We start from the raw sequence: 144,179 nt of genomic DNA, 5'->3' as shown, positions 1-144,179 counted from the left end.
GGCCCAGGATGCAGCTTTCTGTGGTCCTCCTCGCTTCATCTGAGGGGGAGGCCCGGGGGCTCTGTATGTCACTGATTCAGGGGCATTTCATCCTGATCCCTGCAGCACCGGATTTGTCTCAGCTCCTAGTTAAAGATCTGTAGAGCCCCCAGGGATGTTAAGATGGTCTGGAAGTAATTTGCTGGGGGTTCGCAGTCGCCAGACGGAGGCTTGGATTCCTTTCTGGAACAACTAAGAGCAGAGATGCCTCTTACCACGTTTAGGGAGCGTGGAAGGGCTCTGCCGTTTAGACAGGCCTTTGGGTCCGATTGACGATTTAAACCAGGGGGGTCCCCAAACTTTGTAAACAAAGGGCTGCACGCAAGATTTCAAGTCACCGAGAGGACCAGAGGGAAGGGGGGGGGGGAATTGAGTGGCTCTCTCTCTCTCTCTCTCACACATACACACAAAACCTGGCGCTCTCTCTCACACACACACACATACACACACAACCTGGCTCTCTCTCACACACACACACACACACACACACACATACACACACAACCTGGCTCTCTCTCTCTCACACACACACACACACACACACACACACACACACACATACACACACAACCTGGCTCTCTCTCTCTCATACACACACACACACACACACACACATACACACACAACCTGGCGCTCTCTCTCACACACACACATACACACACAACCTGGCTCTCTCTCTCTCACCACACACACAATATTTATTTATTTATTTAACAGTTTTTTATACCGACCTTCATAGTAATAACCATATCGGATCGGTTTACATTTAACAGGGAATAACTGGAGTAACAATTCAAGTAAACGAGAGCTAAACAATAGGAGGGAATAAGTCAAAGTTACAATCAACAGGGAAAGAGAACTTGGAAGCTTGCGACAAGCTGGAAGGAAGATAAGGCAGGAGAAATATAAAGTGTTACCGTAGGGTGTACGGTTAAATGCTTAATAGGTGCTTTAACCTGGAAGAGTCAGATACACACACAAGAGTCAGATACACACACAACCTGGCTCTCTCACACACACGCACACACACATACACACACAACCTGGCTCTCTCTCTCTCTCTCATACACACACACACATACACACAAAACCTGGCTCTCTCTCTCTCTCACACACACACACATGCACATATACACAAAACCTGGCTCTCTCTCTCTCACACACACACACACACACACACAACCTGGCTCTCTCTCTCTCTCATACACACACGCACACACACATACACACACAACCTGGCTCTCTCTTTCTCTCTCTCATACACACACACACATGCACATATACACAAAACCTGGCTCTCTCTCTCTCACACACACACACACACACACACACATACACACACAACCTGGCTCTCTCTCTCTCACACACACACACACATACACACAAAACCTGGCTCGCTCTCTCTCACACACACACACACACACATACACACAAAACCTGGCTCTCTCTCTCTCACACACACACATACACACACAACCTGGCTCTCTCTCTCTCACACACACACACAATACACACACAACCTGGCTCTCTCTCTCACACACACGCACACACACATACACACACAACCTGTCTCTCTCTCTCTCTCTCTCACACACAGCCCCTCACCTACACAGGTTCTCAGAGCTGGGTCTCTTCTTCAGTCACCAGCAGGTTGGGGTCTGTTGGCAGCCAGCATGTCTTCCCTCTCTTTTCATGGTAGTCTTCCTGGCCTATCTGGCTCTTCAGCCACCAGTGGTGCTATCCCACAGCAGAAGGTCACTTCAATAGGCCTCCTGCAGCCTGCTGGTGGGAATTGGGGACCTGCCTGCACGTCCTTCTTCCATAGCACTCCCAGCTTCCATTGCTGTGCGAGGTTAAAAAATAACAACAAAATGTAAACCTTGTTCTGCAGGCTGATTCGGCCACAGGCAGGAAACGTCTGTGGTCATTGCCCTTCGGGTCAGATGCAGCCCACGGGCCATAATTTGGGAACCCCTGATTTAAGCCATGGCTACGAGTTGCTCATTTGACTATGTCAGTTAGGCTTTAGTATGTAGGGAAGGTTAAAGGGAAAACCTTGGCATGTGGGAGCCAGCACCGGGACTGTATTCTCTTTTGTTGAGTTTGAATGTGTTATATGCGGCCCTTTTCGGGAAATTTTTTTTTTTTTTAATTATGGCCATGCTTTTGCAGCCCACCTAGAGCTGCGGATAGTACAGGTAACCAATGTTTTAAATAGATAAATTCTCTAGGGCTGTACATCTCGGATCGAGCACGGTTAGAGAAGGGGGATCCGGTGATGCAGGGTGACAGAACGGGTGGGGGGAGAGAGCTGTCGGCCTTCACTGAAGGGGATTTGCTGGCGGGTTCACTGTCCGTCTGTCCCGAACACTGCGTCCGTTTCTGGGGTTTATGTTTAGAATTCCCTTCCATTAACATGAAATTCATTTTGCTTTACTATTGATCTACATTTCTTGCTGTTCCAGGCGTGGCACTGTCACATGCACAATCGCCAGCACCCCAGCAAAAGAATGAGAAATAATTAACCCAGGGCTTATCCATTCAGGTACAAGCCAAGCCTAAGAAATACCTTGTGTTGTGCCATTGCTGGATTAAACAAGGAAGTACCAAGCCTGCAAAATTGCTTGCTTTATCCATATTTTGTACCCTATTTTACTAACTTTTATGTTGCTTCGTGCACCTTCTCGTCGGTATCCGCTTAGTGTCGTGGAGCCTCCTGCAGTGCAGGGTCCTCACAGCTACAATAGGGCCCTACTATAACGGGGTCCATCTCAAAAGAGGCCACTTTGCTACCATCACATACGACCAAGGGGAGGAAAAATACATTAGCCTTGACCTTCCCCAAACCTCTCACACTAGAGCTCCTTATGTCCCTTCAGGCCCCATCCAGCGCTGCTATATTTGGGTGAAGCGTCATTTGCCCAGGAGCTGCGAGTAAGAGCCCTCCCAGCTCGTTGGCCCTCATCCCAGCAGAGACGGCATCACTCCCCAGGGCCTGTGGAGCACGGCTTCCATAATGTCACCTCTTCCAGGAGCACATCCTCCAAGCACTGCCGTCGGTGACAACCTCCTTAGTGGCAAACTGTTAACCGGAAGCAGACAGCAATGATCGAGTCAGAGGCGACGGCTTGCGCTCACGATCTCTCCAGGACTCAGACTGGTGCAGGGTATCTGTCCAGAGTCTGAGTGAGGATGCAAGATGTGCTGCCCAGCAATGGAAAGGATGACTGGGAGAAGTTCACAGGCTAAGCAAACAAATCTGTTATTTATAGTCCTCAGGCTCGGAGCATGATGCCAGGTGCAGGGATTGGAAGCTGGGCCTTAATGAATTGTCTACCGTGGTTTCCAAAGATAAACCCTCAGAAGTCAATCGTTCAAATGCCACGGGAACCTTTTTCCCCCCTCCCTCTGCAGTTCTTGGCTTATCGCCCCCTTGACACATTAAATCCACTTTTGAGCAATGTATTTTAGAGCCCTCCCCCAGCCCCCAGCCATAAATCAAATGGGCCTCAGGCTAGTGAGAACATAGCGCTCATGATCTGAAAAGCTCCGGTGCAAAACCTTTATTTTTGGTGGATTGTTCTTGGGTTGCTCTAGTAAACGGTGTCCAGGATCACAGTGTCCAACACCCAACCTGGGTCCTGGCTAGGGGAGAGTCTCCCGCAACCTCAGATTACTGCTTGCATGTCAGGGTCACTCTCTGTACTGCAGGGTAAAAAAAAAAAAAAAGGTCTGCTTCCTTCAGAAAACGCCATGCCGGTGTCCGCTCCTGAGACTCCTCGTTTCCGGCTTGAGAAATGCACCCAGTTCCAGCAGCAGTCAGAAAGCAGCGGCGCGGATATTTACGCATGACTTACTATAGCCGACCTGGATGAACTACAGGGCAGGGGTGAATTCATTTGGCCTGCGGCGCAGCATCCTCCGATGACAGCCGATGGCAGCGGTTATTAATATAAATGAGGTTGGAAATAAACAGCTGTCTGCCAATAAATTAACATGATACAGTGTCTTCGTGTTGTGTCTTTTAAAATTCATAGCTAGACAAGAATTCCTTTGCTGTTCGTTTGCGTTCAGAGCACAGGTTTTTGCTGCTGTAAGTTTGTGGATCTGAAGGGTGAATTGGAAAGCCGCTTGCTTTGGGACGTCTTTTGTATCACCCCCTACAACTACGCATAGGTTTGGAAGCCAGGAGAGTCTTTTCTCTGCGATTGTGTGATAATGGGAAAGTGTAACACATGCAAAGGATGGAATTTCATTAAATAACGTAAACTGAGCATACTCAGCTTCTTTTCTCTCTCAGCTGGGACTGCTCATTGACTAGATTTAGGAAAAGGTCTCGGAGGATGACCCTACACTTCCATGTCAAGAGGGGCAGTCTGAGCCCATGTTGGGTTCTACCCCATTGCATGCAGGGAATCGTAGTCCTTGACAAAACCAGAACTACAAGTCCCATGTATCCCATGGGGTGAAACCAGGCTGAGGCCTGTTCTTGACAGTCACCCTAATCTCATCAGGTGCGTATTAAGAAGAAGAGAACTGAGTCAAAAGAGGAGAGAAATACACTGGAGAAATAAACGAGGAGAATAAGATAAGGCAGAGCTGTGCTTCCCAAACCTGTCCTGTTGGGTTTACAGGATACCCAATAGAAATATGCATGAGATCACTCTGAATACAATGGAGACATATTTATTTAAAATGAATTATATCCCCTACTTTCTCCAAATCCAGGTGGGTAACAAGATCCATTCATAAAATGACATAAAAAACGGCACTTAACACAAAGACAGATATCAGATATCAAGGATCCTAACCAAGACCAACAAAAGAGACCACATCTCACCCATTTTAAAAAGCCTACACTGGCTACCCGTCAATTTCAGAATTCTCTTCAAAGTGCTCTCATCAGTACACAAAGCATTACATAACCTGGCCCCACTCAACCTCAAAATCCCTCTACAACTGCACACCTCTACCAGACCAGTGAGACAAGCCTACAGAAACAATCTCCAGATACCACCAATAAAATCAGCGTTAAACAAAAGAGCATTCTCCACAGCTGGTCCCAAACTCTGGAATACGCTCCCGCCGGAACTCAAATCAGTGCAATGCCCCATTATTTTCAAAAAAAGACTTAAGACTTGGCTCTTCCACCAAGCTTTTCCATAACATCAACCTGCTGAATTATCTCTGCCAAGGTCCCCTTTAGGTCATTTTCAATCAAACTATAAGAGAACTATATAAGAACTTCAGTTATTTTCAACAACCTACAAGAGAACTATACAAGAACTAGACAAGTTCAACTCAAAAAACTCTTTGAACCCCCAATGAATACCCCATAGAATAACACAAAGAATTCCCCAATTCAACTTCAACTCCTTGGCAGTCCAAAACGCAATACCTAACCTCCTGACAGTCCTAAATTATATACACAACCCCACACCGATGTATTTTGCCTCTGCCTACATTAGGCTATGTATATTGTATTTCTTTGTTATTAACCCCATATATTCATTTCCAAGTTATTTCTACCTGTTCTTTGTAAGGCATTTACTTGTCACTGTTATGGTTAAAATGTAAACCGAATTGATCAGTAATTCTGTTATTGGAAAGTCGGTATAGAAAAGTTCTAAATAAATAAATAAAATATCTGGCTGTAGATAAGTCCAATGTATGCCTCAGCCAGTAAATTGTCCTTGTGCAGCCGCTGATCAGAAGACAGGAGCTTCAAACGTCACGTCACGTCATGTTATGGTATATTTATCTGGTGCACACCGAGAATGCAGAGTAAATAGCATACACAAATATGAATCCCAAACTAAAGTGTGGCACTAGGATATAAACTGTTCAATTCATATATCTATTGCTTTATTTGTTTAACGGCCAACAGGAAAAGACACTTGTTTGAACAGTATACTCGTATTCTGAAAAAATACAAACAAAATTAACAGTTTATATCCTAATGCCACACATTGTTTTGGGATTCATGGTATATTTATCTAAAACCTTCTCTGAATGAAGTTCATCCCAAAGCAGTTCACAGCAAAGTATAAAAACAATCAGAATAAAATGGAAAATCAATAAAAGACCATATAACAATAAAACCATAAACTGCTTTGGGATGAACTTCATTCAGAGAAGGTTTTAGATAAAACCTAGCTCAAACCCATCCCACTCTCACTAGGGAAGGCAGAACTACTAATCCTACTGCTCAAATAATTAATAATAAGCAACCCAACTCAATAATGTTCTCTCTTTTTTTTTTTTTTTTAATGAGGCAGGTTTATTTACCTTGGTTTTATTTACCTTGGTCATTCTTTTGTTATCTCAGTGTTAATCTCTCTTTTGCCTTCTCTTCATTCCAAGTTGCATTTTATCCCTGTTTTATTGTAACTGCTACCTTATTCTTCTATCACATGTTAATGTTTTTAAGTTATTAAGTATTTATTCTGTTGTCACACCTTGTTATTTGTAAACCGGCATGATGCGACTCCCATCGCGAATGCCGGTATATAAGAAATTTAAATAAATAAATAAATAAACCCGCCTACAACTACAAGCCCAATCACCACCTCTAAAAGCTATCAAGTCCCACTGACTGATCCTCCCAAAGGAGCAATCCCCTAAGGTTCACCCTCTCGGCAGCAATCTTAAGTGGCTTCTGCATATTCATTGTGGCTAACCTGAAAAATCGGTGAGGTAGTCAGGATGGCTTTGGGAAGGTCTGAATACAGAGCCCGAGAGGGTGAGAAATTGATTCGGTCAGATGAGGGAAGTGGGGAAAAACAAGCAACATGGGGAGGAGTGAAAAAGAACAAAGATATAAAAAATAAAAGCAAAAGCGGAAGGAAGATGAGAAATTGTCAAGCTGCAACTTTCATGTATAATATTTCCAAGACACAAACGGATCAGGAATTAACTGGTAGCCATGCCTTGAAGTGGAGGTTGGCAAGTCTGGTTCGATGCAGGGCCTGTGGTTTTTACTGTGTCACAATCTTCAAGAACGTATGCCAAGACAAACAACCATTCCCTTGTTAATGTCAAGGCATGCCGGCCTCCACCAACCATCCGGATCCCGTCACCCACCACGTGAGGCTTGTTTATCCTTCCTCCACCCTCTGGCTTATCATTCCCACAACAATGCATGCATCATCTCATCCTTCATCATGACGTCAAGCTCTTCTTGTTTCAGAAATTTATCAGCAAGATCATTCATACTTCTCTCCAACGACAGATTTGTTCTTTGGCGATGGATTAAAGTTCAGGGAACTTTTACCAGCATGAGGATTTGTACTCGTCTTTCCAAAGAAATTCACAGAGGGCCTGATTTTTCCAAGGCTTTTCTAAGGGAAACGTGTTGCGTAAATCGGGCTTGGAGTGATTGAAAAGAAATACCAATCTAGGCATGTATGTTTTATATTTCTGTAACGGACCCTATGGTCATGTTACCAGTAGGCCCTGGGCGATTCCCAGTATAGGCTGCTGAGTGGCTCCTCTCCCTTTCAGGCTGCTGAGTGGCCCCTCTCCCTTTCAGGCTGCTGAGTGGCTCCTCCTCCTTTCAGGCTGCTGAGTGGCTCCTCTCCCTTTCAGGCTGCTGAGTGGCCCCTCTCCCTTTCAGGCTGCTGAGTGGCTCCTCTCCCTTTCAGGCTGCTGAGTGGCCCCTCTCCCTTTCAGGCTGCTGGAATGGCCCCTCTCCTTTTCAGGCTGCTGAGTGGCCCCTCTCCCTTTCAGGCTGCTGAGTGGCTCCTCTCCCTTTCAGGCTGCTGGAATGGCCCCTCTCCTTTTCAGGCTGCTGAGTGGCCCCTCTCCTTTTCAGGCTGCTGAGTGGCTCCTCTCCCTTTCAGGCTGCTGGAATGGCCCCTCTCCTTTTCAGGCTGCTGAGTGGCTCCTCTCCCTTTCAGGCTGCTGGAATGGCCCCTCTCCTTTTCAGGCTGCTGAGTGGCCCCTCTCCTTTTCAGGCTGCTGAGTGGCTCCTCTCCCTTTCAGGCTGCTGGAATGGCCCCTCTCCTTTTCAGGCTGCTGAGTGGCCCCTCTCCCTTTCAGGCTGCTGAGTGGCTCCTCTCCCTTTCAGGCTGCTGGAATGGCCCCTCTCCTTTTCAGGCTGCTGAGTGGCCCCTCTCCCTTTCAGGCTGCTGAGTGGCTCCTCTCCCTTTCAGGCTGCTGGAATGGCCCCTCTCCTTTTCAGGCTGCTGAGTGGCCCCTCTCCCTTTCAGGCTGCTGGAATGGCCCCTCTCCTTTTCAGGCTGCTGAGTGGCCCCTCTCCCTTTCAGGCTGCCGAGTGGCTCCTCTCCCTTTCAGGCTGCTGGAATGGCCCCTCTCCTTTTCAGGCTGCTGAGTGGCCCCTCTCCCTTTCAGGCTGCTGAGTGGCTCCTCTCCCTTTCAGGCTGCTGGAATGGCCCCTCTCCCTTTCAGGCTGCTGAGTGGCCCCTCTCCCTTTCAGGCTGCTGAGTGGCTCCTCTCCCTTTCAGGCTGCTGGAATGGCCCCTCTCCCTTTCAGGCTGCTGAGTGGCTCCTCCTCCTTTCAGGCTGCTGAGTGGCTCCTCTCCCTTTCAGGCTGCTGGAATGGCTCCTCCTCCTTTCAGGCTGCTGAGTGGCCCCTCTCCCTTTCAGGCTGCTGAGTGGCTCCTCTCCCTTTCAGGCTGCTGGAATGGCCCCTCTCCTTTTCAGGCTGCTGAGTGGCCCCTCTCCCTTTCAGGCTGCTGAGTGGCTCCTCCTCCTTTCAGGCTGCTGAGTGGCCCCTCTCCCTTTCAGGCTGCTGGAATGGCCCCTCTCCTTTTCAGGCTGCTGAGTGGCCCCTCTCTGCTGAGTGGCCTCTCTCCCTTTCAGGCTGCTGGAATGGCCGTCCCCTTGGAGAGCGTTTTTTTAAGCAGCTCTCTCCTGAGACGTCTGGGGGCAGGGCGAGCTGTTTTGGAAGAGGTGTGGAGGGATTTTCCTGACCTGGATCGATCGAGTAAGGCCTGCTGGGAGCCTGTGAGGCAGCTCGGGAATCTGTCCTGCTCTTCCACTCCCTGGTGGGCAGGATCAGTGTCCTGGGAATTATTTGTGCTTTCTGCAGATTTTAAGTGCTAGGAAGCCTGGTGAGACCCTGCCCACCAGCCGGACTTGGGGCACGGGGGAACCCTGTTTGTTTGAGGCTGCATCGGTCAGCATCATTTAGGGAAGAACGATTTTGTTAAAAGATCTGGTCGAAGTCCCTCTTCCTGCCCATCAGCTGGATCCTTGGAGCTGCTTGCTTCCAGCTTGGATCCCTACCAACAGGGATCCCTAGAGAAGAACCAGCTAACGGTCAGTAACGGTTGTCTGCCAGCTATCGGCGTGGGCCTGGCCAGCTCGCTCTCCAGGGCTGCATCAACCACGCCGCAGCCCAAGGACTCAGCGACCGTGACAGAAAGAGATAAAAGAAAAGGCACTCTGGGCCCTGAAAATGAATCCTGATCCCGGGGGAAAGAGAGACTGCGTGACAGCTGAGCCTGGCAAGGATCCGGCCCCAGTGGGTTGCAGTCCTCAGCTGGGGATGGGGTTACATTTAAATACTAATAGTAAAATAGAATTACAAAGCACGGAGAGGGCAGTAACTGGGACTATTTGCGGGCTCTGGAGCGGGACTACACTGTCTTTGATGCAGCCTGGTGACTGTCTGCCAGGTCATGACAGGTCACTGACCGGGAACCGGTTTCTTAACTTCCTTCCTTTTCCCATTGCATCTGTAGTGCAACCTCCTACCTTTTATTTATTTATTTATTTTTTAATTACCGCTGCTGGCGAGACTACACTTCTGGCCTGGTGACAAGATACAGCAGATTTTGCTGCTGTCGCTGCTGTTTTCTCCAGGATTATAAGATGTTTTTTTTTCCTGCTCATTCTTTTCTGGAAAGCTCCTGATTTTCTCTCTCAGCTTTGGGAAATGTGCAGCATCTCTGACATGGTCACATTTTGCACAGCACAGGAGGAAATGTGTTTCTGCTTCTCCAGTTTTTATACTGTCCTTCTGGTTTCCGGTTCTGCTTTGGTCTTCACATCGCTGTTTATAATTTGTGGTCTCTTATTCTTGTATTTGGTGAGGGTCCATCCATGTTTTGTCTGCTTGCTCACGATGAGGTATTCTGCTAGTGTGTGGTTTCTTCGAAAGGATCTGTAGCAGTCAGGCTTGCTTCTCTTTTTCCAGTAGGAGGTGAACTGGTGTTCTAGAGCACATTGCAGTGCTTGCAGTGCTGCCTTTTCATTGATGGGATTTTCAGTATTTGGGCCCTGACTGTAAGGCCTTCATTTTAAATTGAAAAGAAAAAAAATGAAACAATACCACTGAATTTCATTTTAAATGAAACAAAAAAAAAAACCCAAAACACTTTTGAAATTGTTTTGTTCCCTTTCATTTTGGAAAGTCAACAACAACTAAAGAGATTGACCTAAACAGGTAAATTAATCACCCAAGCCCCTGCCCCAGGCCTTCCCCATAAGCCCCCTCACCCTCCTCCCAGAGGTCTCTTACCACCTTCCTGGACTCTGCAAAGCAGAACGGAGCAGAAGTGATCCCTCATCGCGTCTGCCCTGCCGGATCCTGAGACAGCACGGTTTTCTTGTACAATGGTCCACCATACTGCCACAGAACAAACCTGCACCGGCCTCAGGAAAAGTCAAGGCCACTTTCAAACCAGGATCACTCCTGCTCCTTTCCACGATGCAGACCCCAGCAAGGAGGTAAGAAACCTCTAGGGGAGCTGGGGGCTAATGGGGAAGGCCTGGGGCAGGGGTTTGGGTGATTAATTTACCTGTTTAGGTCAATCTCTTTTGTTGTTGTTGACTTTCCAAAATGAAAGGGAACAGCGAGGGCATCCAGCGAGGAGATGGGCCAGTTTCCTGGTTTGCTCTTCTGGAATTTTTTTTAAAGTTAGTTTATTTGGATCAGGAAACAAAACAAACTTTAAACAAAAAATGAATTGTGAAAAAAATGAAAAGAAATCCATTCCCGGCCCGCCCCTGGAGTCCTGGGATTCCGTGCTGTTACGGTGTGCTAGGTTTCTTACACGGACGCTGAGTGGAGTCCTGGGGTTCCGTGCTGTTACGGTGCGCTAGGTTTCTTACACGGACGCTGAGTGGAGTCCTGGGGTTCCGTGCTGTTACGGTGCGCTAGGTTTCTTACACGGACGCTGAGTGGAGTCCTGGGGTTCCGTGCTGTTACGGTGCGCTAGGTTTCTTACACGGACGCTGAGAGTAGTCCTGGGGTTCCGTGCTGTTACGGTGTGCTAGGTTTCTTACACGGACGCTGAGTGGAGTCCTGGGATTCCGTGCTGTTATGGTGCACTAGGTTTCTTACACGGACGCTGAGTGGAGTCCTGGGTGCTAGGTTTCTTACACAGACGCTGAGTGGAGTCCTGGGTGCTAGGTTTCTTACACGGACGCTGAGTGGAGTCCTGGGTGCTAGGTTTCTTACACGGACGCTGAGTGGAGTCCTGGGTGCTAGGTTTCTTACACAGACGCTGAGTGGAGTCCTGGGTGCTAGGTTTCTTACACAGACGCTGAGTGGAGTCCTGGGGTTCCGTGCTGTTACGGTGTGCTAGGTTTCTTACACGGACGCTGTGTGGAGTCCTGGGATTCCGTGCTGTTACGGTGTGCTAGGTTTCTTACACGGACGCTGAGTGGAGTCCTGGGATTCCGTGCTGTTACAGTGTGCTAGGTTTCTTACACGGACGCTGAGTGGAGTCCTGGGATTCCGTGCTGTTACGGTGCACTAGGTTTCTTACACGGACGCTGAGTGGAGTCCTGGGTGCTAGGTTTCTTACACAGACGCTGAGTGGAGTCCTGGGTGCTAGGTTTCTTACACGGACGCTGAGTGGAGTCCTGGGTGCTAGGTTTCTTACACGGACGCTGAGTGGAGTCTTGGGTGCTAGGTTTCTTACACAGACGCTGAGTGGAGTCCTGGGTGCTAGGTTTCTTACACAGACGCTGAGTGGAGTCCTGGGTGCTAGGTTTCTTACACAGACGCTGAGTGGAGTCCTGGGATTCCGTGCTGTTACGGTGTGCTAGGTTTCTTACACGGACGCTGAGTGGAGTCCTGGGTGCTAGGTTTCTTACACGGACGCTGAGTGGAGTCCTGGGTGCTAGGTTTCTTACACCAACGCTGAGTGGAGTCCTGGGTGCTAGGTTTCTTACACAGACGCTGAGTGGAGTCCTGGGCGCTAGGTTTCTTACACGGACGCTGAGTGGAGTCCTGGGATTCCGTGCTGTTACGGTGTGCTAGGTTTCTTACACGGACGCTGAGTGGAGTCCTGGGTGCTAGGTTTCTTACACAGACGCTGAGTGGAGTCCTGGGTGCTAGGTTTCTTACACAGACGCTGAGTGGAGTCCTGGGATTCCGTGCTGTTACGGTGTCCTAGGTTTCTTACACGGACGCTGAGTGGAGTCCTGGGTGCTAGGTTTCTTACACGGACGCTGATTGGAGTCCTGGGATTCCGTGCTGTTACGGTGCGCTAGGTTTCTTACACGGACGCTGAGTGGAGTCCTGGGATTCCGTGCTGTTACGGTGTGCTAGGTTTCTTACACGGACGCTGAGTGGAGTCCTGGGTGCTAGGTTTCTTACACAGACGCTGAGTGGAGTCCTGGGTGCTAGGTTTCTTACACAGACGCTGAGTGGAGTCCTGGGATTCCGTGCTGTTACGGTGTGCTAGGTTTCTTACACGGACGCTGAGTGGAGTCCTGGGTGCTAGGTTTCTTACACAGACGCTGAGTGGAGTCCTGGGTGCTAGGTTTCTTACACGGACGCTGAGTGGAGTCCTGGGATTCCGTGCTGTTACGGTGTGCTAGGTTTCTTACACGGACGCTGAGTGGAGTCCTGGGTGCTAGGTTTCTTACACAGACGCTGAGTGGAGTCCTGGGTGCTAGGTTTCTTACACAGACGCTGAGTGGAGTCCTGGGATTCCGTGCTGTTACGGTGTGCTAGGTTTCTTACACGGACGCTGATTGGAGTCCTGGGATTCCGTGCTGTTACGGTGTGCTAGGTTTCTTACACGGACGCTGAGTGGAGTCCTGGGTGCTAGGTTTCTTACACAGACGCTGAGTGGAGTCCTGGGATTCCGTGCTGTTACGGTGTGCTAGGTTTCTTACACGGACGCTGATTGGAGTCCTGGGATTCCGTGCTGTTACGGTGTGCTAGGTTTCTTACACGGACGCTGAGTGGAGTCCTGGGTGCTAGGTTTCTTACACAGACGCTGAGTGGAGTCCTGGGATTCCGTGCTGTTACGGTGTGCTAGGTTTCTTACACGGACGCTGAGTGGAGTCCTGGGTGCTAGGTTTCTTACACAGACGCTGAGTGGAGTCCTGGGATTCCGTGCTGTTACGGTGTGCTAGGTTTCTTACACGGACGCTGAGTGGAGTCCTGGGTGCTAGGTTTCTTACACAGACGCTGAGTGGAGTCCTGGGTGCTAGGTTTCTTACACGGACGCTGAGTGGAGTCCTGGGATTCTGTGCTGTTACGGTGTGCTAGGTTTCTTACACGGACGCTGAGTGGAGTCCTGGGTGCTAGGTTTCTTACACAGACGCTGAGTGGAGTCCTGGGTGCTAGGTTTCTTACACAGACGCTGAGTGGAGTCCTGGGATTCCGTGCTGTTACGGTGTGCTAGGTTTCTTACACGGACGCTGATTGGAGTCCTGGGATTCCGTGCTGTTACGGTGTGCTAGGTTTCTTACACGGACGCTGAGTGGAGTCCTGGGTGCTAGGTTTCTTACACAGACGCTGAGTGGAGTCCTGGGATTCCGTGCTGTTACGGTGCGCTAGGTTTCTTACACAGACGCTGAGTGGAGTCCTGGGTGCTAGGTTTCTTACACGGACGCTGATTGGAGTCCTGGGATTCCGTGCTGTTACGGTGCGCTAGGTTTCTTACACGGACGCTGAGTGGAGTCCTGGGTGCTAGGTTTCTTACACGGACGCTGATTGGAGTCCTGGGATTCCGTGCTGTTACGGTGCGCTAGGTTTCTTACACGGACGCTGAGTGGAGTCCTGGGTGCTAGGTTTCTTACACGGACGCTGATTGGAGTCCTGGGATTCCGTGCTGTTACGGTGTGCTAGGTTTCTTACACGGACGCTGAGTGGAGTCCTGGGTGCTAGGTTTCTTACACAGACGCTGAGTGGAGTCCTGGGATTCCGTGCTGTTACGGTGTGCTAGGTTTCTTACACGGACGCTGATTGGAGTCCTGGGATTCCGTGCTGTTACGGTGTGCTAGGTTTCTTACACGGTCGCTGAGTGGAGTCCTGGGTGCTAGGTTTCTTACACAGACGCTGAGTGGAGTCCTGGGATTCCGTGCTGTTACGGTGTGCTAGGTTTCTTACACGGACGCTGAGTGGAGTCCTGGGTGCTAGGTTTCTTACACAGACGCTGAGTGGAGTCCTGGGATTCCGTGCTGTTACGGTGTGCTAGGTTTCTTACACAGACGCTGAGTGGGTTTCTTCACAAAGTCCATGGTCGTGGAGGGAGTTTGTGTTTCTCTTCCTGAAGTAGTACCAGAATTTGAATTGTCTTTTTATATATGGTGAGTAGTAAGAGGAAGTATCCTAGTTCTGCTCTGCGCACCTTGGCAGTGTTTCTATCTGCAGCATTAGAGATGTAGGATTCTGTTCTAGAGAGATTTGAGTGAAACCAGACTTCACTCTCGTATAGGAGGATTGGCAGAAGGGTGCAATCAAATAATTTTAATAATAGTTTTACTAGAACAGGGGTTCTCAGCCTGAGACACACCTGGCCATACAGGTTTTCAGGATCTCCACAATGAACATCCATGGGAGAGATTTGCGTATAATGGAGGCAGTGCATGCAAATCCATCTCATGCATATTCATTGTGGAGATCCTGAAAACCTGACAGGTCAAGGGGGTGCCGAGGATTGGGTTGAGAACTATCGTACTAGAGGATTTAAACTGGCCCAAGGGTTTCTTTACTGCATCAGAGCCGTTACAGATTTTTCAAATAGTATCTTTCTAACCAATTTAAAACTCCCGAAAGCACTTACGTGTCAGGTACAGAGAGTCTGCAGGAACACAGTGCAAACATTTCAGCTGGCGTGTATAACGTTTGTAATTTAAACGTCCTGAAGAGGTAGCTGAAAAATCAGACACATCTGGCTATGCTGCAGGACGGGAGTGCTCAGTACTGATGGCTCTTCCCAATTAGTTTATGGGTCTTTCACTGTGCGTTTTGCAAATTAGTTAACCGCATCTTTTCATCACACACAGCCTCAGAGGACACAGTGGAAGGCTGCCAGTAAGTCGCGTGGTTCCGACCCAATAAAGGTCAAAACCCTGGGATTTCTTGCTTGTTACCTGACACCAGGAAGTTTTTCTCTTCCCCTGTGCTTGCAATGCCCTAGCTAGCTGCCTGTACTTCATGAGTAGGCTCGAATCCCTTCTTTTTAGGAAAAAAAAGAGTCCCCCGTCCCTGTTTCTTTTTTAAAAAAACCCAATACCGTTCTGCTATCTCTTGGCTGTAGCTGGTTTATGCTGCTGAATGTTGGCAGTGAAGGCCGGAGATGAGCACAGGAACAGCAGGGGCATGGCTTGCTTCTGGGGGGCAGGTTCCTCCTCCGGGGGGGATATAGGCCACTGTCGGCTGGCTATGCTGGAGTTCTGCAGTGAGAGCCGGAGCAGCTGGCCATGCACCGTCCTGCTGGGGACCACGTGAGCAGCCCTGCTTTCTGAATGAGCCTGGACCATGAGGTCATCCATGATCTCATCCCATCTCCTCAGTGCCTCTGGGAGAAGGGACCATTCTGACTCACTTCACAGCAAACAGGGGAAGGGAGAAAGGACCTTCCCACCCCCCATAGAGATAAAAAAACAAACCAACAAGTGGCCAGCTTGCAAGAGTTCACGTTCACTTGTATGTGCTGGAATGCAGCTTTTCCACATTTTTTTCTGGTTTGCTTGGGGCCAGCGCTCCCTGTGAGCACACAGCTCTCTGCTCTTTATATGTGCATGCACCAGAGACGCACAGCCCTCCCAGGCATGATACGGACAACAATACATCTTTGTTTTCACATACAGCCTTGTATGATGATTCTTACGTCCACAGCCCTCTATACTCGTCTTCTGAGTTAGCATTTACTACTGTGCTCTGGGCCAAAACTAGCAGGAGCCCAAGCCATTATAACCGGATCACATGCCCGGTTAAACACCTTTCTCGTCATAGTTCAGGGACTGGGCAGTGTGTGTGGCCACCGAGCTCTCCTCCTTGCCTAGGACTCCAGTCCCTTGCTGGCTCTGAAGCAGATTGGACGGGCCATTCTCTCACCATCCTCAGAAGTACCTAAGACTATAAGAAGTGCCATGCTGGGTCAGACCAAAGGGTCCATCCAGCCCAGCCCCCTTTCTCCCACAGTGGACAGTCCGGATGACTTGGAACAACGCAGCAGATCCTAACGGACATCCGTGCCCTATTGCTCACTCCCAGAAGTACTGTATGATTATGGCAGTCCTCATATCTGCCTGGCTAATTATTAATGGACCTGTCCTCCAGTAACTCCTTCAAATCTTTCAGAAACCCAGCTATACTATTAACCTTGACCACATCCTCCGGCACCAAATTCCACAGCTTGATTGGCAATGACTGATTTTTAGAAAATGCTTACATTTATTTTAAATCTGCTACTAGTTAAGTTTCTTGAAACGTCTCCTGTTTCTAGTGCAGTTTGAAAGGGTAAATACAAGCTCTTTCCTGAGGAAGCAATTCAGCACAGCTGGAATCTATACAGCGCTTTAACCCCTTACGCGCCTGATTCACCAAATTCTTTTCCTATAGACAAAGGAGGGAAAACGCCTTTGTGAACTGGCATCTAAGCGTTCTTTTCCATTCGGTCTATTTTATATTTTACAAATCAGCCGATCATTAGTGTAACAACTGTAGTTAAACCAATAAGTGCCAATGCCTGTAGTTGTAACAAAAAATATCATGAGCCACAGTACAAGACATTTTAATGATAAGACTCCTGGACATACTGCTCACATCTTTAAATCATTACAAATAAATCTGCGGGGAGAGCAAGGCATGACTCTCACCCAGCTGGAAGAGTATCAATATTGAAATACAGTTCCTTAAAACGGTTGTCTTTATTCCCCTGGATATACTGGCAGGATGTCAAAAAATTATTTAAACCTGCAAATGTAATAGGTTGACATATTCAGGATGTGCACAATAGGAAAATGCCCTTTTTTTCAAAGAAAAAAAAAATCCCAGTTCTTAAAACCTACATTCCTATAGTGAAACAAGCTGTGAAATGCTAATAGGGATTAGCCAGGCTACTAAACGCAATAATAATGGGAGATTTCAGTCACCCCAATATGGATTGCCTCAATGTCTAGGGAAGTTAAGTTTCTAGAAGCCATAAATGACTGCTTCATGGAGCAGCTGGTCCTGGAACCGATGCGAGGAGGAAATCCTTTAGATTCGGTTTGGAGTGAATGCATGACCTGGTTCAAGGGGTAACATAGCAATAGTGGTCATGATACATTCAAATTGGACATTAGCACTGGAGGGAGAATACTATTCAACCAGCATTTAAAAGGGAAACTGGAAAGAGAAATTCCGAGGGTCAATGTCTGCATGAGACTCGGAGATTGCTTAAAAATGCCGTCCACAAAAAACGTTTGCCCCAAGTTATAAAAAGCTAAAAGAAGAAGGGCTGCCAGCATAGCTTAAGTGGTGCTGGGAAAAAGGTTATCAAAGCCAGAAAGGCATGCACGAAAGAAGAGAAGGCAGGACCAATAGCACGGCAAATTAAATTAATCTGAGGAAAGATTTGCCCAAGAGGCAAACGCTAATAAAATCTATTTCAAGTATTAGAAACAAGAAATCTGGAAAGAGTCAGTTGTGCCATTGGATGACTTAGGGCTTAAAAGGGGTACTCAGGGAGGGCAAGGCCGTAGTGTAAGCACTAAATTATTTCCTTCTTTTTCTTTAGTTATATTTTTATTTCCTGCCTTACCCTTCCAACCCAGATACATGTTTCTTGCCTTTGGGCAGATCTATCAATCAACCTTTCTAATATAACAGATTATAAACACACCACTGCATTTCATGGCAGAGATAACCCATGCCAGCACCATTCTTTGTAGGCCATGATTCAGAGAAATTGAATCAAAATCACTGTGAAACTGGAAGAGGCAGTAGAGCAAACTGACAAATTTAATAGTAACAAATCACCAGGAACTGATGGTATTCAAACCAGAGCTCTTAAGGAATTCAAATTCAAAACTACTTACCTATCATTCATATCTGCCACTGTACCTAAGGATTACAGGATAGTCAATGCAATGTCCACTTTTTAAAAAGGGCTCCAGGGGTGATCTAGGAAACTATAGACAGTGTGATATAAGTGCCAAATAAAATGATGGAAGCCATTATATTTATTTATTTCAACAAATGAATTGTTTTATGATAAAAAAAATATATACTCAAAACAGTTTATTCAATCACAATATACAAAAATTATACATATAACATACCATTCCACAATACCAACACTGAGACAAGCCTACAACCTCCCTTCAATTATATTAAACAGACTGGCCAACATTAAGCTAAGTTTAATTTTATTTATGTTTGTTTTTATTTTGTTATGTAAACCGTTTTGATTAAACACTGTTTGTAAAGACGGTATACAAACACTTTTAAATAAAATAAATAAATAAATAAGCACAACTGAACTTTATCAATAGCTTCTACTAAAACTCCATAAACATAATTCTCTGTCTAGTCTAAGGAGCATCCTCCTACAGTAGTGAAAAATATACACCAGTATGTCCAGTCACTGGTGAATAGTACATTAAGAAGAAGCATACATAGAGAAGCTGGAAACTGGATGAAGGTTGAGCCAAGGCCAATAAAACCAGGTCTAATTTGGGAGGCATCTTGACATGAAGCTATAACACTGGTGTTGTGGGCATGGATCCTTGGATAGAGGTGGAGATAGTGTAACTTGCAGGGAGGAGCCCTGCAGGACCCCACCGTTGGCTGGTGGAGCTGGCTATGGCAGAGGCCCAACTGGAGTTTCACTTATACCAGCCGTCATTCCCCTTAGGTTGAGCCCCAGGGTGGCGGGGCTGGCAGGTCTTAGGTGTGGGCCTCTGTTGATGAGCTGGAAGTCATTAGAGATAGCTGGGTCACAGCCCAGGGTCCGGGCTGGCTGGAAACAGGTGTAGTCAGGGACAAGCAATGGTCGAGGCAGATGGCGTTCAGACGTGGTTAGGAGACAGTCAGTGGTCAGTGGCAGGCAGAGTTAAGGCAACGTCAAGCATCAGGCAGTGGTCAGTGGCAGGTGGAGTTCAAGCATCGAGCGTGAAACAGGACGAAGTCAAAACCAGAGATCCATCCGAGGGAAGGTAGGATGGCTAAGCAAGCAGGGAAGCAAGTAACAACACAGGTAGGAGAAGACACAGAAGACACTTAAAAAAACAAAGACTGACCACAAGACGAAAACAAAGAACTGAAGACTGACCACAGGGCAAAGATAAAGAACACAAGGAAGAAGACCAGGACTGCTGATACGATGACCAGAACACAAGAACAAAGACCAGGTACATGCTGAGGCAACTTGCTCTACACAAGGCAGTCGGCCTATTGCCAAGATAAGGGAGGAGCTACTGAAGTGGCCTTTTATAGGCACATGCTAGTGATGTCATCATCGGTCACCGCCAGCCTTTTCCTGCCATGGGTCCTTTAAGAAAAGCAAGGTCAAGTGTGTGTGTGCCTTAGGGGGGCCCCAGGAGGGCAAAGAACTTGTAGCGCTACAGACATGGGAACTGTAGGAAAATTCTGCCCATGGCAGAAGGGATGCTCACTTCTCCTGGGGTTCATTGGTGTAGGCCCTGAGGAAGGGTTGAGTGTCCGGTTGGTATGTTCAGACTGTCCATTTCCTTGCAGGTGGTATGCCGTTGTGAAATCCAGGGCGATATTGCAATTTTTACACAGTGAACATCAGTATTTCCCCATGAACTGTACTCCCCAGTCTGAAAGGTTGTGTTTGGGTAGTCCGTGTATATGGAAGACATGAACAGTAAAAAGCTGTGCTAGCTCTGCAGAGAAAAGGAAGACTCGGAAGTGAGCCATCTTTGAGAAGCAGTCAATAGCTACCCAGATTTCAGTGGCGCCATCTGAGAGGGGAAGGTCCACTATAAAATGAGTGGACAAGTGGGTCTAGGGTTCCTTGCAGGCTGGCAACATCTGTAACACCCTCCAGGGTTGGCCCAACAAAGCTTTCTGCTGCACGCAGCTGGGGCAAGAATCCAGGTAGGCCTTAACATGTTGCTTCATCTGAGGCCACCAATAGTATTGTTGAAGCAATGCAAGGGTTTGGGCCCATCCTGGGTGACCTGCGACACAGGACTCATAGGACCATTTCAATATCTTTTTGCAGTGTCAGATAGGGACAACCATCTTCCCTGGAGTCAATATTGTGGCTGGAAGGTTCTGGGATGTCCTCTGCCCGGAAGGAGCATGAAAGGGTGTCTGTCTGGACATTTCTGAGGGCCTAACGATACCTTAGTTCAAAATCAAAACCTGCAAAGAACAAAGATCATCGAGGCTGTCGTGCATTTAGTCACTGGGCATGGTGAAGGTGTTACAGATTTTTGTGATCCGTATATTTATTTATCAAGTTTTATATACCATCATTCGGTAATGCCATCACAACGGTTTTCATAGTTAAACAAGGGATAAGAAAGTTTACAAATAACAAAAAGGGAGAAATAAATAAGTAGAACAGAGAGTATCACTAGGGTACATATAAGTCAATGTACAGTCGGATGAAGGTACAGCAAGTAAGGTAAAGAGGAGTGAAGAAATAAAAAGTATGGGAAAGGTTATGTTCTTAGCTTGAAATGGTTCAGAGTTAAGTTGAACTTGGTAACTGAGAAAGTCTTCATATCATTTGAGAGTTCAGTTGATGAGATGATGTTGTGAGAGTTAGGGTTTCATTATAAGCTTTGAAAAACAGCCAAGTTTTCAGATCTCTTTTGAATGTTTTCAAATTGGATTGCGTTCTAAGGTCCATGGGGAGTGAGTTCCATAATTTTGGGCAAGCAATGGAGAAGGCTCTTTGACACGATGCCGGGCACCTTCTAGCCAAGGGTACCACTCTTCTAGCGTTAGCTTGATTGCCAGTTGTTCTCTGTCACCGATGCTGTAGTTGTGCTCTCCCCGCGAAAAATGTTTTGAGAAGAACGGACAGGGTTGGAGGACCTCCCTTAGTTGAATACTAGCTTAGCATGGCTCCTTCTCCCACAATGAAGGCGTCCACTTCCAGGATGAATAACAGTGCAGGATCCAGGTGGTAACGGCAGGATTTCCATAAGAAGGCATCCTTAAGTTCTTGAAAGGCCGCTACAGCTTCAGGGGACCAATCCTTTATGTTAGCTCCCTTGCAAGTGAGGGCAGTGAGAGGTGCTGCCATAGTGGGGTAATTTGCAATGAAGTGGAAGTAATAGTTGGTGAAACCCAAAAACCTTTGTAAAGCATGCAATCCTACTGGATGGGGTCAATCCCCGATGCTCTTAATCTTCTCGGGGTCCATATAGAATCCCTCCCTGGATACGATATACCCCAGTAAGGGTAGACCTTCCCTTTCAAACAGGCATTTATAAAGTTTAGCGTATAGGTTGTTTTCCCTGTGAGCGCTGACTCCACCCACAGGGACTCACCACGACAGGCATGGCCTTAGACTGACACAACAGCAGGAGACTTTATTATATTGGAATGTAGAGAAACCCACCTAGTGGGAAGAGAGAGAGACAGTCCAGAGGAAAGGGTAGCTCAATGATGATATCCCCGGTAGTGGTCCACGGAGTGGGGTACGCCGGGGAATCCCTCCTTTGATGGAACTTCCTGTCTCGATCTCGGCATACCCTGCAGTGTGGGGTATGCCGAGAATCACAGGAGGATGTTGAGAGTAGAGCAGAAGGACAGTAGAGCTTGAATAACAGATGGTACTCACTCTGAAGTGTGCAAGGAAGATTGCTGAGGTGATCATGGTAATGACCTGAGGCACGGGGTACACCGGAGGTTCCATCAGCTGAAGGTAGCGAAGTCACAAGGCTGAATCAGACTAAGCCCAGAGTAGGTGTAGCGAGACTCCAGGCAGGAAGGCCCTCCGAGGAGTGGATAGCCAGGAAGAGACAAGGCCCCCAAGGAGCAGGTACCTAAAGCGTTCAAATCTCTGGGTCAGGAACAAGTTCAGTGTAGCAAAGCAAAGCGTCTCCAAAGGAGTGGAATTCAGCAGGAAGGAAGTCCTTGTTAACACCTTAGGTAGCTCAGACCAGGTGGCTCAAATACACGCAGGCAGATGATGTCATGCGGAGGGGATGCCCCTGAAGTTCCCGCCATGACGTGTATAAGATGGGGCCTGGTGCGCATGCACGTGCCTTAGGTAATCCCCGATTCAAGATGGCGGTCGGGATTGCCCACACCATCCCAGGAACGCTGAGAAGAGCGGCATGTAGAGGCAGAGGTCGCCAATTGTCGGAGAATCACTGAAGCAGGAAAAAAGGAGATGAGCAACAGAGGTCGCAGCCATCTGCGACCGACGGGCGCAACAGTACCCCCCTTCTTATGGCCTCTTCCAAGGGTTTTTGGCTTCCTTGAATGAGTTAGATGAAATTGGTGAATCAAATCTTTATTGAGGATATTCTTTGCAGGCTCCCAGGTATTTTCTTCTGGCCCATATCCTTCCCAGGATATGAGGTACTCCCAGTGCTTCCCACATTTGCAAATATCGAGAATGTCCTTCACTTGGTATGTGATGTCCTCTTCGGCATCAAGAGGTTGAGGATCCGGAGTTTTGGTAGAAAACTCAAAGAGGATGAGCGGCTTCAAGAGGGATACCTGGAAAGCATTGTGTATTTTCATTTTTGAGAAGCGATCAACTGTGACCCATATGTTGTTTCCGCTTGAGATGGGCAGATCTACGACAAAATCTGTCACGATGTGCAGCCAAGGTTCCTCTGGAGCTGGTAAAGGCTGGAGGAGGCCCCAGGGGCAACTGGCCGGAGGCTTCTGTCTTGTGCAAGTGGCGCAAGATTCCACGTTCGTGTGTACGTCCTCCTTCATAGAAGGCCACCAGTAATACCACTGTAATGTGGATAGCGTTCGGAATTGCCCAGGGTGACCGGCCAAGCAGGAATCATGTGCCTATTTCAGAAGTTTCTTTCTCAGGCTCTGGTGCACCACCATCTTCCCGGCTGGAACGGAATGAGTAGCAGCCAGCATCACCTTTTCAGGGCTGATGATATGACGAGGTTCGTCAGGAACATCCTCTGGAGTGAAAGAGCGTGAGAGGGCATCTGTGCGAACATTCTTGTCAGCAGGACGGTACTTAAGCAGGATGTCAAACCGGTTAAAAAACAACGACCATCTGGCTTGTCGATGATTCAGTCACTGCGCATGACGCAGATATTCCAAATTTTTGTGGTCCATGTATACAGTTATCTGATGTTGTGCCCCCTCAAGCCACGGGCGCCACTCTTCAAATGCTAGCTTAATAGCCAACAGCTCTTTATCTCCTATACCATAATTCCTCTCGGCTGGAGTAAAACGCCGGGAAAAAAAAGAGCAAGGGTGCAGTGTTTGAGTATCGCTGTTCTGGCTGAGCATGGCTCCTACTCCGATATGGGAGGCATCAACCTCGACAATAAACGGCCGTTGAGGGTCCGGGTGGCGAAGGCAAGGTTTTTTGAGGAAGGCTTCTTTGAGGGTCTGAAAGGCAGCAACTGCTTCAGGTGACCACTGTGAAGGGTTGGCTCTTTTCTTAGTCATGGCAGTGAGTGGTGCCGTCAAGGTGGAGTAGTGCAGGATGAATGTGCGATAATAATTGGTGAAGCCGAGGAAGCGGTGGAGTGCTTTTAGGCCAGTAGGTTGAGGCCAGTTCTGTATGCTTTTGGTTTTTTGTGGGTCTATCTGGAATCCTCTACTGGACATCACGTAACCCAAAAAGGGAACAGACTCTTGATGGAAGGCACATTTTTCAAGTTTAGCATAGAGACGGTTATCCCGTAGTCTCTGCAGAACTCTGGCGACATCCACTTGATGGATTTGCTGATCTTGGGAAAAAATTAGTATGTTGTCTAAATACACGACCACGCATTGGTACAGCATATCTCGCAGAATCTCATTAATCATATTTTGGAATATGGCCGTAGCATTACACAGGCCAAAAGGCATGACCATATACTCGAAATGGCCATCTCAGGTATTAAAGGCCGTTTTCCACTCATCCCCTTGACAAATGTGAACCAGATTATATGCCCCTATAGATCCAGTTTTGTAAAAATCTTGGCTCCCTGGAGTCTGTCGAATAACTCTGAGATCAGAGGTAGGGGATGGTGGTCCTTGATGATGATTTTGTTTAGACCTCTGTAGTCTATACATGGGTGCAAGGATCCATCTTTTTTGCCAACATAAAAGAATCCTGCGCCAGCAGGTGACTTGGAAGGTCGGATGGATCCTTTTTACAAGTTTTCTTGGATATAGGCTGACATGGCCTCAGACTCTGATAGAGAAAGTGGGTATACCATTCGTCTAGGGGGCTCCGAGCCCAGTTTTAGATTAATAGCACAGTTGAAAGACCGATGTGCTGGTAGTACATCAGCTGCTTTCTTTGAGAATATGTCATGAAAGGACGCGTTCTGTGGGTTGTTTGACCCAAGGCAGCATGGATTCACCAGGGGAAGGTTCTGTCAAACAAATCTGATTGAATTTTTTGATTGTGTGACTAGAAAATTGAATCAGAAAAGAGCACTCAATGTGATTTACTTGGATTTCAGCAAAGCTTTTGATACGGTCCCACATAGGAGGCTCGTGAACAAAACGGGAAACTTGGGAGTGAGTGCCAAGGTAATAACGGCATGGATTGCAAACTGGCTGACTGATAGAAGACAGCAGGTGATGGTAAATGGAACCTGCTCTGAAGAGAGAATGGTGTTAAGTGGAGCGCCACAAGGATCGGTATTGGGACCGGCTCTGTTCAATATCTTGGTGAGCGACATTGCGGAAGGGATAGAAGGTAAAGTTTGTCTATTTGAGGATGATACTAATATCTGCAATAGAATGGGCACGCCTGAAGGAGTAAGGAAAATGAAAAGGAAAGTTTGAAGACTGGTTGAGGATTTTGCAGCTGGGATTCAATGCCAAGAGGTGCAGAGACATTCATCTGGGGAATGGTATAATCCAAAAGAGCTGTATGTGATGGGAGGTGAAAGATTAATGTGCACAGACTGGGAGAGGGACCTTGGGGTGATAGTGTCTAGTGATCTGAAGGTGGTGAAGCAATGTGACAAGGCGATGGCTAAAGCCAGAAGAATGCAGGGCTGCATAGAGAGAGGAATATCGAGTAAGGAAAAGGAGGTGATGATGCCCTTGTACAGGTCCTTGGTGAGGCCTCACCTGAAGTACTATGTTCAGTTCTGGAGCCCGTATCTCAAAAAGGATAGAGACATGGAAGAGGCGGTCCAGAGAAGCGCAATCAAACTAGTATGGGGTCTCTATCGGAAGACATGAGGAGAGGCTGAAGGATATGAATATGTACATCCTGGACAGGGGCAGATTGGTCTATCAGGGGATCGGGCATCCCCCGGTGGGCCAGTCGCTCCAGTCACGTGGTCTGCCGTGCGCGGCCGTGACAGAGCCGCGCTCGGCAGACCACGTGATGCGTCCTGGGCCGGCCCGGGCGGCGAATCCCCGGGCCGCTCTTCCTGGAATCCGCCGCTGATCCTGGAAGAGAGGAGGTACAGGGAAGATATGATTCAGACCTCCAGATACCTGAAAGATTTTAATGATGAACGTACTTCAAACCTTTTGTTTCACAAAATGAAACTCTAGAGGGGAAGACTCAGAACCAATGTAAGGAAATATTTCTTCACAGAAAGGGAGGTGGATGCCTGGAACGCCCTTCCGGAGGAGTTGTTGAACAGGGCATGGGATAAACACTGTGGATCCCTAAAGTTGGTGAACAGGGCATGGGATAAACACTGTGGATCCCTAAAGTTGGTGAACAGGGCATGGGATAAACACTGTGGATCCCTAAAGTTGGTGAACAGGGCATGGGATAAACACTGTGGATCCCTAAAGTTGGTGAACAGGGCATGGGATAAACACTGTGGATCCCTAAAGTTGGTGAACAGGGCATGGGATAAACACTGTGGATCCCTAAAGGCTGAAGGCCAGAAATAAAGATAAAGGTGCTCGGTGGCAGTTACTAACCTTAACAATATGTTTGGCGATTACCACCATTAACCAATAAGCTTTGATGCTTTTAATGCAACTGCTCTTCACTTTGACGGCATGGGGGGGGGGGGGTGTTAAAGGGAATTGGATTTAGAGGCCCCGACTTTTACAGTCTGGGGTACCGATACACAGCCATTAGGGAAAAGCACAGGACTGCTTATACGGCCAAGTTCAAAAGCAAAGCACGTCAAGCAGCATTGTCTGAATTTTCAAGAAGGCTCCTAACGAGCAAAAATGTTGCTTTGTTAATATCTAAGGCTTGGGGGCGACCTGCACAGGGTGTCAGAGTTGCTACCACAGGAATCTTGCTGAGCAGATCAGATGGATCATTTGGTCTTTTTCTGCTGTCATTACTATGTTACTAGGTTACCTGGCTAATAATGTGCTTCAGACTTTTCCTCCAGGAACCTGTCCAAACCTCTTTTAAACTCCACTGTGCTAGCTGCCTTGAGCGCAGTTTGACTGTGCATTGAGTGAAAGAGCACTTTATAACAATTTCAAACAAATCTGCTGGCGGTTAATCTCTCAGACTGCCCCCTTGTTTCAGAATTGTTTGAATGTGTAAATAACGTTCCTTTTATGCACCCATTCCACCGCATTCGTGATTTTATGAACTTCTAATCTTAACTATAGGTAACACAATTTAAGGTTCCACATTAGGCATCACCACTCAGGAAAATGATCTTGGGGTCACTGTGGTCAGTGTTGCAATCCTCAGCTCAGTAAGCAGCGGCTATCAGAAAAGCAAACAGAATGTTAGATTCAGAAAGGAATAAAGAAGAATAAATCTGGGAATATCCTAATAGCATTGACTAGATCTATGGTATAGCCATGCCTTGAGTACTGGGTGCAGCGTTTCCTCATCTGAAAAAAAAAAAAAAAAAATAGAACTAGACAAGATACAGAAAAGGGGACAAAAATGATAAAGGGGATGGAAGAGTTCCCTTAGGAAGAAAGGCTCAGAGGTTACGGTTCTTCAGCTTTGCCAGGAAGCGACTGAGCGGGGATGTGATGGAAGTCGTGTGGAGCAAGTTAATATTACTAGGACCAGGGCCACTCCATAAAACTAACTGGTGGCAGATTACAAGTCACAAAAGTATTTTTTTCAGTCAGTGCAGAAAGAAGCTGTGGAATTTGTTGCCAGAGGACGTGATCAAAGTTAATAGCATAGCTAGGTTTAAAAAAAGGTTCGGACAAGTTTCTGGAAAACAGGTCCATTAGCAATTTAGCCAAGCAGATGTGAATAAAGCCATTGCTGCTTATGCCTGGAATGGATCTTCCCAGTAAGATGGGCCAGGTCCTTCCAAGCCACCTGGACTGGCCATTGGCTTGATCCGGCATGGCACTTCCAAGGAAAGAAGATTTATCAGATCACCAAGTCTGCATGGGTGTTTGGTGTCCTACTCACAGCAAATTTTCCTGACATCTCAGATGCACGCACGTTCCGGAAAGTAAGATCCATGAGTTCTGCATGGAACCTCTTGCAGTTTACAGTAAATTGCTTCCTTCTTGTCTTTCTGGAGATTTTTCTTGGTGTCTTAAACTCCAGCCTGTGTGTATAGCACAGTGCCCCCTGGTGGTCATTCAAACTCCTTCAATAAGGTATTGCAGAGGCAGAGGGCTGAGTTTAAAAAAATATTTTTACCCAAATGGTAAGAATGCTTGAATTAAACCCTTAATTACACTTTGTTCTTCAGCATAAGCAGCAGCATTGGCTTTTCCCTCCATCCTGCGTTCAAAGCTGCATAGCAGGATATTATCAACTGCAGTGCAAGAACTGGAAAAATGTTTATATCATTATTTTGCAGATCTTAAGCAAGTTTTATTGCATACATCGGTGAATCGTGTATGTGTTAGGAACAAGTTAGCCAAGTTTACTTATTTCCTGAGCAAAAGTGAATAATTTTGTATGCTAATAAGTTGCGCAGTTTCATTATTGGTGCTGGGTTAGTGATTGAACTAAAACCTGAGCCCTGCAATGCCAAAGAGAAAATTTTATATACGAAATACATAAATATATCTATTAGCCCTGGAGGAATTCTGCGCGAGTGCAGAATTTGCGCAGAATTTCCCCTCCTGCACAGTTGTGCAGATCCTGGCAGGCCCTGGCGAGCCATGAACGGAGGCCATCCTACTCACAGCCAAAATGCAACAGGCCAAGGCATGCCACGAGCACATGCCGTCCCACGCATGGCGGAGATGCAACAGGCCTTGGTGTGCTGCAAGCAGAGGCCGGCCTACTCAAGGGAAAGATGCAATAGGCCCTGGTGTGCCGCGAGCGGAGACTGTCCCACTAGTGGTGAAGATGGAGCAGGCCCCAGTGAGAGTGAGTCTGTGTGTGTGTAAGACTATGAACCTAGGAGGTGAGAGAGAGGATGTGGGTGCCAGAGAGAGAGAGCCTATGTGAGGAGATTGTGAAGGAGTGTATATATGTGTGAGAGATTGGACTCTTGTGTGTGTGTGTGTGAAAAAGGGATTGTGTTTATGTGAGGGTACTTGTTTGTTTGTGAGAGAGGAGCCTGTGTGAGGGTGTCTGTATCTGTGAGAAAGAGAGCCTGTGTGGAGGGATGTGTGTGTGTGTGAGAGAGAGAGAGAGAGGGAGTCTATGTGTAGGGGATGTGAGAGAAAGAGTGAGCCATTGTGCAGGGGTGTGTGTGAGAGAGAGAGACATAGGTAGTCTGTGTGAGGATGTATGTGTGAAAGAGATAGGGATCCTGTGTTGACTGTGTGTGCAAGAGAGAGAGAGGGAGCCTATATGAGGGGGTGTGTATGTGCACTACAGAGAGAGGGAACTTGTGTATGTGAGAGTGAGAGAAAAGGAGAGAGGGAGCCTGTGTGAGGGGCAGTACTAAGAGGGGGTCAAAGTCTGGGAGTGGAGATAGAGTGGAGGGGTTGAGGCTAGATGGGGAGGGGAGATATAGTGGCAGGTGGAGGAGTTGGGGCCTGAGAGGGCAAAGTGAAAGGAGACTGGCCAGGAGAGTAGGAAGAGAGGAAAATTCTGCTCAAAATATTTAAAACTGCATTTTCAAGTAATAACTTTTTTCTGTATTACATTTTGAATTAATTACTTAAAGGCTGTCATGTATATTGTGTTATTTTGACCAATATAAAGTCTGCAGAATTTTGCTGAATTTTAAGCTTTTGTGTGCAGAATTTTATATTTTTTTGCACAAATTCCCCCAGGATTAATCTATATAGACAGCAAGGCACTCAAGCTCTAACTTTAGGTGTCAGTGGGCTCTTACCAAGCTCTGTGTTTCCTGGCTCAGCCACTAGAGGGAGCCCATTACAAACAGATGATTGTCGGGTTTGTTTTTTTGGGGTTCACTCATCCTGTCCCTGAAATAAAAAAAAAGACAGCGATAAGACTTCATAACAATCTGACTGCTGCCAGGATGTAAATGTTTCTGCCTTGGCCCCTGGAAGGCTTAGAGATGGGAACAAGGGTTGACATTAAATTATTTTCTCCTAAGATCTCTTTATAGGATCCAATACTTATCTGACAAGAGAGATGCTGGCTTTCATTTATTTTACTGCAGAGCTGGGCTTCGTTTTTCAATGATTTTTTCCCAGTAATTCTTTTAGTCCAGCTACAATCCCAGCCCTTGCTCTCTTAGGGGCCAATGCAATATGATGCATGAAAAAAACCTGCATCCAAACTGGGCGCCCGCTTTTTCAACGCGCGTGCATCCACCTCTCCTGGGCGCCCAATGCAATAATGAAGTGAGCTGCCACGCTAAAAAGGACGCGCTGGGGATAAATTGTGCATCCCTAGCGCGTCCTTGGCGTCAGGCGCCCAAGTTACGCGCGCTGTGTGCGGGTTCTGAAAACGGACGTTCAGCACGAGCGTCCGTTTTATCCCAGGGCAGCTAATTTACTGACGCAACACACACGCACTATATAGACGGCCTTTTTATTTTTTCATTATGCTGCTTTGATGCTAAGTAGGAGGAATCTCTGAAAAGCAGTGTTTTTGTTTTAGTTGAGCCCTTGACGCGTGGCAGGACTTAACGCCAGCTCCGGGGCTGGCGTTAAATTTTCTGTGTTAAAATGTGCGCGATGGTGCACTGTGATTTTTTTGCATCGGGGTAATAGCTAATAGCCTCATCCGCATGGCATTTATATGGGATGAGCGCTATTAGCTTCGCTTTTTGTGTGGATGCACATTTTGGATGTGCCAATCCCATTACTTCATCGGGAGTTATTCTAGCACATCCAAAACGCGCATCCAACCGCACGTCACGCTGTGCGCTAGGCTGAGCGCACCATATTGCATAGACCCCTTATTTATCAAAGTGATGAACAACTGAAGAAAAACATATATGCGGCTTACTTGATATTTGTTATTCTTCTGCAAGCAGCTACAAATAGGGTTATTTTCACAAGTGTTTTGTTTGTATTTATCTCTGGGAAGGAAAATGGATGTTCTTTTTTATTTTTAAATTTAATTTTGGCTTGTTAACTATAAGGTGGGTAGATATTTGCTCTGTCATTTAATAGTTAAAATAAGCATGCAATACATATTTTTTTAATAAACTCAATACATTTAAAGATACCTCTTGGTGATCCCCCTGCATGTAATACACACGGGGAGAACTCGGGTCCCTTCCTGGGTCTCACACCCTGATCTGGCTGCAGTGGTGGTGGTGGTGGGGGTTGCTGTCAGAGCTTAACAGCTGAGAGATTCAGAGTTAAGTGCGGCTCGTTGGGAAGCCAAGGCTTGAGCCCCAGAGGACCTTCCAGGCACCTCTTAGTCCCATTCCCAAGCATGTTACTGCAACAGCTCCTCTTGTACTGCCAACTGCCTTATATGGGGGCTTTAGTAGCTGTCAGAGTGAAATTTCAAAGTTCCAATGGATGGATGTGGATATTCTTCATGAAGTCAATAACATTCACCTAGAATCACTCGGATCACACACCTAACGCAAATAAGAGACCGAATGCTTTCCATAGCTGGCCCCATGTTATGGAACTCCCTTCCAGAGTCAATACGTCTCATAACCGATAGAAAGGACTTCAAATGTGAACTGAAAACATGGCTCTTTAGAAAAGCATACGAACTAACGTAAAGAAAAGCATACGTTTTAACGGCAAAGACAAAGACCTGTGACTAGAGAGCGCATTACGTAATGGATAATGTAAAGCACATTGTTAGTAGGATTAGAACACGTTATCACTGTTAGATCAACCAAGAAAACACATGAGTATGTAACAGATTATATAGTACCTAGCGTTATATTCTAGAATATTTATGACTATGAACTAGAATTTGTATACAATGCAGAATCAAACTAGAAGGTGAATGCTGAACACTCAGTATACGACCATTGACCATGAATATATGCATAAGGATTTTGTAAACCGTTGTGATCATCTCTTGGAACGACGGGATATATAACCCCTAAATAAATAAATAAATAAATAAATAAAATAACTATCACTGGAGATTTGGGAAAATGAAGGTTTCTGTTGCCTCTCAAACGTTAACCTCCTCTCTCTCCCCCCACTAAAAGGATTATAGGGTTGGTTTATCAAAGTTCTCCTGAGACCCGCACCGCAGCCAAGAATCTAAGTCTCCTAATCTATGATGAGAAGAACTGACCAGCAACCACTGAGAAAGATGAATCCTTGAACTTTCTTAAGCTTATCAAATATCCCAGACAATCCTCTCTCTGCTTCTTTCTCCCTGTAAAGACCATAGTTACACCACTGCGATCTGAAATACAGACTATGTACTAAATTATGAGTACATCAGCTATTAACATATATTAACATGGGGTTTATGCAGTTTAGTACACTTGCCCCATTTATGTTTTATATTTCATGTACACATGAAATATAATTAACATTTTAGTAATAAATGACTACCTTCTTCTCAACATTAACCATCCAGATCCTCATCAGCTAAGGCCATTGGCTCAATGCTGAACACGAGTTGAGTCTGTGTTAAGTAACACGAGTACTTTGTAAACCGATGTAATATGTTATATGAACGTCGGTATAGAAAAGCTCTAAATAAATAAATAGGCACCCTTGTTCATCCTTTCTGCCTTTTACAATGTTACTGAAGGCAAATGGTGAAGATGGTGCTGTGATAGGATTGCTTGGCCTAAATCTGATAAGCTTGATTTAGGATGTATTCAGAAGGTAGGCCTCACTGGATTCTGTGTTCTCACCACTGACCCCCCTGCATCATGTCACTTTTAAACAAGCGTGGGAAAGGAAGAAGTAAACAACAGATGTACATGTTACGCGTGCCAGCCGCCGCAGACCCGCGGCCCGGCCCCCTCACTTTTCTCAGATGAATCCAGTGCCTGGTTCCTCATCCCTGGCGGTGGTGGGCCACCGGCTCCATCCTCGGGCCGCCTCCGGTGCCTCAGTTTCAGCTACAGATTCCTGTGCCCGCGGAGAGACGCCGCCATCCAGTGCCGTGCCCCTCCCTAGTCGCGCGCGCATCACTGATCCTTATGAAGGGCTCGCGGCGGAAACCTGGCCGCAGCCCCAGATGATGACGTCACCTGAGCTGGTACTTAAGGCTGGGCTCGACTCCCTATGATAGTCTTTGCAACAGGTCTCCACACTGGTCGTGTACTCGCTTCCTACAGATTCTCCTGTGTTCCTGGTTCCTGATCCTCGCAAGTCCTGTTCCTGATTCCTAACCATTCCTCGGATTGCTTTCTCGGACACGACCTCTGCATTGCCTGACCACGCCGTTGACTCTCTCCAAGCCCGGACCTCTGCATTGCCAGACTACGCTACTGACACTCTCCAAGTCCGGACCTCTGATTACTGACTACCCTATTGATTCTCTCCAAGCCCGGACCTCTGCATTGCCTGACTACATCTTTGTTTCTCTCCTCATCCAGACCTCAGCCTTGTCTTGCCACTACTTCCTGATTGCCACCGGCCCTGACTCCAGCTTGCTCTCTGATGCCTCTTCAGTCTACATCCTGGACTTGGCCTATTCAGGCTTCAGCCTGTTCTTGCTTGGGCGCCCCCTGTCTGACTTTGGTTCTATTGGGGCCCGGGTCTCCAGGACTCCGCCTCGTCCAGTACAGACTTCATCTCACTGCTGCTGCCTCTGGGCCGACCCCTCGGTCCTTTCATCGACGACATATGGAGGCCCACCTAAGTCCAGCCGGCCCCGGTACCCAAAGGCTCAACCCGTGGGGAACGAGGGCTGGTATTGGTGAAGCGCCAGTCGGCCTCCGTCCTTGAGTCCACTCCGCCTGCCGATGGTGGGGACCCGTAGGATCCCTCCTACGGGTAGTATCAACCCCACCTTGACCCAAGGGTCCACCTCTGGCGCAACAGTACAGGCTGTGTACTGAGGGAGTAAGAGTCAAAAGAGAAAGACAGTCGTTTTCTCTCCCTGGACTATGTTTTGTGAAATTGCATGCAATCTCTCAGAACATGCTTTTAGATGTGTGGATGAAAAAGGTGTAATTAACAGAGGCATGGGAGGGAGACAGAGAGAGAATCCGGCACCTTCAGCCACCCTCCTAATAATTCTAAGTATCTGTATTACATTATTGCAACTATTGTCTTTGCTATATCCGTATATTACCTTTGCTGGAGTGTCACCTAGCATTAATAATAAAACACTGCTTATCCCGGAGTTTACAGTTGAGCTGACTCAGGGTACGAGTATGTGAGTGTGGCATGAAATCCTGTCAGGACGAGAGCCTGCAGGACACCCGCCTTCTTTCTCTTTCAGGGCAATGGATATGTGTCTTACCACACCCGTAGAGCGAACCTACATCAGGTGCTTAATCTGGTCCTTTAAGGCATCCAAAGTGGTTGTGCTTTGCAAGAGTTAATAACAGAAGAGAAATCGGTCCTCGCTATTGTGGCCCTGTTGTCTGATGGGTAGAAGCAGACAGAGGGTGTTTTGTCAGTGTGCACAACTGGACAGAGGATTATTGACACGAACAAAGAAATGCAGGCCAGAACTCAAAGTTAGATACAGTATCGCATTTCAGGAACAATTTTCAATGTTCACACACCCCTGCTAAAATTACAAGAAGAGGTATTAGCAAAACCGTAGTAAAGAAAATAAGTTGGGTAGAGCAAACTGTTGTTAGGCTGGGTCTGCTTTTTCAGTTCTGCTATTTCTTTAAATTTCTGAGAAAATAGCATGCATCCTTTTGGTTATTTTTTTCACTGCTCCTCCTATCAGTCACTTGTGGCTGAGCTGTGCTGGCACTTATCCAAACCCTCACTGACTCGTGTAACGCAGGCAGACAGCATGGACTGCCAAAACATTCAGCCAGGGCAGGCGATACGATTTAAACGCCACGGATGCCTTCGTAAATCGCCCATCATTTATTCCAAAGCCAAAATAGTCTAACAGCACGTGAAACTGAATGCATCAGAACGAAAGAGAAAGGAGCCTTCAGAATAAGACTGAAAGCAGAGGCGAGCGAGCGAGCCAAGAAACCGGCAAGAGGAGGAGCTTTCAGAAGTTAAACGCTTGTTCGGGGATGAAATACAACTCACCAAAACAGAGGGATCTTAGTGAGTCCGGCTGTCAGCTGAAGGTTGTCTCTCATCTTGCAGGGAGGTGCTGTCAAGTTAAGATGACAGGAAAATGCCAGCGAGAGGAAAAGGCATAGAAAACTAACGAAATATAATTTGCATGGTTTATGTCATCATAGCATGTGCTATTTACAAATACCACCAAAGTATGTGCACAATAAAAAAAAGAACAAGAAAAAAGCAAAACAATCCAGATGGGAAAACAAAATTCAATGCATGAAACAAACAGAAAACTAAAGGAAAAGCACAACATTGTTTTTCTATGCACACCCCTACCATCTTATAGAATAAGAAAGGATCTCAGAAATCAAGTTCCATAACTTTTACAATATAAATCTATAGATTTTCCAAAAGAGGGTGCTCCTGTTCAAGAAGCTGTTGGCCCACTAAACTTGGAAGGGGAGGAGAATTCGGGATGGAGGTGTGAGAGGCTCATTAGAAGCCAGGGAGGGTCCATCCTTTAAGAACATAAGAACATAAGAAAATGCCATACTGGGTCAGACCAAGGGTCCATCAAGCCCAGCATCCTGTTTCCAACAGTGGCCAATCCAGGCCATAAGAACCTGGCAAGTACCCAAAAACTAAGTCTATTCCATGTAACCATTGCTAATGGCAGTGGCTATTCTCTAAGTGAACTTAATAGCAGGTAATGGACTTCTCCTCCAAGAACTTATCCAATCCTTTTTTAAACACAGCTATACTAACTGCACGAACCACATTCTCTGGCAACAAATTCCAGAGTTTAATTGTGCGTTGAGTAAAAAAGAACGTTCTCCAATTAATTTTAAATGTGCCCCATGCTAACTTCATGGAGTGCCCCCTAGTCTTTCTACTATCCGAAAGAGTAAATAACCGATTCACATCTACCCGTTCTAGACCTCTCATGATTTTAAACACCTCTATCATATCCCCCCTCAGCCGTCTCTTCTCCAAGCTGAAAAGTCCTAACCTCTTTAGTCTTTCCTCATAGGGGAGTTGTTCCATTCCCCTTATCATTTTGGTCGCCCTTCTCTGTACCTTCTCCATCGCAATTATATCTTTTTTGAGATGCGGCGACCAGAATTGTACACAGTATTCAAGGTGCGGTCTCACCATGGAGCGATACAGAGGCATTATGACATTTTCCGTTTTATTCACCATTCCTTTTCTAATAATTCCCAACATTCTGTTTGCTTTTTTGACTGCCGCAGCACACTGCGCCGACGATTTCAATGTGTTATCCACTATGACACCTAGATCTCTTTCTTGGGTTGTAGCACCTAATTTGCCTCTGGTTTCCCTCAGCAGAGCCGTCGGCACTGTTCAGGGGGGAATCCGGGGCACTAGCAGGGCCGGTGCCAGCACCTTCATATCCTGAACGCTAACCACCGCCCACATCAGGCTACAAAGCAGAAAAATAAGCATTCAGTCATTAAATCAAAATCCGTTTCACTAATGACAATTCTGGAATGGTGCACGAAAGGGGAATCCGAGGCTTATTATCTCCTCTCATCAAATCCTGCAAAGCCAACGTTCTGTATTAGTGATGTCCACCCCAAAGATTCTTGCTTTGGTTTGTTTTTTTATTTCGGTGGATGGGGGAGGGTTATTCATTTTTGTTGGTTCGTATAATGTTTATTTCAGTTTGGTTTGTTTGTGAAACATAAGAAATTGCCATGCTGGGTCAGACCAAGGGTCCATCAAGCCCAGCATCCTGATTCCAACAGAGGCCAATCCAGGCCATAAGAACCTGGCAACTACCCAAACACTAAGAAGATCCCATGCTACTGATGCAATTAATAGCAGTGGCTATTCCATTCCCTAAGTAAAACTGATTAATAGCCATTAATGGACTTCTCCTCCAAGAACTTATCCAAACCTTTTGTGAACCCAGCTACACTAACTGCACTAACCACATCCTCTGGCAACAAATTCCACAGCTTTATTGTGCGTTGAGTGAAAAAGAACTTTCTCCGATTAGTCTTAAATGTGCTACTTGCTAACTTCATGGAATGCCCCCTAGTCCTTCTATTATTCGAAAGTGAAAATAACCGAGTCACATCTACTCGTTTTAGACCTCTCATGATTTTAAACACCTCTATCATATCCCCCCTCAGCCGTCTCTTCCCCAAGCTGAAAAGTCCTAACCTCTTTAGTCTTTCCTCATAGGGGAGCTGTTCCATCCCCTTTATCATTTTGGTCGCCCTTCTCTGTACCTTCTCCATCGCAACTATATCTTTTTTGAGATGCGGCGACCAGAATTGTACACAGTATTCAAGGTGCGGTCTCACCATGGAGCGATACAGAGGCATTATGACAAAATAAACATTAAATAACCCCCCAAAACAAAAAACACAGGGCCTCCCTGGACCCCCAGCACCACTCCCTGGGATCTTGAAGCCTTACCAGGCCCTCCTTTTCCCACCTCCAATAACTCAGCCTCCCTGATCCAAGCCCAGCTTGGGCCCCTCCCCCCACTCCCTGCTAATACTCAGGGACTGCGGCCTCCCCAGCCCCCACTTACCCCTGCTGTGAGGGTCTTCATCTTAGAAAGGAACCAGGGGGGATCCCCAGTAGCACCTGCACCAGCAGCATCTCTTTAAAAATGGCCTGAGACCAGCACCATTTTTTTTATGTTAAACTGGACGCTGGTCTTAGGGCCAACCGGCGCCCTTTTTAGAGGCAATAAGGGATCACTCTTGCCCCTTTCTAGGATGAAGTCCCCCGTGGAAGGGGTAAGTGGGAGCTGAGGGAGGGTCAACGGGCCAGGGGAGGTCCCAGTTGGGCTTGGCTCAGTCCATGAAGGCAGGGGAGGGGGGCAGTAAAGGGGCCTGAGGGGGGATCAGGGAGGCTCCTATTTATTATTATTAATATTATTATTATTATTATTAATAATAATATTATTATTAATATTATTATTATTAATGTTATTTTAATTTAAAATGTTTTTTTGCAACAAACCAAAAATGTCTGAAACGTTTTGGATATTTTTGGGCAAGTCTGTTTTCAGTGCCTTCCATTTGGAATGAACTTAAAATAGACAATTTTGTTGCATTTGTTATTAATGAATGTGTTGGGTTTGAGGCATAGTGCGGACTCTTAGTCGCAGTGGAGATGACTCCTCCCATGGGGAGGGGCCTCAAGGGGAACCACAGTGATAGGCTAGACTCGGAAAGCAGACACTGGAGATGAAAAGCTTTACTGTACTGCTGTAGATTGATGGTAATAAGGCAGGAAGAGATGGCACTGAAGTCCAGCAAGGTGCCAATACGCTCAGACAGTCTCAGATGTAGAGGTCTCACCCAGATGTAGAAGGCTGGTAGTGTTCCGCAGAGCGGGATAAGCCTAACCTGATGGGTGGAATTGGAGAGCTGGATCATAGAGGGACTCACTGAAGAGTGGTGCAGGAATCTCCCTGGTGGAAGGTGAAGGTGGGACCATAGGTCCGTGGTGCAGGATACTCTGAGTGGATAGGCCCTCGAGTACCTGGAAGCGCAGAATCCTGAAAAGGGAAGAAAGACCCCCGAGGAGCAGTTGTCTAGTTAGAAACCCCGAAGGGTAGTTGGAAGAGAAAGGCCCCCGAGGAGCGGGTGCCCAGAGCTTCTTCAGGAGCGAGATACCCCGGAGGGTAGCGAGGAGTCTAAGCGTGCAGCTTAGAAGCGGTCAGAGTAGTTAAACCGAAGTCCTTGCTAACTCGTACGTTCTGAGCAGAGCGGAGGCTTAAATACCCGGAGGTATTGACGCCATGCGGTGGGGACGCCCCCGAGGTTCCCGCCATGACGCGTTGATAAGCGTAGGCAGCGTGCGCGCCTTAGGAGGCCACGGGAAGGAGCATGGCGGACGGGGTCGCCCATGCTGAGTTGGAGACGCCGAGGGTTTCGGCACTCGGCACCGGAAGCAGCCATCTTACCCATGGAGGTGGAGAAAGGCAAAAAAGAGGTGAGGCAGAGCGGTCGCAGCCGTCTGCAACCGACGGACGCAACAGAATATACCACCCTATTCTGTAGTATTACTGTTTCGTAATCTATAGTGCGGAATGGAACTGTTTGTGCTTTCTTAATTTCCTCCTTATGCAGAAACAGCATCTGACGGCGGATAAGGATCGCAAAACGCATCCAGTCTGCCCTATTTCTTCCGGTACATTGCCTTAGACCTCAGATAATCTTTGTTGATCCGCGTCTTTCCCATCACGTCTTGGCAGCTAGAAATCCTCTGCGCTTATTTCATGCTTTCTGGAATCTGGTTAACAGTTTTTCCTCCCCAGGAGGCTGCTCCATGGTTATTAGTTCTGCAAGGAAACCGGTGATTAAAGGATCATGCCACTGGGGAAAAAGCATTCACGGCCTGGCCAGAACCAGACTGCTTCCCTGGTGCTCAGGTCAGAACAAGCCTTGTGTTTGGTTTTCAGAAAGCAACAAGAGCAAATTGCCTCCAGGCAGAAGTCTGAGTAAAGGTTTGTTCTTTCATTGAGGACACACTTTTTTTTTGGCAAGTCTTGCACACATGCATGGAAGAATAAGCAAAACAAAGCTTTGAAGCTTAAAACACATTCGTTTCCTGTGTTCTTGAGTTTAATTTAATGAACGCTTTCCCGAGATGAAACAAGAGTGAACAGCACAGGGCCTCTGGCGTGGGCTGCTTACAATATTGCTCTCTCATTATCGGATTAACACAATTAAAGGCACCTTGCTTTCAGCAGACACTATCTTGGCCTTACATAAGTTGTTAAATTGTATTCAATATTATTGGTGTGATTTTATTTACTAAGTGGGGTATAAGGCCTGATTGGAGTTAGCCTTTTCCAGACTGACCCAGTGAGTTCAGGGGCAGTGTTATGCTTCGGCAATGGAGGGACTTCAGGTCTTCTGCTCCCCGAAGTGGCTGGGGCTGGAAACGCTGCCGAGAGCACATTTGCAGCCCCTGGAGGGAGGGAATCCCCTGGGACAGGCAGGATGGTAGTCCACGCACATGAGTGACATCATCGGATGGAGCCCCGCCCGGAACTTTGATCTCAAAGATTCTAGAACTTTCAAACATGCCCTACTGAGCATGTGCAGCTCTAGTTATCACTCTGTCCCCTAGGCAGAGTCCCTCAATCTCTTTTTTTTCTGCGGAGCCTTGTGGTTGTGGAAGCCGTGTGCTCCGGGATTTTTTCTAGAGCTGCAGTGGTTTCCTTCCCTTTTCTCTTAAGGTAGTTTTACTCTTCTTTCCAACTGTCTGCCGGCTGCATGGTGGGCCTTCCTCTGTACAGCTGGCAAAGTCTGTTACTTAAAAAAAAAAAACCTGCTCCTGCAGTTTTGTATCTGTGTCCTCTCCTTGCTCTGTCTGTTTTTTCCCTTTTTCCATGCAGTCCGTCGGTGATCCATGTAAGCCGCTGAGCCTGGGGACTCGCCTGAGTTCTCCTCAGCCTGGAGTTTCATAGCGTTTCACCGACTGATCAGCATCGATGAATTCAGACGGCGGAAGGATTGAGGACCACGACGTCCCTGTGACGGAGAGAGCTCATCTTCCCCACATCTCAAGGAACTAGTCTCTGCGGGCGGGAGCTCTGGATGAAGTTGCCTCCCCTCCTGCTTGCCAGCCTTGGCAATGCAGTTTCCCTGGGAGAGAGAGTGAGCAGAGCCTGGGCTAGCAGCTCGCTGTCACACTTCGGTGCCATGCCCATGAATGGTTGCCCATGCACAGCTGTGACCAGCGCACCATTCTTCCGACGCATCGATGTTGGGACCATGTCAGGGACTGGGCCAATCTTCGGATACCATGATCATCTTGATGCCGTCCCAGGGTCACCCTTGTTGCCATCAAGGTGTGTGACTGCCCAAGATGCTGTAGTGACCTTCTGTGCCGTCAACATCAGTGGAACTGGAGTCTCATTGCCCCAGCTTGGGCATCGAAGGGGTACAGAACAGCGCAAGTTGATGCCCTCGATGCCACTGATGCCTCAAGGCTGCGCTGCCCTCGGTGATGCGGTGCCCTCAGTGATGAGGTGCAGTGCACAATGCCACGTTGCTCTTGATGCAGTCAATGCCATGGTGTTTTTGATACTTTCGATGTCACAGTGCTTTCGGTGCCTCAGTGCACTTGCCTCTGTGCCCTCGTGGTACTCGATGCCTCGGTGCCCTCGCGGCTCTCAATGATGTGGTGACCACAGTGCCATCAATGCTGCTGTGTCCTCAATGCTCATGGTGCTCTCAATGCATGCGAAGCCCTTGATGCTGCGGCCCCCCACTATGTCGTCGAGGTGTGCGACCTCAGTGCCATTGTGATGAGGTACTGCCCCAATACCACTGACGCCCTCAAGGCCATCGAGGTGTGGGGCCACTGTAAAGGACTTCAGATCTCGGATGTCTCTCATTACCGCCTCGACTATATCGAGCTCCACCAACGAGGCACCAGGTTTGCCATTGAGTGTCCTTGTCGCCCCTGATGCCACTGACCGCCAGGGCTCTCTGAAGCCCCTGCGTGACCCAGCAGCCCTCAGGAGGGGGGGGGGGGGTTTGCCTCTTAAGGATCAAGCGCAGGGGTAGCCGTCTACTTGAGGCAGGTTGGTGCGCTAGTGCATCCGTACACAGTGGACCGGTGCCCTCAAGGCTCCTGGGTGGTGTCCACTACAGAGCACTGGGAAGATCAGAGCTGTCCCTTCAGCTGATGATCCCACCATTGGAGGCCTCCACCAGGATGCGCACACCATCAGTGTTAATGGGCGAATGCAAGGCTCTCATCAGCCGTAATACTTGTAGGGCCATCAGCTCGCAGCATCAACACCCCCAAATGAATAAGTGAGCCAAGGGGAATTGCTTTTGGCACTGACGGTCATCGGTTCTTTCTGGTGTCAATGTTGCATCAGAGGTGGACCCTTGGGCCGAGGCGGGGTTGACGCAACCCGTAGGAGAGGACCTACGGGTTCCCACTGTCGGCAGGTGGAGTGGGCTGAAAGCAGAGGCTGCTGGAGCTTCATCTATACCAGCCTCGTTCCCCGCGGGTTGAGCCTTTGGGTGCTGGGGCCGGCAGGACTTAGGTGGGCCTCGAGGTTGAATAGCGAGAGAGGTTGGTTCAGCCCAGAGACAGCAGACGATAGGTGGTGTAGTCCTACCCTGGACTGGGTAAGGTACTGGAACTCGGGCGCCAATGGAACAAAGGCTGACTGAGGGCGCTCGAGCAAAGACAGGCCAAAGCCTAAGAAGTCCACGTCCAGGGAGTAGGCTAGGAGAGGTGTCAATGACAGGCTTCGATCAGGGCCGGCGGCAATGTGGAAGTCGTGGCAAGCAATGCTGAGATCTGATCACGGAGAAGTCACTAGCATTGGTCAATCGAAGCAATGGTCTGATCACGGAGAAGTCAATAGCATTAGTCAATCGAAGCAATGATCTGATCACGGAGAAGTCAATAGCGTTAGTCAATCAAAGCAATGGTCTGCTCACGGAGAAGTCAATAGCGTTAGTCAATCGAAGCAATGGTCTGCTCACGGAGAAGTCAATAGCATTAGTCAATCGAAGCAATGGTCTGCTCACGGAGAAGTCAACAGAGTTAGTCAATCGAAGCAAGGTCAACGTCTGGAGATAGGCTGTAGCGTAGTCAGGCGTAGCAGAGGTCTGGGTCTGGAGATAGGCAGTAGTGTAGTCAGAAAGCGGAGGTCTGGGTCTGGAGATAGGCTGAAGCGTGGTCAAGCAAAGTGAAGTCAATATCTGTGTAGTCAATCCCAAGGTCGACCGACTGGGGGATTTTGCTGTGCACAGATGTTACAGGATTCGACATAAGCTTTAGAGTCGGAGACCATGGTGGCCACCTGAAGAACCGCTGGAGCAGTGCCAAGGTCCGTGCTCATCCTGGGTGACCAGCGAATTTGGAATCATGTGCCCAGCGAAGAACTCTTTCTCGGAGTCGTCGGGGCACGATCGTCTTTCCAGCGGGAACTGGGTGAGTGGCAGATAGACAAATACAGGCTGGGTCTATTATATCAGTAGGTTCTTCCGGAGTGTCTTCAGGCTCGAAGGATCATGATAGGGCATCTGCCCAGAGGTTCTTGTCAGCAGGGCGATAGCAAAGTTTGAAATCAAACCTGGAAAAGAACAAGGCCCATCGAGCTTGACTGGCATTGAGACGTCAGGCTTGACTCAAATGTTTCAGATTCTTATGATCGGTGAACACAGTGACTTTGTGTTGTGCACCCTCTAGCCACGGGTGCCATTCTTCGAGGGCCAATTTTATGGCGAGTAGATCATGATCCCCTATGCTGTAATTTTGCTCTGTAGATAAAAATTTACGGGAGTAAAAGCAGCATGGAACTATGGTACCAGAGGTGGTGCGTTGACTCAGGACTGCCCCAGCCCCAATAGCGGAGGCATCAAATTCCACTAGGAAAGGACGATTTTGACCGGGATGATGCAAGCAGGACCCTTTCTGGAAGGCTTGTGTTATAATTAGTGAGGTTTGGGTGGACCCTTGGACACTGTGGCAGCTGACCGCGCCCACGGGGGGGCAGTCCCGTGAGGGCCAACAAGTCAGGCTCAGCTGAGGACACACAAACACAGAGATTGATCTTTATTGAGACATTGTTGTGTAGCCACCAGTGGTGGCAGTGAAGAGCAGTTGAAGTAGCCCGGCTAGGCTAGTATCCTTCAGGCGCTGGAACAGCGACTCCTCTGGTAGCAGTGCTGTAGTGGAAAGAACTGAGAATAATGAGTACAGTGGAAGATGAACAAGCCCCAATATGGAGAACCCCAGGATAGGAAAAGCAGGCCCTCGAGGAGCGAGTACCTGATCCCTGAGAGCTGAGAGGCTTGCAGGAGATGTACTCACACAGCAGTTCCATGTAGGAGATCGCACCAGGGCTGGAACGGAGGCAGGCCCTCGAGGAGCGAGTACCTGGTTCCAGGGAAAGCTCTGAGGTGGAGATGGTAGTACTCACTGGTGATGAAGATAGCAAATCCTTCCAGGCAGAAGAGAAGGTAGGAGCAGGCAGCGAGTCAGGGAATATGGGCCCTCGAGGAGCGAGTACCCTGTTATTGTTAAGAGTCCAATGAAGATTGGAGGCAGAGTAGCTGGGTACGGAGAGCGAATCCCCCTTGCTAACTCAAAGGCTAGCAAACAGTGTAGGCTTTAAATATCCGGGCAGCGTGATGTCATTACAGGGGGATGCCCCTGAGGTTCGTGCTTAGTAGGAAATAAAAATGAGGGCCACACAGTGCGCGTGCCCTAAGGTACAGACAGAGCATGGCGGGAGGCAGCACCCAAGCCGGTCTGGGGACGCCGAAAAGGACGGCAGACAGACGCTGTGGCAGCCAGGCGTCCATTAACAGCAAAAGGAGAGAGGTAGGAGGAGTGCAGCCGTCGGGAAGGGGCGGTTGCAACAGCTTGTTTAAGGCAAAGGAAGGCTGCAACAGCCTCTGGAGTCCAATTTCGCGTATTTTGACCTTTACGGGTTAAGGCAGTCAGTGGAGCAGCCAGGGTAGAATAATGTGGGATGAAGTGACGATAGTAGTTGAGGAATCCCAGGAAGCGCTGGAGAGCTTTGAGACCCACAAGCTGTGGCCAATCCTGGATTCCTTTTAACTTGGCTGGGTCCATCGAAAACCCTTGTCGGGAGATAATATATCCAAGGAAAGGTAGGCTGGATTTCTCAAACAAGCATTTGTCCAATTTCGCAAACAGATGGTTCTCACAGAGGCGTTGAAGGAAGGTTTGGATATCAGTGCGATGGGTGTCGAGACCTAAGTGACCCATCTTTTTTGGGTCTACCCCTCCACTCACACAGGGCATTAAGGAACTCAAAAAACAACAGGATTACAGTGGGCTCCGGTAGAATTAGACCTGTGATGCAGAGACACACGCTGTATCAAGTGACACAAGTGCAAAACGCCTTCTCTGTATTAGATATTGAAGAAGCTCTTGCAAAAGAGTTTGAAGTGTTATCTGAAAAGAAACCCAATGCATACAGAAATTCCATAATAGAATCAGTAACCAAAGGAAAAAGCTCATTGTGCTGGGTGACTCTGTCATCAGAGGCACTAATCTGGGAACTCTTAGCAAGGGAAACACTACAGTTAAAAGCCTCCCAGGATCATCGGCCAGCAGAAATGCTATTCAAATAGTGAAAGTGATCAAAGAAGAAAGCAAAGACTCTAAAGCTGATTTATCATCCATCTGGGAACCAATGACCTTGCTAGAAACAGCATCCAAGTGGTACAGAGAGATTTCCAGTCTCTAGCGAAGCAGATTAGCCACATGGTGACAATCATTGCCTTTTCAGAAGTGTTACCTGTTCAGGGAAAGGGGAAGGAGAGTCTAAGTCCTATTAATAACTTCAATGTATGCTCAAATCCTGGTTTAAGGAACAAAGTTTTGGATTTATTGGGGGCTGGGGCCGTGGATGGAACAATAAAAAGCTCTCTCTCAAAAATGGCTTACATCTCTCTGTGGCAGGAAAAAGGATCCTAAGAGATAAATTCAAATCCTCTGTCATAAGGCATTTAAACTAGAAGCTGGGGATGGCAGAAAGAAATTAGAATGTCACCCCCCAAATACAAATGCAATGGAAAAGGGTGAAGTGGATAACAAAACTCAACTAAATAAGGCACAAAAAGAGTCCAAGAAAAGCAGTAACCTGAACGAGAAAAGCTGGAAAGCTATGAGCACAAATGCTCATAGTTTGGAGAATAAAATCCCAGACCTCCAAGCCCTAATGGTGGAGTCGGACTTGGACGTTGTTGCTGTCACAGAGACGTGGTTCATGGATTCTCATGATTGGGATATGGCAGTACCGGGCTATAACTTGTTAAGGAAGGACAGAGAGGATAGGAAAGGGGGAGGAGTGGCTCTTTATGTCAGAAACAATATCCAAGCATCTGAGCTGCAAGGAAGATGGGGCAATGAAGAAGCACTATGGGCCGACCTAAAAAAAGATGATGGAGCATCCATTTTTATTAGAGTGGTTTACAGGCCTCCAAATCAAATGGAAAAGCTTGACAGAGATCTGGTTAAAGACATCCAAAAGATGGGAAAGAAAGGAGAACTGGTGATTGTTGGAGATTTTAATATGCCGGATGTAGACTGGAGAATCCCATCTGCAGAATCTAACAATAGTAGAGAAATAGTGGATGCCCTGCAAGGGGCTTTGTTCAAACAAATGGTAATGGAACCCATGAGGGAGGGAGCTATACTCGATTTAATGCTCACCAATGGAGATAATGTCTCTAATGTCCAGGTGGATGCCCACCTCAGCACCAGTGATCATCAAACGGTATGGTTTCATATCAGACAAAGGATACGGAAAAGAAGCACGAAGACCCGAGTTTTGCTGTTCAAAAACACGGACTTTGATGAAATGGGGAAGTACCTGGAGGAAGAACTAGAAGGCTGGGAGAACAAGAGAGATGTGGATCAACAGTGGACCAATCTAAATGGAGCAATTACCAAGGCAACTAATCTATATGTTAGAAAAGTAAAGAAAAGCAAAAGAAAAATGAAACCTATCTGGTTCTCAAAGGAGGTGGCTGACAAAATAAAGGCTAAAAGAACAGCATTCAAGAAATATAAAGGATCCCAAAGGGAGGAGCACAAAGAAGAATATCTGGTATGACTGAGGGAGACAAAGAAAGTAATTAAGACAGCAAAAAGTCAAGCGGAAGAAAGGATTGCTAAAGAGGTAAAGCGAGGTGACAAAACATTTTTCAGATACATCAGAGAAAGGAGAAAAGTCCAAAGTGGTATAGTGAAATTGAAAGGAGATAAGGATCAATGTGTGGAGAGAGATGAAGAAATGGCAGAAATATTAAATGAATACTTCAGTTCGGTGTCACTAAAGAGGACCCAGGAGAAGGATCGTCGCTAGTTAACAAGAAACTGGAGGGGAGTAGAGTAGATGTAACTCTGTTTACAGAAGAGAATGTATGGGAAGAGCTTGGAAAACTAAAAGTTGACAAAGCCATGGGGTCTGATGAGGTTCATCCCAGGATACTGAGAGAGCTCAGAGATGTGCTGGTGGTTCCACTGTGTGACCTGTTCAATAGATCCCTGGAAACGGGAGTGGTGCCGAGTGATTGGAGAAGAGCGGTGGTGGTCCTGCTTCACAAGAGTAGGAGCAGAGAGGAGGCTGGAAACTACAGACTGGTTACATCACCTCGGTGGTGGGAAAAGTAATGGAGTCGCTGCTGAAAGAAAGAATAGTGAACTATCTACAGTCTGGAGAATTGCTGGACCAGAGACAGCATGGATTCACCAGGGGAAGGTCCTGTCAGACAAATCTGAGTGACTTTTTTGATTGGGTGACTAGGGAATTGGATAGAGGAAGAGCGCTTGATGTCATCTACTTGGATTTCAGCAAAGCTTTTGACACTGTCCCGCACAGGAGACTGGTGAATAAAACGAGAAGCTTAGGAGTGAGTGCCGAGGTGGTGGCCTGGATTGAAAACTGGTTGACGGACAGAAGACAATGTGTGATGGTAAATGGAACTTTCTCTGAAGAGAGAGCGGTGTTAAGCGGAGTGCTGCAGGGATCGGTGTTGGGACCGGTCCTGTTCAATATCTTTGTGAGCGACATTGCGGACGGGATAGAAGGTAAGGTTTGTCTTTTTGCGGATGACACTAAGATCTGCAACAGAGTGGACACGCCGGAAGAAGTGGAGAGAATGAGACGGGATTTAAGGAAGCTGGAAGAGTGGTCGAAGATATGGCAGCTGAGATTCAATGCCAAGAACGCGTACCCCTTTGAAAATCTGCCCCACAGGTTGTGCCAGAATTACTGCTCCTTTTCAGGTGTTTCAGTTTTTGACAGATGGACTCAATAATTATGCGTGTACCTGTCTTCAGAAAAGCCCGGGGGGACTTCTTTTCATTTGGTACAAGATTCGCTCTACCTTCCCACCCAAAAATACCTCTTCCCCAGCCAAATCTTGCCTCTAAGTGCATTTTTTAAATTCTTTGCTGTATACTTCTTCAGCCTCACCGAGCTCGTTAGCCTAATGGAACAGGTCTATAGACAATCATTACATTCCCTGCAGAGGAATAATGTTTCAGAGCTCCTATGACAGAAACACAAGCCTGCTCTCAGAAGCAGATGTCATTGGGAAAGTAGTGACTTTTGGACTCTTCCTTCAACTTTTCAGCAAAACTCTGTGCGTATGTGGGTGTGCGAGTAAGAAGGAACCTGCTTGTGTGAGTGAGAGAGAAGGAGCCTGCTTGTGTGAGTGAGAGAGAAGGAGCCTGCTTGTGTGAGTGTGTGTGTGAGAGAGAGAGAAGGAGCCTGCTTCATATCTTAACAGAAAGAGGAAATGAGAAAAACCTGCTTGTGTGTATGAGAGAGAGAGAGAGAGCTTGTTTATGTATGTGCGGGAGGAATGAGAAAGTTTGTACACTTCCTTAGGATGACTTGAAATCAAACATTCCCAGGTATGGAGAGCATGGGATTTTTTTTTTATCCTTACTAATTTTAATTATTGGATGTTATTTGATGTGTCTCCAAAATACCAAAAAAACACAATTTAAAACATTAATTAAAAAAAAAAAAAGTTTTTATTTATTGGATATTCTATTCATCAGCTGTTTTTAAATATTTGTTCTTTTTTAAAGTTTGGTTTTACTATTATGTTTTAAATTTCTTGGTTTTATTGTTTGATGTTTTATGAGGAATACTAATGTTTCTGGTTTTTGTATATGGTGACTAGCTTGATGCTGTTTCCAGTTCAGTTTTTGCACTTTTCTGTTCCTACTTTATGATCTCTTTTTATTCTGTATTTGGTGAGGCTCTGTTTGTGTTCTGCCTGTCTCAGACAGAGGTGATGTATTCTATTATTTATTTATTTATTTATTTATTTATTTATTTATTTATTTATTTATTTAACATTTTTATATACCGGGATTCATGCAGAAATTGCATATCATCTCGGTTTACATTGAACTGAAAACGACAAGCATGAAGGAATGCAAGTTACAAGAAACAGGTTAATAAAACTTGGAAACAGATTACATGGGTTAAATAACTTAGTACATGGGTAAATTAACATGGGTAAAAATAACTAAGGGAAAGTTAACATGGGTATAATAACTTAGTGCATAAAGGAGGATGGAGAAGGAAACTGAAAATTATCTTATGGTAATATTTTTTATTTTAAGCTTATATTTGTATATGTATTTGTATTTGTATTATGGTGTTGCTATGTAGGGATGTATAGCAGCTTGGCTTTTTCTGTTTTCCTAATAGGAAGTATATTGATATTTTAGGGCTTGCAGTGTTGCTCTCCCGCGGGTTTTTCTGTATCGGCCCGTTTGTTAGGAGAAATGTGAAGTTTTATTTGGAGATATTTTTTTGTCTCAGCTCTGCCAGCCTCCAGGCGTTCCTCTCCAGGATTAGCTTTATATGCTTTTGGAGCTGTTGAAGTGCCTGATGCACAGAAAGTGAGTCACAGATATCCCGAGGGCTAGTTTTGAAAAACAAAAAAAATCCCCCGGGCTGATATTTGCCTGCAATCCGCCCCTGGCTCTGTATCAGCGACCCCTGCTACTTCTGAACTGCATTATGTGCCATTCATATTGCAAAGAGAAGATTGCATATGATGTATTTGTATATTACTGCAAATATTTCATAAGGCTTTACCTATCTAAGACATTGAAAACTGAGTATTCATTTAGTCTAAATGATAACTGTGCTCTCTGCCCATCACTAGCTGAGAGGATAGAAGGTAAGGCTGCTCTGCTACTGACACTATCTCAGTGCTTTCATGCCTGGGAGCTGAATGCTGCCCCACACTCTTCACCACTCTAGTTTCTCCCTACCCTGTCCTAGCGGCACTCCTAATTGGTCTGGTTTCCAAGGTAGCTGCAATGAATACAGGTGAGATAGATTTGCATACACTGGGTCTCCGCTTTATACAAATCAGAATGATTGGGGAAACTTTCTCTAGCAGCGATTCAGGCCCTTAAACCCATTTACCTATTAGACAACTTCTTTCCCAGGTTCCCCTGATACGAGGAGTCTCTTGGGGGCAAGGACTGGGTCCATGGGGGCTATTTTAGGCCAGAACACTCTCTCTGCTACTACTGCTTATCATTTCTATAGTGCTACTACACATACACAGCACAATTACACACCAGGCAGCCCCTGCTCCATAGAGCTTACAATTTATTCAAGCCAGACAGGGACACATAAGAGACTTAAGGAATTTAATGTATTATGGAAAATGGTTAAAAGCAATGCGGGTATGATCAGGACAACCAGGAGTTAAGATTTCAAAGCAGCTTCAAAAAGATGGGTTTTTAGGCTGCCTTTGTATGGAGCGGCAAGGTGGAAAGCACGGAGTCTGGAGCTGGTGGTGGAGGAGAAGGGCACAGACAACAGTGACTTGTCCAATGATGGGAGTTCACAAGGAGGGGTATAGGGAGAAATAAGGGAGGAGAGGAACTGAGAAGCTGCAGAATGAGTGCATTTGTAGGTGAGTAAAGAAGCTTGAACTGTACGTGGGAGCAGACAGAGAGCCAATGACGTGCTTGAATAGATTTTAGGGAAGAGAGAGACAGTTCACTGGGAGACCTTTGAGAAGCAGGTTGCAGAAATCTAAACGGCAGGTGATTAGGGAGGGTGGATAAGGGTTTGGGTAGTGTATTTGGAAAGGGGTGGATTTTGCTGAAGTTAGGAAAAAAATGGCCATGTTTTCGCAGTGTTTTGGATGTGCATAGAAAAAAAGAGAGGAGGGAGTTGAAGGTGACCTCAAGGTTATGGGCTGAGGGAGCCAGAAGGATGATTGTGTTATCAACAGGCACAGAGAAAAGGGGGAGGAAGGAGGTGGGTTTTGGGGGAAAGATGATAAGTTTCTGTCTTGATCATGTTATGCTCACGGGAGTGTTCGGACATCCAGGTGACAAAGTCAGACAAGCAGGCTAAGATGTGGAACGAGATTCCTGGTGAAATTTTCGGTGTAAGGTGGTAAACCTGGAAATCATCAACACAAAAAAAAAAGGTAGTGAAACCCACGAGAGGAGATCAGAACACCAAAAGAAGATGTATAGAGAGAAGTGGTCCCAAAGCACCGTTCTGAGACACATCCAATGATAGCGGGATAGCGGTGGAGAGCATACGCTAAAAGTGAGATGGGAGAAGGAAGAAGAGAGCCTGCCAGGGTACTGCCAGGAGCAGGAGTGGGACCGGGACCTGCGTGAGGCAGACTGGGGCAGAACAGGAATCAGGAAGTCTTCTGCCTGTACTGGCCACCTTCCCCCTCAGGTGGACCCCCTAAGATGCCGGTAGGCGACGGGGTCTTAGCAAAAGCAGGAACGGACATGCCGGAGAACTGGAAGGTGCCCGCAGGAGCAGGCGGGGCTGCTGAAGGAACTAGATGCAAGAAGGTGTCCACTGAGGCAGGACAGGATTCAGGAACACCAAGCAAGACCGGGGCTAAACGAGAACAGACTAAGACAGATAGGACACAAGGTATCAGAAAGGCTAAAACAAGATCCCAGAGGCAAGAAACAAGACTAGGGCAAGGCTAGGAGACAGAATCTGAAGGTCCGATAGTGGAACCAACATAAGGTCTTAAATTAGGCCCACAACTCTAGGAGAACAAGGATCAAGACAAGACCCAATACAAGAACCAAACTCTGACATTAGTTTGGTACTGTGAAGCCAAAATGTAACTAAAGCAAATAGGAACAGCAGGCAGTACGGCCATAAAGCTGGGAGAACCAACCAGAGTGCCTCAGCAGCAGGCCATAGTGCAAAGAGGACTGGATAGATAAGCCCAAAAGAGCCACTGAGGATCCCTGCTGGTGTGAGGCAACAACTGCCCAACAGCATTATGGTCTGGGTACTTATACTTCAGCTGACATGCAGAGTAATTGTTATATGAACATGTTTTATTAGCTTTATTTTATGGTAAGTCTAAATGATTATGTATGTATGCTTTTATTGTAAATCACCAAGAGCATCTGGCAATTCATACATTTTAATAAACTGTAATGGGTCCTCACAGAACCAAGACAGACATGGAGTCCTGAAATCCAAGTGAGGACAGAGTATCAAGAAATAGGGGGTGATCAACAGTGTATAGATCAAGGAGGATGAGGACAGAATAATAGCTCTTGGATTTGGCCAGGAACAGGATGCTGGAGCTATAGCAAGGGCTGTTTTCTGTGGAATGTGGAAGGAGAATGCCAAACTGAAGTGGACTGAGAATGGTTTGAAATGGAAAGAAAGTCAAAACAATGGAGGTGAATTGCATGCTCAAGTATTTTGGATGCAAAAGGGAAGAGGAATCTGAGATAATAGTTAACAGAGCAGACAGGGTTTTTTGAAGGGTGTTGTGACCATGGCATGTTTGAAGGCAGCAGAAACAGTTGCAGTGGAAAGTGATAGACCGAGGATGGAGGAGCTGTTGGCAGGGGTGATGGAGCTGAGAAGGGAATGGAATGAGAGGAACAGGTAGTGAACTTGGAGGAGGAAAGGAGATGCAGTTTCTCCCTCTGTGATTTTGAAAAACGAGGAGAGGATGGCAGGGGCCAAAGGAAGGGAACAGTAATGAAGTGGGGGAGGGGAAGTGTTGGTCATCAAACGGAGAATTCAAGATGAATCTTGTGAATTTGGTCAAGGAAGTAGTCAGCCATAGTCTGAGTAGGCAGAGAGTTAAGGTGGGGCTGGAGGCAGAGGACGTTTGAGGAGGGAGATGAGTGTGGTAAAGAAATGGGCATAGTAGGCTTGCTTGGTAAATACAACAGCAGGCTGAAAAGAGGTCCGTCAGAATGAATTTGAAATGTATGAAGTTGGCATGGAGTGTATAGTGTTATAAGAAGAAACTGCCTTGTCAACAGACTGTGACAGCATAGTGGTGGCGAGAATGCAAGCGTCGGTAGCCTGGAGATTCCTAAATGTCCTTGGTGTTGACTAGACAAGACTGTAGGCGAGGGTGGTTAAGTGTGGAAAGTATCAGATGATGTTCCAAGAGGGGAAGAACTTAGGTGGAGACGTCTGAGAGAGAAGAATAGGAGGTCAAGGCAATGGCAGATATATAGTACAGAAAAAAGAAAGCTGCCATTACCCATGCAAAAGGTCTGACATTTTATAATAGGTGTATTTGACTGTGAATCCTCGATAGAAAACCAGCTCTAGAATGGAAAGAATACCATCCCTCATTCACACACCTGGAAATTTTTGGCCCCTAGTTTTACTGCATCCTTTCCATCTGGAAAAAAAAACAGATTTTTGCACATCATTAATTCCTTTCAGGTATTTGAAGGTCTGTATCATATCTTCCCTGCACCTCTTATCTTCCAGGTTGTACATATTTAACTCCTTCAGTCACACCTCATATGGCTTTCTGTATGGACCCCCACACCATTTTGGTCGCCTTCCTCTGGACCGCTTCTATTCTGGCCTTATCCTTTTTGAGATGAGGTCTCCAGACATAAATACAATATTCCAAGGATCTGTAGAGTGGCATTATCACCTCCATGCCTCTTTTGAAGAAGCCCAGCATTCCTTTGGCTCCAACACCTGCCTTGTCACAGTGCTTCAGCACCTTCAGATCATCAGTCACTATCACCCCAAGATCTCTTTCTCTCTCTCTCCCAGTCTTTCAGCCCACCCAACACATACAATTTCTTCAGATTGCTGAACTTCAAGTGCATTACACTGCACTTCTTGGCATTGAATCCCAGCTGCCAAACCTTGGACCACATTGTGAGGATTTCTGTAGGTCATTTTTCATTCTCTCTGCTTCTTCCAGCATGTCTACTCCATGCAGATCTTTGTATCATCCGCAAAAAGACAAATCTTATCTGCCAATCCCTCCGCAACATCGCTCACAAAGATAGTGAACAGAAGCAGCCCGAGATCCGACCCCTGAGGAACTCCGCTTATCACTCGCTTATCACTACTCGCTGACGTCTGTCATCATCCGATTTGTAAGCCATTCCAGCACCTTGTGACCTGTGCCCGGGCTTCTCGTTTTATTTATGAGCCTCCTATGCAGGACCGAATCAAGCCTGGCTGAAATCTAAGTAATTACCCCAAAATGAGTCGTGGAAAATGAGAAAAGCAAAATGCACAATGGTAACATAAAAACATAGAAATGATGGCAGAAAAGGTCCAAAATGGTGCATCCAGTCTGCCCAGCAAGTTTCCTATGTTAGTATCTGCCACGTCATGCAGGTTTCTCTTAAGGGGCAGCAACTGCAGCTTTGTGCAGTTATCCCCGAGCCTTATAATAACCCATACAAATGTACTGCTAGCAACATTTTTACTGGGTGATGAACCCTTTTGAAAATTCAGACGGTGCTGCTTCACGTGCTTTGCATTTGGGCTTGGCTTTAGAAGCAGTCTGGGGTTTTTTCCCCTTACGTCTGTGCATCAGTTCCCCAGATTGCAAAATTCAGGGCCCTCATTGGTTGGTGTCTGAATCCCATTCCCCTTTTCCCTCTGCCATTGAAGCAGAGAGCAGTGATGGAGCTGCATCAACAGCATGAAGGCTTATTGGTTAAGGGTGGCAACTGCCACACCAGCAAGTTACCCCCAAGCACTCTTTTTCTCATTTCCATTCTTTATCCTTTAGGGATCCACAGTGTTTATCCCACGCCCCTTTGAATTCTTTCACTGTTTTGATCTTCACCACCTCCTCCAGAAGGATATTCCAGGCATCCACCACCCTCTCCATGAAGAAATATTTCCTGACGTTGATTCTGAGACGTCCCCCCTGGAGTTCTATTTTGTGACCCCCTAGTACTACTGATTTCTTTTCAACGAAAAAGGTTTGACATTTGTACATCATTAAACTTTTGAGGTATCTGACGGTCTCCTCTCTTCCTGTTATGGTTATTGGTGTTTGGGTGGATCCCTGGACACTGTGGCAGCTGACCACGCCCACGGGTGGCAGTCCCGTGAGGAACCACGGTGTCAGGCTAGACTCAGGACACACAAACACAGATTGAATCTTTATTTAAACAGTTTTGGAAACCACCAGAGGTGGCAGTAGTGAGTAGTAGATGTTGAGCCCAGCTGGGCAAATATCCCACAGGACGCTGGAACAGTGGATCCTCTGCTAGGCTGTGCTGTAGTGGAAAGAGACTGAGAGTTATGAGTACACAGTGAGAAATATACAGAGTCCCAGGTAGAATTGGTGAAGCTCTGAGACAGGGAGACTCCGTGGTATAGTACTCACACAGCGGTTCCACTAGACGAGAGGTCTGGCACTGGAACAGAGGGCAGGCCCTCGAGGAGTGAGTACCAGATCCTGATAGCACCTGAAAGAAATAGAAGAGGCCCCCGAGGAGCGGGTTCCCCGTTAGCAGTAAGAGTTCCAGAGAACGCTGGAGTGGCAGAGTAGCTTCGGTACGGAGAGCGAATCCCATCCGCAGTATCCGAGTCATTGCTAACTCGATTAGCTAGCAAAAGAGGTAGGCTTAAATATCCGGGCAGCGTGACATCATCTCAGGGGGACGCCCCTGATGTTCGTGCCAATGAGGAAATAAAGATGAGGGCAGCGTGCGCGCGCCCTATGGTACCTTGGAGGAGCATGGCGGAAAGCAGCACCAAAGCCGGTCCGGGGACACCGGAGAGGTCGGCAGACAGACGCCGCGGCAGCCAGTAGTCCGAGGTGAGCAGGAGGAGCCGCAAGAAGAGTAAGGTAGGCGGGGCGAAGCTGTCGCAGACCGATGGTCGCAACACTTCCAGAGTATATATATTCAGATCCTTCAGCCTCTCCTCATAGGTTTTCTGATACTGACCCCACACCATTTTGGTCGCCCTTCTCTGGACCTCCTCCATACTGTCTCTATTCTTTTTGAGATATGGGCTCCAGAACTGAACACAGTACTCCAGGTGAGTCCTCATCAAGGACCTGTACAAGGGCATCCCCATCTCCTTTTTCTTACTGGTTATTCCTCTCTCTATGCAGCCCAGCATTTTTCTGGCATTAGCTATCACCTTGTCACATTGCTTTGCCATCTTCAGATTTGCAGACACTATCACCCCATTACTTCAGTCTTTCACCCCCTATCACATACAACCCTTTTGGATTACCACATCCCAGCTGCAGGACTCTGCACTTCTTGGCATTGAATCCCAGCTGCCAAATCTTCAACCACTCTTCAAGCTTTCGTAAATCACTTTCCAATCTCTCTACTCCTTCAGGAGTGTCCACTCTGCTGCAGATCTTAGTATCATCTGCAAATAGACAAACTTTACCTTCTATCCCTTCCACAATGTCGCTCATAAATATATGGAACAGAACCAGTCCGAAAAGCTATCCCTGTGACACTCCACTTAACAGGACTCTTTCTTCAGAGGAAGTTCCATTTACCACTACTCACTGTCTCCTCTCAGTCAATTTGTAATCCAAGCCACCACCTTGGCGCTAACTCCCAAGCTTCTCATTTTATTCACAAGCCTCCTATGTGGGACAATATCAAAAAACTCTGTTGAAATCCAAGTAGATGACATTGAGTGCTGTTCCTTGATCAAATTCTCTATTCACCCAATCAAAAATAAAATCAATCAGATTTGTATGACGGGACCTTCCCCTGGTGAATCCATGCTGCCTCAGGTCCAGCAACTTACTGGATTGTAGACAGTTCAGTATCTTTTCTTTCAGCAGAGTCTCCATTAATTTTCCTACCACTGATGTGAGGCTAACCGGCCTGTAATTTCCAGCCTCCTCTCTGCTACCATTCTTATGAAGCAAGACCATAACCGCTCTTCTCCAATCTGGCAGTACCACGTCTGATTCCAGGGATTAATTGAACAGGTGATTTAGTGGACCCGCCAGGACATCTCTGAGTTCTCGTAGTATCCTGGGATGTACCTCATCTGGCCCCATGGCCTTGTCCACTTTCAGTTTTCCTAGCTCTTCCCATATAAATTCTGTAAAAGGAGTTGTGTCTACCCCATTCCCTTCTACGGTCTTATGAACCAGCGAAGGTCTTTCTCCAGGGTCCTCTTTAGTGAACCAGAACTGAAGTATTTGTTTAATGTTTCTGCCATTTCCTTCGGGCTTTCCTTCTTTCTCTGATAAATCTGAAAAATGTTTTGTCACCTCACTTTATCTCATGGGTGATCCTTTCCTCTGCCTGGCCTTTTGCTTTCTTTCTTCGTCTCCCTCAGTTTCACCAGGTTTTCTTCCCTGTGTTCCTCTTTTTGGGATCCTTTGTACTTCCTGAACGCTGATCTTTTTGCCTTTATTTTTTCAGCCTCCTCCTATGAGAACCAGATCTGTTTCTTTTTTCCTTGTACTTTTGTTTCTTTTTCTAACATAGATCCTTTTAATTTGACTCACTGTTTTTCAACCTCGCCCATTTTCTCCCAGGCTTCTAGTTCTTCCTCCAGGCACTTCCCCATTTTGTCAAAGTTCGTATATTTGAAATTCAAAACTTGGGTCTTCATGTGAATTTGTTGTATCTTATTCGCGATATCAAATCATACCATCTGATAATCACTTGTACTCAGGTGGGCACCTGTCCAGACATTATCCCCATTTGTGAGCACTAGGTCGAGAATTACACCGTCCCTCGTGATACCATTTGTTTAAGCAGAGCCCCTTGAAGGGTATCCATTATCTCTCTACTTCTCGTAGATTCTGCAGAAAGGATACTCCAGTCTACATCTGGTCAGTAGTCACAAATAGACTTTGTTAATTTCCATTGGGAATACCCATAAACCAACTCAAGCCAGGAAATAATTGTATACTAAATGTTTAGTATAAAATTATATTCTTTGAAATCCAAGTAAACCAAATCAAGCAATCCCATTCTCTATTTATTTAATTATTTTGTATATACCAACATTAGATGATTTACATTCAGATAATGTAGGTATTTTCCTATCCCCAGGGGGCTTACAATCTAAGTTTTTTGTACCTGAGGCAATGGAGGGTAAAGTGACTTGCCTAAGGTCACAAGGAGCAACAGCAGAACTCAAACCCTGGTCTCATGGTTTGTAGTCTACTGCTCTAACCACTAGACTATTCCTCCTCCCTAATCACCCAATCAAAAAAAAACAACAACTCAGATTAATTTTACAGGACCTTCCTCTGGTAAAATCCATGTTACCTCAGATCCTGTAACCCATTGGATTGCAGATAGTTCATTATCCTTTCCTTTAGCAATCTCCCCAGTAATTTTTCCCACCTACTGGCCTGCAGTTTCCAGCCTCCTCCCTGTTGCCACTTTTGCGAAGCAAGATCACCACCGCCCTTCTCCGGTCCTGGGGCTCTATTCCTGTCTCCAAGGATCTATTGAACAGGTCCTTTAGCGGAGCTACCAGCACTTCTTGGAGCTCCCTGGGATGTATCTCAACCGGCCCCATGGCCTCGTCCATGTTCCATTTTCTTAGTTCCATGTGCAACTTTCAAAATTTTCAGTGTCACTCTTTGAAATGCTTTGTGGCATCACCATTTGCTCTGAGCTCCCTGAGATGTCAACTGAATTGACCTGGCCTGTTTCTCTACAGGAAATCAATTGAAGCATGCATTCTAAGTGTTGCGAGCATGGAGAGTGCGCTACTGCTGTCTGTGGCAGAAATCTGAATGAAATAAGAGAAATAACTAGGGGGGAACAACACAGACAGACATGATGATTTTATATAAAGGCAGTTTCCATGTAGGAAATCAGGTTCTCAGCAGCTTTTTAAGCTTTACTTATAACTCCTTTATGGTTCTGCTGTTCTTTGCACTTGGAAGATCATCCTTGAAAGCAAACCAAAATGCCCTTCTGAGTAGAACATGCTGACGCCAGGGAGGAACATCTATAAAAACAGACATTTATTTATTTTTGCTGAGATGACTAAATCCTGATCTTCATAAATGTGTTACTAGTAGATTGCCGGTTTTAGAGAACTAATGTTCATCCTTTTCCATCTGTATTTTTCTGCTTTTTTTAAAAATACAAATTCCTTTATTTTCTCACTTTAAAAAACTCCACTGCAGGGCATGGGGTTGGAAGCGACAGCCTGCAGTTCCCAGAAACCAGCCCGATCAATGCCAGCAGGTTGGCGGAGGCCAAGTACTGTCTAGCAAGGTGATAAAAAGAATCAACCGAGTTGATGCTGGCAGCCGGGTACCATCCCGCAAGACTACAGGGACCTGGGAAGCTGGGTGTTTGAGCAATGGCCTTAGTAGTTTTGGTAGCTATTTAGATTATTATAAAGCTTGGTGGTAAGACATGGAGGAGAGGCAAGGAATGAAAGAGGAAGACACAAACACTGATTTGGCTGTGATATCCTATGGCTGGTAGCTGGGATATATCCTTAGCTGTGTAGACAGAAAACCTGGGCAGACTAGATGGGTCAATAAGTCTTTTTCTATCATCAACTACTATGTTACTATGATAAAGCCTATATTGTTCCAAACTCAGGACCTAATTTAGTAAGGCTTTTCTCCAACTTTGTGTAAGAGATGGTTCCTGTAATGCCAGTGGTGAAGAACCGATGCAACTTGGTCGCAGTCACCTGACATTCAAAGAGAGAAGACTTCGGAAGAAGAATGGTTTGTGCATGTACTGTGCACAAGCTGGTCATGCAGTCCAAACATACTCCGTATGTCCAGGAAATGGACATGCCTAAGTCCTGCAGGAGGACTTTTCTTAGGCCTTACTACGCTCTCTCCTCCTGTCTCTCTGATCTGCGGACCTTTGGAATTCCAGACCCTTTTCCTGGTGGACTCAGGGGCAGGAGGTAATTTTATTCTACGATGATTAGTGGAACATATGAGGATTCCCCTCCCCACTTTGAAGACTCCTCTACTTTTATCGTCTATACATGGAGAGCCATTACCGGGTGATGTTACCTGTTATACCGAACCGGTATCCCTCCACACCGGAGCCCTCCATACAGAGTCAATTTCCTTCTTTGTGTTAGATAAGGCCATGCACCCTATCGTTCTGGAGTTACCCTGGTTGCAGCTGCACATGCCACAATTCAACTGGGCTACGCTGGAACTCTCCCGTTGGGGCCCAGAATGTCATGGCAAATGCTTAAAGGGCAGGATTAATAGCCTAGTGGTTAGAGCAGTGGACTATGAACCAAGAGACCAGGGTTCGAGTCCTGCTGTTGCTCCTTGTGACCTTGGGCAAATCACTTTACCCTCCATTGCCTCAGGTACAAACTTAGATTGTTAGCCCTCTGGGGATAGAGAAATACCTACAGTACCTGAATGTAAACCGGTGTGATATCTCGATTGAGATCGAATGTCGGTATATAAAAATAATAAGTAAATAAATAAAGGAGGTCTCTCCTATTCTCTGCATGTCTACAACTCCAGTGATGCCAGGACTGCTGCCTCAGTATGCATCATTTCATGATGTTTTCTCCAAAGAAGCTGCTGACATCCTTCCGCCACATAGATCTTATGACTGCGCAATACGACTGAAACCTAATACTGAACCTCCTAAGGGACGTGTCTACCCGCTGTCAGTGGTAGAGAACAAGGCCATGTCCCGAGTACATTGAGGAAAACCTGCAAAAAGGTTTCAGTAGACCATCTAAGTCTCCTGCGGGCGCAGGCTTCTTCTTCGTGGGGAAGAAGGACGGCACTCTGCGTCCTTGTATCGACTATCGAGGTCTGAACGAGATCACGATTAAAGGCAGATACCCCTTACCTCTGATCTCAGAGCTGTTTGATCGACTTCAAAGAGCCAAGATATTCTCAAAACTTGACCTAAAGGAAGCCTACAACTTGGTTCACATCCGCGACAGTGACGAGTGGAAAACAGTTTTCAACACTCAAGATGGCCATTTCGAATATATGGTAATGCCCTTCGGCCTGTGCAACACACCCGCTGTTTCAGAACAGGATGAACGACATTCTGCGGGACCTTCTGTACAAAAGTGTCATTGTTTACCTAGATGACATCTTGATATTCTCACAGGATATGTCTACTCATCTAACAAATGTCAAACAAGTATTACTGAGACTTCGAGAACATCGTCTCTTCGCCAAATTGTCAAAGTGCGAATTCCACAAAGAGTCTGTGCCTTTTCTTGGCTATATCATCTCGAAACAAGGCTTCCAGATGGATCCCCAAAAATTAGAGAGTATCAAGAATTGGTCTCAACCTACCAATCTGAAGGCACTGAGACAATTTTTGGGGTTCACAAATTACTATAGAAGCTTTATAAAGAACTATTCTTCTTTGACAGTGCCCTTAACTGCAATGACACGGAAAGGGGCCAACGTTTCTAAATGTTCTGCAGAGGCCATGTCCGCGTTCGAGAAATTAAAGACTGCCTTTTCCACTGAGCCATGTCTGCGTCACCCGGACCCCAATAGACCCTTCATCGTGAAGGCTGACGCTTCAGATGTTGGCGTAGGGGCCGTGTTAAGCCAAACTGGAGATTCCAAAGCCTTACATCCCTGATCCTTTTTTTGCGACACTTTTCTCCTGCAGAGAAGAACTATGGGATTGGAGATAAAGAGCTCCTGGCTATTAAACTGGCATTCGAGGAATGGCGGCCTTGGCTCGAAGGCGCCCAACATCAAATTACCATATTCTCGGACCACAAGAATCTAGAGTATCTCCGTCATGCGCAACGTCTTAACCACAGACAAGCCAGATGGTCCTTGTTTTTCAATCGCTTTGACTTCGTGCTCAAATATCGCCCCGGAGACAAGAATCCCGGAGCTGATGCCCTGTCATGCTCTTTCCTCTCTGAGGATGTTCCTGAAAAACCTCAGCACATCATCGACCCGAAGAAAGTCATCTTGGTGGCTACCCATTCTGTGCCTGCCGGTAAAACAATTGTGCCTAAGAACTTCAGAAAGAAACTTCTATAGTGGGCTCATGATTCCAAGCTGGCTGGCCATCCTGGTCAACGCCATACCCTGCTGAAATTACAGAAGTACTATTGGTGGCCTACTATTAAGGAAGACACATACTCCTATGTTGCGTCATGCTCCAACTGTGCCAAACATAGCCCTACTTCTGGTCAGCCTTGGGGATTGCTACAACCGCTGCCAGTTCCGGAACAGCCATGGATTCACATCGCTCCTGACTTTGTAGTTGATCTACCTCTTTCTGGAGGAATGAATACTATCTGGGTGATGGTTGACCGTTTCAGCAAGATGGCTCATTTCGTGGCGCAGCCTGGCTTACCCTCAGCCTTGGAGCTTGTGAAGCTCTTCATCGCACACATCTTTCACCTTCATGGCCTACCGAAGCATATAGTCTCGGATAGAGGATCTCAATTCACGGCAAAATTCTGGAAGGCTTTGTGCAAACTATTTGACATCTCTCTGGATTATATATCTGCCTATCATCCACAATCTAATGGCCAAACTGAAAGGATGAATAGGACCCTAAAACAGTTCATTCGGGCCTATGTGAGTTGCCGTCAGAATAACTGGGCCAAGCTGTTACCATGGGCTGAATTCGCCATTAATTCACATCCAGCATCATCCACTGGATCAACACCATTTGAAGTGGTTTATGGACATTTACCTTCACCGCCACTTCACTGAAGCTCTCAGTGTCGTCCCCAGCAGCTCAATCCACTGCTGATGATATCCATCAATTATGGACTCAGACTAAAGATATGCTAATTAAAGTGGGAGATCGAGCAAAGAAGTCCTACAACGCTCACCATTCTAAAGCGCCTGTGTTTCAACCTGGTGACAAAGTCTGGTTATCAACTAAGCATCTCAGACTAAAGCTACCCTCCTCTCGATTTGCTCCTCGCTACGTTGGACCGTTTCCAATCCTCCGACATCTTGGCAACATTACATACAGTCTGAAGCTACCGCCTGGATTGAAAATCCACAACACATTCCACGTTTCACTTCTGAAACCACTCATTCTAAGTGAGTTCTCACCCAAGTCTCCAGAACCAACTTCTATCAACACAGAAGATGACCTTGAATATAAGGTTGAAGCTATTCTTGATGTAAGAAGAGGTGGCAAAACTTGGGAATACCTTCTGTCTTGGGAAGGTTACGGCCCCGAAGAAAATTCTTGGCAGCCAATGGCTAATATCCTGGATAAAGAGATGCTTCTTCAGTTTCACCAGATTGAGATGCATTCTCAATATAAATAAATAAATAAAAAGTAATTTTGAGTCAGATATACCTCTCCCTGTGCACCGCTCTTTCCATGCTATCCTATTTCATCAGTTTTAACCAGTTAGCACACAATCTACTGGAAATGAATAGATGGTGACAAAAAAAAAAATAGCTGTCTGATTAATGCAAAATGTTGAAAGCTTGATAAAAATCAACCACACACAACTTACGAAGAAACATGCAGGAAGCAAAAAAAGCAGCCCCCTTATCACTGAATAGGCCGGAGGTAGTTTTCACTTGCAAATATATTCCTCTACTATAGAATTTTAATTTGTATGATTATCCTTGAAAGCTTTGCAAGACTGGGTTCCAGTTTATTTGTTTAATTGCTGTAACTGCATGTCCATAAAACACAAAATGAATTGACACAGCTACTACTAAAACCTGCACGCCTGTAGGTCTTCTTGCTCACTGGATAAGCTGACATACTTAAGCTAAACTTTGGTTATAAGGTGGCTACAAGTTATTAAAGACAGCATGCATAGTTGTGTTTTTCTTGAAACAAACATGTATTTCTTCAATACCTAGTTTCTACTTTATTTAAACTACAATATGTACAAGAGTTGAAAAAGAAAATAAATGCAGATTCAGATCTAAATTGTATTGTTACTTCCATTATGTTATGTGAAGAAATATGTGGGATATTAGAATTGAGAATCCAGAATTCCTTGGGACAGAATATGGAAAACAAAGACATTTTTATCATTCAGCATCCATGAATTTTTACTGAGCTTCTAATGCATAATAAATGTATGTCCTAGGTTGTAGTATGTTCTGGCCGGCTGTCACTAACCAATCAGTACTAAAGGTCTCAGCTAGTTCTAGGGTTTCTAGATGTCACTGCAGTGCAGTGGTACTCACTGCCACTCAGCAAGTCATTTTAGCTTCAAATATTGCAACCCAGTATGTACCTTTTCATAGTAACCCAGTCTCTATCCTGCCAGTCACATCTCTCTGTACTATAATCCATATGCAGATGCTATTGGTATCTTGAAGTAACGATGATGTACAAGCCATTTAAGCTCCATGCTTGTTTTGTTTTACTGAAATCTGTAGAGCTCCTAAATACTAACACAGGCTGGTCATGAGTGAGACCTTATCTATCATCCTCACTGAAGTTACTTCTTTTTATTCCTTATTACTTTAAACAAACCAATGCAAAATGAGGCCGATGTAATACAGTGCGCTGCAGCCAGTGCACGGCTCAAAACACGATGGAACACATCTTTTGGTCGTGCATCCATAACCCCCAATGTAAAACGGGGGTTAGTACATCCAAAATGCGCGTCCAATCAAGCGCTTACTAATAGCGCTCATCACATGTAAATTCACATTGATGAGGCTATTAGCCCCAAAGCAAACTCCCCCCAAAACATGCGCCTGACATACACATTTTTACTCTAAAAAATGAATGCCTGCTCCAGAGCATGCATTAATTCTTGAGGAGCCCTAAAAGTTTACAGAGAAGCAGAAAATACTGCTTTTCTGCAGTTCCTCTGATGATATTAAGTCAGAGGAACAAAAAAAGGAGAAATGTAAAAATAACAAGCCTCCATTTTCCTAACGCATGGCTGTGCACGTTAGGAAAATGGACACTTGTAAAATTGAGCGTCTGTTTTCCTAACCCACTGACAGCCACCTCTCTGGAGGTGCTAGGTCCACAAAATTTTCTCTAGCGCCTCGTTGTTTTTAGGCGGCAGCCCATTTAAGTATTAAAGCGGGCACCGGGAGAGGTGAATCGAGGTGCATTAAGATTGCAGACGTTCAATCATGAGCTGTGCCGATACTGATGGAACAGCTCCCCTATGAGGAAAGGCTGAAGAGGTTAGGGCTGTTCAGATTGGAGAAGAGACGGCTGAGGGGGGATATGATAGAGGTCTTTAAAATCATGAGAGGTCTAGAACGGGTAGATGTGAATCGGTTATTTACTCTTTCGGATAGTAGAAAGACTAGGGGACACTCCATGAAGTTAGCATGGGGCACATTTAAGACTAATTGGAGAAAATTCTTTTTTTATTCAATGCACAATAAAGCTCTGGAATTTGTTGCCAGAGGATGTGGTTAGTGCAGTTAGTGTAGCTGTGTTTAAAAAAGGATTGGATAAGTTCTTGGAGGAGAAGTCCATTAATGGCTATTAATCAGTTATACTTAGGGAATAGCCACTGCTATTAATTGCATCAGTAGCATGGGATCTTCTTAGTGTTTGGATAATTGCCAGGTTCTTGTGGCCTGGATTGGCCACTGTTGGAAACAGGATGCTGGGCTTGATGGACCCTTGGTCTGACCCAGTATGGCATTTTCTTATGTTCTTATCTCCAAGCTTCCGAGCCTCTTATTTGAGACTTGAATAACTTACAATGACTCTTCTCCTGCCGCCTCAACAGTGCACCAGACGAAAGGCGCGAGACGCAAACCAGAACACGAAGCGCAAGTTCCTCTCCCTGTCACTCCGCCACTGCCCCCCCTCACCCAGAACCGCGCGTACCGGAATCGGAAACCTACAAATACACAGGAGGGGGGGGGGGAGAAATGGGGGATGAGGTGTGAGATCACGCGCCGCCAGCACGAGTCACTCCCCCACCTCCCTGCGTGATGATGCTGCACGCTACTGACGCAAGGCTAGGGAAATGAGGGGCGACGGAGGGGGGCGGGGGGGAGCCGCGAGCCCGTCGGCCCACTTCATTGGCTGCGCCTGCATCGAATCAGATGACGTGGATCGGGTTTCCGTTCCCAGCGGGCTAAGGGTTACTGGCGGTCGTTTACCTCGCATGCGGCTGGCGCGAGCTGGAGACTGGGACTTGGCTCCGGTAAGGGGAAGCGCCGCGCTCGGGTTCGGTGCGTCCGAGTCTGTGCCTGCGCCGGTGAAACCCTTCGCAGCCGCGCTTAAAGCGAAACTGACGCGGGTCCCTAAGGACGTGTGTGGGGTTGGTGCCGGTTTCTGGTTAGTTAGGGTTCGGACCCGGGAAATGAGAGGAGGGGGAAGGGCGGGCGTCTCCCCCCTGCTCCCCCGCCTATTTCTGACGCGTTCGTGGGGTGTAAGGGGTTGAAAGAGGCTGGGCGTGAGGGGAACCTGAATGCAGATGATGGCCGGGAGGTCTGTGGAGGGACCCTCCCCTCCCCCATCTCTTCCCTCTCTATACAGAAATAAAGGTTAACACATGAACAAACCCCTGTTTTTGAAGATGAGCCTCTTTCTTTCTTTTCTTAGCCTAACTTGATGCATTTCTTGACGAGCTTTCCAGAGCCCTCCGCTTCGGCTGCTGCTTGCTCTGGCGTCCTGGGCGCACCCCTCCTTCCACGTGCTCTGTGTACAGTAGCCCCGTTAGTCTCGTGTAGGTGCTGTGTGGTCGCCTTTCCCCGGCGAGGATAAAGGCATCGCATTCGTTGCCACTGGTTTCCTTGGAGAAGGGATTCATGATGTCAGTCGGTCGCTTGATTACCGATCAGAATGTTTTCTTCTCCTTGATCTTTACATTTCTGGAGTTGGCCCAGTGTTGTACAGGGCTTCAGATGTGGAAAATACATGCCACGCTGGAGATAATAAAACAATGAAGTGAGCCAAAAAATGTTTTCCTTTAAAGCTAGCAAGACACATCTTTTTACAAACACGTGTACTATTATAACTTCATTATAAGCATTTTGGGGGCTCGGGTGAAGAGGAGAAAATACCGAGGGGATCCGTTTTCTATGTAAACATTACAAACACCAACGTATCCTGTTGGCTACTGCTAATACTTTTTTATTTGCTTGTGGGGCTGTGTGAATACACAGGCCAACGTAGACGTGTGCCTTGAGCCAAACGGGTCCCTCTCTGCCTGCACGTCAGTGCGCATTTTCTGTGCACAAAACTTGCAGCAAAGAGTTTTGTGCGCAGAAAACGTGTTTCTAAACGGGAGTACTGTTTAGTTCCTTCACATGGGAATCCCATGTGAATGACTGCATTAAGCAGTACTCCTCGACGCAGAGAAATTGCCTTTTTTTTTTTTTTTTTTAGTGCTGGAAGCTTAATTCGGGTCTGAGCTGAATTTGTTTCCAGTGGTACCGAGTTGGCACTTAAAATTCCTTTAAAAAAAAAAAAAAGGGGGGGGGGGGAAATGTCTTTAAAAAGTTTTAAAATGTCCACGGAGAGGTCAGTACTTAGCTAAGTAGTGGCTGCAGTCACTTCTTCGGATAAATCAGTATTGTCCGGCTAGCTAACGTGGTTCATCACTATTTAGCAGGATAAATACTTTAGCTAAATAGTGGTCACTTGTGGCAGTCCGGGATGCCCCATCCCCTTCCTGAGATAAAATGTGCATTGGACCTGTTCCCAACGCTCATTTTACACTTGACATGCTTTTATTATTAACGCCCGATGCATTTGCATTTCATTAGTTTACTGCATCGGGCGTTAAAAATAAAATTAATCTGGGCATTAAAAATGTACGTTGAAAATCAGCACATGTTTTTCCTTAGCGTCCAGATTATTGCATGGACCTGAGAATAAGAGAGAACTAGAATATTCAGGTATGAGAACATTGTGAAGGTGTTAGTCACAGCCTCTATGTGCAGCAAGAGAGTGAACTATCAAGCAAAGACTACTGCAAGTCATGGTATATCACTTTTTTCTTGCCTTTGCTTGGAATCGACTCAGTGCTATGCACTAAGGACCGTCCCTTCTTGGCTGAGATTAAATATTTATTTGGCTTCGGTTTAAAATAATCTCATGTAACAACGTTCAAACTCTAAAATTGCTCAAGCTATTTAAAAAAAAAATGCAGCATTAACATCACATTTAAAACAGTAATTATATATAGATAACGTCTTAGACTTTCAGCCTGGCAGGAAAACAGATTGTGATCATATATCACAGTCGGCAAAATTATTAAATGAGTACTAGGTTGGGTTTGTTGTTTTGTTTTTGCAGGAGGGTTAGGCAATGGCTGTTGCATCATTGTGTAACTAATAAGGTTGGGTGGCAGGATGTTAAATTCCTCCCCCTCCCATAATTGTATAGATTCTTATTTCTGGTAATGTAGAAAATAGTGTAACCTTCTTAAAAATTATTAGAAATAGAGGCAATATGAGCTGTCAAAATAATTCAGATGTTTTGAGACAAAGGTCAAGGTCAGTGTATGAGTGAAAAATATTTTGAAAACTTAGATGCCAAAAAAAAAATATTTAGGAGTTGGGGGACTTGTTTTGTTTGCTTTTTTTTTCTTTTGACTATTTTGCTCTTTATTTTGTCAATATTTTTCCTTTATGTATACTTTTCTTTGCTTTCCCTTTTTCCACTCTCCCAGCATAGGGGAATACCTTGGTGGGTTGGCTCAGCAGGCTGAGAACCAGGGAAGTCAGCTTTTGAAGCTTGCTTTTTTTCACTGATGCTTGTTGTGACCTTGTGCAAGTCACTTCACCCTCCATTACTTTATGAACAGACTTAATGTAAGCAGGAAACTACATATTGTACCTAACTGTAACTTTACTTTGAGCTCAGATTTGGAAAGGTGAGTAAATAAATCTAAAATCCAAATGCTCTGCCTTCTCCCGCCACAAACCATCCTCCCAGCCCTCTCTTCCCCCAATCCCATCTCTTTCAGCTTCTTCTCCTCCATCATGGCTTTCTCCTTCTCTTCAGCGCAGTAATAGGGCTCCACTGGCAGCAAGTGCTGCTTCTCTCAAGCTCTGCTGGCAGTAGCTGCCACAGTTTTGTTCTGTCTCCCCCCAGTTTAACTCTCCCAGCCCTTGATTTCTGCTCCCTGGCCTTGCCAGCAGCAGCCACTATGACTTTCTCTCTCTGGCCCTGCCAGTGGCAGCCATTATTCTTCCCGTGACCTGGCGCCTGAAACATTTCCAGCGCTGGGTAATGTAAAACATTTTAAATTCAGTATATGAAAGCTGAATAGAACTTTAAGGACCACATCCTTAAATTTTAATACTTATCGTAACAGTACAATGGTATATTGTGATTTAAAAAATTTAATCATGTTTATAGCTATACCAAGAAATATAGAGAAACTATAATGAATGTACAGAAATACTGAGGTGCTTCCTCTGTCCAAATACATTTTGTCAATATTTGCAGCAGGCTCATTCATTCATTAAAAAATACACAATTCGACTTCAATAAAGGTGTTTTTTAATTAAGTTTTATATTAACATAAAATGGCAATTAGAGAAGAATTTCAGTTAATATTAATACGATTGGAATTTTAAGAAGGGAAGTAAGTATATGAGAGTGTCATGGATGGTTGCACAGAGAATTTTAAAACCATGTGCTTGAGGCATAGAATTGATATTCCTCTTCGGCTCGTGGTTTTGTGCTTGAATTTTCTAATTTAATCTAGGAGGTGCACTGAATTTCCATTATCTGAACATTTTAGATGTTAGTTTCCTTAGTTCTCTAGAATGATTTATCAGTGTCTTGTCCTCTTTCTGATTTGACAAGTCTTATCACTTCTTCCTTGCCTATAATTCTTAGCCGAATCTCTTTTGTTATTAATTACTATACAGTTTATATACTTTTCACATTTTTAGCAATTTTAGAGCGCAGTACATAAGAATGAGAGATTTGCATGCACTGCCTCCACTGTATGTAAATCTATCTCATTCATATTCATTGTGGATATGCTGAAATCCTGACCTGTGTATGGCTTTTGAGGACCAGAGTTGGCCACCTCTGGATTATCTGTTCCCTCTACCAGAATGCACATGGAGTGGACTTCCATTCACAAAATCAGCAAATGGTAAAAAAAAAAGTACGTTTTTCTTGCACCATTTAATACAATTTGAAGTCATATAGCCGCTATATTCATTGGGGTAGATTTTCAAAGGGGTGCGCGCGTAAGATACGCACGCACCCCCCCAAAAACCTACCCCAACCCCCCCCCCTGCGCGCGCCGAGCATAAGTCCCGGGGCTTGCATGGAGGGGCGTGTCGGGGGCGTGCCGGGAGTGACGCGCCACTTCGGGGGCGGCGCCGCGGGTGTGGTTCCAGCCCGGGGGCATGGCCGCGGCCTCTGGACCAGCCCCCGGACCGAAACATGGAGCGCGGCAGCCGGCCCAGCACGCGCAAAGTTACGGAGGGGTTTAAATCGGGGGGGGGTAGGTAGGGAAGGTGCGGGGGGTGGAAGGAAAGTTCCCTCCGAGGCCGCTCCGATTTCGGAGCGGCCTCGGAGGGAACTATTAAAATCCCGTGTACTCTTGTTCGCTCCTGGTGCGTGAACAAAAGTACCCGTGTGCGCAGATTTATAAAATCTGCCCCAGCGAGAATAGCCCGACAATCTGGCCCGTTTGTAACTCTCAAGCACTGCAGTTGGCCATCCCTGAGATAATCTGTGCTTATTAAACAGGTTTGAAAGGAATAAGGCAAACTTTATTTGAGAGAATATTAGATGCTTTATTTCTTTGAATGAAAGTTACTCTTTATGAACACATCATTAGAATCTGTGCAGTCTTCTAACTGCAAAACAGTTCAGATGGCAATATCCCACCTTACTTATTAATATATACCCTTTCCAGTTCCCCTCCCACATTTAATGTGTGACAAAAAGTCAAGTAAGTGGATCCTTCTGGGAAGATAAGGCTTTAGAAAAACATCTGTCTGTTGCCGTGCTGTCTTTATTTCATCCATGTGGTATATTTCTCAGGGTGCTTTCAGTGGGTTTGTCCATGATTAATCAATGGCATTCTTTTGTTATGCTTTGATCTTCTGATTATATAGGTTTTCATCCAACTGTAAATGAATAGTTTTATTTTGTTGCGCTTTTTGTTTTGTTTTTTTCTTCATGCTTCATAAGGGGTTGACTAATATCCTTGAGTTTACATTTGAGTTTTTTTTTCAAGGAATGCGTATTATGATTAGATCTATCATTTGTCTAAACTGGTATCTTTAAATAGGCTTCCAAATTCCTTTGTATTTTGACTTATATTTCATGTTTTTAAAGGAATTGGTTTAATTATAACACAGGTCATGGCATCTCCAAATTATACATTGGCGCAGTAGTAAAGAGTAGAAAGTTTCATCACACACCTGTGGACAGGGACAGCGTGACATTGGCTTGAGCAAATACAAACAAGACAACACAGCAGAACAAACACTAGTAATCTGATGTTACAAGCAAAGAAGAAAGCTCAGAGCAAAAGAGAGAGCAGGTCATATGCAAGACTTTGGACAGGATAATTATTGATGAGGAATAACTGCCTACAGGCATTAAGTAAAATGACCATGTTCTTCTCCATGGCCAGTCGTATTTTTACCATTTGGTGCTTGATGTATAGTAGAGGATTTGAAAGATTTGCTACGTCAACTCTTGTTGTCTTGCCAGGCTCGTGTATAATTCCAGCATCTAATTAAGAATATAGAACAATAAAAGGCTTTCCTGTAGCAATGGCCTAGAGGGGAGGGTTTGGTGGATGGAAGCATTTGGATTTGGCCTGTCGTTCCTGATGAACAAATGAATTACAAAAATGAGAGGGGCTGTTCTTGAGCCACAGAGTAGATGAGGGATCAGGTAAGAAGCTATGCAGGGTAAAGACAAACTGAGGATAAACAACTTGGAAGGCGGCGTGCACAGATGCTTGTAATCTAAGCTGTAGAATTCCTGGTCTGGTGGAGGCAGACCATGGATGTGGCTGTCAGTGTCATGTTTGGGATACAGCCATTCCAGGCTATAGGAAGGATAGGTGTGGCAGAAAAGGGGGAGGAGTAGCTTTCCACTCTCGATATCAAAGTGACGGAAATGCAGGGAGCTCGGGGAAAGGAAAGAGGGATTATGGGTCATATTGGAAAGGAAGAATAGAACTTCCCTTTCCATGGGTGTGGTTTATAAGCCACTCAATCAGATGAAGGATCTGGCCAGAGACATTAAAAGGGGAGGTGGTGTTGGTGGGTAACTTTAACCCACTGGATGTTGATTGGGGTATTCCTTTGGCAGACTCTGAGAAGGAGAGAGAGGTCCTGGACTCCCTTCAAGGGGGTTTCCTGTAAGAGATGTGATTTTGGACCTGGTAATTTAGAACAGAAAAGGCTTCTCTTTTGATTGGGTCGGTGCCCAACTGAGCACCAGTAAACATCAAACAGTAAGGTTTGATATAATGGCTTAGGATGGAGAGGAGTCTCTCAAACTTCAAGTTATGGATGTAAAAAATACTGACCTTGCTTAAATGGGGAATCACCTTAAGGGGGGGGGGGGTACTGGCAGGGTAGGGGAACAGTGGGTTAAACTGAAAGGAACAGTAGATTTATCAGACAAATCAATACAAGCTAGAGGAAAAGAAAACCAGTATGGTTCTCCAAAGGGGCGACTGGAAAAGGTGAGAACCAAATGATTAGTGTTCTAAAGGTACACGGGGAAGACTATCAGAGGAAAAGAGATCAGGATGGCGAGCGTGAAAGAAAAGAGAACTAAAGCGGTGTAAAACAAGGTGACAAGATGTCTCGTGTTTTTCAGATATGACGCTGACAGGGGTTAGTCCAGAGGGTGGGATTGTAAGATTGAAAGGAACAATGTGTGTGGAGACCAGGAAAAAGCAGAAATGCTAAACAAATGCTTATGGTTGGTATTTGTTGAAGAAGAGTTTGGAGAAGATCTGCTGATTGTTGGCAAGGGTACATTATAGGAGAGTAGGGCAGGTAAAATGCTATTTACAGACGAGACCAGTTAGAACTAGCAGAAGTGAAAGCAGACAAAGCCTTGAGGCCAGATTGGATTCATCCTAGGATACCAAGGGAGCTCCGTTGAAGAACCTCGTGAACAGATCTCCAGAGACAGGAGAAGAGCAGCTATAGTCCCCTCTTCACAGAGCTGGGTAACAAATGAGGTTGGAAACTACCTCAGTGGCTCTACAAAAGGATAGGGCAGTGAACCATCTACAGTGCAGTGGTTTGCAGAATCTGAAACAGCATGGCTTTACCAGAAGTTGATCGTGTCAAACGAATCTCATTGATTTCGTCGATTTGAGGACATGTGTTGGATGTTCACTTAGATTTAAGCAAAGGTTTTGGTACATATCTGCATAAGAGGATCATTATTAAACTGAGCAGCTTGGTGATGGGGCCCCATGGTGCTGGACTCTGAGTAATCTATGTCAGAGGACTTCACTTTAAGAGAGGCGATTTGTGGGGTGCCTCAGGGATCTGTTCTGGGACAAGTTCTGCTTTAGCATTTTTGTGAGCAATATTTTGGCAGAGTTAGAGGAAATAGTTTGCCTTTTTGTGGATGACTCTGAGGTATCTTAACAGATTGGACAACCTTGAGGGAACAGACAGGATAAGAAATGATCTAAGAAAGCTTGAGGAGTAGTCAAATACTTGGCAGTTAAGATTGGTGCTAAATAGTGCAGAGACATGCACTTCGAGGGGAGGACAGAAATCTCTGGGAGAGGTAAGCGATCGGTGGTGATGGCTGATTGTGCACCAACCAGGAGAGAGAGCTCGGGGAGATAATGTCTGATGATCTCAAGGTAGTGAAACACAGTGATAAGGTGGTGGGCAGAGCTGGAGGGATGCTGGGGTGCACAGGGAGGAGAGGTATGACCAGGAGAGAGAGCTCGGGGAGATAATGTCTGATGATCTCAGGGTAGTGATAAGGTGGTGAGCAGAGCTGGAGAGGTGATAATACCTCTGTACAGGTCATTGGTGAGGCCTCTTCCTAGATACTGTGTCTGGTTCTAGAAGTCACATCTTACAAAGGATATAGACAGAGTGGAAGCAGTTCAGAGAAAGGTAACTGCAATGGTGTGGGCTTTGGACTGAAAGCTCTGTGAGATGAGACTGAAGAACCTGAATGTGTATTTTATTTATTATATATTTATGTTCCACCTTTCAGACATTTCAAAGCAGATTACATTCAGGTACAGTAGGTATCCCCTAGAAGAGAGAAGAGGCAGGGGATCATGATACAGGCATTTACACACCTAAAAGTCTTTCATACACAAGGAACAAAGATCCCTTTTAAAGGGAAAGGAAGATAAGGGAATAGGAAGATCATTAATTCAGCTGTTGAGTTTAAAGTGAGGAATCTGCAATGAGGATGTCCTTGGTGGGGAGGGGGTGGTTTTGTGGTAATTCATTGTATGTAGCACAGCATATAAAAAAAAAAGCTTGCTGTTTACAGGTCATACATGGTAATGTCGATGGTGGTAGAAAAAGACAATAGCTCCCTTCAGACTGTCTGCTTATTCCAGACAGTCTGAAGGGACAGACAGAGAAACTTGACCGCTTGTGGGTTGTTGTTCCTTATTCAAGTCAGCCTTTGCTTTCTTCCTTATTCCTCCTCTACCACCCTGTGTAGATGAGTAATCTAGCACCCCGGTTCACCAAGCTTTGCAGTATACAGTGCATTCAGAAAATATTAGGCCCTTTCACGTTTTCCATATTTTATGTTAGAGCCTTATTCTAAAATGGAAAATATGCATGTTTTTCCCTCCTTAGTCTGCACGCGGTGCTCCATAATGACAAAGCGAAATCAGATTTGTAGAAATTTGTACAAATTTAAAAAACAAAACTGCAATATTACACTTTTACACAAGCATTCAGACCCTTTGCTATGACACAAGTTGAGCTCAGGTGCATCCTGTTTCCATTGGTCATCCCTGAGATGTTTCTCCAACTTGATTGGAGTCCACTTGTGGTAAACTCAATTGCTGGGACATAACCTGGAAAGGCACACACCTGTCTCTATAAGGTCCCACGGCTGACAGTGCAGGTCAGAGCAAAATCAAAGAAATTGTCTGTAGACCTCTGGGACAGGATTGTGTCAAGGCACAAATCTGGGGAAGGGTCCAAAAAATTGCTGCAGTATTGAAGGTCCCTCCTCCATCATTTTTAAATGGAAGTTCAGAACCACCAGGACTCTTCCTAGAGCTGCCCAAACTGAGCAATCTGGTGAGAAGTGCCCGGGTCAGGGAGGTGACGAGAACGGGAAAAGTCACTCTGTAGAGCTCCAGAGTTCTGCTGTAAAGATGATTGTCCTTCTGGAAGGTTCCCCCATCTCTGCAGCACTCCAGCCATCAGGCCTTTGTGGTAGAGGGGCCGAAAAGAAGCCACTGCTCTATAAAAGGCACATGACAGCGCGCTTGGAGTTTGCCAGAAGGACTCTCAGAGCATGAAAAGCAAGATTCTCTGATTTTAGTGAAACCAAGATTGACGGGGACCTGAATGGAAATGCTATTCTCTAATGGGTTGGGGGGAAGGTGAGTAATGTATGCAAACTTCTGAGTTGTAAAAGACAAACACCATATATTGGGTTACTATTTTCTCCAGTATTTGGCATTGCTAAAGCTTAAAGTTTTTTTTTTTATAAAATGAAAATAAAAAGTTTAAAACATTTTTTTTAAAAAGCAAGCTCTCACATTCATTAGCCATTCATTTTTTTTTAAGGAAAAACATCAGAAATTAAAGATGTCTTGCAACTGAGCAAAATCTTCTTCTATAACATGGAAACTATGACAAAGGCAGATTCTCCCCCACCCCACTCCCAAGAAAGGAGTTGCTATTGGGAAACCAGACACGTAATCATTTCTTTGCTGAGTTTAAGGTCCATGATTAAGATAAGCGTTCATATAGAGCTGCGTTTTCATAATGTGATTTATTTTTTCATTATTTAAAAATTCTTTGGAATTTGTAAAAGATTAATAAATTGAACATTTTTAACCAGTGATAGAGGTGTATATCTGTTACTTTTCTATTAGGATCTAATTTCTAAGGTGTTTGATTTTCTTTCAGAAAGTTTTAGCTCTAATATGAATTTCTCCTTTTTATAAACTTTTTTTGGACTTTTGACAGCATTTGTTGGCCTTTTTAATATTTGCCATCTGTAACTGCACTGTGAAGTGTCTCTAGCCAGGCCAAGGAGAGAACAGGAGCCTATAGAGAGCACTGCTGAACTGCAAGTTGTGATACTAAATTTGTGGTGTTGAACTGCGAAAAATAGCAGAGCTGCTTTTGTTTATTTTCTTGCTACTAATCAAGACGTTTATGCAAGACTTCTGCCAGAGTCCAGCCTGAATCTGTCCTCTGTCTACCCTAAGACCACTCACTGTGCCACACAGAGGAAAAATGTCTCTTAAAGATACATTTTTTTATTTTTTTTTTGGTGAACACCACCGTGAGCCTTCCTTCCCTGTGTGGAACAGGGAATGATTCTCCTCTTTTTAAAATCCGCTTTCCCCCCACAGCCCAGTCATCGCAGGAACAATCCTTGACCAGGGGCCACAAACCATGACTTGAACCCAACCCTAAGTTTAGTCACGTTGTTGAGCAATGACTAGGACTGCAAATGCCGACCCGGGGAGCAGAAGCCTGCTCTGGAAACTGGACCTAAAATCTTCCACGTGGTGATGTGCAGTCATAGAGCCACCATCAAGAATTGGATTTTTTTTTTTTATTTTTGTTTTGTAATGGCTCTCTTTTCTGCAGTCCTCTGCAATACTGAGTCCACCATAGCCTACTAATGTCAATTTGGTGCACTTTGTATACATTCTTTTTTTTAATGAGCTTGTTTAGAATTAGTAACAAAAGTACCTTCTGGCAAAAGATTATTTTGCTTTAACTAGGAAGCACAGCAAAAACACACAAACTGAAATACGGCCAGTTTCTGAAAGGGAAACTAATACCTCTTTTGATTTTCATTGGTATGCATCATATTGTTACACAGCAGACTGTAGTGCAGTCAGCTGTAACGAAGCAACTGTTGCATAGTTTTCCATTCACATACGACAACAGAGGTTATTCTAGAGCACTGACATTGTGCAATTTGCAGGTTTCACATAGGAAGTATGTTGCTTGTGACTGTATAGTGTAAAGGTCTTGAGTTTACAGCATATTTCTGCCAACAGAGTTAGTCATTACCTTCAAGTTGATGATACTTTAAATTCTATAAAGACCCCCTTTCAGTTTATAGATGCCTTTAGCCAAATGTTCTCAGCCTGACTGAGCTTTTGCTGATTTGAAGTAGAAATGCCACTTGCTTACATGAAATGTTATGTTGATAGAGGCTAACTTGCCAGTTGAGTTTCTGAAGTAGCATGGGTAGGAGACTTTGATCATTCGTTGAGAGAGCAGGAGAAAACATCCCCGCTATCTAGCATTTTCTCAAACTGGGAAACTAGTGCAGATTTTAGTTTATATAATGAATAGAAGTACATCAGAACGTGTCGTGTTTGTCTTATTGTAATCTGCCTAGAATGATCAGGATTATGATAGAAATGAATATTAGAAATTTGAAATAACAATGTATTTGCTAAATGTCCTCATGAGTGACAGTGTAGACAAGTAGTTTGGTGAGCAGACCAGACTGGACCGGAGGGTTCTAACTGGATCAGACAGATGTCTTCTGCCTGCTTTGGTCATCTTCCCTTCAGGTTGCATCCTCCGTGCTGCTAGCCAGCGGGACTTGGCCAGGAGCAACAGGAAACACAAGACACACGCTAAGGTAATGAAGAATCCAAACCTGGAGACATGAAGGCACCCACAGAAAGTGTGGGACCACTGCAGGAGGACTGGGTACATGAAGCAATCTGGGATCAGTCATAGGACTATGAAGACCAAGCTGTGAGTCTGGAATCTAACTTTCTAGACAGGAACAAGATGGCCACCAGCAGGAAGTGTGACCCATATTGCTGGAAGGACTAAACAGATAATGCAAGACACTCGCCAAGGCCTTCTGCTTGTGGGAGGGCCCCTCACCATGTGGATGCTTTGAGTTGTCTGGATAGGGAAATTGTGTTGTTGAATGAACCATTTGGCAGTCCTGTGATACATATTTATGAAGGTTTGTACAGTATATTATGATTACCTTTTTTAATATCTTTATTAAGATTTTTGTTGTAGATAGAGGGAAAAAGAACAGACATTTTGGCTGGTTGAGAACACAGATGAGAGAGAATTATAGTGGCATATTTTTAAAGCACCTCAACTAGAGCAGAGTCTTACAGATTTTGTACAAATGTTCAGATTTGTCCAACTGTGTAACAGGTTTATACTGTTCCTGTATCAACTAAAAATGCAGCTGTTTATACTTTAATGGATTTACGTTTGCATTTCTTTGTCTTTTTTTTTTTAAGACATTTAAAAAAATGTGAAAAGTGCTAATTTTTTTTTTTATATCTTTTTATGTATTAACTTTTTTTTGGCATACAAAATATAGCAATATGCACCACAAAACCCATATATTGCACAAATTATCCAACAAAAAGAAGAGCAACTATACTAAAATACTTCACAATAACGTAAAGGTACAGACAACATAATGAAAAAAAAAAGAAAAATATTAAAACTGTAGCAAGAATTTACTTGACAGTAGCTCCATGATATCGATCATAAATGTCCCATGGTTCAATATAGATAGGTAAGTCCAGAACAGCAGCACTTTCCTGAGCCCTCCCTGCCCCCATCAGAACCTCACCCCTGGACAGTGCCACCGCATGTGGATGTAAGTGCCTGGTTCACCACAGTGTCTCACATGCATATTAGGGGAGTCTGGAAACGGTTGAGTATAAAATGTCAGGGCACGATAAGTTCTATGTAATAAAAAAGTGCTATTAATTTTGATGGGCGCATTTGCCCCCAAACAGCAGAAGATTAGCATATATGGATATCACAAAACACTCTCAACTGCCTAGGAAACGTGCTTTAATAAAGCCTGAGATGTATTGATCCTGTGCCTGGGAGTGATGGAGTATTCCTATCCCGTATGAGAACCTGAGAAGATGGAAAGTCAGCTGCAAGCGTCTAGGAATGCATTATTAACCCAGTGCCTAAGCAGGAGGCATAAAGCTAGGCAAATAGCAAAAACAATCAGCGGGCAGGAACCAGGAGTCTCTTGGAGCAGTTAGAGGGAAGGTCTGAATCCAACTCTGCCTTGGAACAGGCCAGGAAAAGTGGAGGTCAAGCCTCTGCTTCTTGGTTGGTTATTTGAAGGGGCTGACTCAATAGGTAGGTTTATCCTATTAAGTATACAGTCAGAATACTGGTAGAGTTAGTTTGTTTTTTTTTTCTTCTGTATAAATTTGGGGATATGCTAGCCACTAAAGCCCAGGACTTTCTGAAATAAACACCTTTTTTAAAAGTGAAGGCTGGCAGTGTTCAGTTGGATTTCATGTAGCCAGGATGGTAAACCTTCACCCTGGTAAATGGTATTTCTTAGGGAATAGTTTCTTTAGGAGAAATATAGAGCTGTGCATACAGTGGCAGGTCAACATTTTGTGCGCTTGTACATCATGAAATTATTGGCCATATTTTTGCTATCTTTTTATACTTGTAATCCTGACTCCTGTAGGGCACAGTCAAAGATGTAATCATTCCTGAGAGATTCTGCGGAAGGATTAGAACAAATGTATTAGGTTCTTCAACATTTCAACTTAGCTGTTTCTGGTTTCCCCAAGGAAGCCATCCACCCGATGGAATTGTGCTTTTAAATGGAAATTGTACTCCCCAGTGGCGTTGCTACAATACGCTGGATCCTTTCATCTGCTTCGATACTTGCACCTCCTTTCTGGATCCGGTCTAGCCATTCCATCAATGCAGGTGTGCTTTTAGCGCTAGAGCGGCCTACTGACCTCAACTCATCCTTTTACTATCTCATTTCATGAAAGCTGCCTGTTCCCTGGGACTTTGAATATGGTGTATTCCCAACTAATTAAGACTCCTTTTGAACTCTTGAGTCAGCGTCTCTCAAATACTTAACATGGAATGTGGTGTTCCTTGTTGCTTTGACTTCTGCTAGCAGATTCAGAAAACTCTAAGCGCTCTTCCATTATCTTCCTTATGTGCACTTCTTTCACAGCAGGGTGAACCCACATTTTCTGTGAAAAGTGGTTTCAGCTTTCCATATCAGCCAGTCATGCTTCTCAGTTTTTCTGAGACTACATGCCCATGCCAGTGAAAAGGCCCTCCATATGGTGGATAGCAAGAGGGCCTTAGTGTATTACAAGTGGTGTACTAAACCACACCATCAAACTTTCCAGCTGTTTTTCTTGTATGACCCTAACCGATTGGGGGTGGCTGTGGCAAAGCGTGCATTCGCCACTGCTATGACTTGGCAGGACTGCAGATCTCTGACTCTTGTGACAGCTCATCAAATAAGAAGCATGGCTACCTCGATTTGGTAGTCTTTGAGAAGTACTCATTGAGGATATTTGCAAAGCTGCAACTTGGCGATCAGTTCATAATGTCCCACTACTGTCTTGACAATCTCTGAAAGATTGATGGTAACTTTGGACAGGCAGTTCTGCAGAATTTGCTAAGTAGTCTACTCTACTCTCCACAGTGGGGCCAGGTTGCTTATCAAGTATATGCTCTGCTGCAACCCTCAGGTTGGGACACCATGCAGTATGGATAATTCAGCCTGCTTATCAATGGGGAAAAAGCAAGTTTAGTTATTGTAAACAGTGTTTTCTGTAGATAGCAGGATGAATTAGCTGTGGAATACCTGCCCACCTCCCTGGAGAGTTGACTGCATAGCTATGATTCTCTCTGATAGGGACTGAGGCGTTCCCATGAGGCAGTGCCTGCATGGAAACTCCTGCACATGCTCAGTAGAGCAAAAGCTGAACTAGTTAGGAGACTGGGTTCAGTGTCACCGGATGACATCACCCACGCACTATGGCTAATTCAACCTTCTGTCTACGGAAAACACCGTTTATTGTAAGCAAAGTTGCTTTGAATTGTGTTACTGGTTTTTCCTGCAGCAGCTCTGCTGAGAAGGTGTTCCAAGTTACCTTCTCCCGTCTGTAAATAAATATTTCCATATTTCATTCTGAAGCCTTATATTATGACACCTTTCTTCTAGAACTTCCTTTCTACACATGCACGCAATCTGCGATTGAAGTGGATTTACATTACCATGTTCTATATTAACATCATATTTTAAGCAGTTCAGCCTGTATTCATGTCTTTTCATTGGGCAGCTTCCTCTTTCATTTAGACTTCTAGCTCAGTTGGTGCCTGTTTTGGTATTCATGGCTACCCAGGGGTCTCCCCTATTTTTATTCTCTCTATCCTTCTTCCTGCCTAGTTGAGCAATTGCTGCTCTGTTTGGGAGGCCTGTGCTCTTGAGGCAGTTACCAGAATTGCTACTGGGCAGACTGGATGGGCCAAATTGGTCTCTTTCCCTGTGGGGAGTGGGTGGCTGGAGCTCTCCGCCTGTGTGTGGGGCTGTGAAAGTTGCCCATGCTGGCCCAGGCAGCAGGAGCTGGGTTTGCAGAATGAACCCCAGGCTGTGCATTGGTGCTGGGCCAGAGACGGCATCATTTTATTCACTCTTCTTTACAAAAGACACTTCAAAGAGCCTTTTCTAATAGCAGAATCCTTGGCAATGATGTTATAGAGCCACCCAGTTTCATTAGGATGTTTCTAAATTATTTTCTTTACCTTCTGACCATAAAATCTTTCATTTAGTGAATAAGTTTTGATGAATAAAGAGGTGTTTATTTTTTGTGGGCATGAAAGTTAATGTATGTATGTGTTGGGTGGAGCCGCCTGAGCGCATAATAAGATTGTACAAAATGGAGCCATGCGTACGCGCTGTCATCAATCAACTTTAATGTGACTTGTGGCTTTTCATATAAAAATACATCCCTGCAAAGCAATTACCATGGGTGTCTGAGGCTGCTAGGGCCGTTTCTCTGAATCACTTCACGTGGGTTGTTGAGTTTTGCTAACTTTTCCCTTTCCTGCCCTTTTACCCACTGAAGGATAATAAGCCTGCCAGGGATTTCCCAACACTTTGCTGTAGAAGTGGGTGTGGCTCCTCGCTTATAAGCCGGCGTGGGGCTGCAGCCTGAGCCAGCTCCAGAGGGGAAATGGGTGAGTGCTCCTGTTACTTGCTCTGCCCTCCCTCTCTGCTGTTTTAACTCTCTTTTTTTTCTCTTTCCTTTGTGCTAGCCTTGTGTGGTATGCTGTTCCATCTTTACACAGAAATTGTTCCTCTGTTCAGGACTGCCTCTTTCATTTTATCTTGCGGGCACATGGCTATCACGCATTTATTTATTCAGATTAGTGCATTGTGACTGTATAGGGCCCTGCTTGATATCTGCTGTCTTTGCCTGTGACTTGTTCCAGTCATTTGATAAAGGTATGGAGATGCCACAGTCACTGGATAGGAAAACGGACATAGTAATGTCGGCACAAGAAAGATCAAATGGGTCCATCCAGGCAGCCCAGCAACTGCCGCTCCATCCACGTTACCCCACAAAGGGTAGCAGTACTTACAATCAAAACCAAACCACTGTCAAACCCATCACAACATTACTGCCAGCAGCACTTTTAGGGGCTGAGCGGCCTTCCTGATGATTGGGAGAAGGCTGCTGGATCCTGCTTTGCTTTTGGACTTGGCTGTGGAAGCCGTCCTGCGTTTTATCCCCGATGTCTGCGTATCGGTATCCCAGTCTATAAGACTCGAGGCCCGGCATTGCCTGTCGTCTGAATCCAATACCCCCCCACGGTTGTGCAAGCAGAGAGCGATGCTGCATCAGAAGCACAAAGGCTAATGGGTTAAGTAATCACCCCCAATATGATTTAAGAGTAGTGACTGCCGCTCCGTGCAGGTTACCCCCATGCACCCGTTCCTTCATTATCATCCGCAAGCCTTTTAGGGATCAGCTGTGTTTATCCCATGCCCTTTCTTGTCCTCCCTGCCTCTTCCAGAAGGGCATTCCAGGCATCCGCCACCCTCTGTGAAAACATATCTCTTTACTTTCTTAAATTGCAGAAACATTTTACTGTTTATCCAGAAGGACTTCTTGGAAAAATGTTTTTACAAATACCCTAAATATGTAATTGCTAAATTTTAGAGTGAGTCAGCTTAGCGACATGTGTGATAAAATGTTTGCTGGTCATTTCCCAGCAAATTGACTAAAAAAAAACCCCTAGTGCTTCAGCATCCTTTTTTAAAATTTTGCATGGTTTAATTATAGCAGCTTTAACTGGTTCGTGGTAACCAAAATGTATCTCTAAGGATGAAATGTGTTAAATAGTCGTGTGTGTGTGACCCTTGCACAGTGTAATCTTTATTCCTGTGAAAAACCAAGCTCATGCCTCACTCCTGGATCATTTCTGTAAGTCAGTATCCTTGCAAAGATACCCACAATCCAGAAGGAGTGAGGCATGTGTGTTGGTTTTATCGCAGGAATGAAAACTTATCATATTGCATTGTGCAAGGGTCGCGTTCAGTATCTTATTCCGTGCCAAAGGCAAAAATCAATACAGTTTTTAAAAACAAAACAAAAAAAAAAAAGCTACATTTGGAATTCGTGTGTATTCACATAAAAACTATTTCATCTGTAATTATAAAGCCATGAAACGAAATCTTACTTTTACATTTTAATTTACTTTGTAATATCTGTATAATATAAATTGCATATTTCTTTGTAATCTGTTCAACCAGATGCATGTCCTGGTGAAGCATTAAAGTAAAACTAAAAGAATGCATAGAAGTATAAAGGTTTGATAGGGGGTTTTTTGTTTTTAAAGCCAAGGGGGTAGGGTGCCTAATTCTCCTAAAATTAGAGAAAAACCTATGGCTCGAAATCTGAGCAAAAGGATTTGCATTAAGTTTGGAAGGTAGAAATGTAAGAGGGCACTGCCCCATTTGTTTAAGAAGGAGGCTGTGTCAGTCCAGTACTTGTTTAGCAGATGACCTAATGCCAAGAGCCTGCTCCTCCCTCCTGGTTTTTAAGCTGATGTGTTGGCCGGAGCGCGTGCATTCCTGCTGCTTGCCTGCCAAACAATCAGGCCGATACAGAACGGGTGCGCTCGGCCGCGCGTTTCCCACCAGCGTCATTACCCCTTATACTGTATGGGGTAATAGTGTGTGTGGAAAACACGGGGCCAACCCCCCAAACTAATAGCGCTCATCACATGCAAATGCACATTTAGTTAGTCCCCTGGAATACTGAAATTAAATTAATTAGCGGTAGAGGTGGCTGTCAGCGGGTCCGACAACTGACTCTCTATTTTACGGCATCAGTTTTCGAACCTGCTGACAGCCGCGGCTTAGGTAAACGGACGCCGGTAAAATTGAGTATCTGTTTTGCTAACCACTGACCAGAGGGCAGATTTTTTTAAGTTTTGGTTCCTGCGACTTAATATTGCGAGGATATTAAGTCGCAGGGTGTGCAGAAATTAACGCCTGCTTGGCCGCACATTTTACTTTCAGTATGCTGGGGACTCATCAACGTGCATGTGATGAGCGCTATTAGTTTCCGCAGGGGTGGGGGGTTGGCTATGTGTTTTCCACGCACTAAATCCCTTGCTCTATAAGGAAAACGCGCGGCCGGTTGCAGGTTAAACAGTGCGCTCGTCCTGAGAATGGGAGAGAACCTTAGTGATGTTGGTAAAGTTTGGTCTAAGCACGTGCACTGAGACAATATCTCGTGAGACTCGGGTGACACCTGCAGCATGCACAACTTTTGCAATAAGTACTAGGGTGTGTGTGTGTTTGTGGGTGTGTGTCTTCACACATGCAAACGTTCTACAATTATTCTGCAATTAATATATAGTGAAATGGTATACTGATGATGATTTTATTCTTGGAGATAAAAAACAATTGTATCCACCCTTACTTTACTCAAGTGGTTTGTCAGCATTTCCAATTCAGTTATTGTAATGCGAATGACTGGATCTCGCAGTCAAGCCCAAGTTACCAGTCTGAGTGTGATAAAATCTAATCTTGCATGTGTCGCACCTGATCTCTCTCTCCTACTGCTGGCTTGATGATATCATTGATGGGTATCCTGCGTCCATCCCTGTGAAGAATAGATAAACCTTTTACAGGCCAATGTACTAAAGCATGGTATCTTCCCCGGGCTGGTAGCCATGCTGTGAACGTTTGCTACAGGCGCACATGAGCTCATTGCCACCCTTAGTTCTTCCGTTTTGTGTCTATGGGAAAAACGCTTCCTGAATCAGGTACTTTGTGCCTTCCGGACCTGACGACAAGCGGAGCCTTCTCTTGCTGCTGGCCTTGTGACCTATACATCTCATAGTAACAGCTCCTCAGTGGTGCTAGTGCCCCCTGCCCCTCGTGGGCCAAAAGTTAAAAGTTGCAGGGCCTTGTAAGCCTCATCCCTCGCCCACCCAAGCTTACCCCATAGCTGGGGTGGGGGGATCTTTTGGAGGCAGAAGCGATGCCCAGTTGCCCCCATCTCTGTCGTTTTCCAAAATGGTGTCGGCTGACCGGTTAACCCTGTGCATTCTTTTGTCACATGAAGGAGTGGGTTGGTTTTTTTTTTTGCAAGAACGACCCCAGAAAGCCTTTTCCCATGTTATAAAATTACCTAGTAATGAGCTGCTGCGATGCAAAAAAATCATGAAAAGCAGCTCCTACTTTGCATGATTTTGCATTAACGGGCAAATTTGATAAGCTTCCTCATATAGGTTCACCACAGCAAGGCCCCGCTTATTGCAAAATGCTCACAAAACCCACACATTGGCATTTTTGTGCATATGTGGGCGTTTTGCGAAATGGTTTTGTGCAGGAACCCGTGTTGCACAAACAAATTTTGCAGTTTAGTACCTTGGCCTCTTAATCTGATTTTTCTGGTCTGAGCTGTGCTCCTAATATGTTGATTTGGTGAATGAATGTCTGTGTCCTTCCACAGATGTGTTTTTTGGCTCAGTCAGTCCACAGACAGCTTTTCTATCACTTTTCTTTCTCTCTTGTCCTTGTTGCAGTGTCTCTCAAACATTTTGGCAGTGTTATTTGATTGGGAAAATGAGGCTCTGAAAGGGATCTTACTGGTTTTTAGATTAGGATCTCCATGTTCTGTATGAAGGTAGCTCAGCTAAAAGGACTCTTACTTGGCCACACGGGCAAATGACTGAGCTACTTGCCTTGCTAATATGATCCTGAGCTTTTTTCTAGTGGAAATTCTTGAGTCATCTGTTGCGTAAAAATACTACGTCTGACCTCCTGTGTTGAAAATGCATTTTGGAAGGGTACAGGAACTGTTTTGCAATTTGAGTCATCTATGGCGTTCTTTGTATAAGTTGAAGAAACAAAATGCAGTGAGCAGGCCCTGTCCCATTACCAGTTTTTTCCACTTTTGTCATAGCTGATGCTTTAATAATAATTTGAAGAATTGATGATGGCATTGTGCAGTTTAGAAATGGCACAAAATGTTGCAATGGTTATCTCTCTCTCCCTTTTTCCTCAGCAGGGATTTGCCAGTTATAGTCTCGAATTTATAAAGAAAAAAAAATGGGAGAATTGGAGTTAAATAAAAGCATGGACACTTTTTCAGTTGCCACATTAAAAAATGCAAGCTTTGTGCAATGCAAGGTATTCCAGTGCTTGGGATTTAGCTTCATTTTCTAATAGTATCTGTTTAAATAGCATATATATGTGTGTATATATTTTTATGCATAGAGATCACCTGTTAGTCCCTTGATTATTCTTTAGGATTAATTTATATTTTTATTTGATTCCTTATCCATACTAGGTGGTGTTTGCCTTCTAGGCTCTCTTGCACTGTTATCCATAGGAATCGCTCCCGTTCTTGGAGGGTTGGGTGGCTGGAAAGGGGTCCCAGCATTTAGTAAAAAGATAGAAAATTGCAAAAGTCCCAAAACATGGGTCAAAAACACTCTCAATTTGTAATCAAAATCCAAATTTGTTCAGATGTCTCCATTACCAGAGTCCAACCTGCCGTCTTTGACTCCAAGAACCCAAAATACAATTCTCTTCACCCCTGCTTTCCTGCTCGTTTGGACAAACAAAAGTGACACAACCCTTCTGGATAGCAGGGGAAGCCCGTCCTTCCAGAACGGCCACGGTTCCACCCTCTCCACTGCAGCCCACAGCAAATATCCTTCTTCTCCTTTCTATCAGAGACCTCCGGGAGTGAGGTTACCAGCAAAATGTTCCTTCTGTGCTCCTCTGCTTTTGAGATCAAGGGGTGTGACCTCCAGCTCGCCTGCCTTCTGCTTTCTACAGATCCGCCTGACCCTCTAAAGAAGGGAGCAGGCTTTCGGGAACTACATACCCCCAACAAGCCTATCCCCCCCAAAAAAAGGTGGGGTTTTGGCAAGGGGAGGAAACTGCCTGTAGCTGGTGATAAAATCAGTGACATGCAGTGGCATTCCCGGGAGTAAGGGATCCTGGGGGGTGGGAAGGACTGAGGCTAGAAGAAGGGAAGGGTTTGAGAGAAGTTGGGGAGATGCTGTCAGGTAGGGGGCCCTCTTCATGAAACACTGGGAGTTCCTGCAGTAGGATCTTCCTCTCTCTCAAAATCTTTTTTTTTTTTTTGTTTGTTTTTAGTGCCCTCCCTTCTGTTTAACAAAATACAACTCAAGATTTACCTAGAAAAGAAGCCATTTTGTCCACAGATTTTTCTCCCTGTTATAATAGTGATAAATACCTGGGGAAAACAAAAAAGAAAGCTCCTAAGGATGCACCTTCCATGTAGGTGAGGTTCTGACTTGATGAAACTAAATAAGGGATTTCCGTGCCCTTCCTGAGAAATGTGTAGCTACTTGTTTCAGCTTAAAGACAATTATACAGGCTGCTACATTTAGTCACTTCAGCCATAAGGAAATAACTTCATAACCTGCAGCTGCTTTTATTACCAATGCCACATAGAATTAATTCTAATAGGCATTAAAGTTTTATATAAGTCCCTTTCATGGACTGGCAGAAAATGAATCCTTTTTTGCAGTCCCTGCTTCCGGCGGCTTCTTAGTGATCTCTGAGACTTAAAGGAAATGAATCCTTGGCATTTGTGTTGGCACGTTAACCAGTGCACAGTGCTTGGACGTGCAAGGCCTGGCCTATGGAGAAATCCTAAACAGGACTTGTTTTAGCTGGGCCGAGAATTGCACTACACACCAGGCCTGGGGGAGCTCTCCCTTCCCACAGAATCCACCACTGCCGAATGCGTCCCCCTTCCGAATCCTCTGCCGGAAGAGGAAGCATTGCGGCATGAGTGAGGTTTGCCACCCACGGAGAGCGGCACGGGCTCACGCGCGGAGGCAGCGCAGCACCGGCGAGGTTAGCAAGCTGCACTGTGCAAAGGCCAGGACCCTACAATCGGGGACTGGGGTGGAATGTATAAATAAGAGACACCAAACCACAATGGAGCACTGTCTCCTAATCCATGACTTTTCAGTTTGCTGGGAACTTGTCAAATGCCTTCTGAAAATCCAGATCCACTATAGCAACTGACTCACCTTTATCTACATATTTATTAATATCTTAAAAATAAAAATCTGATTTGCAAAGCACGGCTAAAACCATGTTGACTCTTCCCTCATTAAGCTGTCTGTCTATATGATCAATAATCTTGTTTTTAAGAATAGTTTCTATCATTTTGCCCGTCACTGATGTCTGGTTCACTGGTCTATAGTTCCCTGAATCACCTCTGAAGCCCTTTTTAAAAATAAGCATTGCATTGGCCACTCTCCAGTCCTCAACTGTTGTGGCTGTTTTAAATAATAGTTTACAGTTGTTAGTAACAAGAATTCTTTTAGGACCCTGGAATGAATACCATCCAGCCCTGATGATTTGTTACTCTTTAGAATTAGGACCCTAGAATGAAAACCATCCAGCCCTGATGATTTGTTATTCTTTAGAATTAGGACCCTGGAATGAATACCATCCAGCCCTGATGATTTGTTACTCTTTAGAATTAGGACCCTAGAATGAATACCATCCAGCCCTGATGATTTGTTACTCTTTAGAATTAGGACCCTAGAATGAATACCATCCAGCCCTGATGATTTGTTACTCTTTAGAATTAGGACCCTAGAATGAATACCATCCAGCCCTGATGATTTGTTACTCTTTAGAATTAGGACCCTGGAATGAATACCATCCAGCCCTGATGATTTGTTACTCTTTAGAATTAGGACCCTGGAATGAATACCATCCAGCCCTGATGATTTGTTACTCTTTAGAATTAGGACCCTGGAATGAATACCATCCAGCCCTGATGATTTGTTACTCTTTAGAATTAGGACCCTGGAATGAATACCATCCAGCCCTGATGATTTGTTACTCTTTAGAATTAGGACCCTAGCATGAATACCATCCAGCCCTGATGATTTGTTACTCTTTAGAATTAGGACCCTGGAATGAATACCATCCAGCCCTGATGATTTGTTACTCTTTAGAATTAGGACCCTGGAATGAATACCATCCAGCCCTGATGATTTGTTACTCTTTAGTTGGTCAGTTTGATCTGTTACATCCTCCATTATGGCAGAGATCTGTTTTTATATTGACCACCCTCCAATCTTCAGGTGTTGTGGCCTTTTTAAGTGATAGTTTACGGATTGCTAGTAATAAGTTTGCAGGTTCATGTTTGAGTTCTTTCGGCGCTCTGGGAGGGATCCAGAAACATTCTTTGGGATTGGTACCACTATGCCAACATTGTAGTACAAGTCAAGTTTGTTGTTTTTACATTTTATTTTTCTTTATTGCATAATCTGTAGATATAGACCACAATTACTTGAACAAACTTACATTTTCTATCACAAAGGTAAAAAAAAAAAAAAAAGGCCCCATATAAACTCAGAACTGAGGGTCATCTCCCTTCCTCCTTTGGGTTTCATTTACGGAGGCTTTTCTTCGCTCCATCGGGGGTGGGATGCTTTTGCTTGTTAGTTTTTTCATCTTCCAAGACAGAGCAGACACAATTCGGCCAGTTTTTCATGGTCTTCCTGGCTTTCTCCCATGTTTTGCTGTAGCTCTTCTGCAAGTTGTTTTGTTTTGTTTAACGTGTGCATATCCCAGTACAGCAGTGGAGTCAGAGGGAAGAGTAATCCAGTTCAGGTCAGATTCTAAAGTGAGTTGTTTGGTTTTTTTTTTAGACCTTCATATTCCCCCCTCCATTTAGGCCAACTATTGCAGCAGTGGTCCTCGGCTAGGGGTCACCTCTGGTCATATATACCCAGCCAGCTTATGATCTGGGGCACTCTTACATGTGTGTTCATTTATTCCAGTGCTGTTAATATGTTAACTTCTTACATAAATATTTGCATTTGTAGAATTCTTGCTAGAGGTGGGAGAATTGTTTTTTCATACACCGGAAGACAAAATCCAAACTCATGCCAAGCTACAGGTTGCAGTGCCTTCCATGTTTTGCACTGTATAATTTTATTACTAAAGTAGGCAAATTCTTAAAGTCTTTTTTTTTTCCTAACAGATTTAAAAATTGAATCTCAAGAAATCTCTCACTTCCAGTTTCTCACTTCTGTAAGTATTTATATGTTTAATTTTTAATGTAGCTGCTTTATTGACTTTTTATGTTTACTGATTTTGTTTGTGAGCAAAGATGGATCTTAAGAGATTTGCATGCTTTGGGAATAAAAAAAAAAAAAGTGTGTAGATAGCTGCCCTAAGGCTTCTATTCATTTGCAGCTACCCAGGGATACTTCTTATTTTATATTCCCGCCCAGTCACTGCAGTGAGTCCTTAGCTGCGGCTTCTTCCTGAACCCTGAGATAATTGACTCTAAATTTAACCACTTTATGCGTTGACTGCGACGTCCTCTTGCCAAAGGCCATGAACGCTGCTTCCACAGCATCCTCGGCCCCAAATGGCCGAGTCGTAGCCCAGGAATCAAAACCGTGCGCAGCCATTCAGGCCGGCCTTCATCAACAAACTTTTATTCTGATTACAGAGTAACCTTAGATATATTTGTTTAAGCGTGAAGACATTTGACTAAATATTATAAAGGGTAATGATATTTACAGTGGGTCTAATACTTCTAATTAAAGGGAGATTGGCTACCTGCGTGGCGTATTGCTCCTTTTCATAGCCCTCCCTTTTAGCTTTCTCCAAATGTCTGTACTGTGTGGGCAAGGAAGAGGCTTCCCGAAATATTCCTGTGCCCCACAGGCTGACCAGTAGCCACCCACCCTTCTCCTCCTCCTGTGGGGAAAGTGTTACACACTGCATCTGATTGCTTCCTGTTGTCTTTGATGTCACAATGTGGCCTTGCACAGCATGACCTAATGGCTCATAGTTGGTGGCTTCCTGCTGAAAACGAATGCCCCAGGGAGTTCGGGAGAAGTGCGCAACAGGCCGCAGACCAGGGGAGCCAGGGTTCAAATCCCGCAGCTGCTCTCTGTGACCCTCTTAATTCTAAGCCCTCTGGGGCAATCTGCTTAGCAATGTCACGAAAAGCAGAATGTAAAAAAAAAAAGTCTTGATTAGGGAGGTGTGAAATATTGCTGTACCTGGTAGGTACAACATCTTTTACGAGAACAGAAAGGATGAAATGTCCTCTTTATTTTACTGTTTAGTTATACGTACTATGCTCATTACTGGAGCCGGGGCTGCGCTGTCTTTTCTAGGTGCCTTACGGTGATAACTAGTCAGGATTAATCTATTTTTGCCTTTTCATTACTGTTCATTTTTGTGGCTTTAGAGGGAAAATACTAAAGGGATCCTTAATCTTGTATTTTTTTTTTAATTGCTATGGGGCTGTCTGGGTAAATCTCATATGAGATGATTCTTTCTCAAATATAATGTTACAACAAGCAAACATGAAGAAGACACGTGTATAATGGTTCCAAAAATACTGGTGAAGTGGTATCCGTCAAACTAGTGCCATGCAATCAGTCTGCAATCTCTTCATCAACTCCTTGGCTCACTTCTAACATAAAAGCTTTCTTTTGATAATCTTAAATATCTATGTGGACACACATTCATATGAAAAATACTTTGTGCCACAAAGATTCATGCATTTAATGCACATCAGTCCATCAAAAGATTCTTATTAGAGGTGATTGTATGTAAGGTAATATGCAAATACAGCTGCATAATCTGACACTGGCATGTCAACATGCATCTGCCTGCCTCGGGGGGGGTTTATATTTCTGCAGCACTAGAAAACAAAACATAAAAATATTTAAAAATTAAGCAGGAACACACTCAAACACATACCATTTCCAGCTCAAGCGGAGATATAGCCTTAAATTTCATTAAATGGCGAACCAAATCTTTTTGCTTTAAATACACATTGTACTTATAAACTTTACATGTCCTCTTCACATTTGCTTGTATCATTTGATGGTGAAGTTGTATTTGCTTTATTGTTTTGTAGTTTTAAATGTTAATGCATTTATTTGTATTAACACATAATAATGGGAGTGCTGTAATAACTGGATTAAAATGTAAGTGTTTCCAAATTTCAGTAGGGTAGGTAATGCTTTTTTTTTTTATTAGACTAATATGTGTATGGCTAACTTTCAAGAGCTAGGTCCTCGTTTTTTTGTCCTTTTAAGTTCTGGTCAAAATGACCTAATGAATGGTAGTGGCAGGTCTTTATTAGTCCAATAAAAGTGCATTGCTTGCAGCTTGTTTGACATTCTGTTTCTACATATCCGAGTGGATGAATATGGCAACCGTGCTATTTTTATTGAGAAATCGCATGCAGTAAATATCAGCATTTTTTTTTTTTTCAGATTAAATTATTTCTTGGAGTTTTTATTTATAGAAATAGTAAGGAGTGGTCAAAATTGCTCAGCTGCAGCATGTATTAAGAATTTCTACATACAGATTTACAAAGTTTTCTCCCATTTTTGTGTCTACGGGAAACATGCTTAGCAATCTGTTTTCTGGTGGTGGTGGTAGTTATTTTTATTATTTGTGTGTGTGTTATCAGTGGCTTAACTGATAGTGGATGCAAGAGCTGGCAAGGAAGCTCTTATTTGTGTACAATAGCAGTGGGGGAACCTTTTTAAAACTCTGGTTTCCAGTAGTAGCAGAAAGCATGCCGCTGGCCATAAGTACTTGTGCTGAAGGCCGTCAGGAAGCTTTTTAATGCCCAAACATTCTGCTGCTGCCTGATAGTTACACTGTGCTGATTGTAAAATGAACATTTGTCTGCATTTAACTTGAGTTCAGGAAATAAGTCCTACCACTTTTTTTTGAAAGCTTTTTTTTTTTAAATTTTTTCTACCCCTGTCATGCAGAACACGTCTACTGTATTTTGGCAGAAAAATAAGTTTATCACTTTATTTCATTTGCATATTAAAATCAAAGCCTCTTAATAGCTTTTTAGAGAGAGCAGGTACAAGTTGAAGAACTTGGCTAGTCCTGTTCTTTCACAGATGCACTCCCAAAATCCATGTTTATATGACTCTCTTCCAATAAGTGTAGTTATTTAGATAAGGCTGTTGAAAGATGTTTGAGCAGTAAGACTTCCGCTTTCTTTTGCGTAAACAAAATAAAAGCTAGAAAAGTTAGGGGGTCTGTTGACTTAAGTGCAGTGCAAGGATACAATATATGGGCTCCCATTAATGGCGCTGGGGCCTAGTGGTTAATAATTTGTGTTTATTGCACGCTGCACCTTAGTAAATAGACGTCTTAGGGGTAGATTTTCAGAGCCCTGCTCGCCTAAATCCGCCCAAAACCGGGCGGATTTACGCGAGCAGGGCCCTGCGCGCCGGTGAGCCTATTTTACATAGGCTCACCGGCGCGCGCACAACCCCGGGACTCGCGTAAGTCCCGGGGTTTTCGGAGTGGGCGTGTCGGGAGGCGTGTCGGGGGGCGGGGCCGGATTGCGCGGCGTTTCGGGGGCGTGCCGGCAGCGTTTTGGGGGCGGGTACGGGGGCGTGGCTACGCCCCGGGGCGGTCCGGGGGCGTGGCCTCGCCCTCCGTACCCGCCCCCAGGTCGCGGCCCGGCGCGCAGGGGTCCCGCTCGCGCGCGGGGATTTACGCCTCTCTCTGGGAGGCGTAAATCCCCCGACAAAGGTAGGATCGGGGTTTAGACAGGGCCGGGCGGGCGGGTGGGTTAGGTAGGGGAAGGGAGGGGAAGGTGAGGGGAGGGCAAAGGAAAGTTCCCTTCTAGGCCGCTCCGATTTCGGAGCGGCCTAGGAGGGAACGGGGGTAGGCTGCGCGGCTCGGCGCGCGCAGGCTATACGAAATCGATAGCCTTGCGCGCGCCGATCCAGGATTTTAGCCGATACGCGCGACTATGCGCGTATCTACTAAAATCCAGCGTACTTTTGTTTGCGCCTGGAGCGCAAACAAAAGTAGGCTGTTCGCGCTCGTTTGAAAATCTACCCCTTAGTGCGTAGTCTTCAAAATATTAGTACACATTGCATTTGTTTTTTCTTCATTTTTTTCCAAGAATTAGAATAAATATTGGAGAAAGTAATGCATCTTTCATTATATTTACATAACCTTAGGTATGATTACATTGAAATTGCTTAATATTAAAAAAAAAAAAGAAAACCACAGATATTTACTATAAATAAGTCAGCGTGCAATGAAAGTATTTAGGGAAAAACTACAGAGAAAATGCATTACTCTTTGGAATTTTTTTTTTTTCTCCAGTTATTTCAGCCTCCTGTCTTGCTGCACTTTCAAAACTGTGGCTGCAAAGGAACCAAGTTTTCTTACTAACAATATCACTAACTTGTTGCCTCTCTTCTTTTCTGCTTTCTGGCTGTTTGCATCCTCACCCCCCTGCAGATGTATACGGTTATGGGCTTCCGAGAGCACCAAGCCTTTTGGTTTTTTTAGCTGTAAGTTGTGAACGTTGAGCTTGCTTATAACTCTCAAGTTCACTTTACTGCTTGCTGCCTCACTGCCGTTGCGGCTCTGTGTTGCCATCCTAAGTGAACTTAAGGCCTTGGGAACCCAGACAATACTGAACAAACAGGCCAGAGGAGACCCGGCAGACTTTAAGCTCATCCGCCATGATGCTAAAGGGAGAGGTGCACACCGTGTTTTTGCTTCCTGTCTACTTGTTAATATTTGTGTACAGTTGCTTTACATTCATACCATGGTATTTTCTCACCAACGCCAAGAAGAAAAAGGATATGGCAAAGCGCATTAAAGCGAAGCCCGTCTCGGACCGTCCAGGGAGCTCGTACCGGGCCCTTAGCCACTTTAATTCGTTGGCCACAATAGACTTCCCTGGAGCAGACACGCTGGACAAGCTGTTTCAGCATGCGGTATCAAAGTTTGGGAAGAAGGACTGCCTTGGGACCAGGGAGCTGCTGAGCGAGGAGAATGAAAAGCAGCCTAACGGCAAAGTATTTAAAAAGGTAATATTTAAGTTCCACTTGTTAAAGAGCTGTCTTAATATTTATGAATCTGGAGCAATTGTTCCAGTATCTATAATTGATCTGCAATAAAATATCATATAGAATTTTTAGGAAATGTGACAAAAAGACGCAATCGGGAGTTCTGAGCAGAATGGCGAGCTAGTAGGTTTAAAAACGCTTCGGCCTACATGCCTCGTGCTTTTAATGCAATGCGTGTCTGTTGTAGGCGTCCTGTGAAAATACTTGCAGGGGTTATACAATGTCTTCATCGGACTAGTTAAACGCAGCCGTGTGCAGCTTCTGTTTCTTGCTAGATAAACGCACCCAGGATCCTTTCATTTTAACCCTCTTGGTGGGTTTGTGTAGCAGGCCTAGTCATGGCGTGCAGAGCGCCCAATGTCCCTTTATGTTTGAACAGCGAAATAGGAAGGAAGCAAGTCCTAGTACTTCTTGCTACAAAATCTGGTTTTGCAGTTCTGCCTTAATGCTTTAACAGCTCATCCTGGGAGACTACAAGTGGCTGAGCTATGAAGAAGTCGACGTGAAGGTGAATAACCTGGGGAGCGGCCTGGCTGCACTGGGAATGAGGCCAAAGTGTACTGTTGCCATTTTCTGCGAGACCCGGGCAGAGTGGATGATAGCAGCTCAAGCTTGTTTCAAGTACAACTTTCCACGTGAGTCTTTTATTACTTGGAGTACATTCGCAGGTTTTATTCCTCTGCAGGGGAACTAGAAAACTGTTAAAAATAAATATATCCAATTTATTTGCTTGTTGACCAAGAATCCAAATAGTGATCATGTATAGGAAACACAAGTTAGAGAAATGTGCCCTGTCGCTGTACTACAAAGGAGGCATATTTCATAATCTTTGTGCATTTCAGAATATGTATTGATCCTCCTATAAGCTGAACAGTACAGGAAATAGTGTGGTCGGGGTCCCTGCCTGAGTGGCGGGGCTGACATTGTGCCTGTAAGCTCAGATAATGCAGGCATGCTGTGACTTTCTCCTCCACAATAAATTTAATCTGTCACTTAAATGCGCAGTTGGTATTGGAGGAAACTTTTTTTTTTGCTCTCGCTCTCTATCCCCTTCCATCCCACCCCCTCCTCCCTGTTCCTTTTCTGGTAACTTCAGCGCAGTGGGAGCCTTTTCATCCCTTTAGGACTGACAGAAGTTGAATAGCTATTCTCTCTGCTGTGTGTGAAACCAGAGCCTGTTCTACAAAGCCCATAATACTTGTTTCCAGTCTGCCTTTCGGAGGTGGCTTTTTTTATTTTGCGCTTACTTGTTTAGGAACTCACTGCAGGTTGTTTTTCAGAGGCAGTGTTAGTGCTGCAGCATCTCTGAGGATTTTCCATTACTATTTCAGTTTTGCTGCTCTGCTAAATTCAAGCTGTGATTACACAAATTATGTCTGTCTTTCCAAGGTCGGAGTAGAGGTGCTAATGGATATGGTAATTGGGCAAGCCGAAAAGCCTATAGACTGAATGGTGTATGACCCTGATTTAGGATTGGGAGCTGCATCCATGAAAGGATGTCAAAAACAGTACGAGACAAACACACTGGGCTGAGATAGATGAGTACGTAAATAAAAGAGATCAATGGCCATCCATCTTGGCTTTTAGATCTTGTCATTGAGGGAAGAAGAAAAGCATGATGGCATTCTGGATTCTGCAGAGATAAATTGCCCAGGATCCCCTCCTTGAATAATAATTTACCTAAAGGCAAACACACACTGGATTAAAGAAAATTCTTCCTTTTAGTGATATATTTCGGTCTTCATAAGATGATCCAACAGAGGGATCTTCTTGCCTTACAATGTCTGACATGCTCATGGGATACTGTTATATTATAACTGCTATCTTTGGCAATGATTGGGAACAGCTTTGTGATTTTTAGCACAGCAGAGTTGAGAAGAAACCTGAAGTGAGAAGGGTCATTAGTTTTGTAGAACAGGCACTGCTTTTATCAAGTAGGTTTGAAAATAGCTATGCTGAACTCTTGTATTGCTTGGACCTTGCCTGTAAGATTTAGGTGAGAATTTACTTGATCCATAAGTCACTCTATAGCCCAGGAATCATAGTCTGTCTTAAACATGAGTCTGCATCACATACTGTGAAGGCTGTCACTCTATCAAGGACACGAACCGGCAGGAATAGAAAAACTTTTTAAGAAAAAGCTTGATTTCCCCATTGTTAAGCAGGCTAAATTAGCCATGCAGTCTGGGACATCCCTGGAGACCTGAGACGGAAAACTCGCGTTCCACAGATACAGAGCTTTCTTCTGTGTGCCTGCACAGCCGTTCCCGTGCAATTACCCGACCTGCTCAGTTCTGTTTCTTCCCTTGCAGCTCACGGATTTCTCTCTCGCATGCTTTCTTCTCTATTTTCTCTTCTTGCACCTCGTTGTACTCCAGAAAAGCACTTTTAAGTGCTGCTCATGGCACCCAAAACCCCAGGCTTTAAATATTGCCAGTGTGGCAAAGTTATGTTTGTTTATTTAAAAACTCTTCTATACCGTCGTTAAGTTTAATTCACCATCACAACGGTTTACAGAAAGGCATGATAAGGAAAAACTATAATTGCTATAGATTACAAATTATACATGTACCAACAAAGAACGGTAACATATTTTAATAAGAAAGGACTGTGTGTTAATTAAGGCTTATATGTCGGTTGAAAAACTGTCAAGTGGTTCAAATCTAGCGTCACTGACAGGCATAACTATTGCTACCTGTGCCTGGGGCCAGACTAAGACCAGACATCCTGTTGCATCTGTGGCAGGATGTTGCCAAGGCCCAACGTCAATGGGCCGAGAAAGTTGCTAGACTGAGGGACAACGGGTCATCGGGCTTGAATGCTTTGACACACCACTCCACTCAGTCTTCACCGGCGCCAAAACCAAAGATGCCAACCCCAGCGAAACAAGAGGCGTTGCTGGAACAGACCTCAACAGGCCAGGGTCAGAAAGTAAGGGTTCAGGGGTCAGAAAGTAAGGGTTCAGGGGAAAACTTCCAAAAGTTCTGAAGGTGCCATTGCACAGGAGCCAGTGGCTCCGAAAAAAACGAAGCACAACATAGCTTGGCACATGAAACAGAACGATGCATGACAATGCTCGATGCATGACGCTCAAAAGTATATGACGCAGGATGATTGGTGCAAGCTGTATGATGCAAAACATATTGATGCATACGTGGAAAGGTGAAGGATAAACATTTTGACACAGGAACACCATTCATCGATGCATTTGATAAACAAAACACAGCATAAACTAAAGGAACAGCAGGAAGGAGCCTTACAGGTTCAATGGCAGGCGGACCCGCAGATAGTTTTCAGTGCAGAGGAATTCCGTGGATCCGAATACATTGACATTATTAGGGTCTCGGACAGGTCTGAAGCTTCCTCTTCCAGAAGTAGTGTGTTCGCAGGTCTTTCAGATGTCTCTAAGCAAAAACTGAAACAGCCTCAACTCCAGGAACCCCTGGTCAAGAGGCGAAAGAGGATAAAGTTTAGTCAGACAGGAATAGGGGACCAGACCCCTCAGTCCTTTTGATGGCATTACCATCTTTCAAAACAAGATGGTCAACCCATTCTGGAAGGAGTGAAGATGTAGGTTCACCTCTGCAAAGAAAGAAACATCCCCCTTCCAACCCTAAGTTGGGTGGTGTGGCCATCTTGGACCTATGGGCCCTGAACAAATTCATTCAGAAGGAGAAATTCAATATGACATCTCTCAAAACCATTGTAGCATTCCTACATCGCAACGACGGGATGTGCTCTTTAGATCTCAAGGATGCATATGCCCATTTCCCTCTGCATCTGTCTTCGTGGTGTTACCTTTGTTTTCAGGTGAACAAAAAACATTATCAATTCAAGGTGCTTCCGTTTTGGCTTATCAGCACCTGAGTGTTCCCAAAATGCATATCCTGCGCAGGAAGGGCCACAGCTATCTGGACTATTGACTTTTAGTTTCCTCAACCTCCAAAATGCTCCAATCACACCTAAAGCAAACCATAACCTGCTTAGAGAATCTAAGATTCATAATCAACTACAACAAATCCAACCAAGTCCTGAGCCAAGGTCTTCAATTCACTGGAGTAATAAACATCAAGCTCTGCAGGGCTTTCCTTCCAGCAGAAAGAATCCAAACTTTTCACTAGCTGGTTCATATCTTAAAGAACCAGTCCCATTCCTCAGCTCATCAAATACTCACTATTCTGGGTCATATGGCAGCGGCTATATACGTCATACCACACACACGTCTTCATATGCGGCGCCTACAATAGGAGCTCAAGATACAATTGTCTCAGCACGACCACTCAGTGTCACTGCGAGTGTGTTGATCTGTCATAAACTGGTGGTTATTCCTCCTCCTCCCCCCCCCCCCCCCCCCCCCGGTACTAGAAATGGGAGCACAGTTTCAAATCCCAGCGCATCAGCTTGCTGTGACAACAGATGCATCCACAAAGGGATGGGGAGTGCACGTGTTGCACTAAAGACGCAGGGGATCTTGTCTCCATGGGAGATAACCCTCCAGATCAACCTGTTAGTGCTAAGGCTATAAAAAATGCCGCCTACACCTTCTTTTATGTCCTTGCAAGAAAGAAGGTAATGATTTTCCACAAATGATGAAGTAGCCATGTTTTATATAAATAAAGAAGGATGGTCTGGTTTCAGGATACTTTACAAGGAAGCAGTGCTGATCCTGGAATAGGCAATAAACCACTCCATTCAATTGCAAGCAACATATCTTCCGGGTATCAAAAACATGGAGGCAGACACTCAGCAGAATTTTTCACCCCCATGAGTTGGCTTGAACCAGTAGGTGGCCAACATACTATTCAGGAAGTGGGGAACACCTTGCATGGACTTCTTCACAACAGAAACCAACACAACTGCTGAGGCTTTTGCTCTCTCTACCAGAGCTCACACAGGATTGCCTAAGATGCGTTTCTAGTTCCCTGGGCGGAGGACCTGTTGTATGCAAACGCGCCGAAATCCCTAATAGGGCGAGTGATCCAGAAGGTGCATCACAGACTAATTGGATCTCAACCTCATTGCACTAGCGTGGCCCAGACAACAGTAGTATGTCTATCTCATACAACTATCAATTCAACCACCAATTCCCTTTGGAAACAGGGAAGACCTACTTTCGCAGGAAGTAGGCGCACACCTTCATCTGCTACACTTTTCTCTGCACCTGATGGCTTGGAGGTTGAAAGGGAGGTGTTAAGTCACTTTCTTCCTTCTGACATTGAGGATACCCTAGTATCTACTAGGAAACCATCTACAAGAGAGAATTATGCAGGCAAATGGCACAGGAGTGGACGAGTAGCATTTCAAATCCCGCGGTCGCTCCTTGTGACCTTGGGCTAGTCACTTTACCCTCCATTGCCTGTGGGGATAGGGAAATACCTATACTACCTGATGTGCACTGTGAAGTGCCAAAATGCGGAATATTAAAAAAAATCTAAATATGGTACGCAAATTGGTGTGCAGCAGTATGAGTAGACCCACTCAAATTCTCGAGAATTGCTTCAATATCTATATATGCTATACTCCTTTGGTCTAGCAGTGTCATCCATTAGAGCGCATCTCCGTGCTATAGCAGCATATCATCACTCCATGCATGGAAAGTCAATCTCGACACACCTGTTGGTATCTAGTTTCATGAAGGGTGCTATTAAACTCTGTCCCCCTGGTTTCCAAACCGGTGATTCCTTGGGATATCAACCTGGTGTTTGGCTCGAATGGCAGATGCGAGTCTATATAGTCCACCTCCATGAAATATTTGACATGCAAGGTACTATTTCTGGTGGCCATTGCTTCATTAAGACTAGTGAGTGAGCTTCAGGCATTAGTTTACTTTCCTCCTTATTTACAGTTCTGCCATGAAAAATTCATCTTTTGGATCCATCCATCTATCCTTTCTCCCCAAGGTGATCTCAGCCTTTAACTTAAATCAAACATCACCTTACCAACTTTTTTCCAAAACCACATGCAAAGACAGAGAGAAGATCCTTCACACTTTAGACTGCAAAAGAGCCCTGGCTTATTACATATAAAGGACTCAATCCCCTAAACGTCCTTCTCAACTCTCTCTTTCAACCGAAATGTGCCTGACTTACCAGTCGCCAAAAGAAGATTAGCGAACTAGTTATCCCAATGTATCCATTTGCTACTCAGCTCATTGGGATCAACTTCCAGATAGAGTAAAAGCACATGAGTGGCCTCTATAGCTCACCTTCGAGACATATCAGTTCTGGACATATGTAAAGCAGCTACTTGGTTGTCTCTTCTTACCTTCACATCCCACTATTGCGTTATCATTGAGGTGATATTGCACTATGCTACTTGCACGTAGATCTGTCCACCAGAGGGACTGTTTTTTCGCACACGAGACCTCTTAACCCATGCCAGAAACAAAAGCTCACCTCCACTTACATATAGATAAAGGTGTGCTGAAGAGACCATTAGCTGGGGACTCACAGCTAATTCATCTTGCTTATCAATTAGGAGGGGGGGGGGAAGCAAGTTTGCTTACCGAAACTGTGTTTTCCATAGGTAGCAGGATGAAGTAGCCATGCGATCCCGCCCTCCTCCCTGGACAGCCCTTTATTCCTTCTATCTTTGCTTGTGTTTTTCTCTGTTCGCTGCTTGTATATGCTTTCTTATCAACTGAGCAAATCGGATGATCGTGCAGGAAAGGCCGCGCAGAGCAAAGCTCTGTACCTGTGGAGAGAGTTTTCCGCCTCGGGCTGCCAGGGGATGTCCCGGACAGCATGGCTAACTCACCCTGCTGTCTACGTGAGCTTACAGTAAGCAAATTTCCTTTCACTTGAAAGCAAAGGAACAAAGGTGCATGCACATCCATGCAGATGCAGAAATGGGGGAGGAGCCATATTGATCAGTCAGGTGATCAGGAATGGCAACACAAGCTTATTTGACCACTGGTTTCCATTTGGTCACACCAGGCCAAAGGGGACCATAAAACGATCGAGCCGGTTGTGAATAGGTAACCAAACGATCACAAAGTGTCAAAGGGATTTTTGTCACTTGGAGACCACAGAAGAGTCATACATTGTTGATGGTTTTACTTTGCTTATAAAGAGGACAATGAAAATGTAAAAAAAATCCTAAAATGTATTTAAAGTGGGTTTTTTGACCTAATAGGTGCTAACTGTATGTTGCAATAGAAAGTTGGTTAGGAAAGCAAAGCACAATTTTACTTTCAGCTCCTTTATGTGGTTTATAAAAGAATTGTCATGATTTTTTATTCTGTTTTTTCTTTTTTTTTTTAATCCATTTTGATATTTTTAGTAGCAGTATAGAATTAATATTCTGGGCAAGGGTAAATCTTTCCAGGGAAAGCATCTCCTGGCTTGCTTAGATATTGGATATGACTTCTGTTTCCAGTTACTTAAGTGGTGCTTCTCGCTTTCCCAGTTCAGTTTGCACTTGGTTCATCACAAGGCTATCCAGATTAATCAGGGAGGATATAGTATACATGGAGACAGGATTACATGTTTGATGTGTGCCAATCCTTCTCTTTTTTTTTTTTTTTTAAACAGTTGTAACTTTATATGCTACCCTTGGGGAGGAAGCAGTAACTTATGGACTAAATGAATCGGGAGCTACGCATCTCATTACCAGCACTGAACTTCTAGAAACCAAACTCAAGGTATGCATGAAGTGATGTCTGTCCTAGAGAGGATGTGCGACAGTTTCCCCCTAACTAGAGAGAACGTTATTGTGGAAAGCTCGTGTTGGTGTTGGTGATTACCATTTCCTCATGCTGCCATTTTTTTTTTTTTTAAATTTCTGTTCCCGCAGAATAAATTGGCGGAAGTTGCATGCCTCAGACACATTATTTATGTGGGTAAGCAGAGCATCAGTAAATCTGCGTACCCGGAAGGACTCCATATACACAGCATGCAGGCGGTGGAGGAGCTGGGAGCCAAGCCAGAGCGTAAGGAGAAACTCATACTTGTATAAAACTTTTCTTTTTTTTTTTTGTTTTCTTGCTTTTGTTTCCACTTAATTCACCAAAATAAACAATTGGTACTTTGACATGGCCATTGTTAGGCGAAACTTAGGAGTGAAGTTAAAACATTTGCGGTTTTGTGGAATAAAATTCAAGCAAGGTAGTGCAGGATGCAAATGTCACCCCCTCTGCTGGGCTGGCTCACTGTACTGCTACCCCCCTCCCCTCCCCCATGAAGGGGGACCCACGCCCTGGCTCGGCATGGTCCCCAGTCCCTGGGGAGGGGAAAAGGGTCACAGTGATCATGGATGTAGGGCCCAGTATTGCAGGGTACCACAGGGAGCCCTGGTGTGTGTTTTCCCTGGCCGAGGACTGAATTGGGAGGTCACAAAGGGGAAAAATACCCAGGTAGTTGCAAATAAAGGCTCAAGGCTCCAGATGCCAGCCCTGCTTCAATTGGAGGCTCAAATGAATAAGAGGAAACTGCTGAATTAAAAAAAAGCCATGCACTTTCTGAACCAATTAGAAATGTGATTCCATGTACAAAGCTCTTTGAACACCTCTGCTTTTATATTCAAAATCTGGTTGTCAGCTATGGCTACTGTATACTTATACCTGTTTTTTGTTATGACACAGATTTTGGTAATTTTAGTAATCCTATAGAGTAATTTTTCAAAGCCATTTCCACAGGTGAAACGCTGCTTTCCTTGCATGTAGACAGATGGACTCAGGACCCCAGTGGGTTATGTGCTCTTCTGCTAGAAGATGGGAGTCTGAGTCAGATTTCAAAGCTGACGTCACTCTAAATATACCCCTGCAGTGACATCAGCTCTTCAATATCTCTCCGTCTCCTAGCAGATGTGGCCACTATCTCCCCCACACTAGAATAGTGTTAACAAATACAGCAAAGAAGAAGAAAGGAAAAGAAAATTTACCTTAAAAATCTAGCCCCACTCTCCTGCGGTGAAACCTAAGGGTCCCTCCCCCAGTTGAGAATTCCTGAGGTGATTTCCGATATCCCTTAGAGGTGTGCCTTGGGCTGGTAGCCGGTTCCCGGTTAGCCCCCAGAGTGGCTGAAAGGCAGCGGGTGCAAAACCGAGCGCAGCGGTGAAGGTAAAGCCCTCTCCCCCCACAGCTGGAGACCGTCCCGGCACTCGATCGGTAAGTGCCAAGACCAGGTAAGCAGAAAACTCTTAAATCAGGTCTCCAGTCTCAGAGGCTCGGATTGCCGTACTGTTTTGAATTACTTCCCGGCGAGGTAAAAGAGAGCACCGATCGGGTTGAGCTGCCCTGGTTGGGCTAGGCCCCGATCCGGTGCAGGGATCCACATGGAGACGCTCGGGGGGTATGAGGGGCATCTTACGTGCGGGAGCGTCGGTGACATCTTCCCTTCTCGACCGGAGGTATGTGTGGGGCAGGCTGGGCAGCCAGTGCGCCTAACTTGCGCATGTCCAATACAGATGTGTGCACACCACGCACACAACTACACGCACAGCCGCGTTTACAGCTACACGCGCGCATTGAAGCTAGAGGCAATGGCACCGGCACCAAGAAGGCCAGAAGGCACTCTCTTTGCACAGCCTGCCACATAAGAGCCACGCAACCTGAACTGGAGTCCTGCTTGTGCCAGCATTGCGAGGAAGCCCAGGGGGAACCAAAGCCTGGCCCCTCACTGTCTGGGGATCGGTCCGGAACTACTACAGACTATAGTTCCCCAGATCTATGCATCTCTGAGATGGCTTCTCCACAAGAGAGCACCTCAGGGGCTCCTACTCAGACTCCCCCTGGGATTAACATGGACCCAGGGACCTTCTCCTGGTTAGAATTTTTCCAAGGGCTGCAAGCCTTAGTTTAGGCGTAATCAGCCCTGGCTGCGCCCCTGGCTCAACCCCTGCTGGAAGCACAAGATCCTCCCGGCCCTGCTTGGATGCCTCGAGACATGCCTCGCCTAACCAAGAATTTCCCTGACAGGGACCCAGACACCTCAGATGATGATGGTGACTCCCTGGAAGGAGAAATTCCTCTAGGCCTGGAACCATACTGAACCATGCTTCGCTTCTTCCACAAGGATGAACTACCAGCCCTTGTTTCCCAGATTCTGAAGACTGGGTATTCCAGGCACTGACCCGATGGCGGAACCAAAGAAGAACCCCATCCTGGTATCCCTTTGTAAAGCCTCATGCTACTTCCCAATGATGGAAGCCATCCAGGAACTGATTGACCTGGAGTGGGATGCCCCAGAGGCCAGCTTCAAAGGGGGTCAGGCCTTGGAAGCCCTATACTCCCTAGAACCAGCGACCAAGGAATGCCTGCATTTCCTGAAAGTGGACGCCATGGTCTGTGCCGTCTCAAGCGAACGACGATTCCCATTGAGGGAGGGGCTGCATTGAAGGATACTCAGGATAGACGATTGGAAGCAGGCCTTCAAAGCAACAGCAATGACACTGCAGAATGCTTCCTGCTGCGCACTGGTGACACGTTCCTGCTTGCTCCTCTCGAGAGAGGCAAATAACTCCAGAACGTATACCGGTGAGATGATGGAACCTGCAGCAGCCTTCCTGATGGATGCAGGCTCAGACCTGGTTCATGCCTTGGTAGTGGCAGCCAGAAGACAACTATGGCTACGGAATTAGTCTGCTGACACGACATCTAAAGCGAATCTCACAAGAATGCCCTTTAAAGGATCTCTCTTGTTCGGAAGCGAATTGGAGAAGTTGGCCAACAAATGAGGCGAATCCCCAGTGCCTCGGCTACCGGAAGATAGGAATAAAAGATCTGTGTCCCTCACCCAGAAGAATCAAGGGCAGAAGTTCACAACGCTTTAGACACTACAGGAACTCATAATTCCAGGCACCGTGTCCCCCCGTAAGGTCCCAGCCCTTTCGGAATTGACAGACCAAGAGAGGAGCAGGCCCTGGGGCAGATCTAGCTGTGCTTCACAATGAGAATGGGCCCAACCCATCCACAAGAAGAGGAAATAGGGGGTCGACCTACCCTCTTCTACCAAAGATGAGTCACGATCACGTCCGACAAATGGGTACTAAACATCATTTGAGAAGGCTACTCTCTCGAGTTCTGCAGCATCCCTCGAGACAAATTTGATGTCACCCTGCCACTCCCACACCAAGAGAGTGGCAGTAGAAACTACCCTGACAAGACTACTCAATCTGAAGGCAATAACGCCGATTCCCACACCCCAACAAAATAAGGGCACTATTCCATCTATTTTATCGTTCCCAAGAAGGAAGGATCATTCCGACCCATCTTGGATCCCAAGAATGTCAACAGTCATCTGCGGATACTACATTTCTGCATGGAGACCCTTCGTTCCGTCATAATGGCATTACAACCAGGAGAGTCTCTAACCTCCCTGGACCTTTCCGAAGCCTACCTTCACACAAGATCACCAGCATTTTCTACACTTTGCGATACTGGGTCACCATTAGCAGTTCCGAGTGCTACCTTTCGGCCTAGCAACTGCCCCCAGAACATTCTCCAAAATTATGGTGTTCGTGGCGGCAACACTGAGGAAGGAAGGGATCTTGGTACACCGTTACCTGGACGACTGGCTGATCAGGGCAAAGTCTTTGGAAGAGAGCCGGCAGGTGACCAGCAGAGTCAAGAGCCTACTGCAGGAACTCGGTTGGGTCGTAACACAGGCAAGAGCAGTCTGCAGCCCTCTCAATCCCTAGAGTACCTGGGGTCCCGTTTCGACATCAGACAGAACAAATTCTTACTCCCTCCCCCGAGGAGAAGGAAACTTGTGCGTGCGATTCAGTATTCAAATTAGGCCCGGCGGTAAAAAGAGGCGCCAGGGACACTAGAGCGTCCCTAGAGCCTCTTTTTGGACCGGAGTGGTGGCTGAAAGCGGGTTTGACAGCCGATGCTCAATTTTGCCAGCGTCTGTTCTCGAGCCCACTGACAGCCGCGGGTTCGCAAACCGGACGCCGGCAAAATTGAGCGTCCGGTTTTCGAGCCGCGGGCCGACTTCAAAATTTTTTTTATTTTATTTTTTTTACTTTTTGAAACTTTTTTGACCTCTGACTTAATATCGCCATGATATTAAGTCAGAGGGTGCACAGAAAAGCAGTTTTTACTGCTTTTCTGTGCACTTTCCTGATGCCCAGAGAAATTAGCGCCTACCTTTGGGTAATAAATAAATAAAAATGAAGTAAAATGTGCGGCTTGGCTGCACATTTTACTTTCTGAATCGTGCGGGAATAACTAATAGGGCCATCAACCTGCGTTTGCATGTTGCGGGCGCTATTATGTTCGGGGGGGGGGTGTTTCGGCCCTTTACTGAATAAGGGGTAACGCTAGCGCGTCAAACGCGCGTGCAATCACAGGTTAACAGTGCGCTCCAGCGGAGTGCACTGTACTGTATCTGCCTGATAGTGGGGCACAGGGTTACAGCAGGGGTGAAACGACCCTCGTACTATTGAGTTTTAAAAAGTACAAACGATGAGATGAAAAAACTCCCTGTATGTGTGGGAGCCTTTTTCTTGGGCAATTTTTCCAAATAAGTGTGTGTGTGTGTGTACCTTATACTTTGAGGATTGATACAAAGCTTGCAAGTAAAACGTGTCATGGACTTTGCAGAGTTGTGGGCAATGTTAAGATTGCTCTCATAACTGCAGTCAATAATTTGGCATATTCATAATTGTGTATTGGATAGGTGTCGAGTTTCTATTAAAGGGAAAATGAGAAACTAATAGATTTGTGTGTGTGTGTATATATATATATATATATATATATATATATATATATGCAGCTGTATGAGAAGATCATGAGACTGTGTTGCTTTTCCATCTTTAGTGAAAGTTCCTCCGAGCAGGCCCCTGCCCACAGACCTAGCAGTAGTGATGTATACCAGCGGCTCCACTGGCCGACCAAAAGGCGTGATGATGGTCCATAGTAACCTGATATCTGGAATGACAGGCCAGTGTGAGAGAATACCGGGCCTGGGGTAAGTAAAAAAGAGCCTGCATTACTTGGTTAGAAATGTAAGCATTTTAGCTTATCCGGTTACTGAAAGCTGTGCAGGCTTCAAACATTTCTAATTGCAGCTCCTTTTGTAACTTGCATAGCACCTACTATACTCTTTATCTTCACGTGTTAGTTTTTCTAAAGTTTGTGTGTCCTCTTCAAATCCATTCATGCACAAGACGTCCTACAGGCGGGAAAGCACTGGGCTTAGATCCTGACTCCGTGTCACCGTGGCTGCTTTTTACTGTCATTCAGTGACATTCGTACCGAGTGCTATGCGATTGCGCAGAGTTAGGCTAGGGACATCTGGTAAATGAATCCAGAGTGGCTGTTTGTTTAAACAAGGGATTTTTGTTCTTCCGCGTCTGCCTGCTCGTGTTGTGAACAGAGCTTCTGGCACGACGACAGCCTCTCTCTCTCTCTCACTCACAACCATTCCTGAACAATCGCTTCCTTCATGACCAGGCAGAGAGGAAGTCTGGTTTCAGCAGGTGAATGGTGCACTTCAGTGATCAGTTACCCGTGTTTTAGAATGAAGAATGTCTCTTGTTTGGGGATAAAAACATTTCCCCACTTAAAGAAAAAAGAAATTCCTAAATCGGTGCTTTTCAGCAGGAAGTTTATCAGCTGCCCTTCCCCCTCCCTCCCTCCGGCCTCCTGTCTGGAGCTTGTAGCTCTTGCTATGTTTTCATAGTAGTGCACAGCTTCTAAAAGTACAATTTGTTTTGTTTTGCGTTGGTTTATTTGGTGGTGGTGGTGGTGTCCCAGCTTTTACACATCCTGCACGCTTCCAGTGGCGACATGTTCACGATGATATAGCAAAATCTATTTTTAGAGACCACTCCCAGCCCAATTAATTGGATAACCCTTTCCCCCTCAGCCCAAAGGACACCTACATCGGTTATTTACCTTTGGCTCACGTCCTCGAGATGACGGCAGAGGTTTCCTGCATCACCTATGGTTGTAGGATTGGCTACTCGTCCCCGCTTACGCTGTCTGACCAGGTAAGGAATGTCTTCACTTCTTGACCGCTTCTTAAACGTGTCGTATTAGTGTTTATCAGTTTATAGGGGATAATTTGTAACATCACCCACGGAAGTTAACACCCATTTTCAAAGAGAATTATGAGTACAAGTCCACTTTGGAAATTATCCTGGCGTAACCACACATACCCAGTTACACCTGCTAGATAGGGTGTGTGTTTTGTAAGTCCCAACCCCACCCATACTCCAGCACCGGAGTGCCTTCTCTCTCCCAGCAACAGCGTGTGAGTAACCGCAGCTGATTTCCATGTACGACTTTGCACAGGTAAAACACTCTTTTTCCATAGAAATCCCTTTTTAAAATGACCTCGCCTAAGGACCCTTTACAAATCTGTTTGCCTGAGTAAATTGGTCTGCCTTCTGCCCAGCTAAAAACTATGCCTAGGTTTCCCTAGCAGCTGGCACAGGGAAGCATTCCCAGAGGTAGAAAATGGCACAGAATCCACCCTCATCCTGCAACCTCCAGAGTATGCCGAAGGCTCATACAGCTCACTGGCTGCTTTTCAAAGGGAAAGTAAACTTAACAGTGCGGGAGTTACAACTGCACACTCGCAGGTGAATTTTCAAAGGAGTTAACGCATGTAAATGTAACATACTATCATAGCCATTTTCAAAAGCCATTTACCTGTCTTAAATGCATATAATATGGGTAAAACCTATTGATAATTCAGTCGTACATGTTGTAGCAAATTTCAAAAACCCACTTACGCAGGTAAAGTGCATTTATACATGTAAAACCTGTTTTTAAGCATGTAAATGTTTTTGAAAATCAGGCCCATATTTTGTAAGTAGGCAGCACTTTCTGGGATATGGTACAGCAGCTGGTGATGGCAGGCATGCGGTGGGATTGTTGTACTTGGAATGAGGCAGTGCTGCTGCTGCAGAGGAAAGGGTTCATTGCAGGCAGATGTAACCCTGCCAGTTTGGGATATGGTACAGCAGCTGGTGATGGCAGGCATGCGGTGGGATTGTTGTACTTGGAATGAGGCAGTGCTGCTGCTGCAGAGGAAAGGGTTCATTGCAGGCAGATGTAATCCTGCCAGTTTGGGATATGGTACAGCAGCTGGTGATGGCAGGCATGCGGTGGGATTGTTGTACTTGGAATGAGGCAGTGCTGGTGCTGCTGCTGCTGCTGCAGAGGAAAGGGTTCATTGCAGGCAGATGTAACCCTGCCAGTTTGGGATATGGTACAGCAGCTGGTGATGGCAGGCATGCGGTGGGATTGTTGTACTTGGAATGAGGCAGTGCTGCTGCTGCAGAGGAAAGGGTTCATTGCAGGCAGATGTAATCCTGCCAGTTTGGGATATGGTACAGCAGCTGGTGATGGCAGGCATGCGGTGGGATTGTTGTACTTGGAATGAGGCAGTGCTGGTGCTGCTGCTGCAGAGGAAAGGGTTCATTGCAGGCAGATGTAACCCTGCCAGTTTGGGATATGGTACAGCAGCTGGTGATGGCAGGCATGCGGTGGGATTGTTGTACTTGGAATGAGGCAGTGCTGGTGCTGCTGCTGCAGAGGAAAGGGTTCATTGCAGGCAGATGTAACCCTGCCAGTTTGGGATATGGTACAGCAGCTGGTGATGGTAGGCATGCGGTGGGATTGTTGTACTTGGAATGAGGCAGTGCTGGTGCTGCTGCTGCAGAGGAAAGGGTTCATTGCAGGCAGATGTAACCCTGCCAGTTTGGGATATGGTACAGCAGCTGGTGATGGCAGGCATGCGGTGTGATTGTTGTACTTGGAATGAGGCAGTGCTGGTGCTGCTGCTGCAGAGGAAAGGGTTCATTGCAGGCAGATGTAACCCTGCCAGTTTGGGATGCGGTACAGCAGCTGGTGATGGCAGGCATGCGGTGTGATTGTTGTACTTGGAATGAGGCAGTGCTGCTGCTGCAGAGGAAAGGGTTCATTGCAGGCAGATGTAACCCTGCCAGTTTGGGATATGGTACAGCAGCTGGTGATGGCAGGCATGCGGTGGGATTGTTGTACTTGGAATGAGGCAGTGCTGGTGCTGCTGCTGCAGAGGAAAGGGTTCATTGCAGGCAGATGTAACCCTGCCAGTTTGGGATATGGTACAGCAGCTGGTGATGGTAGGCATGCGGTGTGATTGTTGTACTTGGAATGAGGCAGTGCTGGTGCTGCTGCTGCAGAGGAAAGGGTTCATTGCAGGCAGATGTAACCCTGCCAGTTTGGGATATGGTACAGCAGCTGGTGATGGCAGGCATGCGGTGTGATTGTTGTACTTGGAATGAGGCAGTGCTGCTGCTGCAGAGGAAAGGGTTCATTGCAGGCAGATGTAACCCTGCCAGTTTGGGATATGGTACAGCAGCTGGTGATGGCAGGCATGCGGTGGGATTGTTGTACTTGGAATGAGGCAGTGCTGGTGCTGCTGCTGCAGAGGAAAGGGTTCATTGCAGGCAGATGTAACCCTGCCAGTTTGGGATATGGTACAGCAGCTGGTGATGGCAGGCATGCGGTGGGATTGTTGTACTTGGAATGAGGCAGTGACGCTGCTGCAGAGGAAAGGGTTCATTGCAGGCAGATGTAACCCTGCCAGTTTGGGATATGGTACAGCAGCTGGTGATGGCAGGCATGCGGTGTGATTGTTGTACTTGGAATGAGGCAGTGCTGGTGCTGCTGCTGCAGAGGAAAGGGTTCATTGCAGGCAGATGTAATCCTGCCAGTTTGGGATGCGGTACAGCAGCTGGTGATGGCAGGCATGCGGTGGGATTGTTGTACTTGGAATGAGGCAGTGCTGCTGCTGCAGAGGAAAGGGTTCATTGCAGGCAGATGTAACCCTGCCAGTTTGGGATATGGTACAGCAGCTGGTGATGGTAGGCATGCGGTGGGATTGTTGTACTTGGAATGAGGCAGTGCTGCTGCTGCAGAGGAAAGGGTTCATTGCAGGCAGATGTAATCCTGCCAGTTTGGGATTTGGTACAGCAGCTGGTGATGGTAGGCATGCGATGGGATTGTTGTACTTGGAATGAGGCGGTGCTGGTGCTGCTGCAGAGGAAAGGGTTCATTGCAGGCAGATTTGCATGCATGCAACGTAAGACATTGATAAGGCAGAACTCTGAAAGTAAACGAGGAAAATGAGATGAGGATCCACAGAAAATCCGCTCTGTTCATCACAGAGTCTCCACCTCTGGAGTCCACTAAATGCGGCAAGAGGTCAGTCTGAGAAATCTGGTGGCCCAGGCGTTGAGTGTCACACCAGTAGAGAAGTGGGTAGTGTGCTGGGAAGAGCAGGGGAGAGTAAGGGATGATGACAGGGCTCTAAAATTAGACTTTCTGTAATGTTTCAGAGGGGAAACTTCAGGGATAGCCTGATATTTTTATGTATTTTGGCAGATTTTTTTTTGGCACGGCATAACGTTTTGCTTGCTTTGGCTCCTGGTCCATGAGAGGAAGTTGAGTAAACTGTATACTTTAATAAGTGATTTTTCTTACCACTGCTGCTTCCAATGGGAGTGCTGTTTTGGAAGATTACTGCTCTACAAGTGTATTTTTCTTCTCTTCAAAAGCAATTGTAAATCAGGACTTTGCAAGCAGAAATGACCTTTATATTTGGGCATGTTTGAGCAATAATTGAAATTTGTGACCAAACTGGGATTGCCTTAGTCTGGGCACGCTGAAGTGCAGTCTATGCTTCGTGCACCAGTGAATCACCGTCCACCTTGCTGCTGCTGATAAGGAGACTAGAATTGAGAGGCTGTGTTATAGACACTAATTTGGACCACTTATTAACTTACCCTGGCAAAGCATCGTGCACTGCCTTCAACTTATTTTTGAAACTTTTTCACACCTGAACAATTTTAAGAGAATTTTTTTATTTTTGTAAAATTCCTGTCTGGAGAAAACTGGAATTTTAAGTTGTGATTATAAAAGACCAACAGAAAAGGTCTGGAAAACTCCTATTTTAAAACTTCTCACTAGTTACAAGGACTCCGGTTGGTATTCGACATTTCAAAGGCTTCACCGTTCATAGACTTTGCTGCAGAGACGGGTGTCACTTTGAAAAATCTCACGTCAGTAATTCTGAGAAGATATCAAAGAAAATTCAGCAAATTTCACTTGTAAAATAAAACCCTGAACTAGGTGCTTGCAAGAAGAACGTGTTTTCATCGCTACGTGAGAGACCCGGGTTTAACTCTGGTCCTGGTTTCTGATTCTTGGGCTGGTGACACTGCCGGGGCAGCTTACATAGCTCCCCCACCAAACCAGACCCTTGCTTGTTCCTCCACAGCGACACCACTGGCTGGTCCAGAACTCCCTTATCTCGGGCTTTAAAAGAAATTGTTATTCCATGCTCTTGGTCTGGGGACATCACTGGAGCAGCCGTCTTGGGGGAGAGAGATGATGATGAATGGAAAAAAAACCCCTGATAGCCCTACAAATAAATTCTCTGGGTCTGTGAGGGGCTGAGGGCTGCTGAGCTGAATAGCCAGCTTTGGGCAGCAGGAAGCTGCTTGGCAAATTAGAATAATTAGGGGAAAAAAAAGTGCTATCAAAGAAGCACTTCAGCTTGGCCAACTCTGTCAGCTACGTTAAATTCTGCCTGACAAGGTTGTAATGCATTTCTTGTATGTCTTATCTATAGGTTTTATATACTGTCATTCTGTGTTCATCATAATGGTTTACACTCAATAACAAAATCAGAAGTAAATACATTATAAAACAGATAAAATTGAACAAAATCAATTTCGTAAATTCTAAAACCAAAATACAATAATTATAAATTAGCCTCTGGTAGCGCTCCAAGCCCCTGCTTGAATCTACTTGGGAATAGTTTACTCCTGCAGTAACTCTGGGATGGGTTCAGCAGGGTGTTTTGTTTTAGTGTTGCATTCCCCAGAGCCAGTCCGGGTGCAGTAACTGTAAGAGCGCGGTGCACAGAGACTTTGTAAGAACACGTTTCGTTTCATCTAATGTGTACATGCAAATGGTTTGGGCCTGTTTTGGGGTTTTGTTCTCCACACGTGCATGCACACAACAAACTTATCTTTCTGACGTGTTTTCTCTTCCTTTTGCTTTTCTGCAGTCCAGTAAAATAAAGAAGGGAAGCAAAGGGGATTGCACTGTACTGAAGCCAACACTGATGGCTGCCGTACCCGTAAGTACAAGAATACCTACTTTTTCTTCATTTTGCATTGCAGTAGAAGAACCAAGGTCAAACACCATACATCAGATATGGGAAAGCCTTTTGACCTGTGGACCACATTGGGATAGGGTGCTGTTCCTGGGGGATGGAGGGAGAGACCCCCCAGAGGTACAATGTAAGAGCAAAGGGAAGTTGGGGGGTCCCCCTCAGGCATCGAGCAGAGGGGGGTGTCTCCTTGGCCCAGCGTACAAGATGTAACCCACATTGGATCACAATAACCCCATCCCTTTGAAAGCAGCAAATCTCCCACTCACAGCTACTGTCAAACAGCTGATCAGGTGGGGCCACATTAGCGAGAACATGTACAAATGTTTTCTTTTAGACCCCACTAATTCTCAGAGGCCGTCCCCTGCTCTCTGATGTCATCTGAAAAGTCCCAAACTATCCAGTCGTGAATGTTTCTGAGCCTTTGCTGATGGTGTTCCTTGAGGGCAGGGGATGTGCTTGACGCATTGGCAGGCCAGTAATAAAGCTTGTTTAGAAACACAACAGAGGCTGGATCTGGCCTGTAGGCCATAGTTTGCCCACTTCTGTTCATGTTAAAAATTTTAGTATTGATGTAGCTTTATGTTCTTAGTAATTCTTTGATTTAATCCCACTAAAACGTCCCAGGTTCAGTGTGAAAGCCGTCTTTTCCTCTTGTTTTGGAAATGTATTTGTTTGTATAGGATCTCAAGCCTGGCTGCTTTCATAAAGGTTTTAGAGCACTTGAAGAAAGAAGTTTACTTATACCTGTGTGTAATATTTCGACACACAAACAAACCGCCCTGAGAGCAGTGGTGCCAGTCACAGTAAATAGATGGGTACGCGGCAGTCTCGTGGCCATTTTCAAACATAATATATTAGAAAAGGAGATGGGAGCCCTTACTTGGTAGCTTGCCATGTATCCTTGATAAAACATGTCCTCAGTCTGCACTGAGAACAGAGGTTTTTTAACATTGCAGTTCACTTGACCTTGCTGGGTGAGAGTGAAGCTCCCCTTCTCCCCCCTTGATGCTGAATCCTCCTTTTGAAGCAGCAGGCCACCCCACTTCCCTATGAGGTCAGGGTACACCGTATTCACGAGACCCTAATGGACCTTTCAACCATTTTGGCAAAGATGGAGAGTAAGGTCCGAGTCATGAGCAGAGGACGGTTCCTCCTTGGACTTTTAACTGAGACCCTGTATATGGTGGGGCACTAACGTTTTTGCTACCTAGCCCCAGCCAAATTGAGAGGCTTAAACTTTCAGTTTAAAATTTCAAATTTGCAATGATGGACAAGTGGTCTGAGCGCAGGTCTTCTGAAAATAGTTTTAGCACAAGAGCAAAGGTTTCAAGGTAGCAGACTGATATAATCTTTTGAATGAGAGAGAAATGTATTGTTTCCTGGCGTGTAGCCAGATGGACTCAGGAACATTGGTTATATGCTCCCTTGCCATCACATGGAGATGGAGTCAGGGCTCAATTTTGTTTTCCCAATTTAAATGTAGGCTTTCTCCTTCCAAAAAGTACAGCAATCCCTATAGGGAGAAGTATGTCCACCATCTGCTGGAGAAGGAGAAATACTGAAGGGCTGAGGTCACTGCAGGGCTGTATCTAGGGTGACGTCAGGTTTGAAACCTGACTCTGTCTCCATCTGCTGGCAGGGGAGCACATTACCCATTGGTCCTGAGTCCAGCTGTCTACACTAAGGAAAATACAATTATCAGGTAAGTAATTTCTCCAGTGTTAGTGATGATCACGTCTCCTCTTTTTAAATGAACATGCTTTCTTTAATTGTAGGGGGTTGTATACAGATTTGTGTTTTTCCCAGCTTGCCATATTTGTTCTTCCAAAGAAGGGATCTGGAAGGGAAGGAGAGTGCTAACTCCCTGTGCCACTGTTTTGGCTGTTGCACAGCAAAATGTAAGCGAGGGGGAAACACACACCTCCTGCTGGTCGTATTGGCAGATACCTTAAATTAAATGAGATCTTTTGTCTAATTATAATGAAATGGCATTTGCGGTTTTATCATTGGTTTCATTGTAAGCAACAGCTGATCCATAGTAAATATATCAAACGGTGAGACACCTCCAGTTTGTTGGGTTTTTTTAATCCTGTCTATATATTTTTTTTTGATAGGAAATCATGGATCGTATTTATAAGAATGTCATGAGTAAAGTGCAGGAAATGAACTACATCCAGAGAACCCTGTTTAAGATTGGTTATGACTACAAACTGGAACAGATTAAAAGGGGATACGATGCTCCCTTGTGCAACCTGTAAGTACCTTTGTGGCTTGTGAGCCTCTGGTGCAAGATTAATGTCTGCCCCTTATTTCCCTGCACCTTCCAATATTCCCAGCCAGCTTTCTATCCTGTGCTTTACTGCTGAGCCCATCACTCAGCTAAGAGTCCTTCCTCCTTCCTTCACACCCGCATATCAAAACTGGGCACCTCCTTCACTTTTTCTTTCTTTGCTCCTTTAATATGCACACGATATGTTCTCCTCTCACTTTTCTTCTCTGCATCACTGTGATTTAGTTGCTTCCCTCCTTCCCTGGCGTTGCACTTGTAGGATGATCTTGTTTGTCCTTCACTGCTCCCTGGTCTCTCTTCCCTCCCCTTTATTTCCTACACAGACCTCCAGTAACATTTCATGCCAGATTACCAATTCTTTTTCATTCATCTATGGCATGTGCAAGGTCTGCCCCTTCACTGCCTTTTCTCCTCTGCTATGTTCCCCATCCTCCTGTTCTGCAATCTTACATAAAATGGGCTACTCTTTTCCTACTTGCACCTTCCTCTGGAACAGCTCCTCTGGTGCAGACGCTTACCTTAATTCTCCATTCCTCAGCCATGCTACTCTCCGGTTCACTTGCTAAACTTAAACCTTTTTTGTTTTCCCCCTACTGTATTGCTAATTAGTTTAATTTTACTGTTTGTAAGCAGCTATAGGAAGAGCCCCTGGTTTCCTGCACTAGGATCTTTCAAAAATCTGTGGCAGTTTTGTGGCAAGTTTTGCATAATTTTGCATAAAGATTTAGTGAAAACCATTCATAATTTTGTTTTTAAACTATTTGTTATATACAAAGAAAAAATGTGCCAAGTACAGAAATCAGTTTATCAAATTGACACAGTATAAGTTAAAAACTTTTAACTGTGAAATATGACTTTTGTTTTGAACTGAAATAGTGCAACCATCCTTTTTTTATGTTTTGTTGAAAGTCCTTGTATTTCCAAGTATATGAACTTTTGCATGCTAGAAATGCCTTCAGTATCAGTCGTTGGTCCCACCACTGTTGGTTATGTAGAAAGATAAGTGCACATATATTGAACACATGGTTACAGATACAAAAAGGCATTGAATTAGCACAAGTTGAGACTTACCAGCAGTAGTGGCAGTCATCAAAGCTTCTATAATTAAAATTAATGCCCCTTCTGCCAGCTGCGGGACACCAGCAATCGCAGACTTCCAAAACACATCCAGGTCTCAAATAAATGGTTGGCCGCATATGCAGGAGCAAGAACATTTTGTATAAAGATGAAATTCTTCTATAGAGACATACATCAGTCTATCCAGAAATTATATCAAAATCATCTTTGAGATCAAACATTCTGCTTGCCTTCTCTGTCCACTCCTTCATCTCCTTCCCCACTTCACTTCAGGACAGGGGGGGAGGGGGGGGATAACAGAAGAAGTTTACCTGCAGGCTCTTTGTGTGGGGAGGGGCTGGAGCAGAGTAAGGGAGCTGAGATTGAAGACAGGTGGGCATCCTGCAGTTTTCTTCAAAAGATTGAGTTAATGAAAGCTTTCAGGAATGTTGATTTTTGTGGCAGATTGTCACTGTGTACTTTACAATCTAATTACTGGTTTTTCCTGTGGCGGCACAATCGTTGGAGACTAGGGGTCACCAGCTACAGGAAGAGCACCATAAAAACAGGCTGTAAACTAGGCCTCAATCCAGGCAGGCTCTCCCACAAAATGAAGCTTGCACCCTCCTGTATTTCAGAACATTCATGTTGAGTCACTGCTAGCAGGAGTCTATAATAGTTGCTGTGCCGCTGCTTTTCCTTTCACCTGCTAGGAAAGAATCTGTGAGCAAGGCTGAACGTTGTTAGCCTCTCTTCACTCCTCATGCATGTTGATATGGCTGTCCATTCACCAACGTTTTGGGCTTTGCTCACCATTTCATTAAGACTTGCTTGGGTTCTCCCTCGTTTTCTGCTGTGAAAGAGTTAGGATTAGCATTTCCCTGTTGACTTTATTTTTTGGCAGCTTCTGGATCCTGCTGGTGACAGGATCTTTTCCATGAAGGCTCTCACCTGCAATAGTTTTCTGCGGGTGCTAAATGAATCCCTTATTCTGAGAGTAATCTATGAGCACCATCTACTGTGCTGCATGGCACCAAGCATTCTGTTCTTGCTTTTATAAATCTTTTAATTCTCACTCATTGTAATACTTTTTCAGCCTTTTTTTTGGCTGAGTCAGGAGCCAGAGGATGCTCCCGTTTTTGTCTTTTGGTTGAGATTGCGAACCTGTATAGGAGGCATTAATGTCCTATTGCTGATAAATGTCACTGAAAGGACCAGTCCCCTTTCAGGACAGTCTTCTGAAAGGAGATTGGTCCATTCATTGTCATTTATCAGAAGTGACAATCGGCAGTCAGAGAAGCGGTGACAAATTAAGTGCCCTGTGTGTGCAGGTTACCAAAATGGATGCTAAATTTATGAGCGGCTGTTTTATTCCGCAGCAGCTAATTTACTGGTATAAAATGCACGCATGATATACATGGTCCTGAGCATGTAAATTGTGGTTCTTCCTACTTAATATTGCAACAGTGCTTAACTATGTCTTTAAATTTGTTCTTAATTGATTTATTATGTACTCATGAGTTTATTCTCTTTTGATTGTAAAGCTTGTTGCTAATTTACTGTTGATTGTGAACCGAGGTGATGTTATTAACGTGCCGCGGTATATAAAAAACTTCGAAATAAATAAATAAACAGTACTAAGCAGGAGGAACCACAGAAAAGGAGTTTGGGGTTTTTTTGTCTCTAAGTTGAGCCCTTGACGTGCGGGCAGGTGTAAAATTTGATGGGTTAAAAAGTAGTTCTTCGGGCGCAAAGGGATTTTTTGCATTGCAGGGTAATAGCTAAATAGCCTTATCTACATGGAGTTTACATGTGATGAGCGCTGTTAGTTACGTGCAAGTCTGGATGCGTGTTTTGGATGCTAATCTCCTTATTGCATGTGGGGTTATGGAAGTTCATCCAAAACTTGCATCCGGGCGCTCGTTAACCTGTGCGCTAAGTTCAGCGCATGATATTGCATCGGCCTGAGGGTCTTTCCTTGCACTAAAAAGTGCCGATGCTCCCACTTTCCTGCTCACCCGTCATCAAGGGCGATAACTTGGCCTTTGACGTCGGGCGGGCAGCTCGATGGGCCACACAGTGGAGAGTGTCCAGGTGATGGGGACCGGACTTGGCCCGCGGGCCGTAGTTTTCCCACCACTGCTATACACAATACTCCAGCAGGCTTTTGTGTGTTTAATGTAGGGCACCCAGACTCTAATCACATGCTCTATCTTGTACTAGGAACAAAAGTAATTTGCACCCCCCATACAGTCAGGTAACTTGTCTACCTGCATCGCCTTTCTGAGTATTGCTCAGCTTTAAAGGTGTAACACTTTACTCAGGGACTGTAAACTACAGTTTCTCCCATTTCATGTGCAAGTATTTCCTGCATTTATTCCTGCTTTTTCTCTTATCTTTTTAAATACATTCAGGTTATTATTTAAAAAGGTGAAGGCCTTGTTAGGAGGGAATGTGCGGATGATGCTGTCAGGAGGAGCTCCCCTCTCCCCTCAGACTCAAAGGTTTATGAACATTTGCTTCTGCTGTCCGGTTGGCCAGGGCTATGGATTAACAGAAACCTGTGGTGCAGGCACAATCACTGAAGGTCAGTGTTTTTGTTTTCTTTCTTTCTTGGTTACTTACAGCTTTGAGTTTAACAGACAAGGGTTTTTATTGTGCATTTTATCAGCAATGATTAAGTTCAGGTAGGACTTGAAATGGACCCTTTACGTGTAACACTACATGTTTTTGGGGGCTGTGGTTAAGGTTTGTAAGAGTTAAGATCCTTTGCCCAGGTATTGGATCACCCACGAGAAATTCTAACGGTTAAATGCATAGCTAAGTGCTTTAGTTGTACATTTGTTATACCTTCACTGTGCTGTTGTGTTTCTAGAGGAGAAAGTCGCAGCTGTAAGTAGGAGCGTGCTATTGTTTTAGCAGGCGCTAAAGTGATTTAGTGCACATTAAGGAAGTTAGTGTGGCTGGGTTTAAAAAAGGATTGGATAAGTTCTTGGAGGAGAAGTCCATCAACTGCTATAAATCAAGTTTACTTAGGGAATAGGCACTGCTATTACTGGCAATAGTAGCTTGGGATCTGTGTAATGTTTAGCTACTTGCTAGGTACTTATGGCCTGGATTGGCCACTGTTGGAAACAGGATGCTGGGCTTGCTGGACCCTTGGTCTGACCCAGCATGGCAATTTCATATGTTAAATCATGTTAACGTGCACTAAATGGGATTTAGCGTGTGCTAAAACAAAATGACATGAAAGGAAAGGCCACAAACACGTTTTTCAGCTGCCCACTACTAGCTGTGTGTCTTATTGCAGTTTGCAGAGAGTTTCCCTGAAAGCCGCAAACAATGTGACATGTTGCGTTGGATATGTAGAAATTCACCTGCATTTGTAAAAACAGCATGCATGTGCCCATCTGCTTTTCTAGTAACTCCAGCTTCTTTGCTCCTAAGCAGCGAGAGAATTCTGCCAGTATATTTTTTGTTGCTGTTTGATTGCTGCCTTTTTGCTTCTATAGCTTTTATGGTGTTAGTTTTTCCAGCCATTTGGAGAACGTATACAGGGATTTCAGTTCAGTTTACTTATTGAGGCTGATATTCAAAGCTGCTTAGACAAGTAGAGACTTATCCGGTTAAGTGGTGACCCTGGAATACGTTCAGTGGTATTTACCCAGCTAAGTAATTAGCCTTTTAACTTATGGTCGAATCGTGGCAGCGCTATTTTATTCGGTTAACTTAGCTGGATAAGTGCTGATATTCGGACTTATCCGGTTACCCTTGGATTACCACCTACTGATGTCAGATAAGCCTTTTATAATCCTATTTATATTTTGCCTACTGGATTTCACCACACTGAAGCCCCTTGATGTCAGAATATAAGGTTCTACTAGGACAGCAGGATGTTAGTCCTCACACGTGGGTGAAATCATCAGATGGAGCCCGGTATGGAAAACTGAGCATGCCCAGCCTGCCGCTATCTGTGCATCCACACAAGGTCCCCTTTCAGTCTCTTCTTTTCCACAGTGCAGTAGCCCCGCGGTTGTGGAGCTCCAAACCCTTGAAAGTATCAATGCCTGGGGTTCCACTGGTGCCCCCATGGCCTTCGGTGCCCTTGGGGCCCAGGTCTACCGTCCCTCCCGGTCCCCACCCTCTGCGTCCAGACCCTAGCAAGGAGGAGGGGTCCCTATGACCCGTGGGGTGATGACTCCTTGGACACGTCCTCTGAGTTCTCCAACGACCCCATCTCGGTGCCTTCCCCTCCGGAGCAGTGTCGTCTATCTCCACCCGAGGACCTGTCTTTTGCCAGCTTTGTGAGGGCCATGGCAGAGGCATTCCCTTCCAGCTCCTGTTGGAGGAGGATACCTCTCATAAGATGCTGGAGGTCCTCCAGTTCAGACGCTCCAATAAGATCATGGCGGAGCCGGTCCACGACATCTTTAAAGAGCTCCTCCTCTGTAGTTGGTAACGCCCAGTGTTGCCCCAGTGAACAGGAAAGCTGATGCGACTTATCTGGTTCAACAGGCCATGGGCTTTGAACGACGGCACTTACCCCATCAGTCTGCGGTGGTGGAGTCTGAGCTTAAAAAAGCCAGATGCTGCCGGACACACGCTTCTGCCTTTCTGGGGTGTGAACACAGGGAGCTCGATTGCATAGGGAGGAAAATGTTCCAGCGGGCTATGCTGGTGGCTTGTATTGCAGCCTACCAGCTGTACATGACCCAATATGACCTCAACCTATGGAAGCAAGTCCAGGAGTTTGCGGAAGGCCTTCCCTTCAACAGCAGGAGTCCCTTGCAACCATTACCTTGCTGGGATTTGAGGTGGATAGACAGGAGATCAGGTCTACCTATGACGTTTTTGAAACTGCAGCCCGCCTAGCCACCAGAGGCGTCGGCGCCAGACGGCTAGCTTGCCTCCGACCAGAGGTTCAGGATAGGCTCACGGACCTCCCCTGTACAGGAGAGAACCTGTTTGGGGATAAGGTGAAAGAGGTCATGGCGCAGCTGAAAGATCAGCATGATACTCTTCAGCTACTCTCCGCCAGTCCCACAGAAGACCTTTCCACCACCAGGAAGTCCTCCAGACTGGGCTCTCACAAGCCCTTCCACCGGTCAAGGAAATACTTCCTTCCGGCTGCCCGTACTCGCCCGCCTCAATCCAGCCCTAGAGGCTATGGCTGGCAGCAGTGAGTTCCAAGGGCCCAATCAGCCCCCAGCTGCTGGCTTTGACTGGCAGCGAGGGGGCATGAGCCAAATGCCGGTTCCCATGACGGCCGATCACCCAGTTGGCAGCAGACTTCTTCACCGCTGGGAGGCGATCACTTCAGACTGTTGGGTCCTCTCCATTGACTGCCAGGGCTACCGCCTGAACTTCAGCAGGCACCTAGAGGCCGCTTCCCCATATCCATCATGGGATACGGCTGCCCATCAGGTCGTCCTTCAATCGGATCTTTCCGCCCTTCTAGCAGCGGATGCGGTAGAACCAGTTTCCTGCGAGCAGTGGGGCCACGGTTTCTACTGGAGGTACTTCCTCATTCCAAAGAGGAGTGGCAGCTTGCGCTCCATTCTCGACCTCAGGGCATTAAACAGTTTTCTCATAAGAGAAAAATTCAAGATGGTCTCTGGGCACGCTGATCCCACTCCTCCGAAGAGGAGACTTGCTGTGCTCCCTCAACTTAAAGGAGGCTTATGCCCATATTGCAATTGTCCCCAACCACAGGAAGTACCTCCACTTTCTGGTGGGGACGGCACATTTTCAGTACAAAGTGCTGCCCTTTGGGCTGGCTTCAGCCCCACGCATCTTCACGAAATGCTTGGCGGTGGTGGCTGCCTACCTCAGGCGTCGCTCGGTCCACGTCTTTCCATACCTGGACGATTGACTGATCCAGAGTGAATCACATTCAAGGGCCATGAATGCTCTATTACTTGACAGTTCAGACCCTACAGACCTTGGGATTCATTATTATCTTCCCCAAGTCACATCTCAATCTGTCTCCATGGCTGGACTTTTATCGGTGCCAGGTTGGATATGGCACAAGCGAAAGCTTTTCTGCCCAGGGGTCAAGCAGTCGCGCTCTCCTCACTGGCTACCCTCGTTCGCAACAAAAAGAAGGTACCGGCCCGACTGCTGCGCCGCCTGCTGGGCCATATGGCGGCCTCTGTCCACGTGACCCCCTTGGCCCGCCTCCACAAGAGAGACCCACAGTGGGCCTTGCGGTTCCAGTGGCGGCAGGCATCCCAGGATCTGGAAGCACCAGTGATGGTCACGGACCCTGTCTCTCCCTAACCTGGTGGGAGGCCCTGTCCAATCTGGAACTAGGACTCCCATTCCAGCTCGCACCACCCCAGGTGACCCTCACCACTGATGCCTCACCTCAGGGGTGGGGGGACCCACACGGACGGCCTTCATACCCAGGGCCTTTGGACTGCAGCCAAGTCTCGCTGCCAGATAAATTTTCTGGAGCTGCGGGTGATCCGGTAAGCCTTGTGGGCCTTCCAGGACAGGCTGTCCTCCAAGGTCTTCCTCATCAAAACAGACAACCAGGTGGCGTTGTGGTACATCAACAAGCAGGGCAGTCGGGCTCCTTCTCTCTCTCTGCCAGGAAGTGATACAGGTCTGGGATTGGGCCCTCTCCAAGGGGATGTATCTAAGCATGCTGGCTGACCTCCTCAGCCAGTCCTTCCAGCCACATGAGTGGCAGTCTACCTATTCTGTCGCTGGGGCACGCTGGACATGGACCTGTTCGCCTCTTCCCACAATCACAAGGTGAGCATCTTCTGATTCCTGGGAAGGACCGTCTGGCCTGCAGTGCGTTCTTCCTTCACTGGGGACAAGGTCTCATGTACGCGTAGGCCCCTATTCCGCTTCTCTTGAGGACTCTGATGAAGCTGCAAGAGGATGGGGGGACCATGATCCTGGTGGCACCCTCCTGTGGCCAAGACAGGTGTGGTTCCCTCTGCTCCAGGACCTGTCCATGAGCGCACCAGTTCTGTTGGGGACAGCTCCCGACCTCCTATCGCAGAAGCAGGGCACCTTGCGCCACCGAACCTCCGGGCCCTGGCCCTCATGGCATGGATGTTTGGCACATGATCCTCCAGCCCTTGCAGCTCTCGGATGGTGTTTCCTGGGTCTTGATTGAATCCCAGAAACCTTCCACTCAGATTTTACAGCTCGAAGTGGAAGCGTTTCTCCACCTAGAGCAGGAGCCACGGACTGGACCCTTTCTCCTGCCCGTTCCCCTACCTGCTGGATTATCTGTGGCACCTGTCAGTCTAGCCTCCAAACCAGCTCGGTCAGAGTACACCTCAGCACCTACCACCAGGGGGTTGCTGGGGCCCCCATTTCAGTCCAGCTGCTGGTTGGGCGTTTCATGCGGGGCATGGTTCATATGAAACCCCCGCTTCACCTGCCGGCGACCCCCGTGGGATCTCAACGTTGTCCTGACGCGGCTCATGCGGCATCCGTTCGAGCCTCTCAAATCCTGTGATCTGAAGTTCCTCACCTGGAAAGTTATGTTCCTGGTGGCAATCACTTCTGCTCGCAGGGTCAGTGAGATCCAGGCCCTGGTTACGCACGCTCTCATCACGAAATTTTCATGATCTTGTGGTGCTGCGTACGCATCCAAAATTTCTGCTGAAGGTGATGACTGCTTTCCACATCAACCAGTCAATCATCCTTCCCCGATTCTTCCCATGGCCTCATGCTCACCCGGGGGAACGTGCTCTCCACACCCTGGGCTGGATCGTACAGCGAGTCATAGACAGTTTTATTCAGCTCTTTGTCTTTTGACATCAATAGGCTGGGAGCAGCAGGAGAGAAGCAGACCCTATCCAACTGGATAGCAGATTGCATTACCTTCTGCTATGAGCAGGCAGGCCTCTATGTGGCTGGCAGGGTGAATGTTCACTCTGTGCGGGCTATGGCGGCGTCAGTGGCCCATCTACGTGCGGTCCCTGTCGCCGAAATCTGCAGGGCCGCAACCTGGAGTTCTCTGCACACATTCGTGGCTCACTAGTGCCTTGACAGGGATAGTCATCAGGACAGTGCTTTTGGCCAGTCTGTCCTCCACCATTTTATTCCAGTCTCCAACCCAACTGTTATCGTGCTCTCTGTGGGGCCAGACTACCTGTGTCTCCCACAGCGCTGCAGTTGTCTTGTGCCCGTTGGCACCTTGTTTGGCTACTGTGGGTCCCTCTGATCACAGGGGGTAGTCTGGAGCTCTGTAATCACCCACATGTGAGGACTCCCATCCTGCTTATCCTAGGAGAAAGCGCAGTTGCTTACCTGTAACAGGTGTTCTCCTAGGACAGCAGGATGTTAGTCCTCAGGAATCCCGCCCGCCTCCCCACGATGTTGGGTTCACTTTCGTTTTGTTTTATTTTTTGCTCGTATTTTGCTTTTACGAGACTGAAGGGGGACCTCGCGTGGAAGGTATCATGCTGGGCATGCTCAGTGTGCTTTGACAAAGGTTTTTTGCATGCTGGGCTCAGTCTGATGTCACTCACATGTGAGGACTAACATCCTGCTGTCCTAGGAGAACACCTGTTACAGGTAAGCAATGTTTGCAAGATGCCTATTAAGATCTGTTGGACCTCTTTTTGTCGCTGGTAGCAATGTTTTCCCTAAAGATTTGCTTATTGCCATTCTCTTGTGAAAAGACCAAGGGAACATCATCTTGGAGGGAAGAGGCAGGGTGAGTGCACTGGACTATGCTCCAGGAGATGTCCTGGTACATTGCTTCAAGGCCCTTTTCTGCGACAAAGTCTGTGACTGCAAACAAGTCCCAGACCCTGTGGGGTTTTGTTAATCTGGCTTTCCCAGTCCAAAAAAAAACAAAAAAGTAGATGATATAGCTGTATGTATTAATACTATAAATTTGAAATGCCTTTTTTCCCCACAATCTTATTGCTTTCTGTTTGTTTTTTTCCTTTAGTTTCTGACTACAGCACTGGCAGAGTTGGGGCACCTCTTATTTGCTGTGAAGTAAAGCTGAGAGACTGGCAGGAAGGTGAGTATTTTAGCACCAGGCTTGTCGTGAAGTGCTCTGTGAGTTTGCCGTTCTGTGTTGATGACACACACAGCAGAGGTAGCTTGACCGAATGGCGTTTAGTGTGAGAGAGAGAAGGAAGCAGGCTCCCTTTATTCCTGTAGAACTGGGAGTTTCCCTCTTGAGTTAGGCTCTAGTTGTTGGTTATAAAATGCATTCGGTGTCTGTGGTGCCATTGACTGGCTTGGCATCTTCTTGTGCAATGATTAGTTTTTTGTTCTGACTAGAAAGCTAGTTTGTAATCCTATAAACAGTTTTTGTGGTTACTGTGTAACCTGTTACGTTTTCTGATCAGCTGTTAAGTGTCTCTTGCTGATAGAAAATACTAGTTTTTGAATGATGATCTGCTGATGTGGAGTGGCAGCTTAGTGGGTTGGAGCAGTGGGCAGTGAGCCAGGGTTCACATTCTTATGAATTTGGGCAGGTCACTGCACCCTGCATTGCCTCAGGTGCATACGTACGGGCTGATTCTGTAAAGCGCGCTCGGCCGTGCGCAGTGTTTAACACTGGTTTGGCCATGCTTATTCTTACAGTATAAGGGGTAATCACGTGGTAAACGCTGTGCACGGCCGAGCGCGCTTTACAGAATCAGCCCGTACGTATGCACCTGAGGCAATGCAGGGTGCAGTGACCCTGAAGACTAATAGCGCTCATCCCGTGCAAACGCACGTTGATAAAGCGCTTAATCGCCCGGGATTCAGAAAGTAAAACGTGTGGCCAATCCACACATTTCACGCTCATAAATTAATGCCCGCCCAATCGCTGGAAAACCGAAGCTCCTAAAATTGGGCATCTGTTTCCTGAATCCACTGACAGAGCCCCCTCTCCTGGGCCAAGGGGAGCGTGATCGTCCCTAGCGCCTCCTTTTAGCACGACCCCTCGTTTAAGTGTAGGATGGCTGGGTGCGCGTTGGGAGTGCCTGTCCTCTCGTGATGGGCTCTGTATCAGGGCTGTTGGACAGTGAGCCCTCCGAGGCAGGGAAACGCCTACGGCACCTGAATATAATCTGCATGGAAGTGGCTGACAGCTCATGAAAGACGGAATATAACTACAAATGTAAACGTGGAGGAGGGGCCTGCAAGCCAGGGAGCAGATCCCACTGCCGCTCCTTGTGACCTTGTGCAAGTCACACCACCCTCCGTTGCTCAAGCACAAACAGATGGTGAGCCCTCTGGGGACAGGGAAACAGCCACAGCACCTGCATGTAATCCACTCTGAAGTGCTGAAAAGCAGAATATAAATGGAATAAATGTCTGAGCACGGCTCATCAGTATTTTGGTGTGGGTCTACTTATCAAACGGTATGTTTGATAAGTAGACCCTGGGGTTCTGTATATTGATAATAAATATAATTGAACTAAGCTGTTTTTGAAAATTAAACAGGCTATGCTGTGTATCTTCTAGGGGGTTACACTACTCTAGACCAGCCACATCCCAGAGGAGAGATTATAATTAAACAGGATATGCTTGTGTATCTTCTAGGGGGTTACACTACTCTAGACCAGCCACATCCCAGAGGAGAGATTATAATTAAACAGGATATGCTTGTGTATCTTCTAGGGGGTTACACTACTCTAGACCAGCCACATCCCAGAGGAGAGATTATAATTAAACAGGATATGCGTGTGTATCTTCTAGGGGGTTACACTACTCTAGACCAGCCACATCCCAGAGGAGAGATTATAATTAAACAGGATATGCTTGTGTATCTTCTAGGGGGTTACACTACGCTAGACCAGCCACATCCCAGAGGAGAGATTATAATTAAACAGGATATGCTTGTGTATCTTCTAGGGGGTTACACTACTCTAGACCAGCCGCATCCCAGAGGAGAGATTATAATTAAACAGGATATGCTTGTGTATCTTCTAGGGGGTTACACTACTCTAGACCAGCCACATCCCAGAGGAGAGATTATAATTAAACAGGATATGCTTGTGTATCTTCTAGGGGGTTACACTACTCTAGACCAGCCACAACCCAGAGGAGAGATTATAATTAAACAGGATATGCGTGTGTATCTTCTAGGGGGTTACACTACTCTAGACCAGCCACATCCCAGAGGAGAGATTATAATTAAACAGGATATGCTTGTGTATCTTCTAGGGGGTTACACTACTCTAGACCAGCCACATCCCAGAGGAGAGATTATAATTAAACAGGATATGCGTGTGTATCTTCTAGGGGGTTACACTACTCTAGACCAGCCACATCCCAGAGGAGAGATTATAATTAAACAGGATATGCTTGTGTATCTTCTAGGGGGTTACACTACGCTAGACCAGCCACATCCCAGAGGAGAGATTATAATTAAACAGGATATGCTTGTGTATCTTCTAGGGGGTTACACTACTCTAGACCAGCCACATCCCAGAGGAGAGATTATAATTAAACAGGATATGCGTGTGTATCTTCTAGGGGGTTACACTACGCTAGACCAGCCACATCCCAGAGGAGAGATTATAATTAAACAGGATATGCTTGTGTATCTTCTAGGGGGTTACACTACTCTAGACCAGCCACATCCCAGAGGAGAGATTATAATTAAACAGGATATGCTTGTGTATCTTCTAGGGGGTTACACTACTCTAGACCAGCCACAACCCAGAGGAGAGATTATAATTAAACAGGATATGCGTGTGTATCTTCTAGGCGGTTACACTACTCTAGACCAGCCACAACCCAGAGGAGAGATTATAATTAAACAGGATATGCGTGTGTATCTTCTAGGGGGTTACACTACTCTAGACCAGCCGCATCCCAGAGGAGAGATTATAATTAAACAGGATATGCTTGTGTATCTTCTAGGGGGTTACACTACTCTAGACCAGCCGCATCCCAGAGGAGAGATTATAATTAAACAGGATATGCTTGTGTATCTTCTAGGGGGTTACACTACTCTAGACCAGCCACATCCCAGAGGAGAGATTATAATTAAACAGGATATGCTTGTGTATCTTCTAGGGGGTTACACTACTCTAGACCAGCCACATCCCAGAGGAGAGATTATAATTAAACAGGATATGCTTGTGTATCTTCTAGGGGGTTACACTACTCTAGACCAGCCGCATCCCAGAGGAGAGATTATAATTAAACAGGATATGCTTGTGTATCTTCTAGGGGGTTACACTACTCTAGACCAGCCACATCCCAGAGGAGAGATTATAATTAAACAGGATATGCTTGTGTATCTTCTAGGGGGTTACACTACTCTAGACCAGCCACATCCCAGAGGAGAGATTATAATTAAACAGGATATGCTTGTGTATCTTCTAGGGGGTTACACTACTCTAGACCAGCCGCATCCCAGAGGAGAGATTATAATTAAACAGGATATGCTTGTGTATCTTCTAGGGGGTTACACTACTCTAGACCAGCCACATCCCAGAGGAGAGATTATAATTAAACAGGATATGCTTGTGTATCTTCTAGGGGGTTACACTACGCTAGACCAGCCGCATCCCAGAGGAGAGATTATAATTAAACAGGATATGCTTGTGTATCTTCTAGGGGGTTACACTACTCTAGACCAGCCACATCCCAGAGGAGAGATTGTAATTAAACAGGATATGCTTGTGTATCTTCTAGGGGGTTACACTACTCTAGACCAGCCACATCCCAGAGGAGAGATTATAATTAAACAGGATATGCTGTGTATCTTCCAGGGGGTTACACTACTCTAGACCAGCCACATCCCAGAGGAGAGATTATAATTAAACAGGATATGCTTGTGTATCTTCTAGGGGGTTACACTACTCTAGACCAGCCACATCCCAGAGGAGAGATTATAATCGGTGGGCCTAATGTTTCCATGGGATACTTTAAAGATGAAAACAAGACGCGAGAGGATTTCTCTGTGGATGAAAACGGACAGAGATGGTTTTGTACAGGAGATATTGGAGAGCTTCACCCTGACGGTTGTTTGCAGATCATAGGTGGGTTATTTGTTGAAATCGCTACATGACGTGTGTGTGTGTAAAATATGCCATATTAGGCAGTGATTACGGATATATCAGTGAGGATGTTAGATCAGTTCTCACAAGCACTGGTTCTCAGCAGGTGTGTTGTGAGGTCCCGGGAGGTGTTGCAGACCCAGCACAAGGCTGCTGTGTTTCCTCATTAGTTTGGGCAGGAGATGGCTGACTTCTTTACTGGGTATGACAGGAAGCTGCGCTTGCTTCCTTCTCCTCTTCACTCAGATCAGAGCGAGGTATCACCTACACCTGTTCATATGGGCCCTGATAGAAAAAAGGCTGAGAAGCACTGCAGTAGATATTTGGCTTTTTATAAATTGGTCAACATTGTTATGAGGCCTCTGAATGGTTTCTTGTGTAGGCATTAAACTTGCAGAACTTCCCAGTTCAGTATTCATTGAAAATGCAGAAATTCTTTTATTGTAGCAGGCAGCACTGCACCCACTGTCCCCTCTCTTCCCAGGCCTGGGCTCAATGTGTCCTCAGAGGGAGATTTTATATAGCTTTTAATATTTCCCTTGTTGCCTTATTGACATGTAAATAGTGCTCAGATATGTAACACATCCCAAAGATTTGGCTGCGCTTAACTACTTTACTTGTCTATTTAAACTAACCATTCATAAGTAACTTTTTTTTTTCCTCTTTGATTGGGGAGGGGTAGTTACAGCAATAATGTTTTGCAGTTGACTAAAACTTTACATTTTTTTTTATGTAGAAACAGAAGGGACGTATGTGATTTCAAAGCCCTTATCTTATGCTTTAAACAGTGTCACCACTTAGTAATAAAAGCAGCTAATGTTTTCTGAAGATACATACTTTAAATTTGTTTTCCAGATCGGAAAAAAGACTTGGTGAAGCTGCAAGCGGGAGAGTACGTATCTCTGGGCAAAGTGGAGGCCGCCCTGAAGAACTGCCCACTCATTGACAACATCTGCGCATATGCGAATAGGTACAGGTTTCCTTTTGTCTGGTGAACATCCCTAAAATTCATTGCAGGTTGTGATTTATTAGATTGGCCTAATGAAAGGGCTCACTACCTGCAAAGAGCCCAGCTTTCTGCGAGACGAATCCAGCTACTGAAACCGTGCAGTGCCTGAACATTGAGTGAAATGTTCTCTATATTTATCTGCTCATTGCAGATGAAGACTTGCAATGGGTTTAGTGTAATGGGCTAGTGGGGATGAAGAGGTGAAGGTGGATGTACCAAAAAGGTGCATTTTCAATCCAGGGTTAAGGCGAAGGTGCTGGCTCTCAGCACAAACTCCGCTCTGGAGGGGAATGGACTGGAATGACAGCAGCTAGGGAGGAGTTTGTTTAGCACAATAGGGATGTAGGTCTTATAAGTGGCATGAATCTGGTTTTTGGAAGCGTTTAGCCCATCCATTGATCTGAAGACCATTCTTTATGCTCAGTCTGCGTCATGCATTCAGTGGGATTTCTAAAGTCAGGCATTTGCAGCATTAATAGGATTTTTACTCTGCTGTCCATGGCATTTTCAGTAGCAGAAGTCTCCATGCCAGAACCAAAGGGCATAATGCTTTGCTGCACCTGAGATAGTGGGACAAGGTGTCAGGACTCTGCATATCAATTTCCGGCCAGAACGAGAGTTTAGTAAACATCCTCAGCAGCGTTTAGATCACAAACTGAATTCCTTTCTAACAGACCAGTTAAGGAACAGAAAAGTAGTATTTAATGGCAATCTTTTTCATTCAGTAACAGACCTGAAGGATGATGAGTGAGTGCTGCACACCATCCTGGACAATTGTGCAAAAAGAAAAATACTGATGAATGTTAAATAAAATTGCTAGTTAAATATTGCCAAATACTTTTAGGTGTCTCTGTTTTAGGCTGATTGTGTCTCTTGTCTTGTTACAGTCACCAGTCCTATGTGATCAGCTTTGTGGTTCCAAATCAGAAGAAGCTCACCTCTCTGGCCCAGCAGAGGGGCGTATCGGGGTCTTGGGAAGACATCTGTAACCATTCCTCTATGGAGCATGAAGTATTAAAAGAGATTAAAGAAGTAGCAAATACGAGTAAGTCCTGACGACGCGCGCTGTGCCCTGTATTCAGGGCTTCCGGCGACGCCGTGGCCGCACAATCTGAGCTGTATCCCAGGAAATGAGCCTTCTGCCATGCTGCTGGCCCGTTGCGTCCTCCTGCTCTGCTGCTGGTACCGCCACGGCCCGCACAGCTCCAGATCTTGGGGGATTGCGGGGGGTTTGGAGAGGAGGGGGAGGGGACCCGGCAGTCTCCTCTTGCTGCATTGCTGGTTCGCCATTGCAACTACCACTTTCCTTTCTTTGCATCTGTTAGCCCAGCTGATGCAGCCACAGTCCTGGGCTGGGGGAGCGCCTTCTGGACCTCTGCAATCTCAGGGCCATAAATCTGGCCACTAGGTGTCACTGTTGCACAGTAGCTGCTTCCACCGCATCTCCAGCTCCAACCGGGGAAATGGAAGATTTCGGCTCCGTGCTTTCTCTTAACTCTGAATTCCAGCACCGGCATCGCAGGAAATGCAGAGCCAAACCATGCAGGCACACAATGGCGAGGGAGGAGGGGGCAAAAGCAGAAGATTGGATGGTGCAGGAGAGCAGAGCGAGGAGAATGCATGAATGCGCAGGGGGAGAGGCACAGGAGAGGACAGATTATACAGAGAGGGAATAAAGAGAAAAGGATGAACCTTTTTAAAAAGAGTAGCATGGAAAAAAGAACAAAAAAAACCTGAACAGATATGTAAACATTTTTTAATTGAAAATATATAATAAAAAATGCTGCCATAAATTTTAACTTAAGAACATGAATGCCATGCTGGGTCAGACCAAGGTTCATCGAGCCCAGCATCCTGTGTTATAAACACCCGGTAGATCCCAAAAGTAGATCTATTTCTTGCTACTTGTTCCCAGGGAATAGTGATGGTTTCTCCTCATCTACCTGGTTAATGATGTTTATGGACTTTTCCCCGCTGTTAGTCGCCTTGACCACGTCCTCTGGCAAGAGATTCCACAGCTTGACCTTGCGTTGATTGATTTGTTTTAAATCTGCTGGATGGTAATTTCCTGATGTCCCCTTACTTCAGTAGTACTTGGAAGGTTAAATAGGCATCCTTTATTTATGTGTGCCATATAAACTTCTGTCATGTCTCTCTTCCAAGCTAATGAGTCCTAGCCTGTGCAGACTCTCATCATAGGAGAAGCCGTTACATCCTCTTTATCAGTTTTGTTGCCCTTTTCTAGGGGGCCGATGCAGTATTTGAGCGCAGAAAACAGGTGCTCAGTGTTGAGCACCCATTTTCCTAACGCACGCCCAGCCACCTCTCCTGGGCACACAATCCAATATTTAAACTAGGGGCTGCGCAAAAAAGAGGATCCCTAGCTCCTCGTCTGCATCGGTGCACAGGAGAGGTGACTGTCAGGCGGGTTCAGAGAAAGGACACTCAGTCTACGAGCGTCCATTTTCTCCCGCTACTGGCATAGAGACAAGATACACGGCCTGGACTGTCTATCTTTTGGATGTCCAATAGATACACACAATTTATTTTTTTTTTTTTTAAATTTGCTTTTTTTAGTTCCTCCTACTTAGAATTGCTACAATACTATTAGGAGGAATCACAGAAAGCAGTAGGGAGCATAAACCCACTTGTTCTGGATTCATCTAACTGGACACTAAGAAACATGCCATCAGCAGGACCGTCTGTTCCGTCGGTTGCCAGTGGAAGGGGCGCTGGAGACCAAGTGTTGTCAGTCTCCTCCGGGCCGAGGACATCTGGTTCATAGTCCTTGACCTCTGCACTGGGAAAAGACCAGGTCGAGCATCGTGGGAAGACCAAGAAGCCTTGGTACTGGTCACCATCTCACGGAGCTTTTGCCACAATGCCCCTGAAGCAACCCCTTGGTGAGGAGTTCCAAACCTCCATTGATGCCCAGAGTCTGTGATTGTCTCCACTGATCCTGGTGCCAGTCGCCGATCCTCCTCGTGGGTCCTAGGAAGATCTGGCCAGCCCTCCTTCCTCCCAGTTTGTGTTTGGTATCGGCAACATTTGAGGAGGAGCTGGAGCATAGAGTCCAGTTAGTAGTGGAGCGGGCACTGCAGGGCTTCGCTCCCGTGGCACTGGAGCAGATGTTGCCCATGCTCGTTCCACTTTTGGGAAGCTCGATGTGCTCATCAGTGCCTTACCGACCCAGCTGCCGACTGTTCCCGGGATGGCACCAATGCCCAGCGGGGCACCGAAGCCTCCACCTACCAATAGGGTGGACATCACTGGTTCCTCTGACAAGGCCAGCGGAGACACTGAGGCCTTGTAGTCCCCGGTCCAGTTCCATCGGTGCCTGCACCTCTGGGACATCGGCCGAGAACCAGATGAGGGTCCCTATGACCCCTGGGGGGATGATGAGATGGAATCCTCCTCCAAGGATTTGAATGGTCTCCCATCGGACCCTTCTCTTACAGAGGAGCAAAGGAGGTTCCCCACCTGAGGACTTGACCTTAGCAGACTTTGTCAGGGTGATGGCAGAGGCCATCCTATTCCAGCTTTTAACTGAAGACACCAGGCATAAAATGCTTGAGGTTCTTCAGTTCATGGAGCCTCCTAAGGAGATCATGATGGTCCTTACGAAGTTCTTGCTGAGGATGTGCCTCTCATGAATAGGACAGTGGACGGGGGTTTATCTTGTCCAGAAGGCTGCCGGATTTGATAAGCATCAGCTGCCCCACCAATCGGTGGTGGCTGAGTCCACCCTCAAGAGGGCCAAGCGCTCTTGGACAAATTCCTTGGCACACCCAGGGAAGGCCTACAGAGCATTGGACACTCTCTTGGGAGGAAGGTATTCCAAAGTGCCATGCTTATTGCCCACATCGCTGCCTACCAGCTCTATATGGCCCAATCTCGTGGGACATCTGGAAGCAGATGTAAGAGGTGGCCGAGCAGCTGCTTCAACAGCAGCAAGACATGGCTGCAGGCCTTGGATCTCAGGCCAAAGGTGTATGACTCACTGACGTGTGTGCACTGGAGAGAATCTCTTTGGAGATAAAGTGAAGGATGCTGTGGCCCAGCTCCGGGACCACCATGAAACCCTCCAACAGCTCTCCACCCTCACTCTGAACCCGTCCTCCTCATCCAGGAGGCAATCGAGGCAGGGGCCCAGGAAATTTCTTTCGTCAGTGGAAGTACTAGCCTCTGCCTCCTCTATCATGTACCACCATCAGAGCTCCTGTGGCCATTCCACGCAGCAGAGCTCCCAAGCCCCAGCCGGCTCCTCAGTCAACTTCAAGAATGCGGTTTTGACTGAGCTGTAGGGAGCATAAGCCAGTTGCCCATACCCAGGATAATGGACCTTCTGGTCAGAGGCAGGCTGTGGTTCTTTGCAAACCAGTGGCCCATTGTAACCTCAGACCATATATATTTCTTATTTATATACCGTCATTCTGAAGAATCCAATCATGGCGGTTTACAATAAAAGTGCAATGGTATAATACAATGTGTAAACCCTAAAATTCTTAAATAAAAATAAGTTATAAAATCTATTCTCTCATTAACTCTGCTTTTCATTCTTTCTCTAGCTCTGGGTATGCCATGGTAAATAATCATGTTTTTAAATCCTTTCTGAAGAGCTTATTGTCTTTTGTCATACGTAGATCTTCCGGGAGGCTATTCCAAACTTTTGGACTGGCAACTGATAGTGCCCTTTCTCTGACTTCGGTTAAATGTGCTGAATATATAGACCTTTATTGGCAGATCTTAAATTTCTCACTGGCACATAGAGATGTAATGTTGCATTTAACCATTCCATATTCTTATTGTGAATTGATATAACTTTAAATTGCACTCTATATTTTACTGGTAGCCAGTGAAGTAATTTTAATATAGGTATGTTATGCTCATATCTACTTTTACCTGATAAGTCTAGTTGTATTCTGTAATATTTGCAGGGGTCTAATTGTGCTTATAGGTAAACCTAGAAAAAGTGCATTACAATAATAAAGTTCAGTGCAAATAAGTTTGTAGGACAGTTATGAAATCTTCATAAGTGATTAGTGGTTTTAGGCGTTTTAAGATATTCAATATATAGTACCCATATTTTATTTATTAATGTTTTTCATCAGTAAATGGCTATCAATTATTACTCCTGGATCATGGGCTTGATCCACAATTTCAATTTTAGCAGTGGGTTTATCCATCATCCGCCAGGGGTACCAATTAAAACCTATTGAGTGTCCCACCAAATTGCCCTCCGGGCCCATCTTGGGGGCCGGTAGTGCATCAGGAGGTGCTACAAATGGAGCTCTCTTCTTAATGGCCAGGGCAGTCGAGGCCATTCCACCAGGGCAAAGAAGGCAGGGATTCTACTCCAGGTACTTCCTGATTCCAAAGAGAACTGGAGGACTCCATCCCATCCTAGACCTGAGGGCCTTGAACAACTTTTTAAGAAAAGTTCAAGATGGTTTACTTGGTTACCTTGATCTCTTCCCCCACCCCCCCTTTCAAAAAGGTGATTAGCTATGTTCCCTCGACCTGAAGGACACGTACACCCATATCGAGATCGTCCTTGGTCACAGGAAGTATCTCCGACTTGGGGTGGGAAAACAGCACTTCTAGTACTGGGTGTTGCTGTTCAGGCTCATGAGTCTTCACAGAATGCCTGGCCGTGGTGGAGGCACACCTCCGCAGACCGGGAGTGCATGTTTTCCTGTATCTGGGCAATTGACCAGGGCCATCTGGTCCATGCACTTGACCATCCGGGTGTTGGCGTCACTAGGGTTCGTTCTCAACTACCCAAAGCCCCATCTCAGTCTGTCACCTCAATTGGACTTCATTGGAGCCCCATTAGACATGGCTGAAGCCAAGGCTCTTCTGCCGCGCCAGAGGGCTAGCGCTTTGGTGACCACTGCGCACCAGTGCAACAGAGCCAGCAGGTATCTGCCTAGCACTTGTTGGGTCACATGGCCGTGACAGTCCATGTCACTCCCTTGGCACAATTACGCAAAGCCCAGTGGACCCTGAGGTCACAGTGGCACTAGGCCACTCAGAACCTCCATGATTACATCTGAGTCACCCTATTTCTCCAGGACTCTTTGTCCTGGTGGCGGGTTCTCTCCAGTCTGGAATTGGGGGGGACCTTTTGGAGTCTCCCTACTCAGATTGTGTTAACCATGGATAGGGAACTCATGTAGATGGCATCCTGCGGGCTGTGATCTGCTCAGGATCGTTCTTGTCAAATCAATTTCCCGGAGCTTCAGACAATCAGGTACAATCTATGGCTTTCAGAGCTCACCTGTCCAACAAAATTGTCCTGATCCAGACAGACAACCAAGTTGCCATGTGATATGTCAGCAAGCAGGGAGGCAAGGGATTGTACCTCCTGTGTCAGAAGGTGGTCCAGATCTGGTCATGGGCCCTAGCCCACGGGATGGTGCTCGGGGCCATGTACCTGGCCAGAACGAAGAACGTGATGGCGGACAGGCTGAGCTGAGCCTTCAGACCCCATGAATGGTCCCTGGACCAGAGGGTAGCGGATTGGATTTTCTGCCTCCTGGAGGAGCCCAGACCTAGTTCTGTTTGTATCCCCTGCTATTAGAAAGTGCCTCTGTTCTGTTCCCTGTCCAGTTCAGATGGCAAACCAGCACTGGACGCCCTTCCCCTTTATTGGAGCAGGGGTCTTCCCTATGCCTATCCTCTGATTTCCCTTAGTGGCGAAGACTCTTTTGAAACGTCGTGAAGACAAAGAGACTATGATCCTCATAGGCTCTCATTAGCCAAGACAGGACTTGTTCCACTCCTGCGGGAATTGTCCATCTGGAAACCAATCAGTCTGGGGACTTCCCCAGATCTCATCTTGCAAGATCAGGGCAGGCTGCAGCATCCCGACCTCCAGGTTCTGTCACTCACAGCCTGAATGTTGAGAAGTTAATTCTGCAGCCACTTGATCTTCCTGAGGATGTGTCTCGAGTCCTTGTGGCTTCTAGAAAGCCTTCCACTAGAAAATCCCTGTGGACTGAAGTGGAGGATGTTTCCGTGTGGTGTGGGCAGAAGGCCCTAGATCCGTTCTCCTGCCACACACAAAAACTGTTTGACTTACCTTCTACACCTTTCGGAGGCTGGCTTAAAAACCAACTCTGTCAGAGTTCATTTTAGTGCAACTGGCATATACAACCACGGTGTAAATGGAACACCCATCTCTGTACAGCCTCTAGTTGTATGATTCATGTGGGGCTTGCTTCAACTGAAGCCTCCAGCTGTGTTTTGAGATCTCAACGTAGTATTGGCTTAGCTGATAAAAGCTCCTTTTGGGCCACTGCACATCTGTGACCTGAAGTACCTGACCTAGAAAGTCATAGTTTTGGTGGTAGTCACTTCAAGCATGCAGGGTCAATGAGCTCCAGGCCTTAGTGACTTATCCACCTTTCTCTACGTTCTTTCATGACAAGGTGGTCTTGTCCCTAAGGTGGTGACAGATTTCTATATTAACAAGCCAGTACTGCCAATGTTCTTTCCCAGGCCCCATTCGTACCAAGGCGAACGAGCACTGCACAGTTTGGACTGCAAGCAAGCTTTAGCCGCCTATTTTAGAGCGGACAGAAGCCCATAGAAGAAAGTCCACCCAACTTTTTATCTCTTTTGATAGGAATAGGTTGCCAAACAGACCCTATCCAGTTGGCTAGCAGATTGCATCTCCTTCTGTTATGCTCAGGCAGGACTGCATCTTGGGGGTCACGTCAAAGCTCATTCTGTCAGAGCCATAGCAGCAGCAGTGGCCACTTGTGAGCAGTTTCCATGGTGATGATCTGCAAAGCTCTCCACACATTCACATCTCATTACTGCCTGGATAGGGAAGGCTGACGTGACACTAGGTTCAGCCAGTCTGTCCTCAGGAACCTGTTTGAGGTGTGGAACCCAACTCTTCCAACCTAGAAAGCAGAGTTGCTTACCTGTAACAGGTGTTCTCCAAGCACAGCAGAATGTTAGTCCTCATGAAACCTGATTGCCCCTCCGTGGAGTTGGGTTTCTCCTATTTTTTATCTTTATTTTTTCATAATTCTGTGTTGGAGGAACCCCATGTGGACGTGTGGTATAGAGTATGCTGAGCATGCTCTGTGTGCCTAGTCATCAGGCTCCTTCTGATGATGTCACTCATGTGAGGACTAACATGCTGCTGGCCTTGAACACCTCTTACAGGTAAGTAACTCTGCTTTTTTTTTTTTTTTTTTTACCAGCTGGTGGCTGGCTGGATGGGGAGAGAGAGGGAGCTATTTTTCTTTTTTAATAAGAGAAACTTTTTTTGAAAAACTATTTTCTTCAGCTGTCATTTCTTAAAATGACAGAGACCGGCTGCAGGGTTGACTGGTGAGATTAAAGACTAGATAGGAGATTGAGTATATACTCTCCCCCTCCCCCTCATTCTTAAATTATCTGGGAGAATCCATTCACACCCCCCCCCATCAGCAGTGTCACTGGTTCACATAATTTAAGGAAGGGAGCTGGCCGATCTCTGGCATGCAAAAGATTGAGGAAAAACACTCTACAATTGTAACTTCCTCGTTTTGTAGGAATATGTCTCTTAGTGTCTCTTCCATCAAATTTAGCCTTACTGATCATCACCCATTAAACTGATCCAGACATTACCAGTTACTGCAACGTTCTCCCACTTATGTTAAACTTCTATCATCTTCTTCTACTCCCAGTTAGAATCATCCCTGTTTTATTGTAACTTCTTTTTCTGTGCACTTGTTATAATTTGTAATATATACTCTCAGGTTATAGTTATGTACATTATAATGTATTGCTCACCCCTTGTTATATGTAAACCGACATGATTCGACCATCCGTGAATGCCGGTATAGAAAAACACAAATAAATAAATAAATATGGTGGGGGCTTTAGAAGAGGCGTATCAAATGCAGGATGTAGCCTAAAGATTAGAGCACAGATCTCTGAAGCCTTGGTTAGGATTGCTTATTGTTTGAATTGTTTAATTCCCATTTTATTGTATGTTTGTATATCAATGTAAGCCGTTATGAAAATAAAATAACTAAATTCCCCCTCCCTCGCTCGCTAAGTGACCATGTGACCCGTCGCCCATGCTTCATTCCCCTCTCTCGCCCTGCCTGCCAGATGGATGAGTTCATGGCATTGGTGAAGATAAAGATGAATGTGAATAAGTTCGTCACTAATTCTCTCTCTCTCTCTCCTCCTGCTCCCGCTTTCCCTCGCAGTGAAACTGGAGCGATTTGAAATCCCCATCAAGGTGCGCCTAAGCCCGGAGCCGTGGACCCCAGAGACTGGTTTGGTGACAGATGCCTTCAAGCTGAAGCGGAAAGAACTGAAGAACCACTATCAGAACGACATTGAGAGAATGTATGGGGGCAAATAGAGCCCGCTCTGTCTTTCCCGGAAGGTTCCCTGCAATATGTTTTAAACAGGAGGAAGGCATCCCAGAGCTTTACGCTTGTACATACTGTGTGTTTAGAGTTGAGTGTAAGTTATGATGGTGGATGAATTTGCAGTTGAAATGTAGGGTGGTTTTGTTTTCTGATATTTCATTATCATTTTGAAAGCAAAGATACCAAATCTTCATGAGGTGATTTCCAGGTTTTTTCTCTTTTTTTTTTTTATAAAATATTCTACATCTGTATTTATTTTTCCGTATTTGGTTTGTGCGCTATATGGGTGTCTTGTTCTTTTTATTGGAAGTCCAGGTACATTTGTATTTATTGAAAAATCCCTTTGTAAACTGGGTCCAAAAAAGCATCCATGGTTATAACCTGCACTGAAGAGAGACCTGCAATGCAGTGCATCTAACCCAGAGATGTTTTAAATGCCTCCAGCCTAGCATTATTGCATTAAAACCATAAGGCCAGTAGGGAGGATTCAGTTGTCCTTTTTTTTTTTTTCCTTGGGTTGCCAGATAGGAAAAATAATGATCTGTAAAGGGAATGTTGCAGTAGTAGAAATGAAATAATTACGAGCAGGGTGACGCTGGCAGCCCTAGCATGTGACATGCCACTGTTGCTTACAGTCCTGTTGATGAATGAAGTCTTCTGCATCGCAGTGGGATTGTGACTATTAATGGTGCCAAGCAAGGACCTCCAGCAAGTCCCTACGCAAGCAAGATCAACATATCTCCTGAAGGAGGTGGTTAATGCAGGATATCTGGAAGGAGCAACATAGTTGGGTTGGGTTTTTTTTTTGTTTTGTTGGTGTAGTGTAGTGATTGATGGTTATGTGTAATCCAATTCATATTTAAAATATTTTTCCATGTAAGACATCCTTATCTGAGCGAAGCTATTAAAATGTGGAGCAAAACGTATCAAGAATAACCTTGCATAGCTCTTAAGGTGCCCTACAGGTTCCAAACACAAGATGTTCTCTCTGAGCAGTGCTCAGAGCCCATTTGGAAAACATTTTTTCAATGTATATTTTTTTTTTATGCTTTTTCAAATTTTTTTTTGTATGTGACTGTAAAGATTAGCTGCTCAAAAACATGCAACTATGTAAGACTGCTGCTGTAAAACGATTTGGCTAGCTATGGGTGGAGAGCTCTGCCGTCAGCAGTGTATTTGAAGGAGGAAATTGCTGATCAATGGTCCTTTTCTCTGATTCTCTATTTTAAATTTGCTGGAAGCCGGAAAGTCTTGCTGTGCTGAGGGAACAGTTTGTCGACTTGTGTGCTAACTTTGTACAATGTGTAATATGAAAGATCAGTGACAGCTGCTGGGCTCGTGGTTTACATTTGAAGCAAATACTGTAAAAAGTGAGCATCCTTGAAACTGTTACACTTTGCACTTTTTCTTAATAATCACTTCATGTATGTTGCCTATTATCATTTTTATACAAATGTTGACCTCCACAGGGATATAAAAAGGAGAAGTTCCTTTGATTTAAAATATTTATTGAGGCAAATATATTCCTTTCTTCAACCAATATTTAAATGTGTATACAATTTCCACAAGGAAAATTAATACTGCAAACAAAAATGAAGGTTTTTTATAGATGTTCGGTCTCAGTCTTCAATATTTAGCTGTCTTGAGGTCAGTATATTTTTCCTTCTATGAAGTGTATGATTTTTCTTTACATTTTATCTGCATCCAGAACATTGTTGTAGCTAGAATTACAGACCCTAACCCCCCCTTCCTTGTGAATATTTGATTTTTGCTAACCTGCTATTTATTCACATTTTCTTGTGACCAAATTTTATCTTTCACTTAAGAAAAAATGTGTTCTTCCTGATTGCAACAAAGAATTATGCACTGCCCTGTGTGCTTGACTGCCATGGAAACCTCTTTTGCACACCATAAAGCTGAAAACACTGCCAGTCTTGCAGATCTGTAAACTCGTCTGCGGAACAAGAAGTGGGTTAGGGACATCACTGTTGATTTGGGCCGGGAACTTATGATGGCCACCAAAGGGACTCCAGACCATTTTTTTTGGAGCTCAATCAAAAGTGTGTTTTTTAAATAGGGAATACAATTAACTTCTGCTAGGGTGGTTTTAAGTGATTTTGATCTTTCCACACTGGCTGATCCTCCCGGGTTTTGGTATGTTTGCACTGTTCTGTTTTTCCCCCACTGTTGAAAATTCAACTGCAGTTTGAACACTTGGCAACCACACACAAACCATACCTGAACCAAACCTACAATATGTCTTTATCCACTGTATATGCATTCCCAAATAGTTCAAGAGCAGCCTTGATGGTTATAGTAAATAAGAAACGTTGCAGTTTGGGTAGTGTTGGCACCCCTGTTTTGTGCTCTGTGAGTTGTAAATTTCTTTTACTAGACTGAGATTATAACATCTGTTGTATATGAGTACAGGAATACTGTTAAAATAAATATATAATTGAATTTATTTATTCTGCAACAGTATTTCTATGCCTCGGTGTGATTTTATTCCAGCTGTCATGGTCTGCTTATGGGAGACGGTGGTGACCACCTTTCCATCTTATCACACACAAAATAAACTTACCTTTGCATTTCATGTAATCAGAGAAATGACGGCAGAAGAAGACCAAACGGCCCATCCAGTCTGCCCAGCAAGCTTTCACAATTTTTTTTTTTCTCTCATACTTATCTGTTTCTCTTGGCTCTTAGGGAAATAGAACCAAAAGGTTACTTCCACCCCCACCATTAATGTAGAGAGCAGTGATGGAACTGCATCTAAGTGAAATATCTAGCTTAGTTAGGGGTAGTAACCGCCGCAATAAGCAAGATGCCTTCACTGTGTTTCTTGGGGTGCATCATAAGTGCAGTTTGTCGCCTTATAAGGTTTCTTCTTTTGTGCCGCATGCCTGGATGATTAGGGGAAGGTATCTATATAAGCAAGTCTGACACTCCTGGGCTGTTGTCTCCAAATGAGCTACTCTTGTCAGCAAATTCTGTTGTTCCAAAACAGATTAACTGTTTTTTTCAGAATACAAAAACACATTCTTTAGTTATATCATCCCCAGAGATGATGATGCTTCTCTGAAGGGTAAGGGAGATTTTAAAATTACCCATAAAGAAGAATTGTTAAAGTTCATCTTCAGTCAGAAATGCATTTTTTTTTATTAACTTTCAGCTGACTAGGGTACTGAAATTGGCATGTCGGTGCTCACAAGCAAGATATATATAAAAAAAAATCCCCAAAGCTCAAGATGGTATGATATGAAGTTGGAAGAAACATAGAAATGATGGCAGAAAAAGACCAGTCGGCCCATCCAGTCTGCCCAGCAAGCTCTGACACTTATTTTCCCACACTTATCTGTTTCACCAACCACCAAGTTCGGGGCCTTTGGTAACTGCTTGATTCAAATTTCCTGCCATCCCCTGCCATTGATGCAGAGAGTAATGTTGGAGTTGCATCAAAGGTGAGCATAAGGCTTAATG

At 45.6% G+C, this 144,179-nt stretch overlaps 1 protein-coding gene across 3 annotated transcripts; it reads left to right on the top strand.

Moving 5' to 3' along the window:
• The first annotated feature begins 65,467 nt into the window (after positions 1–65,467).
• ACSL4 (acyl-CoA synthetase long chain family member 4) lies at positions 65,468–143,180 on the top strand. 3 transcript variants are annotated; one of them, XM_029607617.1, is made up of 16 exons: positions 65,468–65,636; positions 89,952–90,001; positions 94,232–94,809; positions 95,306–95,483; positions 102,381–102,490; positions 102,643–102,778; positions 107,609–107,759; positions 108,660–108,783; positions 113,859–113,930; positions 116,081–116,220; positions 119,727–119,899; positions 126,239–126,313; positions 130,095–130,286; positions 131,160–131,274; positions 132,201–132,358; positions 140,532–143,180. In XM_029607617.1, exons 3-16 carry the CDS (start codon positions 94,459–94,461, stop codon positions 140,687–140,689), a joined length of 2,133 nt encoding a protein of 710 aa, XP_029463477.1. In that variant the 5' UTR covers positions 65,468–65,636; positions 89,952–90,001; positions 94,232–94,458; the 3' UTR covers positions 140,690–143,180. The 3 variants fall into 3 exon arrangements, with proteins under 3 accessions (XP_029463477.1, XP_029463478.1, XP_029463479.1); XM_029607618.1 differs by having other exon boundaries at positions 65,469–65,636; positions 94,573–94,809; XM_029607619.1 differs by having other exon boundaries at positions 65,469–65,636; positions 94,570–94,809.
• Positions 143,181–144,179: the final 999 nt, after the last annotated feature.

Source organism: Rhinatrema bivittatum, chromosome 6 (genome assembly GCF_901001135.1).
Source record: "Rhinatrema bivittatum chromosome 6, aRhiBiv1.1, whole genome shotgun sequence".
Taxonomy (NCBI): Eukaryota; Metazoa; Chordata; class Amphibia; order Gymnophiona; family Rhinatrematidae; genus Rhinatrema; species Rhinatrema bivittatum.
The sequence above is the reverse complement of the archived record's forward strand: the minus strand, read 5'-3'. Positions and strand labels throughout refer to the sequence as shown.

Coding starts and splice junctions, on each gene's coding strand:
- ACSL4 (XM_029607617.1), top strand. CDS start 94,459: ATGATGCTAAAGGGAGAGGTGCACACCGTGTTTTTGCTTCCTGTCTAC. Junction 108,784..113,858: donor CGCTTACGCTGTCTGACCAG/GTAAGGAATGTC, acceptor GCTTTTCTGCAG/TCCAGTAAAATAAAGAAGGG. Junction 132,359..140,531: donor TAAAGAAGTAGCAAATACGA/GTAAGTCCTGAC, acceptor TTTCCCTCGCAG/TGAAACTGGAGCGATTTGAA.